This window comes from Budorcas taxicolor, chromosome 25 (assembly GCF_023091745.1).
Source record: "Budorcas taxicolor isolate Tak-1 chromosome 25, Takin1.1, whole genome shotgun sequence".
NCBI classification, from domain to species: Eukaryota; Metazoa; Chordata; class Mammalia; order Artiodactyla; family Bovidae; genus Budorcas; species Budorcas taxicolor.
Genome location: NC_068934.1, coordinates 8,082,649 through 8,226,827, shown reverse-complemented (window position 1 = coordinate 8,226,827; position 144,179 = coordinate 8,082,649). Strand labels below are relative to the sequence as shown.

The 144,179-nt window shown below is 42.3% G+C and overlaps 1 protein-coding gene across 1 annotated transcript; it reads right to left on the bottom strand.

The window, feature by feature from the left end:
* Window positions 1-72,186: 72,186 nt before the first annotated feature.
* On the bottom strand, window positions 72,187-135,817 carry RAB38 (RAB38, member RAS oncogene family). Its single transcript, XM_052662385.1, has 3 exons — window positions 135,595-135,817; window positions 110,193-110,473; window positions 72,187-72,385 (listed from the first exon to the last, which is right to left on the bottom strand). The coding sequence occupies exons 1-3, from the start codon at window positions 135,794-135,796 to the stop codon at window positions 72,233-72,235; spliced, it is 636 nt and encodes a 211-aa protein (XP_052518345.1). The 5' UTR covers window positions 135,797-135,817; the 3' UTR covers window positions 72,187-72,232.
* Window positions 135,818-144,179: the final 8,362 nt, after the last annotated feature.

Below are 144,179 nucleotides of genomic sequence, written 5' to 3'. Positions count from 1 at the left end.
CACTGGCAGGTGGGTTCTTTACCACTGGTTCCGGGAGGATTGTTCCTCACTTCCTCGGCTTCCTGCTGGGCATTATCACATTCCTAGTGGCTGGAGTGAGGGTGGAAAGGGGTGGTCTGGAGCTTCTGATGCTCAGCAATGAGTGAGGTGCCAGTGACCAAGGTAACAGGCAGGACCCAGGGTTTCTGTGGGGAAGAAGACAGACAGATACGGCAACCTCTAGCAAGCTGTAAAGAGTCAGCATCCAGGGACTGCTGAAAGTAAAAATGGCGATCGAAGCAAACTAGCAATTAGTAATTCGTGTTTGCTCAATTGCTCAGTTACGTCCAACTCTTTGTGACCCTGTGGACTGTAGCCTGCCTGTCTCCTCTGTCCATGGGGTTCTCCATGCAAGAATACTGGAGTGGGTTGCCATGTCCTATTCCAGGGGATCTTCCCAACCCAGGGATCGAATACACATCTCTTTTATTTCCTGCATTGACAGGCGGGTGTTTTTGTTTTTGTTTTGTTTTGTTTTTACCACTGAGCCACCTGGGAAGCCCCAACCAATAATAGGTCAACCTTATAATATAAGTGCAAAGTTGCACCCAGTTGCCTACATTTCTTTACACATTTTGTTAGTTATAAATTCTCCTTGTCATGTTAACTTTTGGTAAGAATTTTAATTGCTTTTTGGTTTTTCTTTCTTTTTTTTTTTAAGAAACATATGGCTGGCTAAATCGTGAGTGAGTCCTCAGTTATCTGCCCAGGTATACAGAGCAGGAAAGAGGAAGTTTCAGCCACTTGCTGAATGCTGAGTAAACTAAGGGTGCAACCCTACAGGGGCAGACTCATTTCCCCAGACACTCAGGGGATCGTCATGTATGTTAGTCCTTCCGGTGATGTGCTGTAGAGTCAGGTTGATTGCTTTCAATCTCATTGCTACCAAGTACTCACTGTGACCTTGGGGAGGTCAATTAACGCTGCCACCCACCCCACCCCCCAGACTCTCTTGATCAATGTAATATGGTTTTCTGTGAGGATAAAATGAGATAATCATGCTGGTAAAGCACTTAGCATGTAACAAGTGATCAATAAGTATTAACAATTATTCTGATCATTGCCCTGCAGGGGTTCAGGATATGAAAATGTGTTCATCTTGCCATTGTGGTGGTCTGGGTGTTTATTAGATCTATTAAGGGGGGAGAGTCTCAAGAAGGAGGGGAGAGCAGGTTATGAAAACATCCATCAAATCAAAGCTAATATTGCTTCTTCCAGTAAAGACGGCATCCAGTCCTTCTAAAAGGTCCCTTGTGGGCCATTGCTTGTCCCCAAGCTGTTGTTTTGCTGAAAAGAATGTCTTGAGTCTTAAAAAAGAAAAATCTTTCTGGTTGGAAAGTCTGGGGCCTTGGTCTTAGGCAGTCTGAAGATCTGTTCCCTCCATCACCCACCTCTGTTGCAGGTAAGGTGTTGGGTTGACCAAAAAGTTCGTTCAGGATTTTTCATAGCCTCTTTACGGGAAAAACCCCAAGCGAACTTTTTGGCTAACCCAGTAGTCGCCCCACTGCCGGCTACTTGTGGGTTCTGAGCTTGTGGGTCAGAGGGAGAAAGCAAGCTACCTCTCAGCTATCACCCTTCCACCCCAACGGTAGCCCCGTCTTCACCTAATATTTTGACAACTTGGAGTCCTCGCGTAGGAAAAAGAAGCTTTGATGTGTATCCTTGAACTGCCCGCCAAGATCAGCTTCTTCTGTCTATTCAGTGGCTGATAGTCTTCTGGTACCAAGGAAGGCTGACTCACACACTTTTCCTGCCCCAATGGGCAGCAGACTATGGTGGAGAGTATACCACATGGAAGAGCTCAAAGACCAGTGCTCCGGGCTGTGCACTCCTGGGAGAACTGCTTTAACTTTCTGAAACCCAGCTTTCTCATCTGCAGTCAGAATGAGAAAACCTGCTTCAGTGGGGCAGTGAGGACTTTGGTGATAATGGGGATGAGAGTACCTGCCTCAAGAACCTACTCAGCTGCCTGTGAAATCCAATGTGAAGAGCAGGGATTGTTGATACAAAGCTATTTTTGCCTATAGCGAAAGGAGACATCTCATTAACTCCCTTCTGGATGAGGGATACAGTTTTTCCCTCCCGGCTAAAGATGCATCCTCCTTCCTAACAGGGCTTCGTGAGCCCATGGTCATTTTCATCTTCACCTCCCAGAGATGCCACAAGGGGGAGGACTTGCCCTTCTGGATATGCCTCTGCGCCATCGCCACTCAGACACCATTTCCTGGTGTGAAATGTTTTCTTCCCTAAGCACGGATGCAGGAAAAGATAAAGAGAGACCTAAACCAGGCAAGAAAAACACGGTGGTCTCGCCTGGTACAGCCACTGACTAGCTTGGCTAAGTCACGTAACACTCGTCTAGATCTCATTTTTCCTTATTTATAAAATTCATGGAACACTTGCAAAGCCTAGGCAATGACGACTCACAAGTGAAAAGATTTTGAGTCCTTGCCTTCAAGAATCCACAGTAGCAATGGTTAAACAGTCCTGCAAACCTACAGTTACCAAGTGATAAATGCTACTAGGGAATAAGCTTAAAGGAAGAAACCCCTAGGGTTTGTTAAGCATCAGAAAAAATGGCTTCACAGACAAGGCAAGGCTTAACTTTAAATTTGAAGGAGAAGTAGCATTTTGGTAGGTGAGAAAAGATGGGTACTGTAGGCAGAGAGGATAAAATGCAGAAGCACGGACATGACAGAGAGAAGGCCAGTTAGCTCAGGACGCACTTAGGATGGAGTCCGGATTCTTGCCTTTTGGTCCGTGAATATTTGTTTATATATGATATTGTGTATATGTGCTTCTTTTCATTTTCTGTGAAGGAAATCCATTCATTGATCTCATCATATTCCTGAATTGGTTGGTAATAAGGAGACTGTATAATATATATGTGGCCTTCCATGATGGCAGTGGCAAAGAATCTGCCTGCCAACGCAGGAAACACAGAAGACCCAGGGTGGATCCTGGCGTTGGAAAGATCCTCTGGAGGAAGACATGGCAACCCACTCCAGTATTCTTGCCTGGAAAATTCTATGGACAAGGATCCTGGCGGGCTACAGTCCATGGGTCACGAAGAGCTGGACATGACTGAGAGACTGAGCACACATAGACACGTGTATATGAAAAGATATACGTAATTATATAAAAACAAAGGAGTTATATAATCTCTCCGTTTGTATAACCAACTCTGTCATTCTGTGGTATTTATTACAGTAAATAAATGGTGCATATAAAACTGTACCTATGTACCCGTGTCTCAAGGGTGTCTATATCTAATTACTTAGTTATAGTACAACAATTTTCAATCTATTAAAATTATGAGAATCCCACGGACAGAGGAGCATGGTGTGCTGCAGTCCATGGTGTCGCAAAGAGTCAGACATGACCTAGCAACTAAACAACAGCATATCTGAGTCTTATATTGAGTCCTTTCCAGCCTTCCTTGAAATCTGCATTTGTTCCAGGACCCCTGCTTTCAATAGTCTTGGCAATTTCAACTCTATCTCTGTGTGTTACCCAGACCTTTCCTTCTTTCATTTTTTTCTGTATTAAAACAAAATTGGCCAAAGAGTTTTAAATATATGGCTAAACAGTGGAGGCGAAGGGAACAACAATCCCACGCGATTTCCTCTTTTGGCAAATCTTCATACCTTCTATCACCTCCTTTCTGTCAGCCAGCAGCCCTGCTCCTTATTTCAGGGAGAAAAACAGAAGCACAAAGAGGCCTTTTCCATCTGCCTCCATGTCCACGCTGCCACCTGCCTCTGCCACACATTTACCTGCCGACCTTCCTGTTAGTATCCAAGGTCAGCCTCTTCACTTAGCACCAAATCCCCTCCTCATAAAAAGATATTTCTTTAGCATTGTTTGTCCATTCTTTTTCTTGTTTCATCACTTTTTTTCTCCCTCTACTGGATTTCTTCCACTACCGTTCAAACAGTGAAATATCTCTGGTCTTAAAAGAAAATCCTCCCTTTAAGCTCACATCCATCTTTGATGGTCACCCCATTTCTGTTTTCCTTTAGAGCAAAATTCCTGAAAAGAGTTGTCTGTCTATATAAACTGTCTCCAATGCCTCACCTCTCTGCTGCTCCTCTGAAGCTACTCCAGACAGATCTCCGTCCCTCGCAGAAATCAGACACAGTCCCAGATTCCCAGCCTTCATGTAGTTTCACTCAACAGCAACACTGTCACACTCAGTCATTCCCGTTTATTGAAGCACTTTCTTCATTTTAAGTGGACAGTACAGTGTCTCATTTTCCTTCCCACCTGACTGGCCGTTCTTTTTCTATTTCCTTTGCTGGATTTTTTTTTTTTTTTTACCTTCTCCATCTCTAGATGATGGAGTGCTCTACAAATCATGCCTTCTTCCTCTTCTGCCTTCTGTAACCACATTATACTCACTCCCTGGATGGTGTCCATAAATCATTTGGAACATTTTCTATTCAGTAATGTTGCCAAATTTATATGAGTGGATTAGACTTTGGCGTTGAATTTCAGAATCATGTGTCCAACTGCTTCCTGACACCTTTGCTTGAATGACTAACAGTTATTTTTAGTTCCTCACCTATAGCACACCCACAAACCTGCTCCATGTCCAGCTTTTTCCATCTCTGTAAATAGTACCACTATTCCCCAAGTTGCACGATCAAAAACCTTAGCATCATCTACAACTTCTCTCTTTTTTTTTTTAATGGAGATATACCTCTCAGCTTCCCATTTGAAATACAGCCGGAATCCAACCTCCTTTCTCCATCCCTACTAACACTACCCTGCTATATGTCAGGAGATCTCTCACCTGGTCCCCAGGTATAAACTTCTAAGGATGCTGTTTTCATTCTTTCTTCCCTAATCCACAGCAGCCAGTGTAAAGCATTTAAAATGTAAATTATGTCCTCCAGGCTCCTCTGCCCACGGAATTCTTCAGGCAGGAGTACTGGAATGGTTGCCATTCCCTTCCCCAGGGGATCTTCCTGACCCAGGGATCGAACCCAGGTCTCCCGCTTTGCAGGCAGATTGCTTACTGTCTGTGCCACCAGGAAAGCCCCATTCCCTGCTCATAACACTCAAAAGGCTTCCCATTTAAACTCTTTAAAATATCTGCAAAGAAAAAGCTAGCCCCTACACCCTCCTCTGAACTCAATTTCTACCATATCCTCAGCTCCCACTCCTTTTCCCTGGATGCTTCCAAATGTGCTGCTGCCTCAGGTTCTTTATGTTACAGCTTTCTCCGTTAAAATGGTTTCACTATAAAGTTTGAACTCTCTCCTTCACTTCATTGAGTCTCTACCTAACGTAACTCTGAGCATCTTCTGTGATCTCTTCTGTCATCTTCTGTGATCTCTTAAAATAGTACCCCGATTTTCTCTTTGTTCTTCCTAGATTTATCCATACCTGATATTAACATAAATGTATTTCTCTGTGTGTGATCTGTCCCCTCCACACACAGAGCTATTTAGAACGGAGACTTTTCTCTGACTTACCACTGTATACATGCTCTCAGAACAGTGTCCAGTATCTGATTATCATTTATATGTGGCCCCATTACCTCACGGCAAATGGAAGGGGAAAAGATGGAAGTAGTGTTGGATTTCCTCTTCTTGGGCTCCAAAATCACTGTGGACAGTGACTGCAGTCATGAAATCAGAAGATGATTGCTTCTTGGCAGGAAAGCTATGACAAACCTAGACAGTGTATTGAAAAGCAGAGACATTACTCTGCCAACAAAGTCTGTGTAGTCAAGGGTATGGTGTTCCCAGTGGTCACGTACGGTTATGAGAGCTGGACCGTAAAGAAGGCAGAACCCCAAAGAACTGATGCCTTTGAACTGTGGTGCTGGAGAAGACTCCTGAAGGTCCCTTGGACAGCAAGGAGATCAAACCAGTCAATCTTAAAGGAGATCAACCCTGAATATTCATTGGAAGGACTAATGCTGAAGCTGAAACTGCAGTATTTTGGTCATCTGATGCAAACAAATGACTCATTGGAAAAGTCCCTGGTGCTGGGAAAGATCAAGGACAGAAGGAGAAGAGGGCGTCAGAGGATGAGATGGCTGGACGGCATCACCAATACAATGAACATGATATTGGGCAAACTCCAGGAGATGGTAAGGGACAGGGAGGCCTGGTGTGCTGCAGTCCATGGGGTCACAAAGAGTTGGACACGACTGGGCAACTGAACAACAACAGTGCAATAAATATGAGAGGGCAGAGGTAAACAAGTCTTTGGTCTTTGTGACAACCTTCACACAAGTCTCATCCAAAAAGGGACTCGAACAAAAGCTACTGACAAGGACCAGCTGATTTGTCTTTGGCCATTTGTACCTAGAGTATATGAAGTTTTCATAGGGTAAGTAAAATTTACACAGATGAAATCATCTGTTAGGCAGAAAATTAACCTTTAAACTTGGAGAAAACAATAATTTTCAATAAAAGTAGACACCTTGATATGAGTCTCTAATAATACTATTAATAATGATTGATTTCTACTAATATGATTAATATTGATTTCTACTGAGTATTTATCATATGCTATGTGCTATTCTCCCTGGAGAAGGGCATGGCAACCCACTCCAGTATGCTTGTGTACAGAATCCTGTGGTCAGAGGAGCCTGGCAGGCTACAATCCATGGGGTTGCTCAGAGTCAGTTGCGCTGAGCAACTAACACAAAGAGACAGACGTGTGCTAGTCTAAGTGATTTATATGTACTAACTTAGGTAATCCTTACATTACCATGAGCAAGGTTCTTTTAATATGTTCTCCATTTGACAGGTGAAGATTAGAAGAGCAATAGATATCACAGAACAAGTAAGTGGCAAAAACAGGTTTTTGAACTAGGGAGTCTCTCAATTACTCTGTGACTCTTTTTCTTCTAAATAAGGCACACACAACCAATAATCTCAGGATAAGGCTCCTTATTCTAAGCTGTTTTAGCAGTCATTATGAATCTGTCATCATCTGCTTGTATCTTTTAAATTAATAAAAAATTTTCTATTTACAGAGAGTTTAAGTATTTATATATGCATGTTCATTCATGTAAGATTCATATATATATATAGAGAGAGATTTTGCTTTGTGAGAGACCTTGTAAAGAGAATGAAAAGAAAAGCTACAGACTTGAAAAAAATATTTGCAAACTACACATATATTAAGAAAGGACTTATATCTAGAATATATGTAAAAAATTCTCAAAACTCAACAGTGGAAAAAAAAAATCATCTAAGTAGAAAATGGGCAAAAGATAGGAACAGAGACATTCCATCAAAGAAGATATGCAGATAGCAAATTGGCACATGAAAATAAGTACATCATCAGCCATTCAGTTCAGTTCAGTCGCTCAGTCGTGTCCGACTCTTTGCCACCCCATGAATCGCAGCACGCCAGGCCTCCCTGTCCACCACCAGCTCCCGGAGTTCACTCAGACTCATGTCCATTGAGTCAGTGATGCCATCCAGCCATCTCATCCTCTGTCATCCCCTTCTCCTCCTGCCCCCAATCCCTCCCAGCATCAGAGTCTTTTCCAATGAGTCACCTCTTCTCATGAGGTGGCCAAAGTACTGGAGCTTCAGCTTTAGAATCATTCCTTCCAAAGAAATCCCAGGACTGATCTCCTTCAGAATGGACTGGGTGGATCTCCTTGCAGTCCAAGGGACTCTCAAGAGTCTTCTCCAACACCACAGTTCAAAAGCATCAATTCTTCGGCGCTCAGCCTTCTTCACAGTCCAACTCTCACATCATACATGACCACAGGAAAAACCATAGCCTTGACTAGACGGACCTTAGATCAGCCATTGGTGAAACGCAAATTGAAACAATTATAAGATACCACTACATGTCTATGTTAATGGCTAAATTTTTTCAAAGCACCAAATACTTAAAAGGATGAAGGAAAAATGGGTCACACAAACATTACTTTTAGAAATGTAAAAATGATACGGCCACTCTTGAAAACAAGTTAGTTGTTGCTTATAAAATTAAATGTGCAACTAACATAAGCTAGCGGTTGTGCCCTTGGGCATTTATCCCAGAAAAGGAAAACATGTTCACATGAAAACCTATATGTAAATAACAGAAATTTTTGTAAAATTTCCAGCCAAAACTGGAAACAACCCAATAATCTTTAATGACAAATATCTAAACAAGCAGTGGCACATTGTGACGATGGACTATAACTCAGCAAGAAAAAAAATAGATTATTGTTGAACCTCAAGGGGAATATGCTGAGCGGAACAGGCCAATTGAGGAAGGTTGCATGCTGTTGGAAAACCGTATGGAGGTTCCTCAAAAAGCTAAAAAATATAGTTGCCATGTGATCTAGCAATTCCACTCCTGGGCGTGTATCAGACAAAACACTAATTCAAAATGATACATGCACCCTTATGTTCGTAGCAACACTGTTTACAGTAGGCAAGACATGGAAACAACCGAAATGTCCATCAGCAGATGAGTGGACAAAGAAGATGTGGTGCGTGTATACAGAGGAATGCTGCTGCTGCTGCTGCTAAGTCGCTTCAGTCGTGTCCGACTCTGTGTGACCCCATAGACGGCAGCCCAGCAGGCTCCCCCGTCCCTGGGATTCTCCAGGCAAGAACACTGGAGTGGGTTGCCATTTCCTTCTCCAGTGCATGAAAGTGAAAAGTGCAAGTGAAGTCACTCAGTCGTGTCCGACTCTTCGCGACCCCATGGACTGCAGCCCACCAGGCTCCTCCATCCATGGGATTTTCCAGACGAGAGTACTGGAGTGGGGTGCCATCACCTTCTCTGACAGAGGAATGCTGCCCAGTCATACGAAACAACGAAGCAACGCCATTTTCAGCACCATGAATGAAACTAGAGGTTATCACCCTAAGAGAAGTAAGTCAGAAAGACAAAGACAAACACCATACAGTGTCACGCTTATGCGTAGAATCTAAAATACTATACAGATTAGCTTATTTATGAAACAGAAACAAACTCACAGACATGGAGAACAGACGTGTAGCTGCCAAAGGAAGGGGTGATGGGAAAGGGATAAATGGGGAGTTTGGGGTTAGCGGATGCAAACTATTACACGCAGAAAGGGTAACAGCAAACTCCTATTGTACAGCACATGGAACTATATTTAATATCTTGTTATGAACCACAATGGAAGATTATATAAGTGTGTGTGTATAACTAGATCATTTCACTGTCTAATAGACATTAACACAACATTGTAAATCAACTATACTTCAATTTTAAAAAATTAGAGTATACATTCAAAATAATGCAATCCAGTTACTTGCATTAATTTTTTTCCAAGTGCATATGTTATCAGTTGATATACAGATAAGCTCATTTGTTTCTCTTTTGTGTTGGATTTTGAAAATATATCAGTAGAGACACATGTACAATTATTTGCCTTAAAACTGTCAACAGAATCTTTTGTATTAATAGATTTCCTAAATACTGGGTCATTCTTTGATTCCCCAGAGTAATTATCATTTGTCTATGGTGACATTTTCTTAATATGTTATTGGAGGGGTCCAGTCTTCTGCCTTTTTGTATTGTGTTTCTTGTCTTCTTATTAAAGAAAATTGTAAGAATATTCACAAAGATACTTAAAAAATCACTGATACATAAAATATATGGTGAAATGACATACAAATTGAATTATAACCATAAGATGAATATTGTATGTGTTTGTATACAGAATATAAAATATTTTCTGTCAGTTATGACTTGCTCTTTCATTTTAATAACGGTGCTTTTTGAAGAGCCTTGTCTGAAATGCCATCTCTGCTCTTTTCCATTATGTAACCCAAGAAATTTCCCTCCATGTAAAGTCAATGTAAGCTGGCTTTCTGCCAAGCAGAGAGAATCCTCAGGAATGCCTAGTGAGCTCTAGGCAATCTATCAACAGCTTTCTTTGTGTCAAGGTGTTAAATCAACAAAAATATTTATTGCCATTTGGGAACTCAACTCAGCGTATTGAAGTAGCTGGTTCCAGATCATACAGCAATTGCAATATCGACTTTTTATTCTTCTCTGAGAAGCATATGGTATCGTTCCCCCATAATGTTCATTTCCTGTAAATTTGATATCTTTGCTAAGCCATTTCAATTTTCTCTATTTAGATGTACGTCTCAACTTCCAGCAAGATTGTGAATTCATTAATAGCACAATATATTTCACAATACTTATAAATACTGGAAAAAAATTCTGAGCACCCTAAACTCATTCTTGGTCTAGTGTTCTATCCAAAAAAAAAAACAAAAAAAAGAAAATCACCAATTTTTACTCAGTTTTCCGTGTCAGCAACTTCAGAATCATTTCCTTCCCCTTTTTACATTTTACTCAATTGAACATCATGCATTCTACTTAGTTAAACATCAAGCCCTGCCAACTGTTTACCTCTAAAATCTGTTTTTCTCTATCCCCGTGATTGTGTATTTAGTCCAGACACATCATTTTTTTGCTCACATGATTAATCATTTTCACTCTGTTTTCTAGATGTCACTGGGTGATACATTAAAGTCACATCCAAGACATCCTCTATGTTGCAACCAGCAGTACTTTCCACAAATCTGTTTCATTCTTTTATTTATTTACTATATGCAGGCACTCTGCTATGCTTTCTGATAGTTAAGATGAAAAAGGAAGAGCCTCAGGTTTTACTTTTACAAGTAGGGTAGACAAATTTTAAAAAGTAATAAATGATTAAAAAATAAAAACATGAATCAATTTATTCGGAAGCATATAAATATGAGTGAATTTTTGAGCTGAACCTTATAGGAAGAGAAGAATTTTATTTTTTCTGTACTGCTTTGCTTTTTTAGTTGGAACCAACTATATGCTCCAGGGCACCTGTGCCCCATGTGCCCTTCATGGGTCCTCCTCCTGTGCCAGGACCGACTACTGTTGCTATGTGGGATCCCCCATCTCTGCCCGGCTGGCTTTGAGGTTCTAGGGCAGAGGCTGTGGCCCCCCGGTGAGCACAGCTGTGTGGAGATAACAGCTGGTAGCTTGATGGGTGGGATCCAAGAGCTGGAGCCAGCCTGATAGCGGGCAGGTAAGCCCCTGGCCCTAGTAAGCGAGAAGGAACAGTCCAAAATGGTGCTTGCTAGCGCCAGTGACCTCATGAAAAACAAGTCCCCCAGTTCGGCTGTCTCCAGCATCTGCATCCCCAGGCAGAATCCCAATCTCCTTCTGCCTCTCCAGGAGGTTTTCCAAGTTCAGCAGGTGGGTCTGACCCAGGCTCCTTTCAAATTACTGCCTCTGCAGTGGGACCCAGAGAGTGTGAGAGCTGGTGTGTGCCCTTTAAGAGCAGAGTCTCTGTTTCCTACTGTCCTCCAGGTCTCCCATACGCAAGCCCTGAGAGCCTTCAAAGCGGAATGCCCTGGGGGCTCATCTTCCTGGTGCAGGACCCCCAGGCTGGGCAACCTGATGTGGGACCCAGACCCCTCCGTCCTTGAGAGACTCTCTGCAGCTGTGATTATTCTGTTTTGGTTTACCTACCTATGGAGGTATGTCTCAACTCCATCACATCTCCAGCCATCCTGTTTGTATTGCTGTGGTTCTTTCTTTATATCTTTCATTGCGGACAATCTCTCCTGCTCATCTTCAGGCTGTTCGCATAGACAGTTGCTGTGTATACAGCTGTAATTCTGGTGCCTCCATGGGAGGAAGTTACCTCAGAGTCTTTCCCCTCCACCATTTTGGCCACGCCCTTCCGGCTTCCCTGATGGCTCATCAGATAGAGTCCACCTGCAACGCAGGAGATATAGGTTGGATCCCTGGGTCAGGAAGATGCCCTGGAGGAGGAAATTAGCTTAGAAGCAGGATTGGCCACTCAGGGCTGAAAACCTCCCCAGAGGGTTCTTAGACAATTAATGAGTATTGAGAGTGCCCTCAAAGAGATACTCTAAAATCCTTGTTGTTTTGGTTTGTTAGAGCGTTGTAACAAAGCATCACAGACTAGATGGCTTGAACAACTCATTTTCTTGGCGTTCTGAAGCCTGATAAGTGCAAGATTGGAATGTCAGCAGAGCTGCTGTCCGCGGAGGCCTCTCTCTGCGACTTGTGCGTGGCCATCTTCTCCCTGAGTCTTCACACGGTCTTCCTTCTGTGTGTGTCTGTGCTCCACTTTCCTCTTCCTATAAGGACACCAGGCATATTGGATTATGAACCATGCATAGGACCTCACTTTGACTTGATCACCTGTCTAAAGGCATGAGCTCCAAACATAGTAATATTCTGAGGTGCTTGGGATTGGGGCTTCGACGTGTAAACTTTGTGGGAACACAATTCAGTCTATAGCATTTGCCAAGTTGAGCAGATGGAGACTTGAGTGAATTGGAATGCTAGAAAGATGTAACTTAGCATTTTTAAAGGTATTTTATTATTAAATCAATATCCATCACCAATTTCATCATATCCAATGCTATGCCAACTTGCTTCAGAACTCTTTGTTAAAAAGATGGAGAAGAGGTGATTGGGGGTCCCCGTGAGTCCTTCTTCACTTCTGTCCCTCCACAGAAATAATCAATATTTATCCCCAAAACATGTCTGTGGATTTTTTTATTCCTTACATTGTAAACTCGCTTTTATTCTAAGCTGGTGAAAATACAGCTTAGAATACTTCACCAGCTTAGGATACAAGCAAGTTTAATATTCTTATGTAAATATCACCTTCAGACTAAAGTCCATACTCCCTAGCACGGTGTAGTCCTTAAAGACTGTCCTTACCGACCCTTGAGTTCACCCACTGCCCCTCCCTTATATGCCAGTGAGCTGAACAAGTCATTTGCACTCATATTTTCTCCCCTTGAATGTGTTCTTGACTTTGCCTAGATTGACCTTACCTCCTGCCATCTGGTTTCCTGTCCCTCTTATACTCTTGTATTATTGAATAATGCCTCTGCCACAATCAATACACATTACATTGGATTAAAATTGTAAGTTGTCTTACATGATTTACCCAGAGGATTCGGAATGCCTTGGATACAAGGGGTGAAGCTTTCATAATTTAATGTTTAGAGCTTAGCATGTGGAATATTGTCAGCCCAACTAATATTTGTTAACTGAATGATGAATGAATTGATTAGTGGCTGATGATTTTGATTGTAAAATCGCTTGGAGGGGCTTCCCAGGTGGTGCTAGTGGTGAAGAACCTGCCTTCCAATGCAAGAGGGATGCCGGTTTGATCCCTGGATCAGAAGATCCCCTGGAGAGCATGGCACCCCACCCCAGTATTCTTGCCTGGAGTATTGCATGGACAGAGGAGCCTGGTGGGCTACAGTCCACGGGGCCGCACAGAGTCAGACACGACTGAGTGACTTAGCACACACACATACATTTTGCTTCGTGACCCATGCCTGTTCCATGAAACTGAGAAAATGTTTCATTTTTAAATAAGTCTTAAAATAATATGTTTCTGATTCCCCATTCCAACAACAGAGGCGGGACCTTGATAAAGAGAAAAGACTAACATACTTTCCAAAAATGTTTTTCTTCTGCTGAGATTTTCATGATACCACTGCCCTCTGTGGCTGTGGCATGTGTGGGTGACAGGGTCCAGGAACCCTGAGTACAGCCTTCACTGGACACCTGACAGCTCAGTAATGAGCCCTCTCCCCAACCCAATTCTTCTGGGAGCTGTTACAAGCAAGCAGGTGGCAGGGACTTTCATTCCCAACTTATTAAGATGGAGAACCCTATCTTGGAAACAAAATCCACCTCGTAACTCAGGGAAGGGAGTCGGGGTTTAGGGAGACATATAATAGAGACTCCAAACAAATTGAAAAGCTAGTCCAGGTTCTAAAATTTTAAAGCCCTTTTCATCACAGCCATATTCGAGATCTATCTCTACTCAAGGAGAGAAAAAAAAAAAAATTTCTATTCAATCCTAGGTCATCAGCTTCCCAGGAGAAGGCAAAAGTCAGCTCTTCCCAGGTAACAAAGTCTCCAAGCTATAGCTCTCTCTGCATGGCAGACAGCTCCTCACCTGCTTCCTGCTTAACTTTCTGCATGCAGCCTTGCTCACCACCAGAGGTAATTGCTTCCTTAGGGTGTTTGAGAAGCCCAGCAGCCTCCTCAGGAGATTCCTGAGGGCTCCCCTCCTGCTCTCATTACCCCTTTCTGACACCAGCAGCTTCCAGGCTTCCTGGGAGCACCTCACCTGGGTCAGCCAGAGAAAGGCACCATGGGCGACCCTCCCTCCTGAATGACGGAACCAGAGGTTAATTCCCAGGCACAGTGCCCGGGCTGGCCAGGGAGTGTGCCCCGGAGACAGGCCGACCCCTGTGTGCTTCCTACCCTGATTAGTGGGAGCAGACAGAAGCCATCTAGGCTGGCAGACCTCAGGGCACCCTGGCTGCCTGTGGCATCATCGCTGGACAGCAACTCAGAGGACAGAGCCAAGACCTCACAGGCAGCTTTGCCTGGAAGGAAGCACGAGCTCAGGGAAATAAGACCCCCAGGTGGTCTTCTTTAGGGGCCCTCAGGATGCCTAACCCAGGACTCATTATATGACGGGTCATTATCACCTACCTTGACTCAGAGACTGAACAGAAATGATCCTACAAAAGTCAATAGAATAAAATTCCACTTAATAATGCCATAGCTTTATATATAATAAGGTTGGGATAGCAGCAAGCACCAGAGAAGGCAATGGTAACCCACTCCAGTACTCTTGCCTGGAGAATCCCATGGACGGCGGAGCCTGGTGGGTTGCCGTATATGGGGCCGCACAGAGTCGGACACGGCTGAAGCAACTTAGCAGGAGCAGCAGCAGCAGCAGCACCAAGTACTTGAAACACAAGTAGTATGTATTTTAAAATAAAAGCTCTCCCATCACACACACACATGCACACACAGTGAGCGAAAAGAGAATTTTTCTTTATTTGGAAAAGAAGTGTTGTTCTCAACAAACAACTGTGTTGTTGTTGTTTCACTCCTTTAGCTGTATCCAACTTTTTACAACCCGATGGACTACAGCACCCCAGGATTCCCTGTCCTTCACTATCTCTTTGAGTTTGCTCAAACTCATGTCCATTGAGTCAGTGATACCATCCAACCATCTCATCCTCTGGGGTCCCCTTCTCCTCCTGCCCTCAATCTTTCCCAGAGTTAGGGTTCTTCCAGTGAGTCAGTTCTTTGCCTCAGGTGGCCAAAGTACTGGAGCTTCAGCTGTAGCATCAGTCCTTCCAATGAATATTCAGGACTGATTTCCTTTAGGATGGACTGGTTGGATCTCCATGTAGTCCAAGGGACTCTCAAGAATCTTCTCCAACACCACAGTTCAAAAGCATCAATTCTTCCGTGCTCAGCCTTCTTTATGGTCCAACTGTCACATCCATACATGACTCCTGGGAAAAAAACATAGCTTTGGCTAGATGGATATCTGTTGACCAGCTGATGTCTCTGCTTTTTAATAAGCTGTCTAGGTTTGTCATAGTTTTTCTTCCAAGGAGCAAAAGTCTTTCATTTCATGGCTGCAGTCACTATCTGCAGTGATTTTGTAGCCCAGAAAAATAAAGTCTGTCACTGTTTCCATTTTTTTCCCTGTTTGCCATGAGGTGATGGGACCAGATACCATGATCTTAGAAGCCTGTGAAAAAGTGACAAATTTGAGAAATGCTGACTAACTCTAAAGAGATCAGAAATATTGTCTAGAAGGACCATTTCTCTGAGACATTTCTACACTATTGTTGAAGATTGTTTCAATTCTTTCATGCAATCCTGCCTGTTTCCTCAAATAGATGATGTTCCTAGCCAGATCAGTGTTTATCTCATTTACTTTTGTATAGTTTTATGGCGTCTAGGAAAGTGACAGGCATAAAGGAGGTGCTAAGCCAGTGTTTCCGAAAAGGAAGGAGAGATGGGGAGAAGACAGCCTGGCAGGATGGAGGCAGGAAAGGAGACAAGGGGGAAAATAGATGAGAGATGTTTCAGGATTTTCCAAGAGAATAGAAAAATCCACTCTCTGGGCCAAAATATAGGTTAAAACCATTATTTTTTCATTGCAAGGGATGCAAGATGTCCAGAGGCCGTGAAGTTAAAAAGCATTCAGCAATTTTTGAACATAGCTCTTACGCTCCAATCAAATTCAATGATCAAACAACATTTGGATATACCCTGCAATGCTTTTTAACTTTCACCTACAGCTGCCCATATTCGATAAATAAAACTCCTGGGCCCAGGAGCAAATAAGCAGAAATCCTAAACAAAGGACTTCAAACAGGGCGCTTGAATATTTTTTAAACTTTTTTCAAGGTAGGTGTGCAAATAGCAAAAGACAGCTCTGAACTTGATCCACCTGCTTCAAACCAACCATCTACCTTTAAGTGTTCTTTTTTCTTATAAATAGGACAGATTGCAGTGTGCTCAATGCTAGCAAATACTAGCATGAAAGAGATTTATCCCCTGATAAATCATGAAAGAGATTTATCCCCTGATAATTCCCCCAAAACAGAAAGGAAAGAGAAAACCAAGGTAGGGACTCAAAAGTTCAAAATTCTAATATTTTTCTCTTTCATGAATTTTGAGGAAAACATGGGGAATCTTTATATATCTAAATCTATAGCTTCCTCATCTGTTTCCTCCACCCCATCTTTCTGCTTCTCTCTCCCTCTCTCTGGAACATGAATGCCTACATGCCTGCTCATGTGCATACACTCATGTACACATGAACATGTGTGCACTTTCCTCTGGAGGATGAAAGAAAGGAAAGGAACATATTGAATCATTCCTGGAAAGTCTGAATGTTAATTTTATTTTTAATCATTCCAAGATTTACTAGGAAGAATAATGTGACAGAATTTAAAAAAAAAAAAAACTTTTCCTATTTGTTTTCCTAGAATTTACTTCCTTTGTCCTTGTCTTGCCTCTGGCCTCGATCGTTACAGCGCTTTAAGAAGAGTCATCTCTGGTTCTGGTTCTAGTCAAGGTGAAGTAGGCACCCTCTGCCTTGTCTCTGTCACTAAGTTCAGCTATGAAATGTGGACAAAATGCCTAGAGTGGATGCTTTAGGACTTTGGAAAACCAGTGATAGCAGATAGGCTAAGGAAGAAGACTGGAATTCAAAGTGCCACCAAACTGTGGTATCTACCATTTTTTTTCTCCACCACTTCATGCCAGAGGGAGGCACAGGTGTGGAAACACACACAAAAAAGCAAGGCTGGAATTCCGGTGAGATGAGTGATGCAGAGTTATAAAGTACAGCGCTGGATCTGGTCTTCATTTAAAATTGTAATATTTTGTTCACTGTGAGTTTTTCATTAATTTTGATTTTTAAGTGATACGTTAAATCTTTGTTTCTCTTCATTATTGACTTTTGTGCCCCCTTAAATTTTGCACTTGCAGCAAGTGCCTCACTTGTTTCACCCTCGTCCTGGCCCTATAGGAAGGTGGGGCAACTAAAACCCCAGCTTTTTGGCTGGAGGACCAGATAAGTGAGCCCCAAGGAAATTGGAAACTGCCAAGGAGATGAAAAGAGAGGAGCTCAGGAAGGTGACTCCCTGAAAATTGTATATGAGGACTTTCCTGGTGGTACAGTGGCTAAGACTCCATGCAATGTGAAGGGCTTGAGTTCAGTCCCTGGTCGGGGTACTAGATCCTGCTGCTGCTGCTGAGTCACTTCAGTTGTGTCCAACTCTTTGTGACCTCATGGACTTTAGCCCTGGTCTGTCCATGGAAATTCTCCAGGCAAGAGTACTGGAGTGGGTTGCCATGCCCTCCTCAAGGGGATCTTCCAGACCCAGGGGTCAAACCTGCATCTCTTATGTCTCCTGCACTGGCAGGCAGTTTCTTTACCACTAGCACCACCTGGGAAGCTCTGGTCAGGGAACTAGATCCTACATGCCCCAACTAAGACCTGGTGCAGCCAAACAAATATCAATCAATCAATCAATATTTTTTTTTAAAAATGTATGTGAGCTCCTGGGCTAAACCCCAAGCTGTCCAGGCATAACTCTGATGCTAATCAGCAAACCTTTAGTACTGAACCATGATGCATCACTCCCAAGGACACAGACTGGCCCCTAGATGTAGGACAGGACAGACACGAGCAAATGCTTTGAAAACTCAGCTGACATTGGAACCACAGATGGACAGTCCCACAGAAGGCAGGGTTGACTTGCAGTCTGAACTTACCTGAAGCAAAATATCAACATGCTTCATAGTATTTCAATAGGATAGAATCCTATTTTAAAATTAGGCAGCATATGAAGCATGAGGAAAATCTGAATTACACTGGAAAAGACAAGCAATGGATACCAAGGCCAAAATGATAGGGATGTTGGAATTATCCAACTCTCAATAGCTCTCAAGTAGCAATTATAAAATGACCCAACAAACAATTGTAAATACTCTTTATGTATTTATTTAGATGAAAATGTAGAAAGTCTCAACAAAGAATTAAAAGGTATAAAGAGGAAACAAGTAGACATCTTACAGCTAAAAGATACAATAGCAGAAATAAAGAATTCACCATACCTTAAATTTACACAATGTTATGTGTTGATTGTATTTTAATAAAGCTTGGAAAAAATAATTCAGTAGTTGGGTGCAACGGTGAAATGGAACTGAACTGAAACAAATTGAGAAAAGAACCAGAAAACTTGAAGATAGAGAGATAGAAATAACCCAGTTTGAGCAACAAATATTGAACAACAAAAAAAGAAAGAGTTACAGTTTTAGAGAACTGTAGGACAGTGTAAAAAAAGGTCAAATATTTGTGTCATCAGAGTCCCAGAATGGAGTAGGAAATGGCAGCCCACTCCAATATTCTTGGGGGGAAATCCCATGGACAGAGGAGCCTGGTGTGCTACAGTCCATAGGGTCACAAAGAGTCAGACACAACTGAGCATGCATGCACACACACACACACACACACACACACACACACACACACACTACATTACACACACAGAGTCCCAGAAAGTGATGAGAAAAATTTGGTGCTGAAAAAATAGTTGCTGAAATAATATTAGCTAAATCTTCCAATTTTCTATTGAACAGTTCTGTAAATTTTAATGCTTCTATTGAATCATATAATGACTACTGCAAACCAGATTTCAATCCTAGGTCTTTTTTACTCAAAAACGTACTCAGATCCTGTTTATGTGCTTTACTAGGTCTGCACTTGAACTTTCCAAACAGACACTCTCCTTTTTAAAATGTCAAGGGAAGGTATTATTTGGCTCTCGTAATTTCCTCCATTCTCAAAAGTTCCTGACACCAATCTATCATTGCTGCATTAACAACTGTGTTCCAGGCAGTTTCCCTCAAATCCAGTTTCTTTAGTAGATGAAAATATCCAGTGGCCTAAAAGAAATTGAGGCCACCCCTCTGAAAATCAGCATGGCGTGCTTTCAGTATGTGGGGTCTCTTTACTTGCTGGGCCTTTAGCTGAGGGTGAAGGGGAAGGTTAATGTGAAAATTATATACCTCCTACCTTTACCTCTGAGAAAGCCATCACACAAACATGAAAGTCACCAGACAGCGGTGTCCAGGGGGAAAATTGGAGCTTCACTCACAATAGTAAAGTTAAAGCCAAATGAAATCAGGAGATTGGGGCCATGAGACCAAGCCTGAGAATTTAAATGAGTTTTATCAAAAGCTTTAATTACACAGAGGTTTGCCAAGGACAAATAGCCAATTTAGTTTTTAATCAGGTACACTGTTAGAATGCTTAAGCATTTTCATTCTACAGCAAAGCCACTGGTCAAGGAAAAAAATCTGAATGACTGAGATGAAAAAAGCATTCTTGTTAATGCCATTGTTGCTCATAGAGCAAGTGTCCTATACCAGGTAGCATAGTACAAAGTATCATTTTAAAATCAGAACTTGTCATAAATCTCACATCTCCAGTTGTACATGAGCAGGTCGTCATGCTAGGGTGGCCAAAAAGTTCATTCGGTAAGAAGGTCCAGAAAAACCTGAATGAACTTTCTAGCCAACTCAGTCCCTCTGACCTGACCTCACTTTCATAAACTGTGGAGAATGAAGATATGATGCGGCCTCTCATGACTGTTGGAAGAATTAATGCACATGAAAGGCTTTGCACAAACCAGGCCTCACCTCTGAGGGCTTGGGTATTCAGGAGGAGGCACTTTGCTTGCATGTGGAATGACAATTAACATTCGTTTGAAAGGCCTTCCGACTTCATCCTTTTCTGTAAGGCTTGAAGAATCAGGCTAGAATAAAACCAGGTCTCTTTGAGTTGACTATACTGCTGGGTAGTGTTCTGCAGCTTTCTGGCTTTGAAACAACTCAGTGAAGCAAGTAGGTCATCTGGAATATCAGTATGAATTTTGGAAAAAAGCAAAAGGGTAATAAAGATCATCTAAGAATGCCTCAAACACAGTTTGAAGGCAAAAAACCCAATTGATAGTTCAACTCAAATAGGGTTCACTGAGCACCTACTGGATATGATTCGTTCTCTGCCCTCTAGTTGCCCAAAGCATAGCTGGGCAGACAGAAATCTCACTGGACTTCCTCGTGCGATAAGGCTGGTAATGGAAAGATATGTAAGGAACAGAAGGAGGAATGTAAAAGAGGCCACTAAAGTTGCTCAGGAGGACAGGTATGTTTCACAGAGAACATGGTGCCTGAACAATAAGATAGGGTTATTTTTTATTGATGTATAGTTAATTTACACTGTTGTGTTATTTTAAATCCGACTTGAACATCTGAAAGTTTATGGTTCACGGACTATTGAAACCTGGCTTGGAGAATTTTGAGCATTACTTGTTAGCGTGTGAGATGAGGGCAATTGTGCAGTAGTTTGAACATTCTTTGACATTGCCTTTCTTTGGGATTGGAATGAAAACTGACGTTTTCCAGGCCTATGGCCCCTGCTGAGTTTTCCAAATTTGCTGGCATATTGAGTGTAGCACCTTCACAGCATCATCTCTTAGGATTTGAAATAGCTCAACTGGAATTCCATCACCTCCACTAGCTTTGTCCATAGTGATGCTTCCTAAGGCCCACTTCACATTCCAGGATGTCTGGCTCTAGGTGAGTGATCACATCATCATGGTTATCTGGGCCGTGAATATCTTTTTGTATAGTTCTTCTGTGTATTACTGCCACCTCTTCTTAATATCTTCTGCTTCTGTTAGGTCCATACCATATCTGTCCTTTACTGGGCTCATCTTTGCATGAAGCGTTCCCTTGGTAATCTCTAATTTTCTTGAAGAGATCTCTAGTGTTTCCGATTCTATTGTTTTCCTCTATTTCTTTGCATTGATTGCTGAGGAAGGCTTTCTTATTTCTCCTTGCTATTCTTTGGAACTCTGCATTCAAATGGGTATATCTTTACTTTTCTCCTTTGCGTTTAGCTTCTCTTCTTTTCTCAGCTATTTGTAAGGCCTCATCAGACAACCATTTTGCCTTTATGCATTTCTTTTTCTTGGGGATGGTCTGGATCACTGCCTCCTGTACAATGTCATGAACCTCAGTCCGTAGTTCTTCAGGCACTCTGTGTATCAGATCTAATTCCTTGAATCTGCTTGTCACTTCCACTGCATAATTATAAGGGATTTGATTTAGGTCATACCTGAATGGTCTAGTGGTTTTCCCTACTTTCTTCAGTTTAAGTCTGAATTTTGCAATAAGGAGTTCATGATCCGAGCTACAGTGAGCTCTCAGTCTTGTTTTTGCTGACTGTATAGAGCTTCTCCATCTTTGGCTGCAAAGAATATAATCAATCTGATTTCGGTGTTGACCATCTGGTGATGTCCATGTGTAGAGTCTTCTCTTGTGTTGTTGGAAGAGGGTGTTTGCTATGACCACCGCATTTTCTTGGCAAAACTCTGTTAGCCTTTGCCCTGCTTCATTTTGTACTCCAAGGTCAAATTTGCTTGTTACTCCAGGTATCTCTTGACTTCCTACTTTTGCATTCCATATCCCTATAATGAAAAGGACATCTTTTGGGGGTGTTAGTTCTAGAAGGTCTTGTAGGTCTTCTTAGACCCGTTCAACTTCAGCTTCTTCAGCATTACTGTTTGGGTCATAGACTTGGATAACTGTGATATTGAATGGTTTGCCTTGGAAATGAACAGAGACCATTCTGGTGTTTTTGAAATTGCATCCAAGTACTGCATCTTGGACTCTTTTGTTGCCTATGAGGGCTACTCCATTTCTTCTAAGAGATTCATGCCCACAGTAGCAGATGTAATGGTCATCTGAGTTAAATTCACCCATTCCAGTCCATTTTAGTTCACTGATTCCTAAAATTTCAGCGTTCGCTCTTGCCGTCTCCTGTTTGACCACTTCTAATTTGCCTTGATTCATGCACCTACCATTCCAGGTTCCTATGCAATATTGTTCTTTACAGCATCGGACTTTACTTCCATCACCAGTCCCATCCATATCTGGGTGTTGTTTTTTGCTTTGGCTCCATCTCTTCATTCTTTCTGGAGTTATTTCAAGAGACTGACCCAGACTTGCCCATGAGTGCCCAAGAGTCTCCGGTGGAGGTATGGGTCGGCGGTGGCTTGCTGCAGGTTCCGGGATGCTGAGTGCAGCAGTGCCTGTATGGGACCTTTTGAAGGAGGAGATCATTATCTTCATTACCTCTACCATAGTTTGGCCTCAGGTCAAACAAAAGGGAGGGAACATGGCCCAGTCCCCTGAGTAATATAACAGCAGTGTTTAATCCAGAAAATTGGATTAAAGATATACTGAGCATGGCCTGGCCCATCAGAACAAGACCCAGTTTCCCCCTCAGTCAATCTCTTCCATCAGGAAGCTTCCATAAGCCTCTTATCTTTATCCTTCAGAGGGTGGACAGAATGAAAGCCACAATCACAGAAAATTAACCAATCTGATCACATGGACCACAGCCTTGTCTAACAATGAAACTATGAGCCATGCCATGTAGGGACACCTAAGACAGATGGGTCGTGGTGGAGAGTCCACCCTCTGCTATGACTTGTCCCATAAACAAGAGGTGGAAATAACAGGAGGTCAGGGAATTCCTTGGAGCATCCTCTCGAACAGAAAATCTTGCTCAGCAAATCTCTTCCTCAGTCAGAGGTTTTTACCTGCAGTGCAAGGTTCTATAAATTTCCAGGTAAATGACCATACATTTTGGCAGCCAAGACAAAGGAGGAAACATGGATGTTTATATGATTCGGTGTGTAAGAAAGGAAGGCAAACCAAAAGCATGAGAAAACACACACTTATCAGTGGTATTAAAACCAGAGAATCACTTCTCTGGGGCCTCACACAGAGGACACTGTTTAATTTAAATAACATTGCCCACAAGAACCCCCTGGTTGTAAATACAGCACTCAACAGAAAGACCATAACCATGAAATCTCAGCACGTTCCCACTGGTGATTTGCAAACTAGAAATAGATTTTCCAGTACCTAGAGGAGCAAATGGACAGTATAACCCTCAGACAGTCCTGCATAAGCATCCTTTTCTCAGAGCCAGTTTGATAAGCACGGAGAATCTGTGATTTTGAGAACCAGCCCCCTGTAGTATAGCAGCAGTATTACATAGTGGCTAAAAATCTAGGTTCTAGACTCATACTTACCCAACTGCTCACTGTCAATTCTATGACCTTGGGAAAGTCACTTACCCTCCCTGGGCCTCAGTTTTCTTGCCGGTAAGAATGGGGATAATGATAGGATCTATATCATAGAGTTGTTATGAACAAAAAATAAAATGTGTGGAAAGCACTTAACTCAATATGGGAGACATGGTAGGCATTTAATAAATGTTAGTTATTAACACATGCTATGAAGGGAAAACATCAACTCTCCTAACACATCACTTCCTTTAGATGAGTTTGGCTATATTTCATTCTGGCTTCTCATTTCTATTCATTTCTTTTTAAAATTAGTTTTCATTGGAGTATAGTTGCTTTACAGTGTTGCATTAGTTTCTCCTGTGCAGCAAAATGAATCGGTCAGCCATGCATATACACACACCCCTTCCTTTTGGACTTCCTCGCGAGTCAGGCCACACAGTGCATTGAGCCGAGTCCCCTGTGCTGTGCAATACCTTCTCATTGGTTGATTTCTTTCCAGTGCCTCTGCTAATGTGAGGGAAGGAATCCACTTGATTAGGCAGTTATTCCTTTTATGTGAAAACATAAGCCTCACTTCTGGAAAGAAGCATCATCTTTCAGGAATGTTCCTAAACTAACCACGAGTCATGCAGCTCACAGGCCTCCACACAAGCCATACCCCTCTGGTGGGAGGAATCTCCCTTGGTTTCTGCCCAGAGTGTTCCTCTAGGGATTCAGAGTCAAACTTTACTAGCCTCAGGAATGTTCTGTTTCAGGGTTTCCAAGAGGCAGTTCAGTAAGGTTTATTAAGCACCTACTATGTGCCAGGTACTGTGCTTGCTCCTGAGCCTTTTATAGTGAACAGATTGCATGCATCCTTGCTCACAGGGCCCCCAGACAGGCTCCTCAGCTCCTACTCCCCACGTGCTTCAACATTTTGTAAAACATAGTTTATTTTAAAAGAGCTTTTTGATCTTCCCTTAAACATAGAACTCCTCTGTCCTACTTGAATCCCCAAATGGATGATGAGCATTCGGTCCAGTGGTCCGTCCATCTGCCTGTGTAGGTCTCATTCCACTCCAGACCTCTGAGCAGGGCTCCTCTGCGGTTCCACCTACAGAACCACCCCATGGCTGATCCAAGTACCACAGGTGTCAATGCATCCCTGAAGTCGCATCATTTTGTCAGCAAGTCTGGACACACAGACTGGACATGTGGTTGATGTCTCTCCAAGAACCTGGCCTGCTCACTGCCAGCCAGCACCGAAGCTTGAGCTTGAAGACTAGCCAGAGAACTGCAGTGGCGCACACGTGCTGCCTTCTCCCACCCCAAGGCTGCACCCTGACTCTGGATGCTCACAGTCTCCTTGGAGGCTCTAGCCGCACTATAATAATCTTGGTAAAAGAAAGCCTTTGTGATTCTATGCAATCAATTAGGTCAACATTGAATTGTGTGGATACTCACTGAGCTCAGCAAATGAATGGAATCAACAACTTTTGGCTCCTTGGCATGCTCCAGCTTCTCTTAAAGTGGCCTATCTTTGACAGGCAAAGGCAAAATTTATCCAGAGTGGCCACAAAAGGGAGAAGGCACAGTATCCATTTTCCTACTCTTTATGCAAACATGCTTTTGATCAGGTCCACCCTACTTTCTGTGTCCAAAGAATAGATAGATCCTGAGTCTTATTAAGAACCACAGATCTCTGGGTATTACATTTGTGGTTGTTGTTCAGTCATTCAATCCTGTCCGACTTTCTGTGACCCCACGTGTTACAGCATGCCAGGCTCCCCTGTCCTTCTTTATCTCCCAGAGTCTGCTCAAATTCATGTCTATTGAGTCAGTGATCTGCTATCTAACGTCTCATCCTCTGTCATCCCCTTTTCCTTGTGCCTTGAATCTTTCCCAGCATCAGGGTTTTTTCAATCAGTCAGCTCTTCCTATAAGGTGGCCAACGTATTGGAGCGTCAGCATCAGTCTTTCCAATGACTATTCAGGAGTGATTTCCTTTATGATTGACTGGTTTGATCTCCTTGCAGTCCAAGAACTCTCAAGAATATTCTCCAGCAATACAATTCAAAAGCATCAATTCTTCAGTGCTCAGCCCTCTTTCTGGTCCAGCTCTCACACCCATGTGTGACTACTGGAAAAATCACACCTTTGACTATATGGACCTTTGTTGGCAAAATGATGTCTCTGGTTTTTAATATGATATCTACTTTAGTTCCTCTTCATTTTCTACCATAAAAGTGATATCTGAGGTTGTTGATGTTTCTCTTGACAATCTTGATTCCAGCATGTGATTCATCCAGCCCAGCATTTCACATAATGTGCTCGGCATAGAAGTTAAATGAGCCAGGTGACAATATACAGTCTTGATGTACTCCTTTCCCAATTTTCAACCAGTTAATTTTTCCTTCTCCAGTTCTAACTGCTGCTTCTTAACCTGCATACAAGAGCTGATAAGGTGTTCTGGTATTTCCATATCGTTAAGAATTTTCCACAGTTTGTTGTGATCCACACCATCAAAGGCTTTAGCACAGTCAATGAAGCAGAAGTAGATGTTTCTCTGGAATTCTCTTGCTTTCTCTATGATCCAACAAATGTTGGCAATTGATCTCTTGTTGCTCTGCCTTTTCTAAACCTGTTTGGAAATGTGTACGGCTGAAGCCTAGCTTGAAGGATTTTGAGCATAATCTTGCCAGTGTGTGAAATGAGCATGGTTGTACAGTAGTTTGAACATTCTTTGGCATTGCCCTTCTTTGGGATTAGGATGAAAACTCATACCTTCCAGTCTTGTGGCTACTGTTGAGTTTTCTAAATTTGCTGAAATATAGAGTGTAGCACTTTAACAGCATCATCTTTTAGGATTTTGAAAAGCTCTGCTGGAATTCCATCACCTCCACTAGCTTTGTTCATAGTAATGCTTCCTAAAGCTCACTAACTTCACACTCCAGAATGTCCGGCTCGCAGCGAGTGACCACACCATCGTGGTTACCCAGGTCATTAAGACCTTTTTTGTATAGTTCTTCTATGTATGGTATGACACAGAAGACTAGTATAATATAGTGTCACTTGTATGTGGAATCTAAAAAAAAAAAGAGCATAAATGGAACTCACCTACAAAATGGAAATAGAGTTAACAGATGCAGAAAACAAACATGGTTACCAAGGGGTAAGAGGGGGACGGGAGGGATAAATTGGGAGACTGGAACTGATACATATGCACAGTATGGGGCTTCACTGGTGGCTCAGAGAGTAAAGAACCTGCCTGCATTGCTGGAGACTCAGGTTCAATCCCTGTATTGGGAAGATCCCCTGGAGAAGGGAATGGCAACCTGTTCTAATATTCTTGCCTGGAGAATTCCATGGACAGAGAAGCCTGGCAGGCTATATAGTTCATGGGGTCTCAAAATCTTGGACATGACTGAGTGACTAACACTTAACACTACTATATATAAAATAGAAAACTAATAAGGACATACTGTATAACACAAGGAACTGTACTTAGTATGCTGTAATGAAAGAGTACTTACAGAAAAGAATTTTTTTAATGGATATATGTATATGTACCACTGATTCATTTTGCTATACACTTGACATGAATGTAACATTGTAAATCAACTATAATCTAATTAAAATTTTTAAAAAATATCTCTGGGTCTTGTTAAGATTATTCAGATTTCTACTTCTATCTACCTTATGGACAGAGGTTAGTGACATTGTAGAGGAAGCAGTGATCAAGACCATCCCCAAGAAAAAGAATCTCAAAAAGGGATATGGTTGCCTGACGAGGCCTTAAAAATAGCTGAGAAAAGAAGAGAAGCTAAACACAAAGGAGAAAAAGAAAGATATACCCATTTGAATGCTGAGTTCCAAAGAATAGCAAGAAGAGATAAGAAAGCCTTCCTCAGTGATCAATGCAAAGAAATAGAGGAAAACAATAGAATGGGAAAGACTAGAGATCTCTTCAAGAAAATTAGAGAAACCAAGGGAACATTTCATGAAAAGATGGGCTCGATAAAGGACAGAAATGGTATGGACCTAACAGAAGCAGAAGATATTAAGGAGAGGTGGTAACAATACACAGAAGAGCTATACAAAAAAGAGCTTCATGACCCAGATAATCATGAAGGTGTGATCACTCACCTAGAGCCAGACATCCTGGAATGTGAAGTCAAGTGGGCCTTAGAAAGCATCACTACGAACAAAGCTAGTGGAGGTGATGGAATTCCAGTTGAGCTGTTTCAAATCCTGAAAGACGATGCTGTGAAAGTGCTGCACTCAATCTGCCAGCAAATCTGGAAGACTCAGCAGTGGCCACAGGACTGGAAAAGGTCAGTTTTCATTCCAATCCCAAAGAAAGGCAATGCCAAAGAATGTTCAAACTACTGCACAATTACACTCATCTCACACACTAGCAAAGTAATGCTCAAAATTATCCAAGCTAGGCTTCAACAGTACATGAACAGTGAACTTCCAGATGTTCAAGCTGGATTTAGAAAATTCAGAGGAACCAGAGATCAAATTGCCAACATCCACTAGATCATCGAAAAAACAAGAGAGTTACCAAAAAATATCTACTTATGCTTTATTGACTATGCCAAAGCCTTTTTGACTGTGTGAATCACAAAAAACTGTGGAAAATTCTTCAAGAGTTGGGAATACCATTCCACCTGACCTGCCTCCTGAGAAATCTGTATGCAGGTCAAGAAGCAACAGAACCAGACATGGAACAACACACTGGTTCCAAATCAGGAAAGGAGTACGTCAAGGCTATATATGATCAACCTGCTTATTTAACTTATATGCAGAGTACACTATACGAAATGCTGGCTTGGATGAAGGACAAGCTGGAATCAAGATTGCTGGGAGAAATATCAATAACCTCAGATATGCAGATGACACCACCCTTATGGCAGAAAGTGAAGAAGAACTAAAGAGCCTCATGATGAAAGTGAAAGAGGAGAGTGAAAAACTTAAAACTTAAAGCTTAAAACTCAACATTCAGACAATCAAGATCATGGCATCCAGTCCCATCACTTCATGGCAAGTACATGGAGAAACAAGGCAAACAGTGATAGACTTTACGTTGGGGGCTCCAAAATCACTGCAGATGATGACAACAGCCATGAAATTAAAGGATGCTTGCTCTTTGGAAGAAAAGCTATGACCAACCTAGACAGCATATTAAAAAGCAGAGACATTACTTTGCCAACAAAGGTCCGTCTAGGCAAGGCTATTGTTTTTCCAGTAGTCATGTATGGATGTGAGACCTGGACTACAAAGAAGGCTGAGTGTCAAAGATGCTTTTGAACTGTGGTGTTGGAGAAGACTCTTGAGAGTCCTAACCTGTCCACCCTAAATGAAATCAGTCCTGAATATTCATTGGAAGGACTGATGCTGAAGCTGAAACTCCAATACTTTGGCCACCTGATGTGAACAACCAACTCATTGCAAATGATCCTGATGCTGGGAAAGATTAAAGGTGGGAAGAGAAAGGGATGACAGAGGACGAGATGGTTGGATGGTATCATTGACACGATGGACATGGTTTTGAGTAGGCTCTGGGAGTTGGTGATGGACAAGGAAACCTGGCATGCTGCAGTCCATGGGATCACAAGGAGTCAGACGCAACTGAGCAACTGAACTGAATGGAACTACCTTTCTGCATCTAGATTCTTGTAACACTATATCAGACAGGACAAGGGAGTACAAAGAAGTCAAGCATCTTGTTCAAAACCACAAAGCAGGAGAACAACTGAGTTGGGACTGGAACTTAGCTCTGACTCCAAAGCCATATATTCTGTTATATCAGGGTTTCTCAACCTCGACACTATCAACACTTGGCAGCCAGATAATCCTTTGCTGTCTGTGTGTCCTACATCCTATATTTTAGAATGTTTAGCAGCAACCTGGACCTATACCAACCAGCTGCCTGTACAAATCTCCATTTGTGGCAGCCAAAATTTTCTCTAGACATGGCCAAATGTCCCTGCATTAAAATGCTGCTTATGATAGAGAGAAATTATTTATCCAACCTAAGTGGTCCTTCCTCCTGAAAAATCATTGAAAGAAGAAATTACATAAGGCACTATAATAGGGACTGTACCACTGCAAAGATACATGAAGCATTTACCTTTTAGGAGCTTAAGAAAAAGGCTCTAGAATCAGGGAAAGGAAGTTGGGATTGCTTGTGGGGATAGGAAGTCATTTTATCAAGGGAGGGAGCTGTTAAAGAATTGTTGTTTATTCATTGATCTGTCCAACATTATCAATACCCTATAATGATGTGACGGTAACATGGATTGTAATAATCACAGTTACAACAACACACTTGCTAATTCTGCAAATGAGGAAACTGAAACTGAGGGAAATGAAGTGGCCTGCTTCAGATCAGGCAGCTGTGCAGAGGAAAGGCCAGCACAGACATTCATTTCTGTCTGGTTCAGACCAGCATTTATGGGATCACCAAGGGTGGACAGTCACAGATGCTGCAAAAGACCCAAGCGCAAGCAGTTGGCAGAAGCTTCAGAAGGGAAGTGAAAATAGCAAATTCAGCACGAGTTGTAGTGCTGAGTAAAATAAGAATATTAATCATACATATTTGGATAAAGCATCCCAGATGTCTAGCGACATTAGCCTGTTTGTGTATTATAAATGCAGACATTGCTTTATTTAATAATCATTTAAGAATCAAATTGCAATATGTGTTTGTCTTAAAAAGAGGACTGCTTTTAGCTGGTAACATATTTAACTAAGGCAAATTAGAAACATTGGGGCGATGGAAAGACTTTTTCTTTACATAAACTTAATTGAAAAAAGAAACTCAAATGATATCACATTTTTTATCCTAGCTTGTTCACAGACTGAAGCCACGCTGGTGATGTTTCTGCCCTTTGTGCCTCTGAGACACTTCTGCAGGCTCCAGAGAACTGCTCTGAATGGTTCAGCACAGGCGTGAGGCCTGCCTTCCTCTCCTGTGATGGCTGGCAGTGTAAGGAAGACCCGCCAAGCCTCTCCACCAGCGCCCAGCTGGCAGGGCCTGGAGCTGTCACGGTGACAGGAAGCGAGCAGGCCTCCTCTGCTTTCACTTCCTGTGACTGCAAGGCTTCATCTCAGTGACTGCAGGTTTACTCCATGTGGTCCACTCTGAAATGGTCTTCTTCATGGGGGGGAATTTTATAGTACAGGGGGAAATTGTTTTTAATCTTTCAAGAGATGTCATAAAAAGTGCTTAATGTACTGGAAAAAAATGACATGAAATTGCTTTTAATGTAACAAAGTTGGGAAATATTTATAATGTGTATGACAGAAAAGGGCCTATGGTTTTTAATATACAAAGAGCTTTCATAAATCAAGAAGACGAAGATGAGTAACTCAATAGAAACACAAAAAAAGTATACAGGAAGACATTTCACGTGAAGAAATGCACTGGCCAATAAATATAAGAAAACCATGTTCACCATCACATATTTTAAAAATTAAAAGGAGATGTGTTTTCTACTTATTATCTTTATATATATGATATATATATGATCCATATATTTCAAAACATATATATAATGTATACACATATATATGACAAAACAGAATCAATCTTGCTATTCTAGAATTTTTTTTTCATTTCAAATTCTCACCACCTTAGAATTGTCAGAGAAATTTATATTCATATATCAACATTTTAAAGAGGAGAAAAGTTCAATAAATAATGTATAGTAACAAATATTTAATGAAACAGATTTGGCAATCAAATACTATATTTGCAGTGCTTCAATCAAATCTGTTTTGTAATTACTTCTGTAAATCTCATCTCTCCAGAAGCATCTCTGAGCTCCTTATGGAAGGTGGTAGCACACGTTTTCCCTAAAAAGTAGCTCTTTAACATAACTGCTGTTAATTAACTTGAGTAAGACAAAAATGCAACATAGAAGAAGAACTGGACTAAGAATTCAGAGACTGTTTTCTAGTGCCAGATTCTACACTAAAAAGGCTGGTGATCTTCAGCAAGTCCCTGAAATCCTCTGGCTTGCATTTGCCTCACCTGTTAAATGAGTGTTAGACAAATTAAAGTTAAAATTTTACAACCCCATGCATAATTGATTTCCCCTAAGTCTACTTGGCCACCTGATGCGAAGAGCTGACTCACTAGAAAAGACCCTGATGCTGGGAAAGATTGAAGGCAGGAGGAGAAGGGGATGACAGAGGATGAGATGGTTGGATGGACATGAGTTTGAGCAAGCTCTGGAAGATAGTGAAGGAAAGGGAAGCCTGGTGTGCTGCAGTCCATGGGGTCGCAAAGAGTCGGACACGACCGAGCTGAACTGAGATTTAACTAAAGTCTAACATCTAGGATTTGACCAGCTTCTGTGACTTCATTGTCCTTCTGCTACTGTAGACTTCAGTTCAGCTCAGTCGTGTCCAACTCTTTGTGATCTCATGGACAGCAGCATGCCAGGCTTCTCTGTCTAGGAGCTTGCTCAAACTCGTGTCCATCGAGTTGGGGATGCCATCCAACCATCTCATCCTCTGTCAACCCCTTCTCCACCCACCTTCGATCTTTCCCAGCATCAGGGTCTTCTCAAATGAGTCAGTTCTTCACATCAGGTGGCCAAATTATTGGAGTTTCAGCTTCAGCATCAGCCCTTCCAATGAATATTCAGGACTGATTCCCTTTAGTATTGATTGGTTGGATCTCCTTGCAGTCCAAGGGACTCTCAAGAGTCTTCTCCAGCACCACAGTTCAAAAGCATCAATTCTTCAGCACTCAGCCTTCTTTATGGTCCAGCTCTCACATCCATACATGACTACTGGAAAAACCATAGCTTTGACTAGATGGACTTTTGTCAGCAAAGTAATGTCTCCTATTTAACTCCCAATTTCCTCAGCAGTTTTATGGTGAGAATAATAGTACGTAACTCATGGGGTTGCCATGTGACTTAAAGACTATCACCTACAATATGCTCAGTAAATGTCAGCTAGTTGCAGCAGTAATCATGATAGTGCTATTAAATAGCTTTTAATGTAAGTGACAACCTTGACCTTTCTCATGTTTTAATATTTCCCTTCTTCCCTTATTATGGGATCATAAGAGGAAAGGTGATTTCAGTGCAAAAGCAAGAAGGAGGAATTACTACTTCCGTGTACGTTTTTCCTGAGAAATGTGGAAAAGTGCCCATATTGACTCTCCAGCAGGATCTTTGTATCAGATAAGTTTCTTATGAAGTGGACTCAAATATTTTTTTTTTTGCTTTCAGATATTTGAGTTCAGCAAGAAAATAAGCATGCATTTATGAAACACCTACTGTATATTTCAGCTTCCCAGGTGGTGCAGTGGTAAAGAGTCACAGGAGACGTGGATTCAATTTGATCCCTAGTTAGAGGAGATCCCCTGGATTAAGAAATGGCAACCTGCTCCAGCATTCTTGCTTGGAAAATGCCATGAACAGAGGCGCCTGGTGGAGTACAGTTCATGGCATCACAAAGAGTGGGACACAACTGAGTGACTGAGCACACACACACACACACACACACACACACACACACACACACACACTGTATATTTAGCACTGTTCTAGACCCTAACACATGATGGCTAAGAAAAGAAAGATGTGGTTTCTGACCTATGTTGTAAACATTGAAGAGATAGAGAACAAAGAGTTTCCAGGAGGACTCACTGAAATAAATCCATTTGGTGATAATCCAATGTGTTCAAAAAACCATGCATTTTAAGCATTTAGAGCAGATGACTGTGGGATTTTGACAGGTGTTGCCTGAAAAAGTAAAATTTGTATTCAAGTAACTTGAAGGAACTGTGGTTAAACCTTAAACAGATTATTTTATTGCAGTGCTTATCAGAGCTTTTATTTACTGACGTGCAATGTTAGTTTTCACAGGAAAACTGTGCACCGCCTTCCAATCTTACTTAACTACAGAACCATATTTACACAAATCCTCTTTAGTAGAACAAAGTTGACTTGTGCACATGTTCTGGGAATTGCAACTTTAGAAAGATCATATAAAATTGAAAAAAAATTTAAGTTATACTAAATGATTTTCTAAGAATATTTTTGAAAAATTCTGAAAATTTTTATACTGTAATATAGATACACTTGCTGCAAAGAATATTTCAGTCTAGTATTTTTATCTCATTAGTCTTGAATGTCCCATACTTTATGCCCCTAGAGAACCTGAACAGATTTACTTTCTTAGTCTTCTTAGTATGCAAACAAGTTGACCTTGACCTGGGTCAGTGCACCACAGAAACAAGTATAGACAGTAGATCAGCAAATTTTTCCAATTTTAGTGGGGAAGGAATAGAATATTTGATAATGGGAGGAAATGCGTAGCTAAAAAGGCCTGAATGTGGGAGGTGGGTGGATAAATTAGGAGTTTGAGACTAGCAGACACAAACTTCTATATATATAAGAGATGAACAGCACAGCCCTACTGTCTTAACACAGGGAACTATATTTAATATCATTTAATAATAATAATGGAAAAGAATATGAAAATAACATATATATGTATAACTGAATCACTTTGCTGTATACCAGAAACTAATGTAACATTGTAAACCAACTATACTTCAAATGAATAAATAGGACTGCGTCTTGACTCTCCACTCAACATTGTGTGGGTGTGTGATGTGCATCCTTGGGAAAATCAACACAGCCAGTTAACACATTTTGTTAATCCATGGGTGGGTATATTAATAGTGAATGGGTGGGGTAAGGAGGGGTGGGAAGGAGGATCAAGAGGAAGGGGATATATGTGTACACATAGCTGATTCCCTTTGTTGTACAACATTGTAAAGCAACTATATACCAATTTTTAAAAAATAGTGAGGCCTCATAGGGTCGCCGTGAGGATTGAATGGATGTATTAGTGCTCTCCATTAATACTTGGTTTCAGAGAGTGAACCGCAAAGGTTATATAGCACAATAAGATGTTTCTCAGTTTATGTTTATCATGATACAAAGAGAAAAACATCCCTTTGACTTCATCATGTGTCTTCATGAAAACTTATATTTCAGTTTTAGTTTTCTGTATCTTTTTCTGGGCATTTTAATGAGAAGTTTGGAGAAGTATCAAGTAAGGTGATTGTAAATTTAGAAACCGCTGCCTCATTTACAGAAGAAATAACCCTGAAGTAACCTCAGCCCTGCACAGTCATGGCAGACTGCTTTGTTCTATAATCACCGAAGCAGTCAGGGACTTCTGCTGACATTTCTGATTTGGAGATTTAAACAAACAGTTTCTAACCGATGGTGAGATAATAGGTTCACCTGTTTGCTAAAGCTCCATCTTAGAGACACTCCCAACTCCTCGCTGGCTCTCTGCACACGGACGTGGCAACATCTTTCATATCAGAGTACTTACTGAGTTACCATTTGAATATGTTGCCTGAGATTATTGCAGCCAAAATATTGCTCTCAAAATAGTTGGAAATGCATGCTGATGAGGGAGGGAACTGATTCCACTGGATGAATCCTGGGTCTCACCCTCCTACCTAAACATTTTGAAACAGGTATGTTTTCTTTCTACAGTTGTGTGTAACGCATATCCCCAGTAAGAAGTCAGGATATTTGTATGTAATATAAAATCATGTAATAAAAAAAAAAAAAATAAGCATGTTGCTCTGTCTTAGTCAATGTGACATGGTTACTAAGGATAAAATAATACAGTTTGAATTGCAAAACATGGCAGGATGTGCCAGTCTCCCTGCAGGAAGTGGGGCCTGGTGGTTAAGTGTATAGGCTGTGCACTTAAACACACCTGGATTTGACCTCTGTACAGTCATCAGTTCAGAACTGGAAGAAATTACCTGAACATTCAGGTTCTCAGTTTTCTCATCTGGAAAGTAGTCATAAAAATTTCTATTCTGTGGGATATTTTTAAGAAGCTTAATTTTTCCTCTCAATTGTTCATTACAGTATAAAATATCTTCTATGATAGAGCCATATTTAATGTGTACAATTTATGAGTTTTTCAAATGTGTACACACTTTCATCAAGATATAGCACAGTTTTTGGAGAATCAGACATGGAGAAGGTAATGGCAACCCACTCCAGTACTCTTGCCTGGAAAATCTCATGGATGGAGGAGGCTGGTAGGCTGCCGTCTGTGGGGTCACACAGGGTCGGACACGACTGAAGCGACTTAGCAGTAGCAGCAGACACAGAGAACAGATCTATGAGGGGTGGGGAAGGAAGGAGAGGGTGAGATGTATGGAGAGAGTAACGTGGAAACTACGTTACCATATGTTGTTATGCCCAAGTCCTGAAATCTCCCAATGACCACCAGGGAGCCGATATCCGATGCAAAAGCAAGAGAGTTTTTATTACCAAGCTCGAGCTGGGGCTCCCACTGATATCGATGCAGCGGCTATTAGGAGGAGCCCCGAGCTCTGGGTTACATTGCTTATATAGGGTATTCTCACATGAAAAATTTGAAAAACGGGAGTTTCCAGGTTGGGAGACATCTAATTGGTTACCTTCTGTGGAAGGGTTAGGTGTTGGGTTCTGATTGGTTTTCATTTCCGGGGCTGGCCACGGGTTCTGATTGGTCCCTATTGTCTAGGTAGACCACAAGTTCCTGTGCGTTAAGTCAGGAGATTTTGGTCTGGGGTCCGATTGGCTCGTGGGTGGTGGGGTGAGGTCAGGGGATTTCCAGAGGCTCTTGGATTTCCAAAGGCTCTTTTCCCGGAACCTTACAAAATGGAGTTTTTCTGTTAACAAAATGGAGTAGCTTAGATTCTTCAATGTAAAATTTATAGCCAATGAGAGTTTGCTGCCTGACTCAGGGAACTTAAACAGGCGCTCTGTATCAACCTAGAGGGGTGGGGTGGGGAGGGGGACAGGAGGGAGGTTCAGGAGGGAGGGAATATGTATATCTATGGCTGATTCATGTTGATATTTGGCAGAAAACAACAAAATTCTATAAAGCAATTATTCTTCAATAAAAAAAATTTAATAAAGTAAATTAAAATTTAAAAATACATACAGCACATTTTTATTACCTCAGAAAGTTCTTTTGGGTTCCTTTTAAGTTAATTCCTGTCTATCTCACACAGAAAGCAATGACTGTACTGATTTTTTTATTATAAATTAATTTTTCCTTTAGGATTGAAGAAGGATTGACAAAATGTGAAATAATATATATAAAGTGCGTAAACTATTTTGGGGTATCTGATAAGCATTCAAAAAGTTGAGCCAATTATTATTATTAATATTTCTATACAAAGTGATGGTTAGGATGACATGCATAGAAAATGCTAGAAGAGAAAGTTCCAAATTGATAGGGGATGAAGTGTATCTAAAAATCAAGAAAAGAGAAGGAGAAAATTTGGAATGAATATCTAAAAACAGGGTATCCTGTACCATTCGTTAAATGTCTTCTAGATACCATGCCAAGAGTTTGTCGTTTTAATTTTCACAATAGACAGCACTTCTTTCCGCCCCCTTCGTGGAGAAACAAACTCAAGGAAGTTAGGTAGCGCCCTAGCATCGCAATGCACTGCTAAGTGGAGTGCGTTCCCCTTAGCTAAGACGGAATCGCATCACATTCCTCTGCCAAGAGGCTGGAATTCAAGCCTCCGGCTAACTCTAGAGCTCCTAGAACACCTTGGTTGCCATATTAAAGACAGGTAAAGCTAAAGGAAAATAGCATTGAGACTTAAAATGGCAACAGAGTAGCCTTCATACTTTTCGCACATTATCTTACCTAATCCCCACAGAGTTCATTTCTGCCCTCTTCCCCACTTTACTTTTGAGGAATCAGAGTTCAAATTTTAATCTAGCTTCAAATGACAGTATCTCTCCACTGTTTTATCAAAAGAAAGAAGATTTTCTTTCACATTAGGTCCCAAATCTCCCAAAACACTCAACAAAAGGGCCAAATTAAATCTCAGTATTTTAGATGGAAGGTTAAAGAATGTGATACAACCCTAAAGTTGGAAAACACTGTGATGTCAGATCAAGATAGACAAACCCTTACTCACTGTATACACATTTTACGCCCTGGGTGAGTGTGCATAAAGTACCTAGGTGCTGCTGAGTCGTACTCACTTTGGACAACATATCATCTACACTTTGGGTGTTTCGTACTATTTTTTAAAATTCTGTTAACTTTTACATGTGGAGGCATTTTCTGATCTTGTGAACTAGAAATAAAGCAATCACTATCTGAAGAACTGTTAGAACCTTCAGAAACCTCATATAAAAACAGTAAATTTGAAAGCTAGCATGTAAACTAGGATTGAAACAGAAAATTAGGGATTTCCAGATCCTCTGAACTGTCATTGTATTTAAGCTTATGCTTTTTCCTTTTCATTTTTTAAAACGACTGTTTATTACTGTGCTGGATCTTTGTCGCTGCCAGAGCATTCCTCTAGCTGCAGATACGACTACTGCCTAGTGGGGGCGCACAGGCTTCTAACCGCGGTGGCGTCTCTCGTCGCAGAGGACGGGCTCTAGGGCGCGTGGGCTTCAGTGTCTGCACGAGCCGGTTCTAGAGCACAGGCTCGGTCGCTGTGGGGCCAGGCACACCGTCTGCGGCAGGTGGGAATCTACCAGGGCCAGAGACTGATCCTGTGTGTCCTGCTACCTCCGGCAGATGGATTCACTGAGCCACCAAGGAAGCCCTCTTCCTTTTTCATTTAACTAATATTTGAACAAAACCAAATACAGTGACACTTTTTATATTAAAAGTCAAGAATTTTGCTAAAGCTATTATAGAAATACATTGACCTAAATCAGTACTTTATATTATTATAAAGTGAAAGTTGCTCAGTGGTGTCTGACTCTTTGCGACGCCATGGGCTATACAGTCCATGGAGTTCTCCAGGCCAGAATACTGGAATGGGTAGCTGTTCCCTTCTCCAGAGGATCTTCCCAACCCAGGGATCAAACCCAGGTCTCCCACATTACAGGCAGATTCTTTATCTCTGAGCCACAAGGGAAGCCCAAGAATATTGGAGTGGTTAGCCTATCCCTTCTCCAGCAGATTTTCCTGATCCAGGACTTATACTAGTATAAGTTTCCCCTAAAATGGCAAGTCAACCTTTTCAATCAGGCTGTGCTAAACAAAGTATTGCTGTCTGTATCAAGGAATTATAAAATCAATAAATTGAGGACACCGCTTGAAGCCAAAGCATCTTTAACTCTGGCACCGATTCATTCTATTTTTGATGAAATAGTCTCTTAAGTAGGGCACTAGGAGGCAACATGGACCCGATCAATTTAAAAAAAGCTTTTCCAGAAATTGAAAGTATGACTGTCCTCCTGATGACAGGTAATACTTTATTAAGTAATATCACCTAAGAAAAAGAGAGAGAGGGAGAAAATTTTAAAAACAAAAATAAAAACACTGAAGACTGTAATCAAGAATGACATACTTCTGGTTACCGGACTTCAGGATATCAAGAGGAGTAAAATGGGCTTGCCCGGTGGCCCTAGCAGTAGAGAGCTCGCCTGCCAATGCAGGAGACATAAGAGACGCAGGTTTGATCCCTGGGTCAGGAAGAGCCCCTGGAGGAGGGCATGGCAACCCACTCCAGTGTTCTTGCCTGGAAAATCCCAGGGACAGAGGGGCCTGGCGGGCTACAGTCCATGGAATCACAAAGAGTCAGACATGGCTGAAGCAACTTAGCAAGCACACGCTAAGCACATTGGACAAAAATTCCACTTTCACTCTGAATGGAGAAAGCTGAAAAAGAATGTTCCTCTCACCACCACCACCCCCACTCCACACACACACACACACACACACACACACACACACACAAACCAACCGGGGGGGATAAAAAGCAATATACAAAATTACAGCTTCTCTTGAGCCCATCAGATAGCTGTGGTTTCAAGACAGTAAGACCTGGATTGAATTTCAAAGAGTGATAAGCTCCTTCAAGGAGAGACAGGACATGTGAACTGTGTCAGTATTTCTAGAACACGGGAGGAAGAAGCGGATGCTGTAAAACTGGTAAGAAAATGTCAACTGAATTTTAAATGATTTTTTTTAAAGGCCAAATATGGACTAGCATGAAAAGTTTCAAACAACTGGGAGCCCAAAAGATTCAGGAGGTGTTCCCAAGGACACATTTAGAATTCTCACGGGCCTTGACTAGATACTCGAAAGAAAAAAGGAGCTTAGAGCAAGAGAGTGGAAACAGTTGGTGACAGACAGGGAGGCCTGGCGTGCTGCAGTCCATGGGGTTGCAAAGAGTCAGACACGACTGAGCGACTGAACTGAGTGGAAACAGCCCTGCTTGGTGGTGTAGGCATGCAAGGCACGATTGATCCGGGCCACTGGAGGATAAGCACAAGACCTTTCCTGTCCTCCAGGACACACTCCTGATAGAAGGCAAAAACCTGTTATCATTGGGAGTGGGTAGAACGAACTTTTCATCCAGACACACGCACATATACATACAGCCCACCTGGACTCGGGCAGAGAGATATTATTCCCTGGAGAGGGATGGAAGCAAAATCCACCTGTCCCTAGCAGAGGGATGGGAAATCCTCTCCTGCACAGAATCTGCCAAGACTTGCTGCTCCTGGGACAGTGGGAGAGGAAAAAACCGTCTAACCTTGGGAAAGGGCAGGGAATTCTCTATGGCTGAGGATCCTGCACGGATAGAGAGCAGATCTTGGCTATCCCTGCAGGAGCTGCAGAAAACCTTCTGCACCTAAGATAAGCCGCAAATGAACGAGTCCTAGGAAATGTACTGTATCATTAGGAAAGAAATTGTGAATGACACAACAGGCAGTTCATATTGTCAGACTCGTTCCCGTGGAAGGTAGTTTGGCTTAGTGGTTGAGAAAAAATTCAGTCTTGAATCTGTTTTCTCTTTCAATAGCTATATGAACTCTCAGTGTCTCAATTTGTAAAATGGGAATAATTGACCCACATCAAGGGCTATTGCTGAGGACATTAAGAGATTATGTATGGAAAATTCTTAGAATGCTTCCAGGTGTGTATAAATGTCAACAAAAATGGTAACTATTCCTGCAAATACAGATGAAAACAAAATGTTGATTTGTAAAAACAACTGAAAAGTCATTATGGTAATCGTCCAAATCCTGAATCTCTGGATTCAGTTTTCTGCAAGTTTATTCTGAGAGCTTGAAATATAGGCATTTTACCTGTTGAATTTTACTTCAGTTGTTTAGACTTGCATTTTAAAAAATGATTTATTTATTTTATTTTTGGTTGTGCTGGGCGTTCACTGGCACGTGTGGGCTTAGCAGAGGCTACTGTCACTGCGGAGCACCAGCTCTAGGGTGCGTGGGCTTCAGTGCTTGGGGCTCAAAGGCTCCAGAGCGCAAATTCAGTAGTGATGGCACACAGGCTTGGGTTGCCCTGCACTGTGGAATCTTCCTGGACCAGGATCGAACCCATGTCCCTGCATTGGCATATGGATTCTTTACCACTGGACCACCAGGCAAGTCCTGGAGTTGCATTTTGAGGTGCAGTCATCTAGCTAAGAGTGGGGCAGTACTCTCAACAAAAGAAACTAGAAAGAAAAACAATAAAGTATAGAAAATAGCTGTTAGAAAGTAGCAGAAAACTTCTGATGTGACTAGAACTGCAGGGACTGAATTTCTGGAAGGAAAAGGCCCAATCACCTGGACTCACCCTCTGTCGCTTTCTTCACCCTGGGGGACACTGTTGGTTCTGGGCACAGACAGGAAGCTCACAATTCAGGCTTCCATTCTGTGGAGGGCGCAGAAAAACTGGCAAAGTATTTTGAGGAGACTTGAGGGCCTTCAAACCAATTTCCGGCTTTCCCCTTGAGACTTGTGCTGAATCCCCAGCTACACGGGGCTGGAGCCAAGGCCCTCATGGAAAGATTCTGAAGAGCTGAGCAGGGGATTTCTCTAGTCTCAAACACAGAGATGACATTTCTGTACTCACAAGAAGGGGGAGTAAGGAATATATCAGCTCCCAGTTGAAAACCCGAGGGGAGTAGGGAGGACCGGGGATAAATTGTTCAACCTTATAGCAGCTGCAAAAACCCAGCCTTTCCTCAGAACGAGCCATGATTGGGTTAAGGCCCCCACCCTAACTGCCTAGAAAGAAAAGGGTGAAAGATAACATCATCTGAAGTCTCTGTATTTTTAATAAGCAATCAAAATTGTTTAAAAATTAATAAGACCAACAAAGGACAGTCTGCATAACTAAAAACAATGGAATAATTAAGTCAGCAGAAGCTGCTGGAGTGCAGTAATGAGAATTCACAATGATAAACATGACTAAGCAAGAGAAAATGCATGACAGAGAGATTAAAAATTTAGCTAAAAACTGATCTTATGGAAGATATTCAAATGAAAATTCTGTAATTGAAAAGTACAATATTAAAGTACAATACAATTTTGATATTGTACAAAAGTACAATATCAATTGAAAATGAAATCAAACTGATTGGATTAAACTGAAAATTTTAACATAGACCTAAGAAGACCCCTTCCATCTCATTTGTATGCAGTGAGATCCTGACGCTGGGTGTAGAGTGAATGATGATGCATTGACCTTTTCCCCTGTCACTGTCCTTCCTCCCAGCCTCTGCCACTCAGCTTCTGTTATTAATTCAAAAATAAATATGACAGTCTGTGCCGTATACAGAGGCCCAAGCTGGGTGACCGCAGGTGGAAAGAGCAGCTGAGAGTTCAAGAGGAAAGATTGCTAAGGCCTGGTCTGCACCCTCAGAGGAGACCACTGTATAATGAAGAACATTAGAAATTCAGGAGAGTGGCTTCTAGTCTGAGCTTCTTATTCACTAGCTGTGAGGCCTTAGGAAAGACTGTTTTCTCTAGACTTCAGTTTTGTTCCATGTAAAACAGGAGAGTGACCCAAATATCATGTCTAAGATTCCTTCCTGTTCTGAGATTTAAAGCACACTGAGCCAATCGGACAACATTCAGAAATCTCCAGATTAAGCACAGGAGAATCTATTCATGGTTTTCCTAAAGATGGTATCAAATCAGGTTTCTTGAGGTATAACTTATATAAAACACATTTCACCCATTTTAAGTGCAATGTTTCTTACTTCTTGACAAATATACATATAGTTATATAACTGCTACTGCAATCAAGATAGAGAACATCTCCAACAACCCCAGAAGTCCCCATGTCTCTTTGTAGGCAATGTCAGCCTCTGGTAACCACCGATCTGATTCATGTCAGTGTGGTTTCACATTTTCTTAAATATCATATAAATGGAATCATTACAGTGTTGTACTCTTCTGTGCCTGGATCCCTTCCTTCAACATAATGATTTTCAAATGTATTCATGTTGATGCATTTATCAACAGTCCACTCATTTTGTACATTGCTGAGTAGTGTTTCATTCTAAAGATTGAGGGCAGGAGGAGAAGGGGACGACAGAGGGTGAGATGGTTGGATGGCATCATCGACTCGATGGACATGGGTTTGGGTGGACTCCGGGAGTTGGTGATGGACAGGGAGGCCTGGCGTGCTGCGGTTCATGGGGTGGCAAAGAGTCGGACGCGACTGAGTGACTGACCTGAACTGAACTGAACTGTGCTTTGTTGATTGGTTTGTCAGTAGACAGATGACCGGGTTCCCAATCCTCAGTGGAGTCATCGTGCATGAAGTGACTATGGCCAGTAGTGCACGATTTTTCTACCTAGACATGTTGTTTTGAATTGGGGTAAATACCCTGATGTAAGATATCTGGTTCACATAACAGCTGTAATTTTTGCTTTATGAAAACTCTACTAACCTGCTTTCCAAAGTAGCTGTGCCATTTTGCATCTCAACCAACACCAAATGAGAGTTACTGTTGCTCCATAGCCTCTCCAACACGTTCATGTGATTTTAATTAGCATTTTCTTAATAGCTACTGATGATCACTATCTTTTCATGTCCTTAAATGCCAGGTGTAACCTTTGGTGAGATGAATGACCTTTTAAATCCTTTAGTTCAGTTTTCTAATTTTTAATTGAAATTTGTCCTGAGATCTTTATAGATTTACATAGAGTTGCAAGAAATAATGTAGAGTGATCCCTTGTAAAATTTTCTGTTTCAGATAAGAGTAGCAGCTTGCAAAGCTAAAGCACATATTACAATCAGCATATTGACATTGATATATCTACCCATCTTTTTCAGATTTCCCATGTTTTAGTGTGTATGTGTGTGCATTTGTGTGAAATTCTATACAGTTACATCACTGGTGTAGGTTTGTGTATCTGTCACTCATGTTAAGGTACTCAACAGCTCCAACACCGCAAGGATCACTCCTGATGCCCTTTCCTAATCACACCTACCTCTCCCATCTCCTCCTCTCCCATGCCTATACTTGGCAACCCCTAATCTGTCCTCCATTTCTAAAATAACTTTCTAAAAGTTATATGATTGGAATCACATAGTGTGTAAGCTTTTGTGATTGACTTTTTCACCTAGCATGTTCCCTGAAGATTCATGCAAGCTGTTGGGTGTTTCAATAGTCTGTTCTTTTTTATTGCTGAATAGTATTCCATAGAAAGGCTTACCCACAGATTGGTTAAATGCTCACCTAAATGACATCTGGCTTGAGTCTAGATTTTGACTAGTGCAGATACAGGTGCTGTGAACATTCAAGTAAATAGGAGCACAGGTAGAGGAATTCCACTCCACTCTCCCATCAAGAGACACCAGGTGACCTTGCCTGATGAAACCCCTTCCACCTCCCCAGGCAGCATCAGCAGGGTTTCTATCACTATGTACAGCACTACGTCTTATGGAATGGTTGCTTTTAATTATATATTGTAGCAAAGACTCTTTTTTAAAATCACAAACTCGCCTTGCTTCCTCTTCATTCTTGCCTCACAGCCTGGGCAAAAATTACCTTGAAACAGAACATGGTCTAAAAGTAAAAGCTAAAACTCTAAGTGAACATCGAAAAGCATCTTTATGAACTTGGGTTATGCAAACATTACTTAGGCTACAAAACACATGAAACATAAAAGACAAAATTAGAAATTGGTCTTCAAATAAAATGAAAACTTTTGCTCTTCCCCAAACACTGACAATAAGCTGAAAAGGCAAGCTCTGTATTAGGTGAAAATATTTGCAATTCATAAAAGTAATAAAGGACTTATGTTCAGAGTATTTCAAGCATTTTTATGACTCCAAAGTCAGAATACAATGAAATATCAGGCCAAGTTAGGGCTGGCAAGAGGAAGAAGTAAAATGAAACAGTTACAGCAAGAACCCAATCCAGGCGGTCTCTTTCACTCTTGGCCCAACACTGTACTTTCCTGCTTAGAGAAAACATCTCCATGTTGAAAGGAACAGGAAACCATTGGAACTTGAGCTTGTTCCGTTAATCCCATTGATGTATCCAAGTGGTATATGGGCACCTTGGGGTCCATTTTCTCCCATATTCAGGTATCTCCTGGACTGGTTCTCTCTGTGACCCCCTAACCCAGAGAGAGGAGGGAAATATGGAGAATTACTTACAAAATGCTCCCTTTCCTAATCCATTAACTCCTTTTTTCTCTTCTTCCAACATTTCCCTGCAACAGCATCCCCTTAAGCCACAAGAGGGAGGTGGCCTCTGACAGGACGGAGTCTGGTTATGCAATGAGTACTAGCCCTAGGGGTCGTCCTCAGTAGGGGCTTAGGCTCTCAGGCCAAATCCAGGTGCTGGCATAGTCTTTTCAACAACTGATGCTTGAATGACTGGAATCCACATGCAAGAGAATGAAGCTGGATGGCATCCTCATATCACGCTCAAAAACTAACTAAAAATATATGATGGATCCAGACATAAGAGCTAGAAGTATAAACACTGTGGAAAAAATATAGGGATCCGTCATCAGGACCCTGCATTAGGCAAAGCCTTCTTAGCTATGAGATCAATCACACAGGAGAGAAAAGAAACCATGAACAAGTCAGATGCCATCAGAATAAAAACCTTTTAGACTTCAAAGGATGCCATCAAGAAAGTAAACAGATAACCCATAGGAGAAAATGTTTATAAATCTGATATGAGATTTTATATAGAATTATATAAAGAACTCTTTTACAATTAAATAATAAAAGGACAGTGGCTCAGATGGTAAAGAATCTGCCTGCAAAGTGGGAGATCTGTGTTTGATCCCCGGGTGGGGAAGATCTCCTGGAGAAGGAAATGGCAACCCACTCCAGTATTCTTGCCTGGAGAATTCCATGGACAGAAGAGCCTGGTGGGCTAAAGTCCAAGGGCTCCAAAAGAATCAGACACGACTGAGTGACTAACACTTTCAATGAAAAGACAAGGGGCCAATTTAACATAGGCAGACCATCTGAATAGATATTTATTTAAGGAAGATATGCGATTGGCTAACAAAAATATGAAAAGATGCTTTTTATCGTTAGAAATCAGTTAAATCCAAACCAAAACCACAATGAGTTACCACTTCACATCCACTAGGGGAGCTATAATCAAAAACAGTGAGACAATAATAATTGTTGATAAGGATGTTGAGAAATTGGAAGTCTCATATATTCCTGGTGGGAATGTAAAGTGATACAACCATGTTGGAAGAGAATTTGGCGGTACCTCAAAAAGTTAAACATAAAGTTACTATATGAGCCAGAAATTCTACTCCTAGGGTATATATCCAAGAGAACTGGAAACTTATGTCCACAGAAAAACTTGTACATGAAGTGAAGAAACCAGTCATGAAAGACCACATATTCTATGATTCAGTTTATTAAAAAATGTCTAGAAGAGCCAAATCCAAGAGATAGAAGGATTTTCCCAGTGGCTCGGTAGTAAATTATTCCCTGAATCCCTCAGATGGAAAGATTCCCTGGAGAAAGGAAATGGCAACCCACTCCAGTGTTCTTGCCCGGGAAATCCCATGGAGCAGGAGCCTGGTAGGCTACAATCACTAAGGTTGCAAAACAGTCGGATATAACCTGAGCAACTCAACAACAATGGAGATAGAAAGTAGATTAGTGATTGCTAGGAATCCCAGGGACGGGGGAGCTTGGTGGGCTGCCGTCTATGGGGTCGCACAGAGTCGGACACGACTGAAGCGACTTAGCAGCAGCAGCAGCAGCAGGGAATGGGGAGGGGGTTATCAATTGAGAGTAACTGCTCATGGTAATGGGGTTTCTCTCAAGGGTAATGATAATGTTCTAAAGCTGATTGTAGTCTTTGTCAAAAGACTGTATGCAAGACAGCAAAAGAGACACAGATGTATAGAACGGACTTTTGGACTCTGAGGGAGAGGGAGAGGGTGGGATGATTTGGGAGAATGGCATTGAAACATGTATACTATCGTGTAAGAAACGAAGTGCCAGTCTATGTTCGAAGCAGGATACAGGATGCTTGGGGTTGGTGCATGGGGATGATCCAGAGAAATGATATGGGGTGGGAGGTGGGAGGGAGATTCAGGATTGGGAGCTTGTATACACCTGTGGTGGATTCATGTCAATGTATGGCAAAACCAATACAGTATTGTAAAGTAAAATAAAGTGAAAAAAAAAAAAAAGATTTTGTGGATATCCTGAAAAACATTTAAAGATACGGTTTAAAAAATATCAGCTGCAACCTTATACACTCACAGCCATTCTTCTTGCTGATTGAGACCCTTGCCAATTCTTACTTGGGTTATTATAACAACATCCTAATTTGTTTTCCACCTCCAGGGCTGATTTCAAACCATCTTCCATACAACTGCCAGAAGTTTTATAAAACCTAGCCCTGGCGGTCACTCCTTTGTTTAAAACCAATGGTGACTCCAACTGTCTACAACATGAGGCATCCTTACCATGGCTTCAGCTTGTGTTTCAGACCCAACTCAACAGCTTCTGCTGCTGCTGCTGCTGCTAAGTCGCTTCAGTCGTGTCTGACTCTGTGTGACCCCATAGACGGCAGCCCACCAGGCTCCGTTGCTGGGATTCTCCAGGCAAGAACACTGGAGTGGGTTGCCATTTCCTTCTCCAGTTCATGAAAGTGAAAGTGAAGTCGCTCAGTCGTGTCCGACTCTTCGCGACCCCATGGACTGCAGCCCAGCAGGCTCCTCCATCCATGGGATTTTCCAGGCAAGAGCACTGGAGCGGGGTGCCATTGCCTTCTCCAACAATAGCTTCTACTAATATACTATTTACACAGTAAGTGAGTGCCCTGCCAGTTAACTCTCCCCTCACAATTCACTTCATTTTGGTACACTTTCTGTCTCTGCCAGATGCCCTAACCTCTTTATCTGTCTTGAAAGACGTATTTGTCCTTCAAAGGACTCGCAGCTACCTTGTCTGAGAAGGTTCCTCCAACTCCCTCCACTCTTTCGCTATTGACTCCATGGCTGGTTGATCACATGGAACACAGTTTTAATGATCTGTTTTCCGTCCCTTCCACTGGTCAGAAGCCCGGGTAAGCGGACTCTTTCTCTCACATGTGTTTGCATCTCCATCCCTGGCACAGTGAAGACTGAGTGCGTGAGTGAATGAGTGAAGCCAGCTTGAGTGTTTATCCAACACTCCCCCATTCCTGGAGAGACACAAACTTCCAAAACTACTCTTCCTTTTTATTTTAAGATTTTATCCTGTGACTCGCCATGACTTTCTAATTCCACCTGTGTGATAATACTTTTCGTGGTTTAAATAGACACACAGATAGCTTTTTTAATAGTATGGACTTCATCTTCTTTAGGGTCTTCCCGGGGGACTCAGAGATGCAGGTTCAGTCTCTGGGTCAGGAAGATCCCCTGGAGAAGGAAATGTCAACCTGCCCCAGTATTCTTAGCTGGAAAATGCTATGGACAGAGGAGCCTGGCAGGCGACCGTCCGTGGGGTTGCAAACAGCCGGACAGGACTGACCGTGTACACAGGCAGGCATACCTTTAATACATGCTCCTTACTGTGCCTCAACTCCTCACGTCTTCCCTTTCCCCCTTACCCGCTGAAACTCCATCGCTAATTACTGTCTGAACTCTCACATGCGCTCCGGTCTCCATTGTCCCTCTTTTCCTAAGTCGCACTTTCGCATTAAATTACAGTGCAGGTTGGCTCTAAATTTCTTCCTACTCTCACTGAACCTGTGTGGCGAGTGCGCCTGGGAAACAATACTGGATGACCTCATTTTAAATTCACAACCATCAACTCCAAATGAGTTCTTTGTGCTGGCAGGCTATTATGTTTTTTTACTCAAGTCATCCTCCTCCCTTCTTTGACTATTTCACACCTTTTCATCTCTACTCACACCTTCCTTCACTGCCTCCCTGACCGAAGCCAGCATCACCACTCCCTTGGATTATCATCACAGTGATCTCTTACCTCCTCTCTCTGCTGTTGTCTCTGATTCTATAACCTCTTCTCCATTCAGACCTCAGAGAGGTCTTCTTAAGATCTAAGTAGATCATGCCACTCTTCTTCTCAATAGCGTCTAATTACGCCCTATCTTATTCCAGTTAAAAGTCAAGGGAAAAAACACTGTATCATCTTCTCCCTTCCCAGTTCTTTCTTATCTCCTATGCTGTTCTTCTCCTTTGGCTCAATATCCTCAAGTCACACTGGCCTTTTTGAGATTTTTTTTTTTTTTTTTGGACACTCCAAATACGTGCAAATCTCAGTGCTTCTGCATTTCCTATTCTTTCCATCTGGAATTTTCTTCTCTCAGACATTTTCATGGCTTAGTTTTGCTTTGAAACCCTGCTTAAGTCTCTGCTCAACGGTTGCTGCATCATAGAAGACTTCTTTGACTATTTTATGCAAACAGGACCCCAACAAAACATTCTCTCTCCCTCTTACATGTCCTTATTTTTCTCTGTGAAATTCATTAACACTGAACATCTTGTATATTTACTGGCACATTGTTCACTGTTAACCATTAGGGTGCAACCTCTAGAGAACAAAAGAAAAAACATGATCCATAGCAACTCAAAACTGCTGGCAACTTGTTGACTAAATAAATTGCGCTTGAAGAAAGGATTCTATTACAGTAACAATAATGAAGTAAAGAAAGAAAGTGAGGATAAAATGAAGGAAGGAAGCAAGATTTTCTTTTAAAACCTGTTTTTGTTTTTTTTTAAAGAGGTTCTGTACAGAGGAGAAATTATCTTATTTAGGGTAACATTCCAAAAATAACTTGATGCCACATTTTAAAATTTTTAAATTGAAAGAAAACATGTATACATAGAAAATAGTCTAGAAATATATGTATCTTAAAATATCACCAGAGTGTATCTTTCAGTAGTATGAATGTGGTGAAAATGGTTTTTTATTTTGCTTGCTGGGGAGGGGGTCTATTCTTTCGTCTGTTATTTTGTCTTTCTAAAAGAAAAAGCAGAATGTATACCTGTGAAAATTTTTAAACAGAAAAAATTCTTAAGACTAAAATACAAGAAAGAAAAAGGAAAGCTGGATCCCCATTTTTTAGAAATTCATTGTCTACACAGAAACCTCAAACACAGGACAATCTAAGTCAAGACGGACTTGGTTTAACACATAAAGGAGACTTTTCTTTCCATCCCTTTTCCCATGGCCATGAAGTGGCTGTCATTCTGGAGGGGTCAGAGTGTTTCCAGTCCAGCTCCAGACGCACAGCTTGGGCAGACTCAGACAGTCAGCGCACCTTCAGCACCTCTCTGGATGTGAGCTGGGAACGGGAGAAACACACCACTCCCTCTGTGCCCCAGAGAGCTCATCAGCTTGGGGGAATGACGCCAAGTCTGAATTTGGAAAGAAAAGCAGTCTTTTACTGTGAGTAACGCATGTGCCTTGTTCTGCAGGAACACGGGGAAACGAGTGGCCAGCGGTGGGGACGGAGCCTCGGCAGGCACAGCCAGGATGCGCTAGGGCTGCTGCGACCTCACAGTGCTGGGGGCCGCACGGTGGCCTCAGCTCTGTCTCTCGTAAAGGTGTGGCGGGGAGGTGATGAACGCCCCAGGACCAAATTTATTAAATCCTACACACAGCTTCGGAGTTCCTTCATGCTTTCATCTCCCCGTTGGCTCTACATTCTCATAGCCAACCTCCATGTCCAAACCCGAAAAAATGCCTACACTAAGTGAAGCCTGGATAATTAGAAAAGGACCAACGAGGTTTCTGAAGGTGGAGGGTAAGTTCTGATTATGTTTCTGAATAGCTGATATCTTAATTATGTTCAAATATCAGAGCCTCAGTTTTCTTATCAGTAAAATAAGTGGTTGTCATACAATTCAGCAATTCCACTTCCTAGAATATAGCCTAAGGAAATGAAACACTAACTGCAAAAGATATCTGCACTTTCACTTCATAGCAACATTATTCATAACAGCAAAGACATGGAAACAATCTAAGTGTCTGCTGATGGATCAATGAATAAACAGGTTGTGGTATACATATATAGCATATATTATTACTATGTAATAATAATTATTACTGATGGAAGGAAGTCAGTCAAAAGTACAAACTTCCAGATATAAGATAAACAAGTACTAGAGATATAATGTATAATATAGATGACTATACTCAATACGATAATGTGATATGAAGGAAAGTTCTTAAGAGGGTAGATCCTAACTTTCCTCATCACAGGGAAAATTTTTTTCTTTTTTATTGTATCTATATAAGATGCTGGATGTCAATTAAACTCTTGTGGTCATCATATATATATATATTTAATGTAAATATATAAATTCAGCTCAGTTCAGTTGCTCAGTCGTGTCCGACTCTTTGTGACCCCATGAATCGCAGCACGCCAGGCCTCCCTGTCCATCACCAACTCCCGGAGTTCACTCAGACTCACGTCCATCGAGTCCGTGATGCCATCCAGCCATCTCATCCTCTGTCGTCCCCTTCTCCTCCTGCCCCCAATCCCTCCCAGCATCAGAGTCTTTTCCAATGAGTCAGCTCTTCGCAAGAGGTGGCCAAAGTACTGGAGCTTCAGCTTTAGCATCAGTCCTTCCAAAGAAATCCCAGGGCTGACCTCCTTCAGAATGGACTGGTTGGCTCTCCTTGCAGTCCAAGGGACTCTCAAGAGTCTTCTCCAACACCACAGTTCAAAAGCATCAATTCTTCAGCGCTCAACTTTCCTTATGGTCCAACTCTCACATCCATACCTGACCACTGGAAAAACCATAGCCTTGACTAGACAGACCTTAGTCGGCAAAGTAACATCTCTGCTTTTGAATATGCTATCGAAGTTGGTCATAACTTTTCTTCAAGGAGTAAACGTCTTTTAATTTCATGGCTGCAGTCACCATCTGCAGTGATTTTGGAGCACCCACCCCCCCCCCCCCCCACCGCAAGGTCTAACACTGTTTCCACTGTTTTCCCATCTATTTTCCATGAAGTGATGGGACTGGATGTCATGATCTTCGTTTTCTGAATGTTGAGCTTTAAGCCAACTTTTTCACTCTCCACTTTCACTTTCGTCAAGAGGCTTTTTAGTTCCCCTTGACTTTCTGCCATAAGGGTGGTGTCAACATGGGATAGCTCCTCTAGGCCCTCCTGTGCCCGCGCAGCCACCGCTCCATGGACGTCAGGTTGCTCCTCCCAGTCGCCGCCCCTGGCCTCAGAAATATATATATAAATATATATAAAATAATGTATATATAATATATATAATAAATGGAATATTTTTCAACTATTCAAAAGGCAAGGGAATCCTACCATTTGAAACAACACAAATGAATCTTGAATCCTACCATTTGCAACAACATGAATGGGCCTTTGAGGCAATATTAAATATATCAAACAGGGAAAGACAAATACCATACAATCTCATTTATAGATGAAATCTAAAAAACAAAAACAAACAAACAAAAAAACCTCACCAAATTCATAGAAAAAGAGATCAAATTTATGGCTACCAGAGAGAGGGAGGTGGGGGGAGGAAAAATAGGAGGAAAGTAGCCAAAAATACAAACTTCCAGACATAAGATAAACAAGTGCTAGAGATATAATGTACAGTGTAGATGACTATAGTTAATACTGTAATGGGATATAAAGGAAAGTTGTTAAGAGAGTAGATCCTAACTTTCCTCATCACACGGAAACTTTTTTTCTCTTTTATTGTATCTATATAAGATGCTGGATGTTAATTAAACCTTTGTGGTCATCATTCCACAGCATATTAAATCAAACCGTTATGCTGTACCCCTTAAACTTATACAATGATATACGTCAATTATTTCTCAATAAGACTGTCAAAAAAACACAAGCCAAAATATTTAAATGTTAAAGCATTATTAAGCGTTCTAAATGATAATAGGTAAGACTGTCAACTTTAAGATGTTAAGATGTCGATATTTTGAATACTATTATGCTGAAATTGATTCTGGTGCTATTTATGTAAATAAATGAATAATGAGTTATTTACGTAAAAAAGAAATATTTGCTTGTGAACACTGAATATAGTGAAGATCCAAAAACACTGAACACAGTGTCACTGTAGCAATACTCCACTGCTTGGGACTCTCTTTTGTGAAGTCAGGCCCTCTACACAGCCATCAACTTGCCTTTCTATTTGATGTGTCAAGGAGAATGGCTAAGCACCTTTGGCATTTGCCCAGAGCCCCCCTGAGCCAGTACAGACCAGTAATGTTAGAGAGGCAGGTAATACACATCACTCTGTAATGTATGTTTTATATGTATGTGTTTTTAATATGTAGGTATCACATATACTCATATTTGCAGTGCCTGCCTGACTTCTTATTGGAAATCTGGTACAAACCGGACAGAAGCACAATGAGAGATACTTCAACAGCTAGAGAGGGCAAAGTGGACTAGAGAGGCTGTTGTGAAGCAGATAGGGCAGTGTACCAGAAAGACACCCTGCTGAGTCAGAACTGGATTTGAACCCATTTTGACTTTTGTGTGACCTCACGCAATGTATTAGCCTCTCTCAGCCTTGTTTCCTGTATTTGTCAAACATAAATTTAAAGCTGCATTGCAAATTTGTGATGACAGTTAAGTAAACTAAGGTGAGTGGCATGGCCTGTACCCAACAGACACTCGGTGGCAGGAAATATCACTAGAGGAATGGTGGAGATGTCGTTTTTAGCCATTATTCTCTATCTTACCTTGTTGCATGACCTCACATATGACACTGACCTCCCTGAGCTTCAATTTCATTTGTAAAATGAATGGCTTGGGGAAAACCCTAAAGACATCGCCACTCTATGGTTTAAAGCAACTTAGCTTTGGGGGACGATATAGAAAGAAAATTATACTTTGTGCTTTTGCTAATGTCTTACAAAAGCGCCTCTGGGACGCACAGAAGAGTCAAACCCAGGGCCAGTGCTATTAATGTGCATTTCAGCTGACCTCGGTGGGCTGCTCCTATTAGAAGTCTGATTTAACAGTCAATGACTAAGGATATCCTCACCATGTCCTAGAGAGAACAGACCCCTACATTGTGTAAAAACAGTCCATCTTCAACTTGTGTCTTCTTAACAGGCATGAAACCAAAAAAAAAAGTAATAAAATAGATTTTTTGTAGAGAGGCTAGTTCTATCCTGAATCTTTTCATTGTTTTTGCTTTTAACTGAGCATAGAATGGAACAATAGAAATGAAAATGCTTCCCTACTTGTTTGTTTCAGATAAAGCTCTTTAATCATTTTTATTTGTTTTAATGATTATTAAAAGCCAAATAGAATTATAGCTGATCTAAAAAATCAAATGCAATCTCAATAGAATAAGAAATTTGTCTATGTAATTTTCTCTTATGCAAACTGATTATGTGTAATATATTAAATTTCTATAAAATGAAAAATAGACTGGGATTAAAACAAAATCTGGTTTGTTATTAAATATTCAATGACTTTTATGCTCTAGAGTTCAAGGAAACCCTTTCCCTTGTTATATTATTTTGCTTTTCAGTTTTCACAGAATTCATTCCCTCTTGAGTCTCTCAAGTTGTTGTGTGTGTGTGTGACATTTCAGAAATCACATGAAGAGAGGGAGAAAGAGAACTTCAAATTGACACAGGAAATTCTGTTTAAATCATATTAACATTCCATTGCCTTCAGTTAGAATTGCCTAAGGAGAGGAAACGAAGCCAAAGTGTAAGCATAGCTAAATTAAAACTCAGTACAGGGACATGTGGGCATGTACACACACACACACACACACACACACACACACACACACACACCCCTCACAAACTCGGAGCTCCCAGCTAGGAGGTTAACGAATGGGAGCATGTGTAAAGGTATGCCAGATGAGCCTCCTCCAGCACTTGCAAGCTTGGCATCCTCATAGAACAGGAGTGTTGGGCTCTAATCTCTCTAAATCGAAATACATGGTTGCCACAGAAGAGACCCTTGAACATAGTATCCAGTTATGACTTTTGCCTTGTGACAACTTGAATTTTAATTTGTATCAGAATAATAATAGCTAACCTGTCCTTAGTTTAAGATTTCAGACACTCTGCTTCAAGTGTGTGTATGCTTAGTGCTTAGTAATGTCCAACTCTTGGCGACCCTATGGACTGTAGCCCTCCAGGCTCCTTTGTCCATGAGGATATTCCAAGCAAGAATACTAGAATGGGGTTGCCATGCCCTCCTCCAGGGGATCTTCTCAACCCAGAGATGGAACCCAGGTCTCCCACATTGCGGGAAGATTCTTTACCATCTGAGTCACCAGGGAATACCTGTTTCAAGTAAATCCTCTCATTCAATCCAGTTAGAAACTCCGTGATTAGGAATTTTACTCTTGCTGTTTTATTAGAAAGTATTTAATCCTGGCAACTTCTGATGACGTCCCTTAACAATAAATCACACACGTCCCCTCCTCTCCACACAGACACAAATAAAAGAACTCATCCCACCCTCTATCTCAAATCCCCAAAAATGAGGATAGAATAATCTCTTAGATGTTGCAAACTCTGAATTAAGGTCAAAGTAAAGAAGAGACATTACTTTGGCGACTAAGGTCCATCTAGTCAAGGCTATGGTTTTTCCAGTGGTCAGGTATGGATGTGAGATTTGGACTGTGAAGAAGGCTGAGCACCGAAGAATTGATGCTTTTGAATTGTGGTGTTGGAGAAGACTCTTGAGAGTCCCTTGGACTGCAAGGACATCCAACCAGTCCATTCTGAAGGAGATCAGCCCTGGGATTTCTTTGGAAGGAATGATGCTAAAGCTGAAACTCCAGTACTTTGGCCACCTCATGCGAAGAGCTGACTCATTGGAAAAGACTCTGACGCTGGGAGGGATTGGGGGCAGGAGGAGAAGGGGACGACAGAGGATGAGATGGCTGGATGGCATCACGGACTCGATGGACGTGAGTCTGAGTGAACTCCGGGAGTTGGTGATGGACAGGGAGGCCTGGCGTGCTGCGATTCATGGGGTCACAAAGAGTCGGACACGACTGAGTGACTGAACTGAACTGAACTGAAACTGAGAAGCATTTACGGAATGACTGTTTTCTAGGAGGCTAGTGACACGACTGAAGCGACTTAGCAGCAGCAGCAGCAGCAGCGTTCTTCTGGGGCTTCTGCGGTGGCTCAGTAAAGAATCTGCCTGCCAATTCAGGAGACTCAGGTTCAGTCCCTGGGTCTGGAATATCCCCTGGAGAAGGAAATGGCCACTCCTGTATTCTTGCCTGGGAAATCCCATGGACAGAGGAGACTGGCGGGCTACATTTCAAGGGGTCGCAAAAAGGTTGGACACAACTTAGCAACTAAATACAACACAACAAGCATTCTTCTGAGGGAACAAAGAAACGAAAGGGGATGGTGAGATGATGCATAACCTGGGGCAGGGGTGAACAAGAGATAGCATAAGAAAATACTTTAAAATGGCGTGTTAAAATTATAATGCATACCCCACTAACCCTTGATGTTTCATAATTTATGTTCCACTAATCTATCAAAGAACCTGGTTCCCTTTTTAATTAAAATAGAAGACTGAATATACTGAGGGGAAAATTGTCGTGCCTGTATATATCTTGTTTTTAGAATTCTAGTTGGTGCTAAGTTAATGTATGAACAACCTCAGTAGTTTCACTTCAGTTCAGTTCAGTCGTTCAGTTGTGTCCAACTCTTTGAGACCCCATGGATTGCAGGACGCCAGGCCTCCCGGTCTATCACCAGCTCCCGGAGTCCACCCAACTCATGTTCATTGAGTTGGTGATGCCATCCAGCCGTCTCATGCTCCCTTCTCTTTTGTTTTCAATCTTTCCCAGCATCAGGGTCGTTTCCAATGAGTCAGCTCTTCGCATGAGGTGGCCAAAGTACTGGAGTTTCAGCTTTAGCATCATTCCTTCCAATGAACACTCAGGACTGATCTCCTTTAGGATGAACTGATTGGACCCCTTTGCAGTCCAAGGGACTCTCAAGAGTCTTCTCCAACACCACAGTTCAAAAGCATTAATTCTTCTGCACTCAGCTTTCTTCACAGTCCAACTCTCACATCCATACATGACTACTGGAAAAATCATAGCTTTGACTAGATGGACCTTTGTTGGCAAAGTAATGTTTCTGCTTTTTAATATGCTGTCTAGGTTGGTCATAACCTTATTTCCAAGGAGTAAGCATCCTAATTTCATGGCTGCAATCACCATCTGCAGTGATTTTGGAGCCCCTCAAAAATTAAGTCAGCCACTGTTTCCACGGTCTCCCCATCTATTTGCCATGAAGTTGGGACAGGATGCCATGATCTTAGTTTCCTGAATGTTGAGTTTTAAGCCAACTTTTTCACTCTCCTCTATCACCTTCATCAAAAGGCTCTTTAGTTCTTCTTTACTTTCTGCCAGTAGTTTGGGGAAGTATATTTTATTGCCATGGATTTAGAACAAACTAAAATAATTCAGCAGTCCAAATTGTAATGGTGCTTTTGGTACCATAGATGTACCGTGATACTGACTATAAAACACAATGACAACTTATTAATTTTAGTAATATTATGGGCAAGCAGGTTTTGCAAGAGCCTGCAGATTTCACCGATTTAAGTAGACAAAATACTTCGTAGTAAACCCTGTTTTCTCTTAAATTTATTTTTATTTACTGCCATAATAGTTTGACTGATAGAGAACAAACTGATGTTTCTCAAGGGTATTGCAGGAGAGGGGGAGAGAAAAGGCTTACATTTGAATTTAATCTGATCTCCAATAGAAAGTGACATTGCTGTAATCTGACATCATGTTTTCAGTGTCAGCAAAGCCTTCTCTTCTATTTATATATTTACTACCCTTCCCCCAAACACATTGGAAGACCTTCTGCAGGGGATCTGCTGTGCTTGTGAATATAAATAGGAGCTATAATCATATCTTACTGTGTTCTTTGGATATTTCAAAATATCACTGATGAGAGTAGAAATTGGTACACACTTTCCAAAAGCAATTATAAGATTGCTTTAAAATTTTGCTTAACTTTTGATTCAGCAAGTTCACTACTAGGAATTTATTCTAAAGAATTGATCATGGGTATGCATGGAAATTTATCTTTGTAGCACTATTTAAAGGCATCAGTCAGTTCAGTCACTCAGCCCTGTCCAACTCTGTGACCCCATGGACTGCAGCATGCCAGGCTTCCCTGTCCATCACCAACTCCTGGAGAATGCTCAGACTCACATCCATCGAGTTGGTGATGCCATCCAACCATCTCATCCTCTGTCGTCCCCTTCTACTCCTTCTTTCAATCTTTCCCATCATCAGAGTCTTTTCCAATGAGTTGGTTCTTTGCATCAGGTGGCCAAAGTACTGGAGCTTCAGCTTCAACATCAGTTCTTTCAATGAATAATCAAGGTTGATTTCTTTTAGAATTGACTGTGGGATCTCCTTGCAGTCCAAGGGACTCTTAAGAGTCTTCTCCAACATCACAGTTCAAAAGCATCAATTCTTTGGCACTCAGCTTTCTTCACCGTCCAATTCTCACATCCATACATGACTACTTGAAAAGCCATAGCTTTGAATAGACAGACCTTTGTTGGCAAAGTAATGTCTCTGCTTTTTAATATGCTATCTAGGTTGGTCATAGCTTTTCTTTCAAGGAGCAAGCGTCTTTTAATTTCATGGCTGCAATCACCATCTGCAGTGATTTGGGGCCCAAGAAAATAAAGTCTGTCACTGTTTCCATTGTTTCTCCATCTATTTGCCATGAAGGGATGGGACCAGATGCCATGATCTTAGTTCTTTGAAAGTTGAGTTTTAAGCCAGCTTTTTCACTCTCCTCTTTCACTTTCATCAAGAGACTCTTTAGTTCCTCTTCACTTTCTGTCATAAGGGTGCTGTCATCTGCATATCTGAGGTTGTTAAATATTTCTCCCGGCAATCCTGATTCCAGCTTATGCAAAGGCATAGCTGCTGACAGTAACTTAGATGTCCAGTATTAATGGTTTAGTTTAAAAAAACACATTTCATATATATATACATATATTCAGTTCACTTCAGTTCAGTTGCTCAGTCGTGTCCGACTCTGTGACCCCATGGACTGCAGCCCGCCAGGCCTCCCTGTCCATCACCAACTCGCAGAGTTTACTCAAACTCATGTCCATTGAGTTGGTGATGGACACAGACATTCAGACAATAGCAGATGGCAACTAGCCATTTCTGCCACAGAGATGTTAAGTAGATTCTTCAAGAGCAGTGACTATTGAGTCATAGGGCTGGAATATGAATGTAGGTAACATCATTTCGGGGAGAAGGGGAAGAAGGAGAATGGGATAACAGAGGATGAGTTGGTTGGATGGCATCACCCACTCAGTGGACATGAGTTTGAGCAAACTCTGGGAGTGAAGACAATCTGATATTTACTGAAAATCTAAGTAGGCACTGAATACTAAATGGCAGGATCTAAGTTGCATTGATCATGTTGTTTAGTGCTTTATATAATATTTCTTTAAGCCCCATGGCATTCTTATTAGATAAATATCATTATCTTATATGATACATAAGTTCATTAAGACTCTGAGAGGCATAGCAACTTATATGAGGTTACTGCTAATAAGACAGAGCAAGCATTTGCTATCTTATGCAGCAGAGACAAGCCAATGTTCACTCTCCATTGTTTTTTTTCTCTGGTTCATTCCCAGCTGCTCTTACAAATAGATGGCATCTTCTAAGTTACGGTCAGTCCACTGTGAAAGTGAAAGTGAAGTCGCCCAGTCGTGTCCGACTCTTTGCGACCCGTGGACTGTAGCCCACCGTGCTCCTCCATCCATGGGATTCTCCAGACAAGAATACTGGAGTGGGTTGCCATTTCCTTCTCCAGGGAATATTCCTGACCCAGGGATCAAACCCAGCTCTCCCACATTGCAGGCAGACGCTTTAACCTCTGCACCACCAGGGAAGCTGTAGGCAAATGTGATATAATGATGTACAGGATTGGCTTGAAAGCATGGTCCTCAGTTGCCTATGTTTTTTTTCTTCCCATTTGCAGAAGCAAAAGACTTCCAGGAGATGGAGCTCCGCAAGGGAAGAACTGTGGTTGAATTTCTGCTTAGAAGAGTAACCTTGTAGAGTCTCTTGATCATGATTTCAATGTCATGATCATTATTATTGTGAACCTGACTTAGAGTTCTTTGTTCTCACAATTATCATGACTGACACTAATTAATACACTGTGCCCATTCTCAACGTATTGCCTTGGTCCTCCAAATACACCCTCTTTCCCAGGCTTTTCGATTCTAGATCTGGATGCTGTAAACATCTCCCCTTTTTGCAGACAGCACAGTATATGACTTTGTCAGTGGAGGGTGCTAGAGGAATGCTGGAGGAAGAATGGGATTCTGTGCCTGGAATCAGTGCTTTTCTTCTTGCTTGTATGGTGCACTGCCAGAGGGCACCTTCCTTACCAGCAGAGAGAGTGGTTGTTTTTTTTTTCCAGAAAGCATTGGCAGTGATGGAGAGCACGTAGTGGATGCCCTCCGGTGAGTTTCAGTGGTTCCCCAGCAGGCAACTTCCCAGAGACCGGATTCTTGTTCACCAGCTCTGGCATGAGGTACCTCAGCGAACATCACCATCCTATAGGCCTCAGCAATACCTTCTCCATCAAGGTCTGAATCACAGCTGGAGTCGAGAGGTAGGGAGTGGGGAAGCTGCCAAGTGTTTTCCTTCTTTGGATGCTCTTCCTAAAAGTGGAAGCTTTACCCTGCACCTTCGACTCCAGTATTTTGGGGGGTTCTTTCTAATTTCTTTTTAATTAATCTCTTTCACTAATAATTCCTTATATTAGATATTCTCTGTTCAGTTACTGTATAAGTAAAAGTATTAGTCGCTCAGTTGTGTCTGACTTTTCGACCTCGTGGATTAGAGCCTCTGTCCATGGAATTCTCATCTCTTTGCTGAACCTTAACTGATAAATTCACAAAATAAATATTCAATTTAAAAATTGGTGCCATCTAAACTATGGTGGTATGAAAATATGGTCACATCAGCCAGTCTTAAGCTTGACTGTTGGCTCTATCACTTGCTAACTGTGTGACTTGGGAATAGGTTTTAAATATCTCTAACCTCTAAAGTTGGGTTGACTCTCATTTGTAAAATCGGGTTAATAATGACCTTGTGGCATTGTTAGGAAGATAAGGTAGCGTACATACAGTAGCGGGCACAGTTAGTTACTAAATAAGTAGCATTTTAAATAATAATTTACTATGGTAGCTTTTTTATTTATTTATTTTTGGGGGGCTCCGAAACCACTGCAGATGGTGACTGCAGCCATGAAATTAAAAGATGCTTGCTCCTTGGAAGAAAAGCTATGACCAACCTGGACAGCATATTAAAAAACAAGAGACATTACTTTACCAACAAAGGTCTGTCTAGTCAAAGCTACGGTTTTTCCAGTACTCATGTATGGATGTGAGAGTTGGACTCTAAAGAAAGCTGAGTGCCGAAGAATTGATGCTTTTGAACTGTGATGTTGGAGAAGACTCTTGAAAGTCCCTTGGACTGCAAGGAGATCCAACCAGTCCATCCTAAAGGAAATCAGTCTTGAATATTCACTGGAAGGACTGATGCTGAAGCTGAAACTCCAATACTTTGACCACCTGATGTGAACAATCGACTCATTTGAAAAGACCCTGAAGCTGGAAAAGATTGAAGGCGGGAGAAGGGGACGACAGAGGATGAGATAGTTGGATGGCATCACCAACATGAGTTTGAGTAGGCTCTGGGAGTTGGTGATGGACAGGGAAGCCTGGTGTGCTGCAGTCCATGGGGTCGCAAAGAGTCAGACACGACTGAGCGACTGATCTGAACTGATGGTAGCTTTTCAGTTCCTGTGATTTAGCATTAATTTATTTGTCATAGTCACATGATTGTGTTCCTCCATAAACTCCCCATGGTTCTTTGTGTGCTATGTCCAAACAAAGCATTTCTGATTGTAACTTAATCTTTGTCCTCTCATTTTTTTCCTTAAAGGGGATACCTGAATATCACTTTTATTAAAGTTAACCAGAATTTGAGTCATTTATCAAATTCCTTCTCATGCTTCTTTGGGGAGGGTCCATGATCCCACACTGTTTTGCACTTTCAAAAAATTTTTATTTTCCATGTTTTTTGGACTCCTCTCAATGTTCTCTTTCTCTCTCTCTCTGTAAAATAGAGATTCCCAGAACTTGCATTATGGAATTTCAGTAATAACTGTCTTCTGATTCCTGATTTGCAAATACCATCTGATTAAAGCATTTTTAAATTTAATTTTTTGTTGAAGTGTACATAGTTGATTTACAATGATTCAGGTGTACAACAAAGTGATTCAGTTATGTATATACATGTATAATAAATATATAATATATATACATTCTTTTTGAGATTCTTTTCCATTTTAGATTATTTCAACATATTGAATATAGTTCACTGTGTTATACAGCAGGTCCTTGTTAGTGTCCTTGTTAGTAGCATCTATCTGTTAATACAAATTCCAATTCAAATTAGAATTTTTTAAAAAGTGTTCTTATATTAATTTCAAAATATTAATTTAAATATTACAAGTGGTATATTATGCCTATTAGAACTCATCTACAGTAATTTCACAATGTCATCTATTCCCCCAAAACAGTTGTATGCTTTATTTCTAATCTATAGGCCCCTTGTCACTATTTACCTATTTACTTTGGGGATACTGACTGTTTAGTTACTATTAACATAAAACATTGTTCTTCCATCAGTCATGACTCTACCTATTTCCCTACTAGTAGAATATTTGAAGTAAAGCCTCCAATGCTTATAAAAATCTCCTTTTTACGTGAGAGCTATTATTTTAAGTAAACTTTAGACACCTGAAGGAATCCTCATCTGCTTTTCGTGGGAATGTAAATTGGTGCAGCTAGTATGGAAAACAGTATGAAGATTCCTCAAAAAATTAAGAATAGAACTACTATGTGATTCTGGGTATTTATCCAGAGAATGTGAAAACAGTAATTTAAAAAGTTATCTTCTCCCCTATGCTTATTAGTACATTATCTACTGCAAGTAAGATATAGGAACTACCTAAGTGCTCATCAGTGGGTGAATGAATAAAGATGTGGTATGTGTGTGGGCATATATATATATATAGTATAAAATATAATACGAATCATCCATAAAAAAGAAGAAATCTTGCCGTTTGCAACAGCATGGATAGACCTTGAGGTTATTACATTAAGTAAAATAAATCAGGTGGAGAAATAAGATCACAGTATGAGTTCACTCAGTTGTGAAATTTAAAATAATTAAAATAAAGGAACACAGCAAACACACAGATACAGAGAACAGAATAGCGATTATCAGAGGAGAAGGGGGATAGCTGGGTGGCATGGGTAAGGGGATCAACTGTATGATGACAAATGGAATCCAAACTTTTGGTAATGAGCATGCTATCGTGTAGAAGTAAAACTATAATATTCTATTCATAAAACTTATATAATGTCATAAACCAATAAAATTAGTTTAAATGAAAAACCATGGGCCGGTACACAGATATGTGACTACAAAGCCACTTTTAACTGTGTGGTTGTATTTTCAGTAGAGTCTGAGTTTCAAGTGGCAAAAGAGCAATTCAAAATGCCTCAAACAGATGAACAAAGAAACCAAAGAGGATTTTACTGCTTCGTGCGAATTGGCAAGTTAAAGTTTAAATCAGGGGTCATACACAGCTGGGCCAAGTCCTATCACTTCTCGCAGCCCTCCTCTCTCTCAGGCTGGCCTCCTCGTCTCTCTGTGTAAGGGAATGAAAGAAAGTGTGAGTTGCTCAGTCGTGTCTGACTCTTGCCTCCCCATGGACTGTAGCCCGCCGAGCTCCTCTGTCCATGGGATTCTCCAGGCAAGAGTGCTAGAACAATGGAGTGGGTAGCCATGCCGTTCTCCAGGGCACCTTCCAGATCCAGGGACTGAACCCAGGTCTCCTGCACTGCAGGTGGATTCTCTACCATCCGAGCCACTATGGCTCATCTGTCATTGGTCGCATGTTACATGGGGTGAGAAAATGATCGCAATTTCCTGTGGCCCACTTTCCTAAAGCACTGATGGAAAGTGGCAGGAGGCGCAGGAGAGGATTCTGCAGGTTGGTTGGATCACAGGCTCCTCTCTAGATCTGTTACTTTAGCCAGGAGGGATGAGGGCCTTTGATTTGGAGGACATAAAGGAAGGCGTGTTGACTAGAAATCCTGCCAGAATCATGTAATATATGTGGATATTATTTTTTATCATTCTCTTTTCTTATCCATAAAATGTGAAATCACTCTCCCCCCAGTAGGGTGGTAGTGATGATGAAATGACATTCCGTTTGAAAGTTACAGTACAGAACTGAGCAATAAATGATGACTATTAATAATTATTATAATAGTGAAATAAAAACGAGGACTCTTTATGTAGCGGAAACAGAAATCATCTTCATGTCTTGAACTGTAATGGTATCTTTTGCCTGTCTCATTACTCTCCCCAAGGAAAGAGCAAATTCAAAGACCAGGGACCCATGACTTTTATTCCTCATGTTTCCATGACAACAACTATCACAGAGAAAGGAAAGAAACCAACATATATTAAGCACTCTGCATTTTAGTAGAGACCTTAACATGTGATCTACTTAAATGCACAGCAACTTGCTCAAGCAGTCATATGATAACTGTTTGTTCAATGAATGCAAACTGATTGATGTTACACATCTGGCATAAGGTAGCTTCTTAAAAGTTCAGCTGAAGATGAAACAGAGCAATCACATTGTATTGTATTAGAAGGAATAGCAACTCTTTGATATTTCACATTAAAACAAAACTTTAATCAGGTTTCTCTAAGCTCTTTTGAAACAAAATTTTGTCCTAATAGAAAGCATAATCTAGGCCAACTGGAGCTTTGAATTTCAGAATTTTATGTCTACCATGACAGTTTCAGTGAGGATATCGCACTTGCATGCCGTGTGCCCATTCGTGTCTGACTCTTTGCTCCTCCTCTGTCCGTGGAATTTTCCAGGCAATAATACTAGAGTGGGTTGCCATTTCCTCCTCCAGGGGATCTTCTTGGCCCAGGGATCCAACCAGTGTTTCCCATGTCTCCTGAATTGCAGGTGAATTCTTTACCCACTGAGCCACTGGGGAAGTAGGTATATACTAAAGCCTGTGCCTGAATATTAACATTCTGAGAGGCTATCAGTTAGTTCAGTCGCTCAGTCGTGTCCGACTCTTTGCAATCCCAGGGACTGCAGCATGCCAGGCTTCCCTGTGCATCACCAATGCCCGGAGTTTACTCAAACTCATGTCTGTTGAGTCAGTGATGCCATCCAACCATCTCATCCTCTGTCATCCCCTTCTCCTCCTGCCTTCAGTCTTTCCCAACATCAGGATCTTTTCAAATGAGTCAGTTCTTTGCATCAGGCGGCCAAAGTGTTGGAGCTTCAGCTTCAGCATCAGTCTTTCCAATGAATATTCAGGACTGATTTCCTTTAGGATGGACTGGCTGGATCTCCTTGCAGTCCAAGGGACTCTCAAGAGTCTTCTCCAACACCACAGTTCAAAAATATCAGTTCTTCAGCTCTCAGCTTTCTTTATAGTCCAACTCTTACATCCATACATGACTACTGGAAAAGCCATAGCCTTGACTAGACAGATCTTTGTTGGCAAAATAATGACTCTGTTTTTTAATATGCTGTCTAGGTTGGTCATAACTTTTCTTCCAAGTAGTAAGCATCTTTTAGTTTGAGAAACTATCAGATTGAACAAAATAAGTGGGTTTGTTGAGATGGAAAATTCACTCATCAGTGCAGCGAAATACTGTTCATTTGCTCCTCAGAGGCATTTGCCCTCATCTTTGAGAGTTACTTTGACTAGTTCATCAGCACTTCTGACCTGTTTATTGGGATTTCTCGTGAGTACTGGGCAGTTGTGTGGTGCTTGGGGATCCCAGAAAGCCAAGAATATTTTTCAGACAGAAAAAAACTGAGATGCATCTAAATTTAAACCCATGTATAATGCTAGTTCCAACATCCCAGTGTGAGTCATGAATGGAGAAGTGATGAAAAAATAGGTCGATCACAATAGTGGTATAAAGGATTCCTAGGATTTCTTCCTGTGGAAAAACGCCAGGACTATGCTCCATAATGTCACTAATGTATTGCTGCGGGGGAAACAATAATCTCACACTGCTTTCTCCTATGGCCCTACTCTTTTTCTTGTCACAGTTGTATTCCTATGTGTTTGCATACTACACATTTCACCCATTTAAAGCATGATGGAATTAAGCTGCTGGGTTGGAGTCCTTGCTTTGCCGGTTGGTTTCTGTGTGAGCTTTGGCAAATTGCTCAATATCTGTGTACTTCAATAGAAAATGAGGAGATGAATACTTTTGTGTAGCGTTGCCATGGGAATTGAATGGCATAATAAAGTTGCACATCAGTGATTGTCCTATAGTATGTGTTCTATAAATAAAAGTTGATACAGCACTATAAAGCGGTATATGAGTGTTGATGACAGAATCAATCAAGAGCTGTGCAAATTGCAAGAAAATTGGCATCATTTACAGAGACAGACAGGCATCCCAGGTGGCGCTAGCAGTAAAGAACCCACCTACCAATGCAGGAGGCGTGAGACCCAGGTTCAAGCCTTGGGTAGGGAATGGCAGGAGGGCATGGCAGCCCACTCCAGTATTCATGCCTGGAGAATCCCTTGGACAGAGGAGCCTGGTGGGCTATGGTCCATTGGGTCACAGAGCGTTGGACACGACTGATTCGACTTACCATGCACTCACAGAGATAGGCGAGACTAAAAGTCTGTGCCATAGTGCTCGTCTTTAAGGAATGGGTAGGATTTCCACACAAAGAAAGGAAAAGAATATTGCAGACAGCAGGAAGAGCTAGCTGAACACAGCAGTCTAAAGTGGCTAGATCCCAGTGTCCCAGGAAGAATGTATGTAGGCCCTTATATTCTGTTTCCTTAAATACGTTTGTAGCTGCAGCCTCTGCATTTAGAAACAAATCATGTTTTCAGAAGAGATGTCTTGGTTTGGACATCTGACTTCTCTCTTGACTCATGGTGAATTATTTACATGTCTGTGTCTCCTAGCTGATCAGAACACTTTAAGATCTGAGACCATGACTTAGTTATTCACATGTCCACAACAGTGCCCAGCCAAGTGTGGGGATACAGTCATTGTTCAATGAATATTTGTCAAGGGAGAGAAGGAATCCATGAATATTCATTTTGCAGACAGTATACATAACAATTTTCTGTGATGGATGAGGATTATTACACTTAGTTCTGATCTCACTATGCATATCTTAGACATCACGTTTCAGTGCATGTTTAGATACAAAAGCAGTGGGCTAGCGATTGCATGGAATAAGGGCTATTGTCTCGATGCTCAGACATTTTAAGAGCCACTGCAACTATAACTCAATCAGACATGAAAAATCTCTGAACTGAGAGGTGATCTTTGGGAGCATTGATAGAGAAGCAGTGAGACTGGGGAGGAAAGGGAAAAAAAAAAGGGTGTGATAATGCACAGGTTGCCGCTGAAGGGAAACTTGACTCAGCTGTGCTGAGGGTCTCTGAGTGAATACAGCGAGGCTCAGGTGTATCCTCCCTGAGGGGTGAGGAAGCTGAAGTATTTATCTACCAGTTTACGTTAGTCTCTGATGAGGCTGCTCCTTAAAGGCATTAACTCTGTAGCACTCCCATCTGTCCAGCGTGCGAGACAAATATGCTTCACGCACCTAAAGACCATTTTAAGGTAGAATCGCGGGGATGTCGGGGGACCGCAATGGATTGTTCACCTCCCCTGCTTCTCTTGTTATTCAGTCGCTCAGTCATGTATGACTCTCTGCAACCCCATGGACTGCAGCATACAGGCTTCCCTGTCCTTCATTATCTCCCAGAGTTTGCTCAAACTCAAGTCCTTTGAACCCATGAGGCCATTCAACCATCTCATCCTCTGTCGCCCCCTTCACCTCCTGCCATCAGTCTTTCCTCTGCTATGGTCGACCATAGCCCACTGCGTGCATTACCCAGGTTCACTCATGTTGCAGGTCAAGTTCATTCTGTCTTTTCACTGATTTTTTTTTTTTTTTAGATCGCTTATTATAGTTCCAAGAGACCAAAAAAGAGAGAACTTAAAACCAGAAGCCTGCAGTCTCTTGCTGTAGTTAATCCTGAAGCCATAAGCGATATTCATCGTTTCCCTCCTTTATTGCTTCCATTCTGTAGAGCAAGCTGCTTCTTTGTCTGGTTCGTTGTGTGGTGCAGTGAGTCAGTTTTCGAGCCCTTAGAGGACGAGCCCCTGGTTGCCTGTCCTCATCAAGATGTTGTAGCTGCAATTGCCGTCTCGTTTCTCACCAGGGACGCATCAAGACGCAGGCCAACGAGTCCCATGATTTCCAGACATACTCCTTCCTGCTCCATTATTTAGCAACAACTCCATGGCCTCGTCACAATCAGGATGAATTACCCTTGTCCATACAATAACTGCCTTCTCTGACTGCTGGCCACTGGGCATAAGAGCCAAGAGCGATCAGGCTGCAGCCGAAGTCGAAGATTTCCTGTGTCCCCTGGTGGAACTATCAAGAGTTCTAACCCAGCAAAACCTGAAGTTATACAAAGGGAAAGACCACATTCTTTTACTTTTTTTCCCCAATTTATTTTATTGGAGCATAGTTGATTTCCAATGTTGTGTTAATTTCTGCCGTACAGCACAGTGATTCAGTTATAAATATATACATTCTTTTTTATACTCTTTTCCATTATGGCTAATCACAGGACATTGAATATAGTTTCCTGGGCTACACAGTAGGACAGGAAGCCCACTTTCTTAAGTGGATTATTGAAAGTGATAGCCGAAGGCTTTGTTCCCCCTTTTGATGATAGCTACCTAGGACTCAGCACTACATATACAGTATCACTTAAGAGTACAACCACATTTTGAACCATGCAGTCTCAAGACTGGATTACGGGGAACGGGCACCACTGACCTCCTCACTGAAGTTGGCATCCCTCTTTTGGGGATATGCCTTATTGGTTTGGGGGGACTTCTCTGGTGGCTCAGTGGTAAAGAACCCACCTGCAATGCAGGAGATGTGAGTTTGATCCCTGGGTAGGGGAGATCCCCTGAAGAAGGAAGAAGCAACCCACTCCAGTCTTCTTGCTAGGAAATCCTATGGACAGAGGAGCCTGGTGGACTACAGTCCATGAGGTCACAAAAGATTTGGGCATGACTTTCCCTGGTGGCATAGAGGTTAAAGCATCTGTCTGGAATGCGGGAGACCCGGGTTCGATCCCTGGGTCAGGAAGATCCCCTGGAGGAAATGGCACCCCACTCCAGTACTCTTGCTTGGAGAATCCCATGGAGGGAGGAGCCTGGTAGGCTACAGTCGATGGGGTTGCAAAGAGTCAGACACGACTGAGCGACTTCACTTTCACTTTAGTGACTAAACAACCTTATTCTTCTAGAAAAGCGAGTGTCATGTGGGCTCTCCCGGGGAACATAATCAGTTGGTAGTTTTTTTGACATTACAAAATAAATACATTATAACATGCCCACCTCTCCGAGACCTTGGAACTCTTCTCCAGTGCTTTGCCAAGGTGGTTCTGGCATAACCACATCATTTATTTTAGGCCAACATCATTTCCAAGCTTTTAAGGGCTATTCCAGTAGCATGTTGGGATCAGCTCCAGGTGTACTTGCCAGAATGTTAAAAATTAACTCACATAAGAATGCTCTCAAACAAATAGATTGTTACCTGATCTTACGTTCTGTTCTCTCTGATCCAGTGTCTCCAGACCAGTTCCTCAGAATATCCTCCTGATTCCTAGAAGCAATCATTAGCCAGGTTCAATAGTTCATTTGATTAATAATCCATCTCATCTTGAAACATGGATCACACTTTTCCACTCAAGTCATACTGAGATTTGATCCTAGTTATTTGTCTAAAAGCAATGAAGGGCGGTGGGAGCAGAGCTTGAGAAGGGAAGTTCAGTTCAGTTCAGTTCAGTTGCTCAGTCGTGTCTGACTCTTTGCGACCCCATGAATCGCAGCACGCCAAGCAAACATCACCTTATAAAACATCCTGCTGAGGTGGGGTTTTAACGTGGTAACTGGCTGTTCTCCACGGGAGAGGGTAAGGGCCTCTTTTTCTGGAGCAGAGTTTCAGGAGACTCTCTGGGTTCAAGCCTCTTAAGAGCATCTTCCCAAATGTTTCCTCGCATGTTTCAGCGTCCAACTCTTTCCCTATAAAAACCCTGATTTTAGTGGAGAAGCCTTGCTAGCTCTGTGAACTTGGCCTCCTTTATATTTTTCTTTTCCTAAAATCAAATCTTAGGCCTGATTTTCAGCATGGTCTATCCTGGAGCTGAAGGAAGTGAGGGTCACTTTGATTGCTGGTTGGAAGTCTTTAAATTTTTACACCAAATCTCGAGTCGAGTGTTGACTGACACAAGCCTGTAATTTTTTTTTTCCCCTTGTAGAGTTTCATGGAAGTTAATGAACTCTGCAATTGCATGTCTTTCCAACACAAGAGCAATATAAGATTTACTTTTGACTATATTCTATCTCAGTCCCCCTGATGAGACTGTTAGTAATTATGATGCTATAACTGGCCAGGGACTGGTTCCCCCATATTATCCACCAGTAAGGGGGTCCTTGCTACCACCTAGGTAGTGAGTCATCTGGTTCAAAAGCTGGTGTCAAGCCTCAGCTTCCTAAACCACTTCTGTCCCAACTAACTTGGGCAGGTTTTGGTTTCTACCATAAGACCCTGAAACAAGGATTTGAGTGAAAGTAGCTTATCTAGAAAGTGACCCAGGAAGCACTTGTGGAAGAGTGAGGCAGTGAGGAAAGAAGGAAATGAAGCTAATAAGGATGAAAGCCAATAAGGATGAAATAAATACCATAAAGGATGAGGCAGGTGGAAAGGTCTCCCCTATGGGAGCCAAGGGCTATTAATCCCACTGTGAGTGTCTAAGAGACTGCAGAGTGCATGCTCAGAACTGGTCTTTCTGAAAGAAAAAGAACCTAAGGTATTTATCCCCCAATCCTTGCTGTCATTGGTTGAGGGATGCTCTGGAGATATTAACTCACTGGCCTGCCTGCCTCATGGATCAAGAGTTCCAGGGGCCAGAGAATGCCCTTAGGGAAAGGATCACAAGCACAAATAATAGGAAGCAGTGGGGTTGGTATTTATGGAGACAATGAATGCCAAGATAATATGGGTAGGACACCCACAAAAAATCTGTTACCAAGTTCCTATGAGTATATTATCAACATCAATGAAAACTAATGCCCTTCAACAGTAGTAGCTACCTGCAGCGTACCTGCACCACAACCATCATGTAAGGCAAGATATCAACATGCGTGTTTCAATTGTTTCTCTGTATGTTGATTGGTTTGGCAGCTTTCCTGACCAGAATATATGAAAATATATTCCCCTGCTTAACCAAACACTACTTGCACTCTTGGCCTACATGCCAATATGAACTGTAGATACCGATGAGATGCATTACTCATCTCAGTTGTAACAGTTCCCTTCCTTTAAATGCGCCCCTCACATCCCTTTTTTGAAATTAAATTTTAGAAATGGGTCGAGAGAACAATGGACACACAGTCAAAAGAAAAAAAAGAGTTCAGAATACTGAGAAACTTGAAGCACTTGCAGAAATAAGGAAACAGCATCTTTTCATGTTTTATTTTTCACTTGTGAAAATATATATAATATATATTACACATACAGAAGAGTCCCACAGCTCGGGTTAGAGAAAGCTAACAGAAAGGCACGTACCAGGGGAGGTCTTTTCATAAAGTTTTCAGAGAAACCAACATTCAGGGCACGGCAGTTGACAATAAAAGCAACGAAAGCACAGGAAGCCTGTGTCCAAGACTCTGAAGAGCTAAATCAGAGACAACTCCAGGTCTGCAGGGAATGGAGGTCATCTCTGGAGAAAGGACAGCTTCTACTTAATAGGCCTGTCAGAGCAGCAGAGGATGTGCTGAGGTCTGGACAAAGACACCAGGGGCAGAGTGAAAGCCAGCGCTTAACTTGACAGCTAGTCTCTTCTTGTCCCCTTTCTCTTTCAGACCTGAGGCCCTGGCTGACCCAAAGAGGCAAATAATAGGGCCAACTCTGTGCAGAATTCCAGTCAGCTACAAGGCAGAATTTTGTAACAGACTAAATATTTTAAAAGCTTGTAAACACTGTGCTGATGCTGTTGGGGGGGGGGGGGGGGGGCGGGGAACATAAAAAGGAACATTTGCTATTTCTCTTGGAGGAAAGAAAGTTACAGGCATAGATCTTTGGCTTGCCCCAGGTCTATCCCCATCCTGACATTTATCCAAGATGGTAGGATTTGAGACACAATTCATGAGATGATGGATTCTTCCCACCATACTCCAGCACCGCAGCCTACTAGGATTTGGAACAGCTGGAGCAGCTGAAAACCCTGGGCGATGTGAGATGTGGCTTGACGATGTCAGGCTGAATGGACTCCATCAGGTCACACTCATTGGCAAGTATGTGTTTCACCAGGCATCTGGAGGCCTCATCGATGTTGATATTTTCCTAAGGGGAGAAAACAGCTTTCAGTATTCAGTATTCTAGAATAACACTAGAGCAGAGATTTATATGAAACAAAGGGCAGTATTTAAGTATCGCTTTCTAAACCCTGTCCCATGCATCCTCTTTCTATCCCCCTCGCTCTGTTTATTCCTTCTAAGAACTTTACATTTCAGTCTTTCACAAAAGTAAATATATAGATTTGTTTTGTAAATATTCATTAACACGTTTTTGGTCATTCAAGCTCAACCCTGAGTTTACTTACTATGAAAGCTTATGGTAACTTTTCAAGTTCCACAAACAACAAACCTCTCCCATTTAACAGAGTCTTAATGAAAATTCTGAGGGTTTCTAAATCTAAAACAAGGTGAAGTTCTGGTTGTTTTCTTGTTTGTTTGTGATGTTGTTGTTGGTCTTACTGGTTTTTATGCCAGAATTCATTCACACCCCCAAATCCGTGGCTTAAAGCAACAAAGTCATAACTGTCACTCATCCCGCATGCATCAGAGGATACCTGGCTTTTCTGCCATCAACCTAGGCCAAGAGAAGTTCCATCTCTGTGCTTGCCATGCTTGCAGAAGCAGGGAGAAAAGAACATGGTGAATTGAGCACTGGCTCTTATTGCTTCTGGAGAAAAGTAAAAGGGAGACATAGCGTTTATCCTCCCATTTCATTGTCCCATGAAAGTCATGTGTTCACGCCCAACTTCAGAGCGGCCAGAGCAGTGCAGTCCTGCCATTGGACTGGAAGCTGGAGAGCCAGAACTCATGTCCCTGGGCTTCCCTTTCCTCATCTGTGTGACAGTCTTGATGATAATGCACGTGCTGCCTGCTCAGTCTCAAATATAAAATGTGGGATATCATATCTGTTCACAGGTAAGACAGCTTAAATTTAGAGAGATTAAGAGACTCCTCCCAGTGCCAAGATCATACAGCAGAAGGGTATGAGGGCCAGAATTCACAACCAGATGTTGCTGACATCAAAGCCTGGCTCTCACCAAGTATTATTCCTTTTTCAACTTTTCAAAATCAAGAGCAATAACAAAAGTTCTTACTACCATGTTAGGACCAGTGGGTGCAAAATAAATCTTAGACCCTTTCTCTTTCATAAAGCAAGTTTAAAGCATTAAAAAGGGCCCTCCTGGATAAGTAATATAAGTTAGACTTGACAGTAGTATTTTTAAACCTCCATTCCTCTATTAACTTGCCAGTAAAATAGGGTTCTTTCATTTTAAAGCATAAATTGGCAAAATCTACTGATGAAGAGAGGGAAGTGTGGACAAATGAATGAAAATCCATCATCCTCATGAGAAAAACAACTAAAACTTAAGCCAAATTAGTGGCAGCCTAGCAGGGTCATTTTAGTAAAAGACAAGATGATGCCAGTGACATTGTGACTTTTAACACAGTAGCTGGTGGTGTCAGGACTAGGATGTGAGATTATGGAGGATGGGGCTCTCGACAAAGGAAGCCATCAGCGCCAAGGAGTGGCTGTGCCTGCTTTTAGATTGTACATGGGAACAGGGCAGCAATTCATGATGACTCACAGTCATTCAATATAAATCCTTTAGATTCCTTCTAAGTACGAGGCATACAAAGACAACACTAAAGTCTGTCCTTGAGAGAACTTAAACTAGCAAGGTAAACAGCAGAGGTATGATAAGGTTGAAAGGGTGTCTGGAACCTGACTACTATGAGCCTTGAATGAGAACTTGGCCAGATAGAGCCACTGAGATTTCTTTGCAAGTGAAGTGTCAAAAAACACAATTCAGTACAAATCCATTACTAGACAAAACGATATGGACACTTGGGTGGTTGTGGTTTAGTCACCAAGGCATGTCCAACTCTTGCAGCCCTATTAACTGTAGCCCATCAGGCTTCTATATCCATGGAATTCTCCAGACAAGAATACTGCAGTGGGTTATCATTTCCTTCTCCAGGGGATCTTCCTGACCGAGGGATCAAACCCATGTCTCCCGCGTTGGCAGGTGGATTTCTTACCGGTAAGCCATCAGGGAAGCCCTGGACCCTTAGTACTCTTTTTAATTACTTAATTTATCAGTGAGTACTTGGGAAATGCTTATTATGTGTACCACGGTTGCCAGGGCGCATCTATTTCAGATTGGAACCTATCGGAGGAAGCAAGGAAAAGGAGCAAGCAATATACTGACCACATGCGTTCTACAAAACCACACAGGATATAGAACACAGCACAAGCCTGAAGCCAAACATCGCAGCTCCCTTTCTGGTGGTGTGACCTTGGGAAAACTGTTTCAACCACTCCCCACCTTAGTTTCCTCATCTGTAAAGGGAATCTACAGATGATTGTAAGTTAATACATGTTAATACTTACAACATGCAAGACACTTAGAACAGTGAAGAGGACATAGCATACATTTAATAAACGTTATCTACATCTCAGTTCAGTCACTCAGTCGTGTCCAGCTCATTGTGACCCCATGGACTGCAGCACACCAGGCTTCCCTGTCCATCACCAACTCCCAGAGCGTACTCAAACTCATGTCCATCAAGTCGGTGATGGACTTTAGTTTGGAATCAGTCCTTCCAATGAATATTCAGGACTGATCTCCTTTAGAATGGACTGGTTTGATCTCCGTGCAGTCCAAAGAACTCTCAAGAGTCTTCTCCAACACCACAGTTCAAAGCATCAGTTCTTCAGTGCTCAGCTTTCTTTATAGTCCAACTCTCACATCCATACATGACTACTGGAAAAACCATAGCTTTGACTAGATGGACCTCTGTTGGTGAAGTAATGTCTCTGCTTTTCAATATGCTGTCTAGGCTGGTCATAACTTTTCTTCCAAGGAGCAAGTGTCTTTTTATTTTATGGCTGCAGTCACCATCTGCAGTGATTGTGGAGCCAAAATAAATAAATAAATAAAGTCTGTCACTGTTTCCCCATCTATTTGCCATGAAGTGATGGGACCAGCTGCCATGATCTTAGTTTTCTGAATGTTGAGTTTCAAGCCAACTCTTTCACTCTGCTCTTTCACTTTCATCACGAGGCTCTTTAGTTCTTCTTCACTTTCTGCCATAAGGGTGGTGTCATCTGCATATCTGAGGTGATTGATATTTCTCCCGGCAATCTTGATTCCAGCTTGTGCTTCATCCAGCCCAGCGTTTCTCATGATGTACTCTGCATATAAGTTAAATAAGCAGGGTGACAATATACAGCCTTCACGTACTCCTTTTCCAATTTGGAACCAATCTGTTGTTCTATGTCTAGTTCTAACTGTTGCTTCTTGACCTGCATACAGATTTCTCAGGAGGCAGGTCAGGTGGTCTGGTATTCCCATCTCTTTCAGAATTTTCCACAGTTTGTTGTGATCTAAACAGTGAAAGGCTTTGGCATAATTGATAAAGCAGAAGTAGATGTTTTTCTGGAATTCTCTTGCTTTTTCGATGATCCAGCGAATGTTGGCAGTTTGATCTCTTGTTCCTCTGCCTTTTCTAAAATAAGCTTGAACATCTAGAAGTTCACGGTTCATGTACTGTTGAAGCCTAGCTTGGAGAATTTTGAGCATTACTTTGCAAACATGTGAGATGAGTACAATTGTGCAGTAGTTTGAACATTCTTGGGCATTGCCTTTCTTTGGGATTGGAATCAAAACCAAACTTTTCCAGTCCTGTGGCCACTGCTGAGTTTTCCAAATTTGCTGGCATATTGAGTGCAGCACTTTCACAGCTCATCTTTCAGGATTTGAAATAACTCAACTGGAATTCCATCACCTCCACTGGCTTTATTTGTAGTGATGCTTCCTAAGGCCCACTTGACTTCTCATTCCAGGATGTCTGGCTCTAGGTAGATTATCACACCATCGTAGTTATCTGGGTCATGAAGATCTTTTTTGTATAGTTCTGTGTATTTTTGCCACCTCCTCGAAATAACTTCTGCTTCTGTTAGGTCCATACCATTTCTGTTCTTTATTGTGCTCATCTTTGCATGAAATGTTCCCTTGGTTTCTCTAATTTTCTTGAAGAGATCTCTAGTCTTTCCCATTCTATTGTTTTCTTCTATTTCTTTGCACTGATCACTGAGGAAGGCCTCCTTATCTCTCCTTGCTATTCTTTGGAACTCTGCATTCAGATGGGTGAAAGTGAAAATGAAGTCGCTCAGTCCTATCGGACTCTTTGTGACCCCGTGAACTACACAGTCCATGGAATTCTCCAGGCCAGAATACTGAAGTGGGTAGCCTTTCCCTTCTCCAGGGGATCTTCCCAACCAAGGGATCGGACCCAGGTCTCCTGCACTGCAGGTGAATTCACATGGGTATATCTTTCCTTTTCTCCTTTGCGTTTAGCTTCTCTTCTTTTCTCAGCTGTTTATCTACATATTCTCCTCATTTAGTCATCAGGAGAACATGATAATGTGTGTATTCTATTCCTTTACTTTGCAGCTGAGGAAACTGAGATTGAGAAGGGGGAGGTGGCTGGCCCAGAGCCAGATGTGAGTCTAAGGAGAACAGTAAACACTAATGTTTGCCATGATCTCTATAATATGCTAACTGCAAAAAGGCAAGCTGTATAGTGTTTAGGGCACAGCCGTATCTCAAGTCCCCCCAAGTATTTTCCCCAAATAAATAAAGGAGCGCAGTATAAACAAGGGCATGCATTTCCAGCCTTAAAAGGGTAAGAAGTTGGAGTCAGGGCCTCAGGCAAGGCTGCTCTGTACTGCTGGTCCTTCTGTCTTTCTGTTCACTCTTAAAGTCACAGCCAAAGTCTAGACTAGCAGAAGGGAGAGCAATACAGAGCTAACTTCCCTCTCCCTTTTCTGTGAAACATGAGCATGAACAATCAAACCCTGCCTGATAAAACTATAGGTTTGGACCTTTGGGGCAATTAGATTGTGATATAACTGACTGTGCTTCTTGGCAGCCTAGTAGACACAGCCAGGCCCACATTTTCTAGGTGATTGTCGAGAATCAGCTGTTGGTTTAAGTGCAAAATACTACGTGGGAATTTTTATTGACATTTCTTCCAGAGAGTTTTAACAACACTTTCAGGAGGATCTTTCACAGTAAAGGTAATTTATCCATCCTATGACTTCCAAGACACATACACTTAGACTGAATCTGGCTGTGACTTCTTTACATATTTGCAGTATGACAAGGTGGACTACTTTAGGTAGATGTGTGCTCATCTTCACATTTCTGCTAAGCATCTTTTCATTTATATCAATAAGCTTAAGCTTAAGTAGGCTTAAGATGCCTGAGAAGTAGGCTTAAAATGCCCAACAAAGCATTTTAGTTAAAAAAAAAAAAAATGGTGGTAACTACCATAGTATTATTGTGTCCACTCTGTGCTGGGCATATAGCAGGTGCTTTACTTATAGACACATTGTTCACATCCAATCCTTACAAAAATCCATTAAAGAACTAACAGCCATATTTGAAAGGTAAGGAAACTTTCACCTTTACCAAGGTTAAGTAACTTAACTAGAACAGAGTAAGAGCTTGGCCAATCTGTCATTCTAACCAAATAGGCCTAACTCCATTTTCTATCCTGCTTCCATATATGACATGACCTTATCTCCAAGATTAGAACAGATATTAAAGTAGTTTTATTTCTAAATCAGCAGTACGCAATCCCGGCTGCATACTCATTCAGCGAGTTCAAGAAAATTTGTTGCTAGGGCCCTCCTTCCAGACGTTGGTCTGGGATGAGGCCCAGCATGAGTATTTTTTTTTGTTTTTAAGATTTTCCACTTCTTTGAAATGTGCCTTCAGATTTCACACACACTCATATCATTAAGAGACACATATCATATCATTAAGAATGTCTTTAAAGATGCTCCTTTCATTTCAATCGTGAACTCTCTGGAAATAGCATTTAGTGCAGCGATTTTAAGCTGCAGTGATTTTGATCTTCCCAGAGAGAAAGGCATATAAATCTAACCATCTGAGGTCTTGGGTACGTGTCAGTTTTTTTAATTAGCTCTTTAGAACATCTGTCTGGTGGCAAATTATTTAATCTCTGACCCCCCGGTGCCAGAGAGCAAAAACATCCTAGCAGAAAACCTTCACTTCTGCCTCGTTAGAAGCTGGCAGAGAATTCATCCTCCTCTAATCTTTCCAAATACATCACCCTCCAACACACCAAGTGTACCAGGCGCTCTGAGGTTAGGGTACTAAATCCCTCAGCTCCGTGAAATTTTAATTAGAGCAGATGGCCCACCAGATAATAATGCCAGTGCAAGAAGTCTTACGCAGAACAAGTGCTTTGAAAATACTTTCTCTAAGAAGATCCAGCGCTTGTTTATGGAGTGCATAAGTGCCAACCCATTGACTGTAGGTCCAGTCTAATGTGGGGCAAGCGCAATTGACACCCGTATTTTTGTCTGTACAGCGCGTTTTCTTCCCTCACCTCCCAGATCACTCCTCCCTTCCTTTGGGCAACTACTTCCTCCCACTGGCAGTCATGAGCTTCTGAGACTCCTCTAAACTGAGCCCTACATCTCAGACCTTGTTCTCAGAAGCTGGAATTTCATGTAATCTTCACGACAAAGCCGAGATGGGAAGTATTGACGTTTTTTGATAGAACAGGAAAGTGAAGTTCAGAGCAGCTAAAGTGACAGTCAAGGTCTCAGAGACAGCAAGGGGCAAAATCTGGCTTCCAATCCAATCCTCAAAGGTTCTATATCTTCTCTTCTTCTCCTCATTGATGTCTTATAGTTCCCAGCCGACAGTTTGTAAGGGCCCAAGCGAGGGTCTACCTCAGTCCAGAGCCCATAGTTTTGCATTTTGCCACATGTTCTCAATGAAAGGAAGACAGATCTGAAAGTTAGCAGACTTTGGTCTAACTGATGGGCACTGGGAAGGATGGGTGGAATCATATTGTCACTGATTTCAACACAGGATAGAGTCCTATTGTCAGCATGGACATATGAAGGAAGAGAATATTCACAGATAAGATCAGCTCCAAAGACCGTGTCCCTCTGACAATAACTCCCCTATCCCCACCGTCACCCAAGTTCAGCCCCTGTCCCTCATGCACTAGATGTAAAAGTCCATCTCACATCCTCTTTCTCCCCACTTTCCTACTGTCCCAGGGCCTCCTACCTTACAGCCCTTTCTCCTTATCTCCCTCTCATCCTTCTCCCAGCACCTAGAGCCCCACTCCAGCCATGGAGCATCTCCAAGTTTATAGCAAACCACCCCAGATTAAAGAGAGAGGGAAATTAAGACATCGCTAATTCAGGTGATGCACTAATTCAGCCTGACTTTGATGCATTAGGAAGTTAAGGCAACAGAGGAGGGAAGTGTCGTGCCCGGCATCACACAGGCTACCTCTTAGTTCCCCAAGCAGCGCCACTGGTGAAAAATCCACCTGCCAATGCAAGAGACATAAGAGACACGGGTTTGTTCCCTGGATTGGGAAGATTTCCTGGAAATGGCACCCCACTCCAGTATTCTTACCTGGAAAATTCCATGGGCAGAGGAGCCTGGTGGGCCGGCTATAGACCACGGGGTTGCATAGAGTCAGACAGGACTGAGCATCCAAGCTGTTAGCTTGCACAGTAGTAAAGAATTTGCCTGCCAAGCAGGAAACACGAGTTCAATCCCTAGGGCAGGAAGATGCCCTGGAGAAGGAAATGGCAACCCACTCTGGTATTCTTGCCTGGAGAATCCCATGGACAGAGGACTCTGGCGGGTTGCAGTCCATGGGCTCACAAAGAGTCAGACATTTCCACCATGATTAAAGGCTTCCATTCTGACATCTCTATATGCCAAGAAGAGGCCTGAGACTAGAACATTGCTGTCCCAGGAAGTAATGGAAAGAGAATGAGGCTTGGAGTCAAACTTGGAAACTTGGTTGCCATTTACTGCGGGGCCAAGGGAAAGTCCAAAGCCTGAGCCTCCTTCGCTTAGTCTGTAAAATGAGGCTAATGACAACTACAGTTGATAAGGTACCTGTTAGATTAAATGATACACACAGATGAAGCACCTAGACATCACATATATGCCCTCAGATGAATACATGCTCCGTTTTTGAATCTGCCTCTCTTCACCTTCTCCCTTTAGGTCATTCTTCAGTGATCACTTTTCATAAGAAGTTGCCTCTAACTCCCCCAGGCTGAGACAAGTGCCCCTCTATGTGGGCACCTATCACTAGTCAATACGGTGGCTTGTTTGTCCGTATTTTCGCAGCACAGGAGGCTCCTGGGGGCTCACTGCTGTAGCCCAGTGTCTAGCACAGCGCCTGCAAGTAGCAGGCGCTTGGAAGATGCTGGGTAAGTGAATGAACGAATGAATGCATGACCTAATCAAGAAGGCCCTTAGGACAGCAACAAGTTCAGGTTCTAACCTGAAGATAATTTCAGATGTGAGCTATTTCTGCAGGGGGTAAAAAGGAAAACATATGCACAACAGAATTTACTTCACAAGTCAAACTGCCTGTTCTTATCTTGTGTTCCAGCTACGATTTGACACAATTCTTTTTAGGTAAAATGAAGGAAGACTGACTGAGCCAGTTTATAAAAATTGAGCTGAACTGCTAAAGGCTTTGCAGTCGAGTGGACCTATGTCAGAGTACTGACTTTTCTCTTTTAAAAATAACTCTTCATATCTTGTTGCTTCAAAAACTATTTCAGGTGACCTATGCTATTTAATAAGTAGGTGAACTTAGAAAAATACTTAATTTTTCTGGACCTTACCTACAATTTAGAGAGAATAACACCCACTTGACAGAATTAGCATGATTAGAAATATCTTATTTGGGGCAAAAAGTAGAAGGTGGGTAACATTATGTATTTTAATGACTCTATATTATGCAAAATTATTTTAATATCATCATCTCCTCTTAAGAACTTTTATGAAACTGAATGGAAGATCAGTTCTGGCTGAAGAATTTATTTAGTTTATCTTTTCTTTACATATGCTCCTTTTATCCAACCCTTAACTCACTTTTTAGTAGAGAGTTTGAAATCTTTACTTTTCTAGAAAGTATTGTTGGAATGAAAAGTTGAGAGCTGAGAAAACTGAAATGTTGTAAAGTTGAGAATGATGCTGTGTTTGCAGGCCAAACTGAGGACGTAAACCCAGTAGCCTCTTGATAGCTCTGAGCGACTGTTCTGAAGACGGAAAGGAGAAGCATGGATACATAGGAGGTTTTGCAACTATAATCAGGTAGTCAGAACGTCAAAAAATTACAAGTTATGACCAACCTAGACAGCATATTCAAAAGCAGAGACATTACTTTGCCAACAAAGGTCCGTCTAGTCAAGGCTATGGTTTTTCCAGTAGTCATGTATGGGTGTGAGAGTTGGACTGTGAAGAAGGCTGAGTGCCGAAGAATTGACACTTTTGAACTGTGATGTTGGAGAAGACTCTTGAGAGTCCCTTGGACTGCAAGGACATCCAACCAGTCCATTCTGAAGGAGATCAGCCCTGGGATTTCTTTGGAGGGAATGATGCTGAAGCTGAAACTCCAGTACTTTGGCCACCTCATGCGAAGAGTTGACTCATCGGAAAAGACCCTGATGCTGGGAGGGATTGGGGGCAGGAGGAGAAGGGGACGACAGAGGATGAGATGGCTGGATGGCATCACTGACTCGATGGACGTGAATCTGAGTGAACTCCGGGAGCTGATGATGGACAGGGAGTCCTGGCGTACTGCGATTCATGGGGTCGCAAAGAGTTGGACACGACTGAGCAACTGAACTGAACTGAAGGAAAACCAGATATCACAAGTAAAGGAACTCAGTGTTTTTCTATGTATGGGAAAATGCAAGGGTCTGGGCTCAATGAAATTATTCCTTTGATATGCACATCAGCTGTCTGGGGCCAGTATCCTGGGCTTTTTCATCCTGAGTCTCCTCAAAGGTGGCTGCAGTAGCTGACTGCTAAATGGAGGGCATCCTGTTTCTACTCTGAGATCCCTCAGGGCCCACTGTGCAGGTGGCTGCAATGTGATGGTTTGATGGCTGCAACATCCTTTGTTTAAAATAATGTTCTTTTATAGAAAACATATAGAAAGAAGTGAAAACATATAGAAAAAAGTGAAAACATACAGAAACAAGTGTGTGCATGCTAAGTCGCTTCAGTCCTGTCCGACTCTTTGTGACCCTACGGACTGTAGCCATCCAGGCTCCTTACTCCATGAGATTCTCAAGGGAAGAATACTGGAGTGGGTTGCCATGCTCTCCTCCAGGGGGGCACAGAGGAGCTTTTAAATATCCTCTGTTTAGAATAATACTCTCTTGGGTGAAAACATATAGAGGAAAGGACTATGAGTAAAAGTGAATGTGTGGATAAAACTAAACAAATCCATCTTTCCATCCCCTTTTTATATTAGGAAGGTCATGATGCTAGCTAGCTACCAGCACTGTGGCCCCAACCCTAGAATCTATGTCTACTCTTTGCCACTAACCCCTGATGTCCAACTCCTAAATTCCTCAGTCAGATATCAAGTCATTCTTAGCCTGGGCAACCTCGCTGAGGCAGTACTTTGCATGTGCTATATAATTTTTTCTCTTCCTGATGTGGAATAACATTATCCTTTTCTTCCTTCTACACACTTGTAATAGGAAAAAAAAAAAAGGAGGTAATACATCAATTTGAAGTTCCTATCATGTAATATTGAAAGATCATGTAACTAAACGAAATAATTCATTTTTCAGCAAATAATCATTGAGCACTCTCCAGGGACCAGGCACTATTCATCAAAGTCTACAGTCTGTGCTTTCTTACACGACAGAGTCAGCCAGGCTGCGACTATCTCATTAGCCCAGGCCTCTTCCGCCCCTGCTTTGAGATGAGGATGGTGATACGCTCCTTTCTCACAATCAGATTCTGACATTTCAGCCTGAGCCAGCCCTGTGTAATCGCCTCTCTTCTCTGATCACAGGCCTTCGTTTTTTTCCCACGGCAAGCGTCCTGCATGTTCCTGCCAGACTGTCTTCTGACCACTCTCATTAAAGTGTACTGATGGTCATGCCTCAATCCCATTCCCAGCTCAAACACTCTGAGTTGGCTCCCATTGCCTGCTCAGAATCAGTGCAGACCCTGATACTTGACCCTTGACCCTTGAGGGCCAGCCAGCTCAGCCACGACTTGACTCTGCTGTCTCCTCTCCTCTGGTTCTCCTCACTTGGCTAAGTTCCAGTTGAGCTAAGCCATAGGCCATTCCCTCCATGTGTTTTGCTTGGGTTATTCTTATTCCATCTGTATCTGCCAAACACGATTCATTTGGAAGAATATAGCTGCTGGTGTCTACTTGATTCACAAGGATTCCATTGCGTCCTGCTTTGAATTTTTGGATGAAATTCAAGTACGTTACCCAGTTTTAGAATCTTTTAGTTATTTTCAATGTGTATTACTTGTGCATGTGTTTATTGAAGAGGAACAGTGTGGTAGAAAGACTTAGGACTATACTGGCTCCATCAGTGCTAGCTGGGTAACCTCAGAGAATCCAACATTGCATAGGAAGTTTTATATGAGAACGTTTGAAGGGACAAACATACTTCTTTGTCAGAGTAAGATATCTTAAAGCAGGTTTGCAGTTTTGTAAGGTGGTACAGGGGGAAATAAGCATCTGTGGTCAAATAATTTTAGACATGTTAAGTTAAAAATAATTCATAATGTTTCTTTATCACAGGATTCCTCAAGGCAGATTCAGGTTGGGAGGGGAGGCTTAGAAAGAAGCAAGCTGTTCCCCTTCCCCCCTCCTATCTCCAAGCAGAGAATGAGTGTGCAGGAGTCTGTGAACTTATCTGATCACAGAACACTGATCTCAGGCTCTGTCTCACAGGGCTGGTGTTCCTCTTTGCACACTTTGGCAACTTTTGATTGAGAGCAGTGGTAGAATAAATGGGAGTGGCTGTGGTGGCATCTGTAGGGCTGGGTGGGTAGAGACACTTATTACCCGATTTTGTGTTATACTGGTGGCTTTTTTAACCCTTTCCTAGGGAGTGTTACCTCCATTTTTGTCTTTTTCTATTTTTCTGAGCCTCACCTGAAAAGAAGTACACGCTTTTGTTTGTTATTTGTTGTTATTTGACTGGGCCAGTTCTTAGCTGCAACACTCCAGCATCTTTCATTGTGGCACGCAAACCCTTACTTGCCGCATGTGGGATCCAGTTCCCTGACCAGGAATCGAACCCAGGCTCCTTGCATCGGAGTGTGGCGTCTTAGCCAATAGACCATTATGGAAATTCTGATGTGTTTTCTTTGGTTTGTTTGTTTTTACTTTTTGTTTTAACATGACTTTAACAGAGGAGGGTGAGATCACACTCGTAACAAAATTGTAAGCCACAGGCCTGGTTTGGAATGACGAGATCCTGAGATTATTCCCTCTGGTGAGTCTTCTCCGACCAGCGCCTCACCCTGCCCTGAGCAAGGCAGGGCTGGGTAGTTCTCTTAGGTGCATCCATAGCAGTTCCCTGTTGAAATTCTAGTCATACACAATTGCAATGACTCTTAGAAATTTACCTTCTCACCAGATAGTAAAATTCTTCAGAGAGAAAGTGGCCCTTTATGCACTTGGGAGTGTTACCAGCACCTTACATAGGGCCTATTGGCATGTATGTGCTCAACAAGTATCTTATGAATGGACTGGCCAGGGGAAGGGAAAGAAAAATGGACTGATACCAATTAAAAATCACAAAAAATACTGTGAGCTGCTCTATGTTGAAATCTATTACAGTGAAGTTCCCCTTAAACTCTGGATAGCTTTAGAAAAGAGAATCAAGGGCCCCTGGTCCTAGCCTTGATGCTACTACAAATTAGCTCAGACATTATAAAAGGATCAAGCCTCCTCTCTGACGTCAGTTTCATCAGGCACAGGAGGAGAGTATTTATACTCTGCCTTTTTCCAAACAGGACTGAAGATGACTCTTGAGACCATCTCCAGTGTTTGACTAGTGTAGTTAAATTCGTAAGAGTCCTAAGAATAATGCTTCCTTAATGGGAAACATTTCTCAAATTGAAAGTTTAAGTATGAGACGTTCATTTAACCAATCATTACTAGCACGAGTGTGTTCCATCTACATGATTAGCCAGAAGTTTTTGGTTTGCAAAAATCAGAAACTCATTGAATTGCCTAGGTCCTCTGGAGGCTAGCTCCCAGGGGAAACAGAATTGGTGAAAGAGTCAGTCCTCACCAAGACCCTTATAAAATGCCCTTAGGCTCTCAAACACCAGCAGGTCAGCTTGTTTTTCTCTGTCCAGCTGTTTTTTCCATATAAAGAGGGAGATAGACAAGAGTTCCCTGGAGGTCCTGTGATTAAGAAGCCCTCCTCAATGCAGATGCAGGGGAATGGGTGTGATCCCTAGTCAGGAACCACACACAGCCCACAAGCCTTAGGGCAATTAACCTCCCCTCAACCCTTCTCAGCGAGAGGAGCCTGCATACCTTAACTAAGACCCAGCATAGCCACAAAAAAAAAAAAAAAAGAAGAGGGAGACAGATGCCAGCAGCCTCTGGGCTTATATCCTTGTAGCTTTGTCACTAAAGAGAAAAAGCCTCCTTCCCTCAAACTCAGCTGGAGGAATCTTGGGGGAGAACACTGATGAGTTTGGCTTCGGTCTCGCATTCACACTTGAGACTAAAGCGACTCTGTCCAGGAGAGAAGTGGTATTAGGAGTGAGCCCGATTTAGGTCATGTGAACACTTTGGACTAAGGACTGTGATTTCAGAGATGGAATACATAGGAGATGGAGACTTACCTATGGACAACCTGTAGGGAGAGCTGAAAGGGAACGCCTGGGGTAAAAGCACAAAACTGCCCACGAAAGAATCACTGCAAATATCAGGAAACCTTCAGCGGTATTTATTAACACTATATTGTTTTATGGACATTTGCAATCATCTATAGCAGTGCAGATATATGCATGAACTTTTTAAACAGATACAAGCAATGTATAATTTGTAAAAGAAATAGAAAACTATTTTTCCACAAGGTTGTATGCTGTCAGATACATATCTAGTGGCATCTGATAATTAATTTCAACATATGCAGAATAAGTGGGAAATTGAGGCTCCCATATTGGACAGAAAAAAAAGAGAAAAATGAAGTTGAAACATAAATGACCTGACAAGAAATACCTCTTCAGAAAAGCATAAGTAGTTACTGAATACTTTCTTTCTGGAACAAAATAAAAGAGAGAGAACAAAAGAGGCTACTTGGAGCTTAAAACAACCCCAGTTCTGATTTTCTGTTTCTTTTTTTGATAGAAATCTACTGAATTAAATAGGTTCCAAAGGACAATAACTTTTCCAGATAAAAGATGCTTCTGTTTCAAAAGTAAACTTTAAAAATACTGACTTTATTCCTGAGAACCACTTAAGATGTATTACATGCTTTCTTGCATCGTAAAATATTGTTCAGAAGACCATTTAATTTGTTTTTCTTTTTTGCTAATCCTGTGTACCTTTTACTTCTTTTTTCCTTCCTCCTCCTGCTGGTATTATATATATGTAACTATAAGTCTGTATCTAACAAGCCAATTCTATGGGTTGACACTTTATGGATAAATACTGCTTAAAAGGGATAGGATGAAATTCTTTTTAATGTATACAAATTTCTGATTAGAAAGGAAACAGACCAAATCTTAACACTGAAATCTATTGGTAGTTTGATTACAAATCATTTTTATCTTCTGTTTCATAATTCTAGCTGTTTTCTAAGTTCTTCATACAGAGTATATTTTTTGAACACTGACATTCAAAAGTGTAGCACAAAGAAAATACGAGTGATTAATTTTGAACCATGAATAGTGTAGGAAGTCCTAATATCTCTATTTCCCCCCTGAATCCCATACAGCAGGAAGGAAAGGGTACATCTATAAATACTTCATGAACTTTAAAACAGAAATAGATGAGAATGAATGGAAAGTTATGTAGGTTTTCCTCACAGATGGAAAACTATCCATAAGAAAAAATAAGATCAGGACGTTCAGAAACAGGGATTCTAAGTATACTGTCACAAGTAACCCAGGGAAGAAGAAAGAGGAAAGAGGTCTTTAAAACAGACCAGTTTGGTTACAGGAATATCTCAGGCAAGATCAGGTTTAAAAATAACACATACAAAAGATAGAAGCAGGGAAGTGAACTCAGGAACAGATTCATGGGTGCTCTGAACTCATCCAGATTGGGTCAGGAAGCTCAGACCGAGTCTAAAAACATGCCTGGAGAAAGTGCTAAAGCCAGAAAAACACAGTATTAGAGTTTATTCAGAGCAAAGTAGTAGCACAAAGGGGCAGGCTAATGCTTGAAGAATATGGTATGGGACAAATAGATGACACAGAGAAGGCTAACACAAAAAAACTAACTCTGTTTTTTTCTGTAATAAAGACTTCAGATTGAATGCTCAGAAGACTGCTTTCTGCGTTATGTTTAGTACAATACCCACCATAATGTCCTATGGACTAGGTGGCTGTAGGTTGGAGGCGAAGTGAACTTGGTAAATTTAATTGTCTCAAATGGTGCTTGAGGACTATCAATTATTTGATTACACTAAACAAGAATAGTTTTTCATGTAGATGACACAAAGCTCAAACCTCTGATCTTATAAAGAATTAACCTCACTTTTTTTAATTAGAAGTTTTGAGGAAGTCATAAAAGGCATACTTAGCAATTTTTTTTTTAGATACAAAGGTAAAAAGCAGACTGACATGATAAAATTGGGATTTTAGAGTGTTTTCATAGAAATATGAAAACATCTATCCATTGTTGGCAAGTATAAATTAGCTCATCATTTTGGAAAGTAGGTATGAAATTATGTAATAAGATCCATAAAAAGTCCATTCTTTTTGATTCAGTAATTCTACTAAATTCTACTTCACTGACAAAGGTCCATATAGTCAAAGTTACGGTTTTTCCAGTGGTCATGTACAGATGTGAGAGTTGTACTGTAAAGAAAGCTGAGCACCAAAGAATTGATGCTTTCGAACTGTGGTGTTGGAGAAGACTCTTGAGAGTCCCTTGGACTGCAAGACCAAACCAGTCAATCCTAAAGGAAACCAACCCTGAATATTCATTGGAAGGACTGATGCTGAAGCTGGAGCTCCAATGCTTTGGCCACCTAATCCAAAGAGCTGACTCACTGGGAAACATCCTGATGCTGGGAAAGATTGAGGGCAATAGAAGAAGGGGGTGACAGAGGATGAGATGGTTGGATGACATCACTGATTCAATGGACATGAGTTTGAGCAAACTCCACAAGATGGTGATTGACAGGGAAGCCTGGCGTGCTGCAGACCATGGGGTCATGAAAAGTTGTACACGACTGAGCAACTGAACAACAAGACTAAAAATAAAGTCTAATAAAATAATCTTAAATATATAAAATATTTTACATAAAAAGTACTCATCATGACATTATTTACAGTAATGAAATCTACCCAAATGTAGGGTTTTTCTAGTAGTCGTGTACAGATGTAAGAAAGCTGAGCACTGAAGAACTGATGAGAATTAATTATGAGATATTATGGTGTATCCTTGGAGAAGGAAATGGCAACCCACTCCAGTACACTTGCCTGGAGAATACCATGGAGGGAGGAGCCTGGTAGGCTACAGTCCATGGGGTCGTGAAGAGTTGGACACGACTGAGTAACACTTTCACTATGGTGTATCCTTATGATGGAACATTATACAGTTATTAAACTATATTTGCAAAGAGTTTATCACAAAAATGTTCATAATTTAAGTTGCATATAATACGATGTAGTTAAGAAATATGACAATGTTAACAGTGATTAATCCTGTGTGGGAGCTTTTTTGTGATTTTTTTTCATTATTAACTTCCATTTGTCCTAAACTAGACAAGATTTGTTTTCTCCATTTGGCATTTCCATTCATGCCCTGGCTATTGTATTTACGCAGTATGCAACATCTCCTCTTCCTTTCTAATAGAATCCTAATTACAAGTAGATAGCGAAAACTTAATTTTCCTGGTTTCCTTGTGCTAAGGGTAGTTGTGGGTAATGAAATATAAGCAGAAGTCAACTGGGTGGGGCCAGTTAAACTTGTTTTTTGACAGTCAAAAAGGATGGAGAGGGCACTCAGTTGTTACATGTCGTTTGCCCTTAAACTTTCCAGAAAACTTGTTTCTCCTGGAAACCACTATGGCACACAGAAATCTCAGAGCTGTCCATGAGAGTTCTACCTCCTGGGACACGTGACCACTGAGTGTAGACTGGACCTGTAAACATGGTGGAATAGTCACCCGTTTGGTTACGTTGCCTTATATAAGCCTCTGTCATAGCCAACTGGAAAGAGATTCTTCTTCTGCCGTGTTGTGAGAAAGCTGTGGCTGGGGACCCAAGTCAGCCTCTAGAACCTAAGAGCAACCACGGCCAAGTGTCAGCTGTCATTAGAGTCTCTTTCAAAGGTAGATGGACATGATCCTAAGGGAAACTGACATCTGACTTTGATAAGCAAAGTAGTAGATTAAAAATGAAGCTGGAATCATAAATTGAAGCCTCAGAATAAGATTTAATAGACATTAATATAAAATACTACCAGGTGTGTGTGTTAATCATTCCGACTCTTTGTGAGCCCATGGACTGTAGCTGGCCAGACTCCTCTGTCCATTGGATTCTCCAGGACTGGGTTGCCATTTCCTTCTCCAGGGGACCTCCCTGACCCAGGATTGAACCTAGCTCTCCTGCATTGAAGGCAGATTCTTTACCATCTGACCTATAGGGAAATCCTATAGCTAAAATGGAGAAGGAAATGGCAACCCACTCCAGTGTTCCTGCCTGGAGAATCCCAGGGATGGGGGAGCCTGCTGGGCTGCTATCTCTGGGGTTGCACAGAGTCGGACACGACTGAAGCGACTTAGCGCCATAGCTAAAATACCACACTGTGGTTCAAATTATCAATAGCTTAAAGCATAAGACCTTATTTGATGGTCTATTATTTGCAAAAAAAAAAAAAAGGTGGGGACGTTTAGATGACCATGAGTGCAGCATGTGTCGACAGTTTGATCCGGCTGTTAAAAGAAATTCAGTTCAGCTCAGTTCAGTTGCTCAGTCGTGTCCGACTCTGCGACCCCTGAATCACAGCACGCCAGGCCTCCCTGTCCATCACCATCTCCCGGAGTTCACTCAGACTCACGTCCATCGAGTCCGTGATGCCATCCAGCCATCTCATCCTCGGTCGTCCCCTTCTCCTCCTGTCCCCAATCCCTCCCAGCATCAGAGTCTTTTCCAATGAGTCAACTCTTCATATGAGGTGGCCAAAGAACTGGAGCTTCAGCTTTAGCATCATTCCTTCCAAAGAAATCCCAGGGTTGATCTCCTTCAGAATGGACTGGTTGGATCTCCTATGCTGTCTACGTTGGTCATAACTTTTCTTCCAAGGAGTAAGCGTCTTTTAATTTCATGGCTGCAATCACCATCTGCAGTGATTTTGGAGCCCCCCCCAGAAATGTCTGACACTGTTTCCACTGTTTCCCCATCTATTTGCCATCAAGTGATGGGACCAGATGCCATGATCTTCGTTTTCTGAATGTTGAGCTTTAAGCTGACTTTTTCACTCTCCTCTTTCACTTTCCTCAAGAGGCTTTTGAGTTCCTCTTCACTTTCTGCCATAAGGGTGGTGTCATCTGCATATCTGAGGTTATTGATATTTCTCCCGGCAAACTTGATTCCAGCTTGTGTTTCTTCCAGCCCAGCGTTTCTCATGATGTACTCTGCATATAAGTTAAATAAGCAGGGTGACAATATACAGCCTTGACACACTCCTTTTCCTATCTGGAACCAGTCTGTTGTTCCAGGTCCAGTTCTAACTGTTGCTTCCTGACCCGCATACAGATGTCTCAAGAGGCAGGTCAGGTGGTCTGGTATTCCCATCTCTCTCAGAATCTTCCACAGTTTATTGTGATCCACACAGTCAAAGGCTTTGGCATAGTCAATAAAGCAGAAATAGATGTTTTTCTGGAACTCTCTTGCTTTTTCCATGATCCAGCAGATGTTGGCAATTTGATCTCTGGTTCCTCTGCCTTTTCTAAAACCAGCTTGAACATCAGGGAGTTCACGGTTCACATATTGTTGAAGCCTGGCTTGGAGAATTTTAAGCATTACTTTACTAGCATGTGAGATGAGTGCAATTATTTGGTAGTTTGAGCTTTCTTTGGCATTGCCTTTCTTTGGGATTGGAATGAAAACTGACCTTTTCCAGTCCTGTGTCCACTGCTGAGTTTTCCAAATTTGCTGGCATATTGAGTGCAGCACTTTCACAGCATCATCTTTCAGGATTTGAAATAGCTCCACTGGAATTCCATCACCTCCACTAGCTTTGTTCATAGTGATGCTTTCTAAGGCCCACTTGACTTCACATTCCAGGATGTCTGGCTCTAGATGAGTGATCACACCATCGTGATTATCCAGGTCATGAAGATCTTTTTTGTACAGTTCTTCTGTGTATTCTTGCCACCTCTTCTTAATATCTTCTGCTTCTGTTAGGTCCAGACCATTTCTGTCCTTTATCGAGCCCATCTTTGCATGAAATGTTCCCTTGGTATCTCTAATTTTCTTGAAGAGATCTCTAGTCTTTCCCATTCTGTTCTTTTCCTCTATTTCTTTGCATTGATCGCTGAAGAAGGCTTTCTTATCTCTTCTTGCTATTATTTGGAACTCTGCATTCACATGCTTATATCTTTCCTTTTCTCCTTTGCTTTTCACTTCTCTTCTTTTCACAGCTATTTGTAAGGCCTCCCCAGACAGCCATTTTGCTTTTTTCCATTTCTTTTCCATGGGGATGGTCTTCATCCCTGCCTTAGCACAGGACAATACTATCTAAAATAGAAATGTGACTTAGGCAAGGTAAGTTAAATTTTCATTATGTTATGCTTCTACATCTGGTATGTTGACAACGGATCTGGTCACTACATTAATAAAAGGAAAAAGGCATATGGACAGATTAGAGAATAACCAGGTAGGGAAACCAGAATGGTAAAGGTTCTTAAAGCCATTTCACATCGTCTATAGGCAGGATTTTAACAAAGAGAAGTCTTACAAAAGAGTGAAAAAATATTTTTGTGCCGAGGATTTGTAGCCAGCCAAATACATAAGTTGGAGAAGGCAATGGCAACCCACTCCAGTACTCTTGCCTGGAAAATCCCATGGACGGAGGAGCCTGGTAGGCTGCAGTCCATGAGGTTGCTAAGGGTTGGACACAACTGAGCAACTTCACTTTCACTTTTCACTTTCATGCATTGGAGAAGGAAATGGCAACCCACTCCAGTGTTCTTGCCTGGAGAATCCCAGGGACGGGGGAGCCTGGTGGGCTGCTGTCTATGGGGTCGCAGAGGGTCAGACACGACTGAAGTGACTTAGCAGCAGCAAATACATAAGTAGATGCTGGGAGCATTCTAAATTTTAAAGGACTATACAAATGTTAAATATCATTATTTTGAATATTCTTGGCAAATAACAAAAGCAGACTTTCGATTTATGTGATGAACGTAATTTACAACGTTTCTAAATACTTTGGCCCTTTCAAGATCTAAAACAAATTTGCATAATTACTCTTAAAGTTAGATTTAAATATCTCCAGCCAGCCAAAACCTTAGCAGAAGGCATGCTTCAATCATATCCTAGACACCTCTGACCTGTGTTAGAACTACTGGCAACTTAAAAGAAAGTGCACGGAGGCTAGCATAGAGGGAGACCATCACTTAGTCATCTTACTTGTCTGCTTTGATTTTCAGACCCACTACCTAGCAGAGACACAGTGAATAAATCTAATTGTTGGTGATTTAGAAAGAGAAAGAGAGAGCACCAGTGCTGTGCAATCTGGTTCTGCTTTTTGTCTTTCTCTTGTCCAACATCTTCCCACTGTCTTACTGGGAGGAGTAGCGCAGGAAACCCCGGCTACCTAAATGTAACCGTATTGTGCACTGAGAAGAGTCCACTGTTTTCCAATCTTAGCTCTTCTGTGAAATACACAGTTCCTCTACCCCTTCCTCTCTCGGTGGCCTCATTTTCTTGTCAAAATGTTGGGCGTACCCAGAGATCAGTCCTTGGTCCCCTTATCGCGGCCTAGATGTTTCTCTTGAACTCCAGAATCATACACAACGACCTACTTGACAGGTCCTCTTAGATGTCTCCTAGATTTTAACATACGCAAAACTGAGTCCTTATAGCTTTCCCTACAGCCCATCCACATCTCAGGACCCCCAGCTCAGACAGTGGCAACTCGACTTCTCCAGTTGCTCAGAACAAAATCTGTGGAGCCATCCCCAAACATCCTCTTTCTCTCATAACCTTCATCCAAATCATCAATTAATCCTGTCTGCTGTATGTTCAAAAATACATGTCGGCACTTCCTTGGCGATCCAGTGGTTAAGACTTCAAAGTTCCACTGCAGGGGGCAAGGGTTTGATCCCTGGTTAGGGAACTAAGTTCCTGAATGTGTGGCCAAAAAGTTAAAAGATAAAAAATTTTAAAGCATATAGAGTTCGATTATTTTTCAGAATTTTTCTTCCCTAGATACACAATAGAGTCTTAGCTGATGTCCTGCTTCCAACCTTTCCTACTATAATGCAAGCTCAACATAACCACCAGAACATCTGTCTAAATCAAATCATAGCACTGATCAAAGCAGATGTCTTCTCATCTCACTGAGAGCAAAACTCAAAGTTGTCATAATGCTTTAAAGACTGGACACATCACCTCTTACTTCATCTCTGTCATCCTAGCAAAGCCCAGCTACCAGTTCCAGAGGCACCTCTGCCCATGCTAAACCCACTTCCATGATCATTCCCCTCCTGGGAATCTAAACGACTCAATGCTGGCCCTCTTCCAAACCTTTAATTAAAAAAAAAAAAAAAACCTGAGTGAAACCTTCCCTAGTCACCTGTCTAAAACTGCTTTCCTCTCTGAATCCCCAAGCATACGTGTGACTCAAGCTCTAGGCTCCTTTCCTGTACAAACGAACCCCCTAGCACTTTGTTCTACAGGACAAACTTATTTATCTTTTAATTACCTGCAGCCACACTACAATGCAGGCTCTCAGAAGACAAGCACTTGATCTGTTTCGCCCAGGCATAATCCTAGTCTAACACAGTGTCTGTCACGTGGAGGAGAAGTACTCAGATTCTCTAAAGAATGAAGAAAGGAAACCATAAAATAAGGAGTTAGATGACAAGAAGATTTTGAAGTACTCTCCAAATCTAATTTTTCCTGGGTTTCCATGCAATGGTAGAAGACACAATGAGGTGATAATGGGGGTCTGAGTATGGGTTTCTACTACCGTGGTAATACAAGGCCTCTTGAGACTTTGATAATTTAAATTTACTGCCCATGTCTGTCCTTCTTTACAAAAATCTGCAACATGGAACTACATTTATAACCACATGAAACAGACAATGATACTTCTCTTTCCCAGAAACTCTTCCTTTTCAAAGGGACTCATCCTGGGAGACCTGCCACAATGAGCCCGTTGAGGCAGCATGTAAAAACAGGATTTACATACAATGTTTCAGAAACACACTGTACAAGCACTGCTAGGCACCCACTGCAGCCACCCCTCTCTTTCATTTTGGGAGCCCCAAAATGAAAGCTAAATGACTTGCCTCACGATTCACAAAGATCATGCTTACATTAGAGAATTCAAAGTGACCTAAGAATTAGAAAGGGTCTCAACAGAATTTCCTTCCCTTGAAGCAACCTGTGACAGGCAAATTTATTCCCAAAAGATGGCTCCACTTCATTTAGTTCAAGGACGTGGATTTACTGCTCTCGATCTTTCTGTCCGTGGCTTTGCTACATTATTCCAGGAACAATCTCATCCCTTCAGATCACCCGTGGACACCCCCGGCTAACCTCATCCTTGAGCAGCACTCCCGCATGTTGGCTCAGTGAGCAGGCTGACTGGGGAGCAGCTCCCGTTGCTTCCCGCTTCTGTCTATTCTGACTATTGATCCCCCGCCTCCATCCCCTGTCCCAGCAGGTTCTCCCAAGGAATCAATACCTGACTAGTCGGCAAAGCAGAGATGACACAAGGCCGTGGGAGGGCAACGCGGCCGCTCACAAACCTAAGGGTCCTCCAAGGACAGCACACAAGACACATTGAAGGAGGGAAAGGACCACAAAACGGGGAGAGACCAAAGCAACACTGAAAAAAGGCAGGGAGACACACGGAGGAGGAAAGCAAACACGTCTCCGCCACAAAGCCCTCATGAAACAAGGAAGCAACCCTTCCAGAAGTGTCTGACAATGGTGTGGAGAGAGGAGACAGAGCCTTTGCCCGTGCTTTTAGGAGTAAAAAGGAGGGAAAGAAAGCACCACGTAGACCCAGAATCAGTCAGCCCGAGCTTAAATCCTAGCTCTGCTACTCTTCGGGGTGAGTGTCTCAAATCCTGCTGGACTTTAGTTTCCACACTTCTCTATTGTTCTTTAACTTTTTTCTTCTACCGGAGTGAAGCTGATCAACAATGTTGCCATAGTTCCAAGTGCATAGCAAAAGTGATTCAGGTATACATGCGTACATGCATCCATTCTTTCTTAAATTCTTTACCCATTTAGGTTGTTACATAATATCGAGAGTTCTCTGAGCTATACAGTAAGATCTTGTTGGTTATCCATTTTTTATTATAAAAGCTTATTTTTAATCCGGAAGAGTAAAAATAGGAAATTTTAAATTCTTCCCAAAGCTTGCCATTTTTAAAAGTTTAATGTGCAGTATAACTTTCCAGATTTTCTAAGTATATATAGATTTCTATTTTTACATAGAAGAATTCACAGGGAACATACTAATTTTTAACCTGCTTTTTTTTTCACTTGACAATATATTGAGGATATAGCAGTGTGCACATATCAACCCCAAACTCCCTAGCTACCCCTTCCCTGCCCTTCTCCCCTGGCCATCATAAGTTCATTCTCTAAATCTAAGAATCTGTTTTGTAAATAAGTTCATTGGTATCATTTCTTTTTAGATTCTGCATATAGGGGATGTCATACTATTATTTTTAATAGTAAGTCTCCATGGTCTTATTGACAATTTTCTGATGGCTGATAAAGCTAGGTAATTGCAGTAGTGATACATTCTTACTTAGATATTTTAGGGTAAAGATAATATTTGTCTTTCTCTGTCTTGACTTACTCCACTTAGCATGATGATGGCTAGGTCTATCTATGTTGCTGCAAATGGGATTTCATTATTTTTATGACTAATATTCCATTGTGTATATAAACACCACATCTTCTTTATCCATTCATCTGTCAATGGACACTTTAGGTTGCTTCCACGTCTTGGCTATTGTAAATAGTGCAATGTTGTAAATCAAGTATATTTCAACAGCAAAATTTTTTTAAAAGATGAGAAACTCTCCTTGCTTTTTAAAACACCCAGGGATTTCTAAAGGTGGCTTCCTTATGCCCCTCTGCACAGACATGTTAAAAAGAAGCTCCTCCCAGCAGTCTCCTTGGATCTTCCTTTGGGGACTCTCTTATCCTTGCTAACTCAGAACAAATATCAAGTAAGCTGCCTCATTCGCAGGTAGAGGTAACACCTTTTCCTCCAAGTGCTCTCACAGCCCTGTAGAGTCCGCTAGTATTTATGGAACTCCCTACTATACTGTAATTATTCATTTGTATGATTTTTCTTCCAGGAGACTGAGAACGTCTTAATGGGAAGAAATTGTACCCTTCATCACCAGGGCCTCAGTGCCCAGAAGAGTGCCTGGATATACAACAGGTCTTCAAGGAATATATCAGAAATGAATGAAGCAGTGAGTGAGCAAGTGTAAAACAGCTTTTGCATATCAAAATCACCAAAGGACTGTTTTCCAAAAACATACATCCTTTGCCCCTCCGGATATTTCTGAGATTAGGGCCAAGGCACCTGCAGTGTATTTCAACAAGCTCCTCGGGTATTCCTGATGTACGACTCTATTCAGGGATCACATCACTGGAGAGAGTTCTAGACTAGATCTGTTGTCTAGGCTTCGTTTCTTCAATGAAAATTGCTGAAAAACCTCTCTGCAACTCTGTTTTAGTTAAAAAAATAAAAGACAAATACCATAGTGTGTGTGGCTCAAATGACAATAGCTGAAACCAGTGAGAGGTACACGAGAACTTCAATGAGGAGGAAACTTCTCGATGCTGGTTCTGGGTATGAAGAAGGAATATGCTGGCTAATGACATCCACAGGCTGATGGTAGATTCTTGGGCAGTGTTAGTGGAATCACCAAGCTAAACACTCTGCAGTTGCTAGCTTGGGCCCAAGGCACTAGGGGAGACGGTCTCCCTCGGCTCCAGTTTTCGTCTCTACCCCCACTTCACGCTGTGGGATGCTGCAACCTCCCTGCTGTGCAGTGTCTAGGGAGCTTTCGGGATGAAAGGAGTCACATCATGTGGTATGCTCCTGGGAAATACAGCAGCGAATTAATTTTTCTGCTTCTTCTTCACAGTTCTCTAAGGACAGAAATACCCCCACAACAGGCAGAAGAAAGAATAATACAGAAAAAAGAATCTTCTGAATAAGTGCTTGAAAAGCATTGCAGCAAAAAAATTCTGTTTCAGCCAATAAACAGACCAAATAATCACTGACCAAGTGATCAATGTTCACTTGGAAGGGTAAACAGGAGGATTTCAAAGTGCAATGCAGGAGACATGTCCATAGAGAAAGAAGTTTAACATAATGTGGTAAGAGATAGGACAGACTACCTGAGAGTCAGTGGCAGATGATGCTTGAGCTGAGTCCTGAAGGGAGAGTGGAGGACAGGTGAATTAACTGTAGGAAGCGTGTTCCAGGAAGCAGGAATTCCAAAATGTGAACAGAGGACTTGATGCAGTTTAATATCACTAGGGGATAAACAGGTAGGAAGTGTCCAGGGATAGACTCAGAGAGGCAGAGAAGAGCATCACTATGGGTTTTTGGTGTTGTTTTTTTTTTTTGCTCAGGAATTTGGGCTTTCTGAAGGATAAGTAACCTGGTTACTTATGGGAGTATGGATCTTATTCTATGGGAGTATGGATCAAATGTCTGGGTGGATGTGAGGTCTCCCACGAAGATGACCTAATTTGCAGAAGAGCTAATAAATTCCGTTTCCAGCATGTTGGATTTGAAGAGTCATAGAGGTGAGATCTAAGCAGAGTCCAGAGGGACCTGGAAGTCTGAGGTCTGGAAGGAAGCCATGCTGGAGGTAGAGATGAAGGAAGAATGCTGATTCCAGAAGCTAAGTCTGGTATTTAATCATTCTTTGAGTCTGGGAATGGCAGCCATGGTTTACTACTGAAACTCAGAGACCAAATAAGACATATCTGTCACAGTCTGCACCCAGGCAACATTTTCATTCCCAAAGGCACTGGATTCTACTTGCTTTTCCCATCCTCCTTCACCTACACTTTTCCATACCCCTCACCTTTGCTGCAGATTAAGTTCCAGACAGGATAGAACCTCAGGAATATCCTTCCTCCTGGAAATCCTGAAAGATAGGCCTTTTTCCTTTAAAAGATTTTTATAGAAATCATTATGATGGACAGACAGGATATGATTTTTAAAAGTGAAAACATGGAAATCTTACAAAGATTTCAGATTTTCCCTGCTTCGAATTATGGCGCCCTGTCTTGGCACCAGGAAACCCATCAAGTTGTTCTGAACTCTTCTATTGTCCTTTAGAACAGAGCTGATACGTCCTTCCTTCAGTCTCCACTCTTCCTAATTAAGCGCATCATCTGCCAGCTTCCAAGTCCTGCTTCCACACTGTGAAGGAGGGCAACACACTCCCAGGGGCAACATCTCTCAGTGCACGCAGAGATCCTCAAAGGGGATGGGTGGACAGTAACGAACCATCGACAGAGGGGTTGTGCAAAAATCCGAGGAGAGGGTTTTGTTTGACAAGGCTCCCTGTTCCCTTTCTGGGTCTGATATTCTACCCCAACATAAAATTCTTGCCCCAGCTGAATAGAACTTTTTCTCCAGGAGTCCCCTAATCCTAACACATTTTTCTAAAGATATAATTGGAAAGGAATTAAGCAATTGAAGGTGCCATGGGCTGCTTCTAGAACAAGCATCTGTGACTCAGTGGGCAGGATTGCCTGGGAAGCCTCTGAAACTGGGAGCAATTTTTGTACATATGTGTATTTTTTTAAGAGAGAGACCAGCCATTTATTGCATACTAATCTTCCAGGCATTTTGTACTTACTATCATTGATTCTTATGACAGCTCCATTTTTCATATGAGAAATAGAGGCTCAGCATGATTAAGTGTTTGGCCCAAAACCACATAACTTTGGGTCCAAGGCGAGAGCCTGACCCCCATCTACATGGCCTCCATGCCCACACTCACCATACTCTGCCTTAGTGCCTCTCTCTGCTTCTCAGAGTCTTTTCCCAGGTTCAAAAATCCAGTGATCCTACAGCCTGGATCCAACAGAGGAAAAGGTGGATTTTCTGGGCTCAGAGAGACATGGTCTCTCAGAGACTCGTAGCCTGCCTCAGCCCTGTAGGCAACACCCATCATCCGGAAGGAGGGCTGAGCCACCCGGGGTGAGCTGGCCCAGCAGAGGGCCACCGCCCAGCGGCAGACGCGTAGGCGGCAGAGATGGAGTCCCTTAAGGAAACATCTGTAGAGGCTGTAAGGTGTGGGTAGGAAGAGAAAAATGATGTGGAAAGTCTGGAACTACCTAAGGCAAAGACCAGAGAAGGATATCTGAAGCAGAAGGAGCTGCATGAAAAAGCATGGAGATGAATACTGGGAATACTAAAATTCAGATATTAAAGTAGTAGGTGGGTGGCAAACAGAGAAAGCAAAACTCCGCCATGAGTCAGACTATGTCCTTTAGCATCAGCCCCTCAGGCAGAGAATCCTTAAAAGGCTACAGAAGCCTCAACAGTTTCTTTTTTTTTAATTTTATTATATCTTTATTTATAAATTTATCTTTGTCATTGTAAAAGCAACATAATCACACTAAAAGATGAAAACCAGAAACATGAAAACAAGATCACCCACAATCCCACAATCTAACAACTGTTACCATTGGGCAAGAATTCTAACTTTTTTCATATAATTGCATACCTGGTAAACAGACAAAACTCAAAAGTCCACCCTACTTGATTTTCCTTAAGAGAAAACTGCCAATCAACAGGGACTTGTATTCAATTAGCACCTTTTCCTTAGAGGATTTAGAAAATTCTAATATAAAGCATGATCGAAAGGGTTTCTCAGGCTCAGGACTATTGAAATTTGGGGCCAAATCATTCTTCTGGGAAGTGTGTTTGAGGGTGTGTACTGTGCACTGTAGGATGTCTGTAAGACACGATGGGAAGCCCAAATGAACTTTTTGGCCAATGCTCTATTTATTGATCAGTCCCAGTCTCTAGCCAACCAAGTATCAGTCGCTCCATAAACAGTTATTATATAATAAGGCTAGATTGGAAAAGGCTATGAGATAGTGCAGGGTGGTGGCTGGGTGTACAATTAGCATATCTGGCTTGAAATCCCAACTTTACAACCTACCAACTGTGAGATCTTCAGCAAGTCATTTATGTTCTTCAGTTTAAACTTTAATCCCTTCATCCATAAAACAAGAAGACTGAAAGGACTTACAAGAATCTTTTAAGGATGAGCTACTGCATGTAAAGCCACAAGCACAAAAGAGAAGCAGTTGCTATAAGACATAGTGAGTAGAGGGTCAGATCAGACGATGAAGAGTTCAGGCTTTGAAAGCCACAAGGCTGCTGTTGCAACTACTCAGCTCTGCAGCTGTAGTAGGAAAGCAGCCACAGATAACATGTGCGCCAATGAGCATGGCTGCGCTCTGCTAACCCTTCATTTACTATAGAGGGGCAGCCACATTTGGCCCGCAGGTCATAGCCGCTGACCTCTGCGTTCAGATGTCTAAATTTGAATCAAGGAGAACACTCTACAGAAGGTTCTTGAACTGGACTATGAAAACATCAGAGTGATTCCTTGGATAGGCTGAATTTTTCACATCATGCGGTATAGCCTACCTCAAGCCAGGTCTGGAGTCTATGACAACTGTCTAGGCATGAGACAGGAAGGGCCTGCACTGTGGGCGATACGAACGCGATCCCTGCAGGAGAGGGTGGCAAACGCTGCTCCTCGCCTCCCGCACACCCAGCTGCGGTAATAACCTCCGAGGGTCTGTCTGTATTTTCCTACAATGGCTTTAGTCATAGTTGGAGCCCATCAGTTCAGTTCAGTTCAGTCGCTCAGTCGTGTCTGACTCTGCGACCCCATGAATTGCAGCACGCCAGGCCTCCCTGTCCATCACCAACTCCCGGAGTTCACTCAAACTCACGTCCATCGAGTCGGTGATGCCATCCAGACATCTCATCCTCTGTCATCCCCTTCTCCTCCTGCCCCCAATCCCTCCCAGCCTCAGGGTCTTTTCCAATGAATCAACTCTTTGCATCAGGCGGCCAAAGTATTAGAGTTTCAGCTTCAGCATCAGTCCTTCCAGTGAACACCAGGACTAATCTCCTTTGCAGTCCAAGGGACTCTCAAGAGTCTTCTACAACACCAGAGTTCAAAAGCGTCAATTCTTCGGTGCTCAGCTTTCTTCACAGTCCAACTGTCACATCCATATATGACCACTGGAAAAACCATAGCCTTGACTAGATGGACCTTTGTTGGCAAAGTAATGTCTCTGCTTTTGAATATGCTATCTAGGTTGGTCATAACTTTCCTTTCAAGGAGTAAGCATCTTTTAATTTCATGGCTGCAATCACCATCTGCAGTGATTTTGGAGCCCAGAAAAATAAAGTCAGCCACTGTTTCCACTGTTTCCCCATCTATTCGCCATGAAGTGATGGGACCAGATGCCATGATCTTAGTTTTCTGAATGTTGAGCTTTAAGCCAACTTTTTCACTTTCAAGAGGCTTTTTAGTTTCTCTTCACTTTCTGCCTTAAGGGTGGTGTCATCTGCATATCTGAGGATATTGATATTTCTCGGGGCAATCTTGATTCCAGCTTGTGCTTCTTCCCATATTACCTAGCAAATAATTAGCATAGACCTAGAAAACCTCTGGAGAATTAATTAAAGTTAAAAATTAAAATATTATTCTTAATTTATACTGACTCCTAAACAGATGAGTTGCTTGAATTTGAGACTCATACTTAAGCTACTCTCAGTTTCAAGCAATGACTCCATTTTTCATGCAGGACATTAAGAATCTGTCAGAAATGATTCAAATAGTTGTACTACAGACTAGTGGTCACTGTATGAATTGATCATGACTCTTAACCATTGCCACCATTTCCTGTAAATGATACCTTCTCACTTTGCTCTGGTTTTGGATTTTCAGATTGGGCCTGCCCTTTTATGTTCCTAAGTACAACCAGCTTTAAGCAGATTGGTTAAAAATGCCAGGTTAAACAAGCTGTACCCCAACCGAGTCAGGGGAGCCACAGCCACAGCTCCAAATAAAGTCTTTGGAGACAGATGCCTAAAATGTGGCATATCCACTTCCCATAGGGAATTCTGACATTTTAAGAACAGGAATCTAAAAGCACGCTCTGAGCCCAGGAAAGGTTTAATACACATTGTTCACAGCACAGACTTAAATAGTCATTCGATATAAATTGTGTTGAATCAATGAATGCACCAGTGACTATTAAGAATTTTTTCATGGATTGACATTTAAAATTTGGGAGTAAGCCAGAGATGGCTTACTACTGAATTGAAAAATAAAAGGATTTTTTAAGAATAATGTCCTAAACTCAATTCATTAAAAAATGAATTAGAATAACCATCTACCCACACCCAAGCTCAACAATGCATTTCCGGTTTGTATAAATGCATTGTATTTCTAATTACATATTTTCTAAAAGCCTATAAAAATAAATGATGTGTGATCCTACCCTTCAAGCAGTTTCTAGAAAACGAGCCACTTAACTGCCGCTTATTTCAGCTTTCAGAGCAATTTAAAAATAATAATGATAATGAATAAAAGCTTACTAAACAATTAAATACAGGGATTTCCCTGGCAGTCCAGTGGTTATGAGTTGGCCTTCCAATGCAGGAGGTGAGGCTTTGATCCCTGGTCAGGGAGCTAAGATTCCACATGACTCAAGGTCAAAAAACCAAAAGGTAAAACAGAAGCAATATTGTAACAAATTCAAAAAAGTTTTTAAAAAATATGACGAAATACAGAAAACACTCCCTTTACAAGAGAATTCTAGGCCAGCATTTCCTTACTGTTGTTGCTCAGCCTTGTCTGACTCTGCGACCGCATGGATCACAGCACGCTAGGCTCTGCCATCCCCCACTATCTCCTGGAGTTTGCTCAGATCCATGTCCATTGAGTCGGTGATGAACCACCTCATTCTCTGCTGCCCTCTTCTCCTTTTGCCTTCAGTCTTTCCCTTTCACAGCATTTCCTTAAAGTGTTCAGTTAGTTTGTCAGTGTTCTATGTGGCCAAAAATAATTTACAAATTATCTGATGCCTGAGAGAGTGTCCTTTTGGAGGAGATAATACAAAAAAATACCACTACACGTGTGGCACACTATCGTTTTAGAAATCCACACTAACTAGAGACATATCTTGATTTTGAGATCTTAATATAGGAAGGAACAAAAAGTGTCTGTTAGCATCAAAGAAGTAAGGTAATAACTGTATAGCTTTAGGGAAATTGCCTAGGTCTCACCTCAACGTTTTTTTTTTTATTGTAATAACATTAATACTTACTCTAACATTAATACTTACTCTATAGGCTCATGCCAGGATTGAATGAGTTCATACACATAAAAATTTCTACACAAAGTTAACATTCAGCAAACAGGAAGAACCTAGACATTGTTATTACTAGAGATTCAGCATGTGCCTAAGATATCAAGGGCCTGAAAATTCCAACAGCAAAGGGGACAGTGAAGTTGGTTTTCTCAAATCCATTTGATCACGTATATTAATTTGAATTTTCAGTCATAAGACTCAGAAGCCAATGCTAGCTAAACATGAAATTATTTATTCAAGGCATGTTAGATTGCTTGCAGAATTACTTAGTAGGCTACAGAAACAGTAGTCTAGAAAAACCAGATTTAGCCTGAGCTTCCAGAAACTCAGATCCCATACAGAACAAGTGTGATGAGAACACTGCTACCAGCCACCACGGAACACTAGGTCCTGTAATCTGCAAAGCTCTGAGGAACTCAACTTGAATGCAGTTGTTCCTGGGACCGGATCTTGATTCTGCATCCAGCATAGGACTCAGCAAACCACACTCTCTCCCAAGAATGGAAGTCTGTTCTGCCACCACCTTCCCCAGAGGGGGCAAAAAAACGGGTTCTGCATTGTACCTTCATCCTCTAGTGGCTCACTTATGAATCAGTCTGTAGGTGGAATCTAGGTCATATGTCTGTTTTCTAGCTGCAAAGAAAGCAAAAGAAGAAAGTTTTATGGGCTCTCCCTGGGGAAGTGAGCCTTCCCTGGCGAGAAGCTCCCTAAAGATAACAAATGCGTTTTCAACAGTTACTGGAAACCCAAAACGCATGAAAAATAGGTGTTTCGCTGCACCATGAAACCCCTATTTGTTTTTCAGTTGCTAAGTTGTGTCCGACTTTTTGTGACCCCATGAACTGCAGAATGCCATGCTTCCCTGTCCTTCACCATTACCCAGAGTTTGTTCAAACTCATGTCCATTGGGTTTGTGATGCCATTCAAACAGCTCATCCTCTGTTGCCCCCTTCTCCTCCTACCTTCAATCTTTCCCAGTATCAGGGTCTTTTCCAATAAGTAGGCTCTTTGCATCAGGTGGCCAAAGTATTGGAGTTTCAGCTTTAGCATCAGTCCTTCCAAAGAACACCCAGGGCTGATCTCCTTTAGAATGGACTGGTTGGATCTCCCTTCAGTCCAAGGGACTCTCAAGAGTCTTCTCCTCCCCCTAAAAGCTACTAATGTCTTATAGAGAATACTGCTGGGTATATTCCTTCCCTTAGCAGGCCACACATCAACATCTTGCTTTTTAGTTGTAGGGAAGAGACTAAAATTCAATAGAGTTTAATGTCAGAAAGTTTCTTCTAGGGTACCCATTGATCTTAGAATATTCTGAGATCGAGGGTGGGCCTAAAGGTCACCATAAATAGGATAGAAACAGACAAGGAAATCTGCCAGAAGCAGAGCATGCCGTGGAGGCTGCATGAACAGAAGACACTGCAGTTCTTTCTGAGACTGTTCTTGTGGCCACTCGGGTAGATCCCACCCGCCCCATTATTTCCCATCTACATGGCATTTTCCTGGTGTCCTGCTTCTGAACACAACCTCACAGGAACCACCAGAGCATAAAAGTAAGATGGAGCAGCCTGGGAAGGACTGAGATGTAGAAACAGACCCTTCTTCTGAGTGCCGCTTTTGTGAGCATCAGAGTCAGCTACAGATGATGACACCCACACGGGCAGGTGGGCTGTGGGAACAAGCGATTGAGACAAGGTGGGATGTGTGTGCGGTGAGATCAGACATAAAACATCCAGGGACCCCTGGGTCGCTTAATCTCATAGAAACTCTGAAAGGTAATTGGATCCAGCCATAGCGTGAATCCAAAGGAAGTCGCTTCAGAGATTCAGGCAGAAAGCATCAAGAAGGCGCCAGGTAAATGGAGCAGAAGGTCAGGGGGCTCCGTCAGCCATTGATATGGGCCCAAAAGATAGGATTCTCAGTCTTGGGAATGCTCTAGCAAGAGCAGGCCAGGGCCCTCATTCTAAATAGACAAATCTACCAAATCCTTGGAGAAGGAAATGGCAATCCACTCCAGTACTATTGCCTGGAAAATCCCATGGACAGAGGAGCCTGGTAGGCTACAGCCCATGGGGTCGCAGAGTCAGACACGACTGAGTGACTTCACGTTCACGTTCACCAAAGCATATTATAAATACCAGGCTTGGACACAAAAATGCATAAGAGCCATTATTAGAGATAAGGTATGATGTGGACAGTGCGATGCATCAGAGCTCCTGACCTACAGGTTGACCAATTAAATTAAATTACAGACCAGAAACGGAGGTGTTAAAAATAATTGTGCTAGGATCAGGAATGTTCCAGAAAATGGGACATATGCTCATCCCAGTTATATGTTACCTGGCTGTAGTGAATCCCCAGGCAGAATTCAACTAAACATGGCTAAGAAAAGAAGATAATGCAAAGGGTGAAAACTAAAGAACACCTGACTTAGGAGACTGCTTTTCTTTTCTTTCCTTTGCTTTTGGTATTTGAAGAGATGATGTGAAAAACCAAAGATGCTAGCAAACATTTACTTTTAATTTTTTTTTTTCCCTCTCTTAATTCACAGCCAGAGGGTACTATGCTTATTCCAGCAATAGCACAAGGCCTGAAAATTCTTGCAGAAAATTTCTTGAGAAGATTAAAGAGCAAGAGGTCAAATTTACTTTGGCAGTGGGGTCAGCAGCAGAAAGGAGGCTTGTCTAAAGAACAAGCTCCTCTAACATTCCGCTAGTTTCAGCTTCGGGCATGGCCAAACTGCTGATGATACCCACAGGATTTGTGCAAGAGGCGGCCGGGAGAACAAAGCCAGAGGCTGTGGACGTTAGCTCATTAGAAGTTTTGGAAACACTAAAAAAAAGAAAATCAGATGTTTATCACCAGACTGATAATGATGTGACCCAAGAGGACTCAAGTTGTTAGGAGAGACACTTTTCTAAGACAAAGATCTTTATGGGAAATGTTCCCCGGTCCCAAAGGTAATCAAAGAATGAATTGGTGGCTGCCTCCAAATGCTGCCATCTTAGATTCAGGCAGACAGTCTGAGCTGGGCCTCTGTTTTGTAAATGCTGAAATACTATCCTCAGAAAGGAAGCAGAGCTTTATCAGAGATCTTAAAAATAAAAAGACTTTGGGAACAATTTGACTAATCAAGGATGCAGTATTGTTCCTGCTGCAGGATTGTTCCTGCACACCTCAGTGTCAACTTTGAAAACCAGCCCGGCTCTGGGAAACCATTTTCATTATTTGGACATCCGGAAGGACAATTTCAACAGCAGTATGCTTGGAGGGAAGAGAGGTGTAGGTTCTGCCTTCTACAGTGAGGCCTTGTACCCTCTTGGTCATATTAGCCGTTCAATGCCCTTTAGCCTTGGGAAACTCCCTCCGCCCTCTCTCTGTACAAAGCTTCTCTTCAAAGTTTACACTTTCGGGGATTTGGAGGATTAGAAATCCAGCATTGAAGTGCATGTGGGTCAGCCAGGCCTTAAGTTAATTAACATCATGCCCTTAAGTAGAGTTTGACACTGCAATCATTGTACAAGGAATGTCAGCATGAAGTGAAAGAAAGTCCTTGTCCCACAAGACATTTCAGCCCTCCCCACAGATTCACAGGCCTCTTCCTTCCTTTTCTCTTATTTTTCTGTTGGTACTTATTGGCTGTCCGATATATATTGGATATATCCATATATTTTTACTTAGGTTTTGTTGTTATTGTTATACATGAAGTCAGGATCCTGTTTCATAAATTTCTCTGTTCCCAGTGCCTGGTATATAACAGGCATTCCATAACATTTGCTGAATGAGAGAATGATGGATCTAAATATATCCTTATATGAGTCATTCGATATAGATTGCCCTCCAGGTGTATGGTAATTAATTGAGAAAAGGAGTTCTCCAAAATTCTGGTCTTTTACCCCTGTGCCTAGAGGCTTCTGGGCTGGAGACTCTTGGGAAAGAAAGGAATTTGAAGGAATATTCAAGGATCTGTGGAATGAAGTTGAGTATGGGGCTAAGGAATGGGTAAATGGATGCATTCACCCACATTTTGGATTTTTTTTTAAAGCCAGACTAACACCCAATAACCAGACTATTAAAAATGTCCTATTTCTGGGACTTCCCTGGCGGTCCAGCAGTTAAGACTCTGTCTCCAGTGCATGTGGCACAGGTTCGATCCCTGGTCAGGGAACCGAGATTCCACCGCCACTTGGTGTGGGGGATGGGGGGGGGGGAGGGGGGGGATAGTGTTTCTTCAATGTCCATCACTTAATCACATTCGCGAGTACTACTTGGCTGATGTATCTTTACAACAGTAAATTCTTGAAACAAACAAACAGACAAGGTTCAGTGGGAGCCAGGAAATAGAAAACAGGTACTGTGTCCCAAATCTAAGGGAAAAATCCTCAAAAATAATAAGGAAAACAAAGGGTTTTAAAAGGAAAAAGGGGGGAGCACGTACAAGCATGCTGAGGCCTCAAGAAAGAAAACAAGGCACCAAGAAGTAAAACTTTCTAAACATAAGGCCAGCTTAGAGGTAGCACTGGGAGAAGGCGGGCACTGAGACCCGCCCCCAAAGCCTGAACTAAGAGGCCAGGTAAGAGGCACCGCCGCCTCGTCCTCCCGCTCCGGCACCTCCCGCCCCGAGCAGTTCAGTCTTCCTGCTCAAGTTTTCACTGTAGCGATAGTTTCGCATCAGGTTTTTCTCTGTAATCTCTACAGCCATTACTTTAGCTCAAGGCTTTGTCGTTTTCTCATAAGAATGCAGTAACTACCATGTCGATCTGTCTTTCCAGAGTCCCCAAGGACAAATCTGACCACTCTACCCTCTGGTACAAGACCCTTCAGAAGCTCCTCCTCAGCCTGGTTCCTAGTGGCTCAGACGGTAAAGCGTCTGCCTGCCATGCGGGAGACCTAGGTTCAACCCCTGGGTCAGGAAGATCCCAGGAGGAAAAAGCGGCAACCCACTCCAGTATTCTTGCCTGGAAAACCCCATGGACGGAGGAACCTCGTGGGTTACAGCCCATGGGGTCGCAGAGTTGGACACAATTGAGTGACTTCACTTTCTTTCTTTAAGCCTATTTAAATGATGTCCATTCAAGCTGTAGTTCCAAACCATGCGCTCAAAGGTTCACAGCAAGGCCTAGGTGTTAATTTCCCTCAGTGCAGAGACAATGCCTATCTTACTCAAAGATGAATCCCAAACAATTAGCACAGTGCCTGTGCTCAAGTATACAATATGTGTATTCCACAAATAAGTAAGTAGAAAAATTGTGATTTACAACTACGCAGAATGCAATCTTAGTAATATAAAACATACATATATATATGCACATAGAGAATATCAGAAAAACATATCAAACCATTTACTTTTAATTTATGATTTTTAAAATTTTTTTCAAAATCTATGATGAAGCTATTTTTCTCTCTGATTCTGACACAGAGAGAAAGGGAGCAGAGTAAAAGTTATGCCCCTGATACATTAGATAACAGCGTGGGGCACAGAGGGGAGTGTCAGCCTCTCACCAGCTCACACTGGATTCTGCGTCTTCCAGCCCTGACTCTGCCCGCACTTCCTGCTACTAGCTGCCACCAGGAGGGTGAGCAGTGCCAAGCCACACTATGTTCCTTACAGGCATATTTGCCATCCACTCACTCTTTGCCCACTATTCCAACATTCCCAGTGTGCTTGTTCTGTGCTTTGGCCATCTTTTCATTTCTAGGGCAAAACACAGTTCCTGATACACAGTGAAACATTAAGTGTTGATGGAGTCAACTAATACTTGAGTAACGCACTGACACTGAAGGTGAAGCCTGTTTCTTTCATTGACTAAAATCATCCTTACCTACCAGGGCTATTGTGAGGCCTAAATGAGAAAACACACAAAAATCCCACTGACATATCATAAGCACTCCATACATGAACATAGTTATTGAATACTGTCAGTGTGATTACATACAGGTTGCTTTGCTGCCTTAGCCACAAACACCTTAAATTGTGGGTCACAGTTGCACCCATCCCCTTGAAATGAGAAAGAGCTTAAAGCAGTCTGAGAACTACAAATCGCTAAACAAACATATACTATCATTATGGTAATAATGATGATGATTATATGCCATTTTCTTTGTGAATCCTGCCTACAATAAGTTTATCCTTTAAGGTCACATTACCTTTGCCGATGTTTCAAACCATCCCACGAAACCATGCTCCTTGCAGAACTGGTCCATCTTGAGGCCGTTGTTCAGGAGCACATCCTTCCCCTGGTCACATTTGTTGGCCAACAAAACCACTGAAACTGGTTTGCCGTTAGGGAGACTTAACTTTGAGTCCAAGTCATTCTTCCACTTTGTCACTGCTTCAAATGTAGCCGGCCTGGTGACATCGAAGACAATAAATGCACCCATAGCTTCTCGGTAATAGACCCGTGTCATGTTTCCAAATCTTTCTTGACCTATCACCAAAAAGAAACAGAAATCAAAAATTCATTTCTGTTGTAAACTAAATCATATATTGGACCCTAACAAGGCTTCCAGAATGAGCAGATCACTCCGTAAAGTGTTCCATTGCTTATCTATAAAAAAAGTGCACTAAATACACAACCAGGATACTCTTGTTTAGGGTGTTTTTTTTTTAAATCCCAAGGGGATTCATTCATGCAATAAGTAATTATTAAAATATCCTTGGACCATGTAACACTCCAGGACTGTGCTAATACAGTATACCCCTAGCACATATGCCTACCTTGGTTTAATTAAAATGAAACAAAATTTAAAATTCAGTTCCTCAATCACATTTCAAGTGTTCAATAACCATATGTGGTTGTGGCTACAGTATTAGACACCCCAATAGAGAACATTTTCATTATCATAGGATGCTCTATTGGACAGTACTGTCCTAAATATTTGGAATACAATGATTAAAACATGAAAATACCTCCCATCATGGAGTTTACATTTTAGTGGGACAATTAGTACTAATTAGATTAGCATGTTACAAAGGCATCTGCAGTCAACTCCTATTAAGGATAATAGGACATTTGCTAACCATCAGAAATATGATTTCCATATATAATCATGAAGGTACAACTAATATTCCCATTTTAAAGTGAGACCAAGAGAGGCTAAGTAACTTCTTCAAATTATATAGATGCAAGCTTAAGAAATTATAATCCAAAGTTGAGCTTTTTGAATCCAAAGCTCATAGTCATTTACCAACAATGAATACCCTCAGTTACTAAACCATAGTCTTGTACTATCTCTCCCCTGGGTTCATGTACCAGGAGTGTCCCATTCAACTCAACTGAACAGAACACATGTTTATCCATCGATGCCAGTTTCTGAGCTACATGCTAGGAATACGACAGTGAACCAGATGACCTATACCCTTAACTAGTCTGCAATCTATCAGATAAGGAAAGCCTTCCGACATATAAATACATTGTTGTTGTGAAAGTGGCTCAGTCATGTCCGACTCTTTGCGATCCCATGGATTATACAGTCCATGGAATTCTCCAGGCCAGAATACTGGAGTGTGTAGCCTTTCCCTTCTCCAGGGGATCTTCCCAATGAACCCAGGTCTCCCACATTGCAGGTAGATTCTTTACCAGCTGAGCCACAAGGGAAGCCCATAAATACATACATAAATAAATGGATTGGTCTTATTTAGACCAATCAGCTAGAATCAGTTTTGTTCTGATTCTTCATTTTCTAAATGAATATTAGCAAGTTTCTTAAACACAGTAAGTTTAGCCTTCCTCATCTGCCAAACAGAAGTAATAATATGTACCTCACAGGGCTGTTACATGGATGAAAAGAACTGATGTATGTAAAGCACCCAGCAGTCCCTTGCAACTAGCTGGTACTTGAGCTTTCCCTCCCTTTCTCCAGCATGTTAAAAATTATAAAAGACAATATGACAAAGGTAGTGAAATCAGAGTTCTAGACCAGAGTTTATGAAAGAACATTACAGGAACTTGAGCTGATCAACAAATATGGAAAAAACCCTATTGCTTGTAACTCTGTCCACAAGTAATTGCTGAAGATGGGAGATACTGAAGACTGGGTTCATGTTTTCTGAACCTCAAACTCCAGAAGTGTATGACCAGGCAGAGTTATTTTATTGTGACTTGGGAACTTCTTCGTGTTCAGAGTTTTATAAAGTTTCAGAAATTAAAACAAAGTCAAGTGTGTATTGAATAAGCCAACTTCTCTTTTTAAAAAAAGGGCTGAAACTGGCATGTATCTGTAGGTCAATATACCTCTAAGGACACTTAACATTTGTGTTCAAGGTTTGTTGACGGTGAGTTTTAATTCAAGTTACCAAATTCTTTCGTAGGTCATGTTCACACTGCCATTAGTACTACAGATTGTAAGAGGGACTGATCCATAAGCACTTAATGAAAACACATGAAGGTCAAGGCTTCCTCACCTAGTGTGTGAGCCTGTGTCCTCAAGCACGTATGCCTGGAAAGAAGAGCACTTTGTCAGAGCCACATGACCGTCCTAAAATATCCCTTACTTGGGTTATACCAGCATTTAAAAAAAATTCCCCACAGTCATCTAGTCAATGAAAGAGAGTGGTATAACACTACTCATATGACCCAAAGGCCACGGATGAACTTTCATTTTTCCGAAATGAGTTCTAAATTTCTTTTATTTCCGTTTTTTGTTGTTTTAGATCCTTATGCATACAGAGATTTCCTTTGATACTGATCAGGGTGGCCATGACATTTCAGGAAGACGGGGGAAAAAGGCCCTCTGTGATCATTCAGAACTCTGAAGGCCTCTGGGCTTTTTCTGGATGTCTTATGATCCCTTTCAGAGAAATAATCAGATGAAGGGCAAAGTCATGGGTTATTCAATAATCTGCTTGTCCGGGGTTTTCATAGTACAATAAGGCAGCCTTTAAGAACAAAGATTTTACATTTCAAATATATGGCAAAGGGTCTATACAGGAAAAAAAAAAAAAAAGACATACTACACAGACCACGTAGACTTACACCTCTGTAGGGATTGTGTGTGTGTGTGTGTGAGTTTGTGAGGGTATGTGTGTCAGATCAGAAACCAGAAGAAGAAGGTTTGTTTCTAGAAAGAAAAGACCTTTGTATATGGAGGTCACTGGGCCAGGAGACTTGGCAAGTTTGTATTTTTGGCATTCCAGCAAGAGGTCACATTCAGACCAAGGGCTTTCCAGCACTCATTCTATCGCGCCTTTGTCAGCTGACAGCCCTCTCTGCTGTTTCTTAAGAAAAGAATGAGAACCATGTGATGCTTAGTGAGTGCCTACATGTGAGCCCAGTAGAGACCTGATGAATCCATCACAGGTGATTTACTTTTTAAACAAAGACTATAATTCAAAAAAAAAAAAAAAAATGCCACTGGGGTCAAATCACACATTTGACCCACATTTATTGAATAGACAGTATGGTCCAGGTTCTGTGCTTTGTGCTGCAGATACAGAATTTTTGTCCTCAAGGAACTTCTAAACCAAAAAGTGTCACACTAGAGGCCCAGATTGAAAATGAGTTGGTTCTCCACGTAGGTCCCCACACACTCCACAGCCATGTAGACGTGGCTCATGATTCAGTTTTCAGTCTAAAGGGGTGTTAAATGATAAAGCAATCAGCCGAATCACAAAGGTTAGTACAATGGCTGTGGCAATAGTTTGGATAACCTCCCACAGAAATCACTAAGTCGAAGGGTCAGAAGATGGCAGGTGGGAGTGGGGCAGGGGTGGCGGGGAGGCTTCATTTTAATCCCTTGTTACCTGTGCAGCCTTATACAACTATATTTCTCTCCCTGAGACTCAGTTTTCTCATCTGTAAAATGAATTTGTTCTGGCCAATCTCAAAGTCCGCTTGCTGTTTTCATGCCTGGAGAATCCCAGGGACGGGGGAGCCTGGTGGGCTGCCGTCTATGGGGTCACACAGAGTCAGACACAACTGAAGTGACTTAGCAGCAGCAGCAGCAGCTCTATGTTGGGCTTCCAAGGCGGTGCTAGTGGTAAAGAACCCGCCTGCCAATGCAGGAGACGTAAGAGATGCGGGTTCGATCCCTGGGTCAGGAAGATCCCCTGGAGGAAGGCATGGCAACTCATTCCAGTATTCTTGCCTGGAGAATCCCATGGACAGAGGAGCCTGGCGGCTACAGTTCCTGGGATCACACAGAGTCAGATATGACTGAAGAGGCTTAGCACACATGCACAAAGCCCCATGATAACACCTTGAAATCAAGACCTGGTTCTCTCTTCCAACGGACCACAATGGCCCGTTTGCTGTCATGGATTCAGCTAAAAACATACACCAGCAACACTGCTATAGTGTATATTTAATAATATTTTTCACTTGGTAATTATTTAATAGTATTATCTAAATGCTCTCAACATAACCAAGCAGTGAATCTTCTGCTGCTGCTGCTAAGTTGCTTCAGTTGTGTCCGACTCTGTGCGATCCCGGAGATGGCAGCCCACCAGGCTCCCCTATGCCTGTGAATCTTCTAGACAGGTATAAAAACAAGAGGATTTTCTAATAACCAACTAGCTGTGTGACCTCAAATGGGTCACTTCATCATTCAGAGTCTCAGTTACCTCATTGGTTAAAACAAGGAACTGAATTACACACCTGCGTTAAGTTCATTACCGCCTCTGGCCAACCCCCTTTGATCAGCCTCCCCCATATGAAGACATCCAGCTATCTGCCTCCCCCTCTTCCTGTGTTCCCTGTGCTGGTTCCCAGAAACACCACCCACACGCCCACCAGAGTGGTCCCTAAAGTCATCTTCCAGCTCCTTCCTCATCGCCACATACAAAGGGTCTCCCACATCGCACCAACACTTCTAGTTCAAATGGGGCTCTTGACTTTGCCCCTCTGCTCCATCAGCCGTCTCTCTGCTCCAGTTCAAGCCCTCATCTGGACCTCTGAAAGCTCCTGAGGTTCTTGGCATCTCAGTTTTTATCACTCCCATTTCCCCTTAAGATAAATATAAATATAACTAACACAGGTCTTCAGACAGTTGCTGTTCTGGCAGCACAAGAAATCACCTGATGGGTGTATATAAAGGAAATGAAATCACTACCTTGAACAGGCACACTCATGTCCATTGACAGAGCAATGGACAAAGAAAATGTGGTTGGTCTTCCCTCAGTATATGCAGAACATTGGTTCCAGGACCCACTAAACATATGAAAATCCGCAGGTGCTCAAGTCCCTTATAAAATGCACTCTGTCCTTTATAATCTGTGCATGTGGAATTTGCAGATACAGAGGACCAACTATATACATGTACAACAGAATATTAGTCATAAAAAAGAAGGAAATCCTAACTTTTGCAATAACAGTAGTAATATGTTAGAGAAATAAGTCAGACAGAGGAAGAAAAATACCATTTGATCTCACTTATATGAAGAAACTAAAAACTCTATAACAGCCGAAAATTCATAAAAACAAAGAGCGAAACGGTGGTTGTCAGGGGCTAGGGGATGGGAGAACTGGGGAGATGTTGGTTAAAGGTCGGAATTTCCAGTTACAAGATGAATAAATTCTGGAGATCTCAGGTACAACACAGTGACTATAGTCAATACTGTATCACATAATGGAAAGTTGCTAAAAGAGCAAGTCTCAAATATTCTCAGCAAGCACAAGAAGGTCATTAGGCGAGGTATGTGTTTTGTCGTTTCAGTCATGTCCGACTCTTTGCGACCTATGGACTGTAGCCCGAGCGGCTTCTCCATCCATGGGATTCTCTAGGCAAGGATCCTGGAGTGGGTTGCCGTGCTCTCCTCCAGGGGATATTCCCAAACCAGGAATTGAACTCCAGCATCTCCTGCATTGCAGGCAGATTCTTTACCCACTGAGCCCCCTGGGAGGCCCAGGTGATGGAGATGTTATTCACCTCACTGTGGTAATGATTTCACAGTATACACATATATGAAATCATCATGTCGTACACCACTGAGTAAACTTATATCTCAACAGAGGCTTCCCTGGTGGCTCAGACAGTAAAGAAAATGCCTGCAGTGCAAGGGACGTGATTCAATCCCTAGGTAGGGAAGATCCCCTGGAGAAGGCAATAACCACTCACTCCAGTATTCTTGCCTGGAAAATTCCATGGACAGAGGAGCCTGGCGGGTTATAGTCCACAGGCTCACAAAGAGTCAGACACGACTGAGCAGCTAACACATATCTCAGTTGGGCTGGGGGGACAAAAGAAATCACCCAAAGTATTTACAGAACACCCGTCCCCAGGGCATCCTCCTCAGAGATTCTTATTGTACTGCTTTTGTGTGAGGCCTAGGAAACTGTTTTTTTAAGCCTTCCCTAGCTGAAGTCTTAAAACTTCTATTTCTATTAGAATCACTTTCAAAACACAAATATTACCATTATTCTTTGCCATTGTAGCCCTTCAGTGACTCTTCCATGCTTTAACAAAAAACACTCGAATGAAGACTACACACTTGGAGACTGTCTCCAACCAGCCTTCCAAGCTCTTCTCCCGTCCCGTCCTTCTGAGTGCCCCACAACCAAGCCACACCGGATGACCTGTCCTTCCCACCTTCCCAGAACACATCCTTCACGACTCTCTGGCTTTCCTGGCCTTTTTTTTTTTTTTTTTTGCAGCTCTGTTCCCAAAGTCTGAATTCCTTCCACATCTCTCCTCTCACCTTCAGTTACATCCCATGCATCCTATTTCTGTGCCCTGAAACCTCACAGAACCCGCCAGCCGGAACTCTGGCTCGCTTTTTCACAACCCCACAGCATTTTCTTTATCCTGTTCCATCCACACTTACCATGCTCTGTCTTCATGCTTCTGTCTCCAACTTGGCATTGCAAAAGCCTGGAGAGCAGGCTGGTCACATTTTACACTGTATATCTGAAGTTTATTCCTCTACTGTTTGGATATAGTTAAGCGTTCCAAGTATTGTGGTAGAAATAAACTGAAATTAAAATTCGTCCTTCCTCTAAAATACAGCATTATCTTGTTTTCATGAGCCAGCGCCACCTACTAATACACTTACTCTATATTCTACTCTTGTTTTCAGTAAATAATCAATAGATGTTCATTGATGGAGAAAATTAACATTATTACAACAGGGTTACATGCGTATCTTTGCAATGAATTTCAGACTGGAATGTTGTGCTTTCACAGTAATTCTCATCTTAAGAAATAATCCCTTGGAATCAATTTATTCCAAATATAAATTTTGGGGGTCATGGCAAAATCAGTAGGATTAAAAGTATACCACACCAAGGTATGCTCTTTATTTCTAGAGAGAAATGGCATGAAAAGCAGGTAGATAAAACCAAAAGTAAATATGAACTTTGAGCAAGGATCTGGAGAAAAAAAAAAAAAAACTAGCCAGTTGCTGCGAAGATTAAATGGCCACTGAATTTCCTGTGGTATAAGCAGGTTTTGAAGGCTCAGGGAACTCCCCCGACAAGGATCAGTCAGGCTATTGCTGGAGAGCACGGTTCTCATCATTTTTCAAGAGCCCATCTGACCCTCTGGCAGCGGTTCTGGAACTTTTTCATCATTTCTCCTCACTTCTTTGCTCCACCAAATCAGTGACAGAACAGTGTCAATCAATCACCATTTTTCCAAGTCACTTAGGCTTCTATTCTAGAATTAACCTTGGGTAATTATCCCCTACAAAATTGCCAGCCTCTTTCCCTGCCCAGAGCCAAGTTTCTGCAGCCCCATGACAAACGCTGTGCACCTAGTAGGTGGTCAGTAAGATCTCCTTGCTGAGTGAATAAATAACCTCCCTCCCAGCGATTACTTTCAGGCTTACCAAGTCTTTGAGAATCATCCTCTGTCATGTCACTGGCAATTATCACTTTCTTTCCCCTCCCACTGAAATCACTTTACTTAAGTTATGTCCTACCACTTTACTTCTTTCATTCATCTAACAAAAAATTCTCAACGCCAATGAACTTCCAGGCACTAGAAACATGTAATAAAAAAAATCAGCAACTAAGGGGGGAAAAAAAAAACAAACCATTAAAATTGTTGCCTTCCTGGCAGGTGGGTTCTTTACCACTGAGCCACCAGGGAAGTCCTCATGAAGTTTACATTCTAGTAAAAAGGGATCCACAGTGAACAAACAGTAAGATACATATAATATTACATTATCTGGTGAGAAGTGCTATGGAGAAAAGCAGGGACTTCCCGGTGGTTCAGTGGTTAAGAACCCACCTTGCAATGCAGAGGACATATGTGGGTTTCATCCCTGGTCAGGGAACTAAGATGCCACAGGTCACCTAAGCCCAAGCGCCACAACTACTGAGCCTGCACTCTGCAACTAAGACCCAATGCAGCCAAATATATATTATTAAATAAATAAAGCAGCAGAGGAGAAATGAGTATGCTAGTGAAAGTTGCTCTGTCGTGTCTGACTCTTTGCAACCCTGTGGACTATAGAGTTCACGGAATTCTCCAGGCCAGAATACTGGAGTGGGTAGCCTTTCCCTTTTCCAGGGGATCTTCCCAACCCAGGGAGCTAACCCAGGTCTCCTGCATTGCAGGTGGATTCTTTACCAGCTGAGCGACAAGAGGCCAGGGTAAAGAAAAGCAAGATGGATAAGGAAGGCTCAGTGAGAAGGTACCATTTGAGTAAAGACCAAAAAGAAATAAAGGAGCAAGCCATTAGGATGTTTAGGAGAAAAGGGCTTCAGACAGGAGGAGTGGCAAGTACAAAGATGCTGAAGCTCAGAAGCGTCTGCCACGCATGCGGAGAACACGGGGAGACTGCTGGCTGGAGAGAGCTGAGCAAGGAGAAGAAGAATGTGCAATGATCCTGGATCACAGGACCCAGACTGTTGACAGTTTCAGCCCATTATCCTGAGGCTACCTGCTATTCTGGATGAAAGAGGAAAGTACTGAAAGACTGCACAGATGAGAAACAAGCACCGATAGAAGTAAATGGGTCCCTATGGATGCTTCATTGAGGGATGACACGCAGGAGTCAAGGTTGGAAGTGGGGAAACAACAGTCCAGGCAAGAGAAAATGATGCTGACCAAAGGGTGGTGAGGATGGTCTAGGCTGGCTGCTTTCCAGATATATTTGGAGACAGAGAAGATAGGTGAAATATAACTTATGAGATGATCCAGACATGACTACCAAGCTTTTGACCTGAATTACTGAAAGTGTGGAGCTGCCATTAGCTGAAATGGAGCAGGTTTCGGGAGGCACAGATTTCATGGAAGTTGATTGGGACTTTGAGATGTCCGTTATGCAGACGTGGTGAATAGGCAGCTGGATATGTGAGTCTGAAGTTCCAGGGCTGAGGTGGTCAGGACTGGAGATTTACTTGTATTTTAATTTCTGTACACCTCCGCCAGATTTACCATCCTAAGCCCTGTTGTCACTTTATAATTTGCTTAATTAAATCTACTGCTGCCCAAAGCAAGTGCCCAAATGGGAGATTGGGCTGCTCACATGTTACGTGACCCACACAAGATTTAAAGCAACTTGAACAATTTCCCAACAGTTGCAAATTGGAAGATAAATACAAATATTGCAATGTCTTGAAAATTCAGAATATGCAGAAATCTGGGGTCAATATTTTATGAATTACTCTGTCAAGTTCATTTGAGCTGATCAGTACCAAGCCCTCAGTGTTTTTCATCTGTTTATTTTTTATCATTATTGAGACTTAAATTTTTGAAAACTGTTTTAGGTTCATAGCAAAACTGAGTGAAAGGTATAGAGATTTCCCATACACTCTCTGCCCCGATACATGTATAGCTTCCCTTGTGAGCAATATCACCCACCAGAGTGATGCACTAACAGTTATAATTGGTGAAGCTAAACTGACATATTATAATCCCCTCAAACCCCATGGTGCACCTTAGGGTGAATTTTTAGTGTTGTATATTCTATGGCACTGGACAAACGTTTAAGGACATGTATTCACCATTACAGTATCATCCAGGGTTCTTTCACTGCCCTGAATATCCTCTTGCTCCATTATTTCACCCCTCTCCCCACCCCAACTCTGGCAGCCACTGTTCTTTTCACCGTCTCCACAGCGTTGCCTTTCTCAGAATGTGATGGAGTTGGAATCACATACTGTACGGCCTCTTCAAGTTGGGTTCTTTCACCTTAGTAATATACGTTCCAGTTCCCTCCATGTCCTCTCATGGCTTCATAGCTCACTTCTTTTTAGTGCTGAATCATATTCCATTATCTGGATGTATCAGTTTAACCATCCCCCCGTATGTGTATTCAGTCGCATCTGACTCTTCTGTGACTCTGTGGACTGCAGCCCACCAGGCTCCTCTGTCCCTGGGATTTATCAGGCAAGAATACTGCAGTGACTTGCCATTTCCTTCTCCAGGGGATCTTCCTGACTCAGGGATCAAACCCGAGTCTCCTGCATTGGCAGGCAGCTTCTTTACAGCTCAGCCCCCGGGGGAGCCGCAACCATTCACCTACTGAAGGACATCTCTGTGGCTCCCAACTTTCTGCAGTTAGGAATACAGCTGCTATAAACATCTGTGTGTGGCTTTTGTGTGGACATAATTTTTCAACTCCTTTGGGTAAATACCAAGGGGCACAAATGCTGGATTATATGGTTCGTATATACTTAGTTTTGTAAGTAACTGCCAAACTGTCTTCCATAGCCAAGCACTCAAACTTACAGTCAAAAAAAAAAAAAAAAAAAAGTGGCTAAGATACTATTCCTTTCTCATTGTTAGATAACACTGCCTTAAATGTAAATGTATGTATCTATATCCATTTTATTCAAATAATTATAACAAACTATTTGGAATTCAATGACATTTATATAATTTTATTTTAAAGTAAATCATTGCTATGGATCCACATTTTTTTTATTTTAAGTCTGTTATACATGCTTACGTAGGATCCCATGGTTGGTTCTTTGCCTCAAAATACTCTTCAACACATTCAGCCTCATTTTTATACAACTATCCAGCTGTACATGAAATTTTGCAGAGAAACAAAATGGGAGCCAGGATTCAGGGGAAGTTTCACGCCCAATTCCTAGGGAAACAGGGAGCAGAAGCGTGAGTGGTCCAGAAGTGAGAACAGATTTTTTTCAGAGAAGACCTTGGGAAAGATGAACAAGTGATTGCCAGGTAGAGAAAATAGTTCATTTATTTTCCCCCTTGGGCTCCTGTGGTATTTTTAAGGTTGCACAGCTTGATCTACAAGTCAAAGGCTAATCCTCAGACTGTGGATTGCTGGGTGCAATCCAGCAATCTACACCTTGCTGGGCTCACTAAATTCTGCCTCTTGCTTTCATTCACCATTCCACGGCCTTCCCATCCTCACTGGAACATACACCATCTCTGACTCTCTGCCGAACTAAATCCTACCTATTCTTCAAGGTGGTACCAAATCCTACCTCCTTGGAGCTTTTTCTGACTACCTGGCCCCAGGCTCAGTTCGTTCCTGCCGGATATCAGACAGCGCTGACAATGCACCGCTGGCCGGGCCCTGCCCCATACCGCTTTCTACGTGCCTCAAACTCTGCAGACCGTGTGCCCAGTTACACTGTGGTCTCCTCAAGCCCGCTGTGGAATTCCTCTAATACTGATCCCTATTGATGCTTTAGAATTGTGGTGCTGAAGAAGACTCCTGAGAGTCCCTTGGCCAGCAAGGAGATCAAACCAGTCAATCTTAAAGGACATCAACCCTGAATATTCATTGGAAGGACTGAGGCTGAAGTTGAAACTCCAATACTTTAGCCACCTGATGGGAAGAGCCAACTCACTGGAAAAGACCCTGAGGCTGGGAAAGATTGAGGGCAGGAGGAGAAGCGGATGACAGAGGATGTGGTGGTTGGATGACATCACTGGCTCAATGGACATGAGTTTGAGCAAGCTCTGGGAGATAGTGAAGGACATGCAAGCCTGGCGTGCTGCAGTCCATGGGGTTGCAAAGAGCTGGACATAGTGATTTAACGACAACAGTCTCTCTCTCGCCCATGTACTTTGAGAAGCTCTTAGTCTGTGCTCACAATGGACTTGTGAAACAGAATGGAGCTGGTAACATAAGTACTCTTTGCACAATAAAGTAGAAATGAATAATGATTTCTTATTGAGAGAGGGAGCCCCATCAGGGAGAGGAGTGGACTGAATAAAGCAACATCTCTAATCCAACTCATTGACTTTCCATGACTACTAAACTCCTGCTCACTCTTAAAATCCACTCTGGAAAAAAATCTGTCCCCAGTTCAGAACCGCCTCGCCACAGTTTCTTTAAAGATACTTTTATAAATAACTCACAGGGTCCAGGGATCCTGGACTCTAAGGGTTTCACTTTTAAATAATTCACAGATTCCTTCATAGGTACAATTCCCAAAATGTGTGCCAAGGTGCTCTGGGGTGCCTCAGTGAAGTCACAGGATTGCAACTGGATAATTTTAAATTTCAAGGCAAGCAGTGGTGCTCAAGATCAATCAGACACCTTAGGAGCTACCAGCTAGAGGCAGTTCACAATTTTAACATTAGATCGTGCGACGTTCCCTTTGATGTGCTCATATCTTTTTGAAGCTGGCATTTTTGCAGTTTGTGTGATAAAAAGCAAGATCATGTGAAAATCAATAAGAAACAGGAAATGAGGGTGATGATGACCACTTGGACTCAGTTTTGAGATGCTATTCTATGGCCCAAAGCAATACATGTCCCTGTAGTAAACAGTCATAGAAATGAAATAAAAATCATTTTCACTTATGTTCCCCATTTTCCCAAAGGACTATTAAATTATTAGGCTATAATACTTATGAAATTGTTTGGTGCTAATTACTTAACAAACTATAGTCAATATCTTAAAATAAGCTTTAATGGAAAATAATTTCAAAAATAATGTATGTGTATATGTATAACTGAGTCACTTTGCTGTGCACCTGAAACATTGTAAGTCAACTATACTTCAATAAAATACATATTACAAAAAATAATAAAAAATTAAAAATTGATGAATATATATTTAAAAATTTTAATTAAAAAATAACAGAGCTTTTAATTACTTCTGTTGGCCTAAAGACACCGTGAAAAAATTATTTGTACTTTGATACTAAAGGTTCTGTGAACTGAGGAGTTTGAGAAACTCTATTGTAGCTTTTCGAGTCTAGTCTAGAGGATTCTTTTATTAAGTTTAAAATGCACAGACACACACACACCCCGTCTTCAACCACCATCAAGACTTTAATTTTTATTCCAATACCATCAAGCATCTTAGCTACTCTTATCTTTAATTTTCAAAGTAGAGTCTATATCCCTTATGTACTGTGGTTTTCCTGTCTAAATATAGTATATTTAGATATTTCTTATTAAGTCAAACCAACCACATGATCTAAGCAATGATGTATGCAAAGAATTCAGCTCATTCAATTCTTAGCTCTATCCAAAGCATAAGGGTTAAAAATAATAATAAATATTCCTTTAAAATAAATACTATGCATTTTCAAAATGCAACTTAATCCTTGATATGTGAAAACTGTCGCACTGTCATATTACCCCACAGGCAATAGTAGATGGAGCAGATAGAAAATAGCTACTACTTTGTAACCAGGCAAATCTCAGTTCATATCCCAGGGCTACCTCTTACCTTCTATGCACCTTTTGAAGAGTTTTGTGCGTTTATCTGTTTTTTAGCCCTTGTAAGCGTAGACCTCTATGATGAGGTTAGTAACAGAAACTATAAGATCAGTTCCTTGTGAGCAGTAAATAAAATGATGCATAAAAAATGTACAGTACCATGCCTGACACCCAATAAATGGTGGTATTAATAACACGTTATATTACAGGGGGAAACAGGCCTGTCAAAAAGTAATTTAAATCATTTGCTGTCAAACTTCACCCTACAAATTAGGTTGAAATGTGTTTGAATCCCTCACACAATAGATAATTTCTTGATCTCCAATAGGCTGAGGTGGTATACAAGAAGCTAAATTGTCCATTGTCCTTCCCGAGAGAGCACATTTACACAAGGCTGATGAGGAAGAAAGATTAAATAATGAATCAGGACAACACAGACTAGAAAACAATGGTTCAGAGCAAAAAGTAATAATTCCAATTTCTCCCAGACATTTGAAATGATTGACTCTCCTCTTCCTGAACTCGCTTGCCTTTGCATCCAAAATCTCTTTTGCTTCACTCTCCTCCACGGTACTCTCTCTTTCTCCACATCTTGGCTAACTCCACAGTCATTTCATTAAGTCATGAGACAAATAATTGCAGCAAGCTCTGCTAAAAACTGGAAAGGATATCTGGAGAGGTACAATAGAAGTCTAAGAAGTTGCTAAAAGGAGACAGGTCAGGAGGGAGTGGAGCTGTGTTGATTCAAGGGAGGAAGGAGTTACCACTGGAGGAGAGAATTAGGGAAGTCTTTGCATAGGCGGTCCCTTTCAGGCGGGTCTTAAACATCAGAGAGGGTTTGGGTATGTGGAGATAAAGGGAGGGCACGTGAATTAGTAAGAAGCACAGGAGCAGAGGTGCAGAGGAGAGAAATACGAAGTGTGAATAAGGAAGAGGAAGTCCAAGGGGCCACATATTGAGCCTGTAATGGAGCACTGGGGAAATTAAATCAGGCATGTCTTTTGAATCCAAACTGTGGGTGCCTTTGGTTCACCTCAATGCCATACCAACATTCTCTCTTCTTTATTGCTTTATTGTGAACTCTCAAAGCTGAGCACCTACTAAATTCATTTATTCGTGTGTCCCAGGACTAAAACAATGCCAAAACACCTGGTGTTTAAAAAGAATTTTTTAATTCCTCACATCTCATCCCTAATAAACCAGAGAAGCCAGCATTCTTGTTCCAGTTCTACCTCTGACTAGCTCTCTGAGCCTGAGAAATCAATAGGAACCCCCTTTTGGAGCACAGCTTCCTCAACTTTAAAATGCAGGATTTGTTTTGATGACCTACAGGTTTCAACTCTGTGAAAATCACCTTTACTACTTCATCTAATCTATTCAAAAATCATAAAAGGAAAATACAGCTTTGTCATTTGACCTCCAAATGAATGACATTTCACTTTGAATTAGGAAGATTTTGTTAAATGAAGAAGCACATTCTTAAGAATGCTCTTTAAGGTCACTCCCTAGTTTTTATGGTGAAAAATAAAATGGAATTCCACCTTAAGAAAAATGATTGCTGTATTTATCAATTCTAAAAGGCATGCATTTTTCTGTTAGTGCTGAGAAAATTACAAAGTCTTTGAAGCATGATAACCTTTTGTTTGTAAACAAAAAGTTTCTTTTGTTTATTGAAGAAATTTTTAGAGCAATGATGAAATAGTTGACTGAAGCTTTTTATTGAATAAAACTCACTAAACACGGACTAGAACCAAGTTCTAGGGTTATAATTGGGAAGAAAAAGCATCTCAATGCAGTGGTAGAGGACTTCTAATCTGAGGGAAGCATGGGATATTATGGGAGCAGATAAATAGTATCTTCCTCGGTCACCTGGACTCAAAAGAGACTTCCTGAAGGAAGTGAAATGGGTGATGACAAAAGGCCTATAGGAGCTATTTAAGAAAAGAAAGGGGAAAGTGCAGTTAGCCAGGGACAACTGTACAAGCCACAGTATAAAGCGAAGGGTAGTTGACCTGAAGCCACAGTTAAGATATCCAGAATGGTCAAGAATCACAGGTACAGGAGATGGGACTAGGATGGGTAACAATGACCAGATCAAGAAAGGCCTTGAACTTCATGCTAAAATGCTTAGCCTCTCATTCTGAAAGTGATGAGGATCCACTGAAGGCTGCCACACTGGAGAACATCTAACTGGAGACAGACACTGCGTTACAAAGCTTCACCTCTGCGGATTGCAAGCTGATGGGCGGGAAAGTTTGAGGAAGGGATGAGCTCTAGCGCAATGCTGCAGCAGTTCAGATGAGCTGTGAGGAAGACATGGCTACTGAAAGGAGGGATAAGAGAGCTATTTTCTAAGATAGAAAAGATAGGACAGGATTAATACCTGAGAATAGAAAACTAAAGGCAGTGGGGAATGGTGAAGTTTAAACCCTGACATATTTTCAGAGAGTAATTTAAGACCATATAACTTCTCAAGCAAGCTCTCAAACAACTGGAAAAAGTTAGTGGAACTCAATAATTTGGAATCCCAGGCTAGAGTCTCAGACTTGACCTTGTCAAGTTGACAGAGACTATTCTAATACACCCACCTAGAAGCTGAGGCTCTTCCCTTCACAGAATAAACCTATTTCCACCCAAGGAGCAGCAGGGCCACCATATCCATCCAGGAAGATCCATTCCAGAAGCAAAGAGAATATAATGTTAAAAAGATTCTCAATGGGTTGAAAGCTTTGCAGGGTTTTCCAAAGTTAATTTTCAGAAGAGGGAGCAATCAAGTCTAAACATTCCACAAGACAGCTCTCCTCAAAATGTTTCAGTTGAGCAATGACTGTAGTATCAACCCCACTGGCCATTTAACACCAAACCCACTTTTACTGAGCAACTACAGCGTACCAGGCACCACGTTCTACTTACCCTTGGCCCAGTCTCCTCACTTATAAATCCGGAAATAAAATGACCTATTTGCCAGAATCATGGTGCTGTTTAAACTGCAAAGATTTAGTCTGATAAATTGATAAATGTACACAATGACCCCTCTTAACCGCTGGCAGAGCAAATGCACCCTTTTGTAATTTGTCAGCTGCTGCCTCTCTCCACCTCCTCCTACCCACAGTCCTCTCCTCCACACCATGGCGATGGCAGGGGCCATGATTTGACTTTCTTTAGCACCTGACATTTCTCCTTCAGAGGTTTATCAAAACCGTTAGTAATCATCTCCAGGATTATATTTAAATAACTTTATGTCCCCTGTGGAATATCAGATTCCATACCAATGCCTACTTCATCCCCTCCTAAAAACCCTGTGCTTATCAAATGAATGAACAAATTTTCCCAGGCAGGATCTTACACTTCTCAAATTCTCATATTGTAAAATGACTTTTTAAGTTAAACACATTTTTAAAAAAATCTTAAGTATCATTTTGACCCTCAATGAGAGGGTCAAAACACAGGGTTTTAACTGTGTTCTGACCAGTCCACAATGAGACAGATCCCAGATTTCCTTTGGACCAGGTCAGGTCTCAAGGACTCCGCTTACTTCTGACCATCTAGGACCCCATGAACTTCTCCCTCAACAGCTCTAAAATTTAGAATCTGTCCTCTTTCTAGCCATCATTTCTCCAATCATCTCATCCCAAGGACTTTCATTCCTTTTGCCATGATGTTTACAATCTGTTGGCAATGAAGAACCACCAAAGTGATATTCTGGGACGATAAACGTGACCTTAGTCCACATAAGAACCGGAGGAGGAGGAGACTAGAACTAGCCAGGGAGTTATGATAGCGGGACAGGGGATAACAGTGCTGTGCCTGGTTTAGGGCAGGCGCTGGAGAGGCACAATCACCATCTGACCTGGAGATGGAGAGCACGTGAAGCTCAAAAGAGGAGGAGAAAAGATGGCAGAGGTTTCGGGTCTTAGTAACTGGGTAAAAAGCAGTATAGCTCACTACACTATGAAGATCAATGTGTGGAGAGCTACACCTGGTTAAGATTTACAAAGACATCATTTACTACTTTCATTAAGAGTGGTCACGTCTATATTCTTTATTGTTGTGTCGTATTTTTGTTTTCTCTGGTACATTCCACATTTGCTACATTGAGCATATTTTACTTGATTGTAGAGGAAACAAGCAATCTTGCTTTTTCATGCAACTTGGCTATGACATATTGATCTTGCAATATATCTGAGATATCATAAAGGCAATGTCCAGTAGGAAGATGAAATTGTAGGTCTGAACCTCATGAGAAGGCAAGGTTATAAGCACAGTTTGGGAGTCACCAGTACAGAGTTTAAAGCCACAGGAATGCATGAGCTCCTCAGGAGAAGGAGACAGAATTAAAAAGGGCCAGAGGATGAACTTTTGTCTCAAGGTGTGTGGCCTTTAAGTCCCTCCCAGGGAGTCACTGGTGCTAGGAAAGAGCTTAGGAAATCACCCTAGCCAGAGGCTTTGTTTAGTCTGATCAGGCTTAATCTCAGAGAATGGAAGGATGTGGTGTGGACAGGACTCCTTCTGTATCACCAGAGAATTTTGGAGTCACGTTCACCAACACAATTTGCTCACCATTACAGCGTATTTGCTCTCACGCTATCATGCCCACTAAGCCATGAACTTGTTAAGGTCTTGCTCAAGTCTTCATTCTTGTTTCCCCAACCAGTACAGTGCCTAACAGATAGGTGTGTGTGTCTGTGTGTGTCTGTGTGTGTCTGTGTGTGTTAGTCGCTCAGTCGTGTCTGACTCTGTGTGACCCCATGGCCTGCAGCCCGCCAGGCTCTTCTGTCCATGGAATTCTCCAGGCAAGAATGCTGGAGCGGGTTGCCATGCCCTTCTCCAGGGGATCTTCCTGACCCCAGGGATGGAACCCGGGTCTCCAGCAATTGCAGGCAGATTCTTCACTGTCTGAGCCACCAGGGAAGCAGCAGGCATTTAGTAGACGCGTTTGCTGAAGAAATCAAACACACACACAGGAGCTGCTCCCCACATTCCCTCCTCTCAAGCATTTTAGCGCCCTTGGTCAGGCTCCTCTGTGCCCACCTGTCAGAACCAGTCCTCTAAAGCCTAGATTATCCCACAGGCCTAATGCCCATGTGTCTGTGATGCCCAGAGAGTCTAACGACCTCCTTGTAAGAAGCCCTGAGGTGCGTCCCCCACCCAGCCCTTACCTTGTGTCGAAAGTTCACTGTTCCCTTCAGCATACATATTATTTACTTGTAAGCACCTGGCACGTTAACCCACGTGGTATTCAGAAACTCTATAATTAGCCAGGCTAGAAACTAGACAATAACTGCCCACTTGAATGTGGCCCAGACTTGCCATGCATTTTTATTTTTTTGCCTGGCACGGTGGTTGCCAAATTTAGTACTCTCTACATTTTCAGATCCATTGCATTAATATTTCAGATGCTTCTAAAACGTCCCAGAGAATTTGTCTTTTAGAAATAGATATAAAAGGGCTTCCCTGGTGGCTCAGTGGTAAAGAATCCACTTGCCAATGTAGGAGACATGGGTTCAATCCCTGATCCGGGAAGATCCCACGTGCCGCGGGACGACTAGGCCCAGGGGCCACAGCCATCGAGCCTGTGCTCCAGGGCCCAGAAGCCACAAGCACTGAAGCCCTGCGCCCTGCAGCCTGGCTGCACAACGAGAGAGGCCCACGGTGGTCCATGCCCTGCACGCAGAGCATAGCCTCTGCTCACCATAACTAGCGAAAGGCCGCACAGCAGCAAAGACCCAGCAAGCCGATAAATAATTTTAAACAAAGAAATAGATATTGAAGAGAAAGTGAAGTCACCCAGTCATTCTTGACTCTTTGCAACTCTGTGGACTGTGGCCTACCAGGCTCCTCCGTCCATGGGATTTTCCAGGCAAGAATACTAGAGTAGGTTGCCATTTCCTTCTCCAGCAGATCGTCCTGACCCAGGGACTGAACCCAGGTCTCCCGCATTGTAGGTAGACGCTTTACCGTCTGAGCCACCAGGGAAGTCTCAGTTGAAGTCTCTACTGAAGAGAGGTCAAGTCCAAAACCTCAGCTGAATTTTACGATGTGGAAGCACTTCACAGACACTAAAACAATGGAGCACTGTTTCCCAGATGGCTCTTGGGGCCACTGGTGCTCTGGGCTCCTGCCTCTAGACGCGGGTAACTCTAGACCCGGGCTGCCTCCCGCTGCCCCCTGCCTGTTGGAGAGTTCATGTCCTCCAGGGCTTCGTCACACAGCTTAGGTGGGGAAAGTCAGTACAGATGTGCCCTGCGGGGAAATATTTTTCCTACGTGTTGGATTTTAACTATTTAGGGGAATGTACTACTTAGGAGAGTCTTGCCGTGAAACTTTCATGTGGGAGAGAAGGATTCTCTACATCACCTGCCAACTGTATTTTCTACTGTATTTGTTAAATCTGGGATTGAGTTTTGATGACCCCCAGATCTGGTCATTTTTCTCAAATATATGCATCAAAGATGGAGTTAAACAGACCTCCTCTTCTTGGTCTCCTCTGCCACATGAGAGCTCTTGTGATCTTGGGTCTCTGATTCTTGATCTAATATAAAATAGGTCTGATACCACCTGCTCTGTCTATACCCTCAGCAACTCCGAGAAGATCAAGCAGGAAAATGTATGTGAAAGAAGTTTGTGATAACAGTTAAAAAAAGAAGAGTAATAGCTAACATTCAGAATGAGTCAGGCACAGCTTTATGTGAATTAACCCATCTCATTCTTTTAATTCTAAGATGCAGGGTCTGCCATTGTCCCCAGGTTTTAGACAGGAAACAAAGGCACAGAAATTAAGTAACTTGCACAAGTCACAAAGCTAGTAAGTAAAGTTGGAATAGGCTGTTACATACTAACTGGGCATGTTAATACTGGAGTGGGTTGCCATGCCCTCCTCCAAGAAAACTTCCCAACCCAGGGATCAAACCCAGGGATTGAACCCAGGTCTCTCGCATTGCAGGTGGATTCCTTACCATCTGAGCGACCAAGAAAGCCCATGAGTACTGGAGTGGGTAGCCTATCCCTGCTCTGGGGGATCCTCCTGACTCAAGAATTGAACCAGGGTCTCCTGCATTGCAGGCGGATTCTTTACCAGCTGAGCTACCAGAGAAGCAACTGGGCACAGTGAGACCGTATTAGAGCTAAAGCGACGGCAAGAGAGAACACCGTGCAGGAGACACCACAGGAAAACAGTCGTCATTTTAAAGATGGGGCCTTAGATCCAGCAAGGCTTGATGATTTGCCCCATGTCAAGCATTACCGCTTTCGAATAGCCATAGTCTATGTTTATTAGACTACATCTGAAGTATTCTATTTTTGAACTGTGGAAGGTAGAGCAAAACTATTAGGAACCTAGGTGCTAGATCCAATGACCAAGTTTTAAGTTCCAGCACTACCACTTAACCAGCTATTTTACCGGGAAATTAAAAATTACGTATGCACAGACAATTGCAAGAATAAATGTCTAAAGATGTTAGCTATTATTACTATCACTGTCCCAATTCCAGCACCTGGTTCCCAAAGCACAGCAAGATTTGTAGACAAAATTGGGTTGTTCTCTTTGAAAGTGCTAATGCAGTCATCAAAGTAATCAATAGAATACTTCAGATGTATTCTAATATATTAATTATGGATTATGAATTATGGATATTCTAAAGCTGTAACACTTGACGTTGGGCAAATCGTGAAACTTTGCTGGATCTCAGCTGCCCATCTTTCAAATGGCAATCGTTTTCTTTCCCTGCGATGTCACATGTTCATACGATGGTACCTCTTGCATTCTCCGTCTGCTCTAACGTGGTCCCTCTGTGCCGTTAGTACTGAGCAGCTTATTCCAACTTTGCTTACTAGCTTTGCGACTTGTGTGAGTTACTTAATGGAATAGTCAAAGCATCAGGATTCGGAGAGGAGTAGTAAAAGAGTGTCTCAAGTATGAACTTTTTCTTTTTTTTGATTATTCTATAAAATGAAAAAACCCTATAACTAAGAATCAAATTTTCAGAAATAAGATTTTCTTTCCTTTTATTTTTTGAAACTAGTGTTTTTGTAACTGGGTGGAAACTCTTGAGTGGTTTTTTTTTTTTTTTTTGTATTTATTTATGTATTTGTGACTGTGCTCTGTCTTGGTTTCGGCTCAGGCTTCTCACTGGCTTTAGTGAGCGGGGACTCCTCTCTAGTTGCGGTGTGAGGGCTTCTCACTGTGGTGCCTTCTCTTGTTGCAGAGCCTGGGCTCCAGGGCGTGTGGGCTTCAGTATCTGGAGCACGAGGGCTCCAAAGCACAGGCTCAATAGTCGAGCACTCAGGCTTGAGCCCCACAGTATGTGGGATCTTCTCAGATCAGGGATCGAATCCATGTCTCGGGAGGATTGCAGGCTGATTCTTTACCATTGAGCCATCAGGGAAGCCCAGAAATATATTTCTGTTCCTTTTCTTTCCACTCTCTGCACTGTGGTACCATCCAAAAACATATTAGCAATAAGGGAAAGAAGGCAAAGATAATCTATCTACTAAATAAGCAGTGCCCTTAAAGAGGAATTGTGTATAACCCCAGTGGGTCAGCTGTACACCAGGCCCTCACAGGGCTATGGTTATAAAGAGCATGGCTTGATTCCAAATCAAACAGACCTGAGTCAAATTCAGCTCTTCCACTTACTAGTTGGGTGGCCTTTGGCAAAATTACTTAATTTCTCTGACTCTATCAAGAGTTTCCAAATCCAAAGCTAACTCAGATGCTCTTCTATGGTGGAATCACTGGGATTCAGAGTCTTCTATGGGGTTTGTGGGATTCATCTCAGTGATTTCAAGGTCTACGTCACAAGTTCCTAAAAGGTACTTTCTGCAGTCTTTTTCAGAAGCAAACTGGCCAGTCTAAGTGACCACAAGACAAAGATCACGGGAATTAGTTGAACAAATAGGACCCAACTTGGCCCTGAACCAAATGGATATTAAAACTCTAACTGAGCAAAAGATTCCCTTGATAGCAGATGGATGTGATATCCTCTCAGGACAGGGCAAGTTTCCTCTACTTCATCAATACCCCTAGCAAGCTCAAAATGAGTGTCACTACCCATGCCTATAAGACACACGCCAGAAGTGAGCAGCGAGGAGACAGGAAGCATTCCCCAAGGTTGGACCGACAGGCAGATCTAAAGACGCTCTAAGATACAGTTAGCTGAGGGGGTCTGACTGGGCCGCTGAGGCTGGGTTCCATATGCACTTACTCTTCACAGAATTAGCTATGGAGCTTGAAATATGTCCACTGTACACTCCAATCATCCTTCCCCACAATGGCCCAGCTCCCCCCCCAACCAGCTTTGCCTGCTGCCCAACTTCTAAGCTGGCTTCCTGGGAAGCTCAGTTGGTTAAAGAGTCTGCCTGCAGTGTAGGGGGCCCCAGTTTGATTCTTGGGTCAGGAAGATCCCATGCAGAAGGAAATGGCTGCCTACTCCAGTATTCTTGCCTGGGAAATCCCCTGGACAGATAAGCCTGATGGGCTACAGTCCATGGCGTTGCAAAGAGTCAGACACGACTGAGTGACCACACCACCACCACCACCAAGAACTTCAAACCCAGCCCACAGGGCTCTTTGGGCTGGAGGCTGAAATGACAGGTTAGCATTGAACATCAAAGCTCTGGGGAAAATGAACTTCCCTACAGAGATGGTGCACACCACCATATCTATAGAGCTGACTTTTCCGAGGCTCCTTGGATTTCTTATATACACAGACTTCTGTGACTATAGCCTCCACGGCAACTTCAGAACTGAAGGAGGTATTTCTAAGCTTGGGAATGAAATTGCTCAAGACAGCATGTTGTAATATGGATAAAGCTGGAAAATGGTGCTGGGTGTTTTAGAACAGGTTATATTCGTTCATCAGGAATTATCGTTTAATAAGATCTAATTAGCACACTTATATCATGTCCTTCTTGCCTAGCATTTACACATATTCAAAAAAACAAATAGCAAACAAAGCTAGTATAGCGACAATTCCTGCAGTTCTCCTAGGGAGTAAGTACTAATGAGTTCAGTTAGCATTTGTCAGTTTTCCTCTCGTTTTCTTCTTTGTTCGGAGAAAGCATTCTATTTACAGATAAGGAACGGAGACTAGGAAGTTAGGAAACTTACTTAAAATTGCCCAAGAAATATGGGGTGAAACAGGGATTCTGATGGAAGCATTTCGAGTGGGATTTAGGCTCTTCATCTCTAAACCCTAGTATACTTAGGACGCTGAGACTCACAGACATTATGTAACATGTCTGAGGTCACATCCTCATTTGATTTTCACATAAAAAACTAAATTACAGCTACACCCGTGTTCAAAGAGTAAGCTAATTCTACACCTGGATCCTACAGATGTTGATGCAACATCAGAGGTGTTAGACACTAAAAACAGCAGCAGCAAAGTGCCCAGACTCACAGAGGATTTTCTAGATATAGAGCCCAATCAGATAGTGGCCAACGACATCTTCCGGTCTCTGTTAATCCTTGTGCTACTAGAGCAGTTAACGATGACACTAAAGGCATGAATCTGTTCACATGCCGAGTTTTATCATAAGACCCGGCAGCTCCCGATTAAAGAGGCACTGGACTCCCCAGAATGAGAAATGCCCTTTGGAAAACTTCCCACGTATGTTCTCACTTCAAGCCATGACGAAGTTTCCAGTCAAATGCACCTGCTAAAATGAACCTATTTTCTGAAAGACAAGTGGCCGGTTTGGGTCCAACACGTGTAAAGGTTCCTAGTGCCACAGACTGTGAAACAGACCCAGGTGAAGTGGATTGATTGTTTGAAGGCGTTCACAAGGAATCCCAGGGGACCTGAAAATTTCTTAGCAAGAAGGCTCCCCAAGTTGTCCTTGTCTGACTGACTTCCAACTTAACGGGGAAGCGGCTGAGCTGAAGGGGTTTGCGGGGAGCAGGATGGTGAGCTCAGGGATCGGCAGGGAGGGGCTGGACACGCCCACAGTCTGGGTCCAGGGACTCTTTGCACCTCCACCTTAGACTGGAGCCCCAACTCCTGGTACAACCCTGGGAATCAAATTCTGATTTCAAACATTGTAAGAGGCTCCTCATTTTCCAGACCTCTCAGTGAAAACTTTAGGAACAAATCAAGAAATCTGTGGCGAATGTCATAGAACGGGGTTGCCCCGGTGGCTCACACGGTAAGAAATCCGCCTGCAACGCAAGAGACCTGGCTTCCATCACTGTGTTGGGAAGATCCCCTGGAGAAGGGAATGATTACCCGCCCCTGTATTCTTGCCTAGAGAATTCCATGTACAGAAGAGCCCGGGGGGCTAGAGTCCATGGGGTCGCAAAGAATAGACCCTTAGACAAAAGTGACCCTAACAGGAATATATATACTCGATCTCCTTTTCATAGGCGAGAGAGACAGAAGGACAAACAGAAACAGTGAGAGATTTACCCCCAAAGCAGACACAGAAAGGTCCTTGGCTTTCTCAAAGCAGAGAACCTCCAGCTTTCTTGACTGAATGGTAGAAAAGGGGGTGTCGAAAGCTGGAATAAAGGGAGCAGTTAGGAACAGGAACTGGGCAACGCCTCTAGTCCGGAACTCTCCGGGTTCCCGCTGTGACCAGGTCTAGGGGCTTCCCCTCGGGGGTCCCGGCACCCGGCTGGAAAGGGCGGGCGGGACGCTCCGGGCGGCGTCACCCGAAGGACTGCCGGTGCCTGGAAAGTGAGCTGGGATCAAGAACCGAGTGCAATGCCGGAGGGTCTCCCTCTGGGTCCCGGGGAGGCCCGCGCTGAGCCCAGAGATCCCAGGGGAGGCTGTGGGAGGGACAGAAAGCAGCCGCCGCAAAGCGCCAGGGGACGCACGTGAAGTTGCCGCGCGCTAGGGAGAAACTTTTTTTGTTTCCTTTGAAACCAAGTTTGCAGTCCACCCCGGAAAGTCTCTCGCGGCGCAGCGCCCGGGAGGCAGACCCCGGTCTCCGCGGGGCCTCGAGCCGCTGCCCTGGCACGGGAAACGGTCTGCGAGGTGCCCCCGCCCCAGTTCCCGGCCCCGGGGCTCACCCGCGATGTCCCAGAGCTGCAGGCGCACCACGGTCTCCGGGTCCCAGTGGAGCACCTTGAGCGCGAAGTCCACGCCGATGGTGGCCCGGTAGTGCGAGGAGAAGTTCTGGTGCACGTAGCGCTTGATGATGCTGGTCTTGCCCACGCCCAGGTCGCCGATCACCAGTAGCTTGTACAGGTGCTCCTTGTGCGGGACCTGCATGGTGGCGGCCCGCCCGCCGCGCGGTGCCAGCTGCGGACCCGGGAAGCGCCGCCGGGGGCCGGGCCGGAGAGACTCGTGGAGCGCGAGTGCGGGCGCGAGGCGGCGGCGGGGCGGGACGGGGGCGAGGGCGGAACTCCTCCCCGGCCGCTGCAGAAACGCCCAGACCCGAGCCCCGCGGGCTGACACCCCTGCTCAGCCCGCCCGCGCGGCTCGGCGGGGGGAGACCCGAGCGATTCCTGGGCCCCAGGGACTGGGGAGGCTCACGCGCAGATGCCCTTTTGCAGAGGCTATTCGTTACAGCCCCTGACAGTTTCCGAAGTGCTTTTCTTGTCTGTAATCTTGGTCACAAAGCTGGAGGTGTGGGTTTCAGTTTTCAGGTTTGGCAAGTGAGAGTGTCTAAAAAGTTAAGTGAACTGCGGCGAGACAGACGGTAGATAACCGGTCTGGCTGAACACGGGACTCTTGAGGTCGTGGGCTGCGCCTCCGCCTCGCGGGGTAGACAGAATTTGGAGGCGAGGCAACGCGTAAAACAGTTTCAGGAGGCCCACCAGCTGGGTTTGGGTCCGGCACGCCTGGTTTTCGACGTGAATGACCTCACACTAGTCATCTGAACTGCCCCAGCCTCTTCTTCCGTGATCTGGTAATGGTAATCCTTTGACGCATCAGCTTGATAGTGTGAACGCTGAGCGCCTTCACACCTATTCAACTATTAATGGTCTGAAATGAAGTGAAAGTCGCTTAGTCGTGTCCGACTCTATGCGAGCCCATGGACGGTACAGTCCATGGAATTCTCCAGGCCAGAACACTGGAGTGGGTAGCCTTTCCCTTCTCCAGGGGATCTTCCCAACCAAGGGATCGAACCCAGGTCTCCTGTGTTGCAGGCGGATTCTTGACCAGCTGAGCCACAGGGGAAGCCCAATTAATGGTCTAACCAGGAGGATAGCTGGGCTGTAAGTGCTGAGGGCATCCATGGCTCAGTTTCCTCCTCTCCTCTACTAAAAGGTCTGAGCAGCGTTGAAAGACAATTTAGACAACTGGTCAGATTATGTTACGTGATAATAAGAACAAGCATCGATCCAGCACTTGGTATGTGCCAGGTTTTATACGCATGTCATCTAACCATCCCAGCAGTCCTAAAAATAGATAACAATTATTCTTCCCATTTTGAAGAAATGAGGAAAACAAGACCTAGACATTTTGGGTGTGCACACGCAGCCCTATAGGCTAGCTCACATATCCTGAAATATTCAGGTCAAGTATCAGTGTCTTGTGATACCTTCCAAGAATAATATCGGCTACAGTGATTACTCTCTTTTTTCATACCTCATGGCACTTTAAGCTAACTAAATAATAAGGAACATATTATAGTATCCTAGCCTCTAATATATATTCCTAATCCAGTAAAGAGCCTAGACATTTTAAGTAACGTATGTAGGGGCAAACAGCTTGTGATGAAAAAGCCAAATTCAAACTTAAGTCTTCCAGTACTAATTTGAGAAAACACAAATTGGCAGTATGAGTTCCTATAGACATTTTAAAAAAATGAATGAAAATATATTGTGAACAGATCTATGTGAATAAATTTTAAAATTTAAGCAACATGGGCAAACTCCTTGAAAAACACAATTAACAAAATTGACCCCCCTAAAACATGGAAAAGCTAAATCATTCACTCTATGTGGATTAGAGATTGGGTCTGCATTTAAAAATGAATTTAAAACAATAAAGTTTTCACAAGTTAAAATTTAAAAAAAGAAGTAGAAGCTAATGGTGGTGGAGGCAAGGAGGGGGTGGCTGTCTGAGACATCATGTGAGCCAGCCGTCAACGCTCTGCCTGATCCAACATCACAGGCCCCAGCGTGTTCTCCCAGCCGGGTCTGGCTGAATCATCCTCACCTCATCTCCTTTTCTCACCCGGGCCTGTTGGAACATCAGACATTTAGATTTACTGTGTGTAGCAGGCTGACCAAGATTCAGGACCTGGAGTTTATACAGTTGACGCGAAGAGGGCTCTTTACACCAGAGAAAGCAAAATTGAGGACTGGGTCCTGAGGTTTTGACTTTGCTTCGCTGCCTCTGCAAGGACAGTGGTCGGTCATGGTGAGCGAGCTCCCCGCTGGGCAGGAAGTCCTGCAGCTTATTTCCAGAATCACTCAGTTAGGTCTCATGACAGTTCTTCACAGCAGGAAGAAATGACTCTCAATTTACAATTTTTAAATCTTTTAGACTAAAGTGGCTTGAAGGGCTTCCCTGATAGGTCAGTAGGTAAAGAATCCACCTGCAATGCGGGAGACCTGGGTTCGATTCCTGGGTTGGGAAGATCCCCTGGAGAAGGGAAAGGCTACCCACACCAGTATTCTGGCCTGGAGAACTCCCTGGACCGTATAGTCCATGGGGGTCGCAAAGAGTTGGACACAACTGAGCGACTTTCACTTTTCACTTTCAAAGTGGCTTGACGAGAACCACGGTCTAGCAGTTCCCAGGCTGGAATTCTGAAAGACCCTGTGTAAAATGACAAGGTTGGGTTGCGAGATTTCTGCAGAGCACTGCTGACTCTAAAATAGTTTTCTGGGTCTTCTGGATGTATTCCGGCAAGTGACAGCCCAGCCTTCTAACCACCCCCCACCATGGCACCATTACCCGAGAGGTGGAAAAAGGCTGTGTAAAGGCCTTTTCAAACCAAACCTTATGCCGTGGTTCTCTTCTAGTTTCCTGGCTGTGACTCTGTAAGCTGCTCAGCTGCTGTATATTTCTCCCCCAAGATAAGCACTCTCCAAGCACATTTTTTTGGAGGGCAAATGCTTCTGTGCTCCCTTGCTTTGCTTTGAACTTATTTCCTTTGCTCAGAAGTAGTTTGCAAATAGGGATCCAGGTAAGTGGGGATAGAATATAAACTAGAGTCAGGCTAGAGCTTCTTTAGATTGCAAGGGTCTTAGCAAGCAGGCAGACCATCCTTGTCTCCCATCCTCCCACTACCCCCAGATCACAAGGCTTCCTGAGATCCCATGTGCCTGACTGTCCACAAGGGTGCCCAGCTTTATCCTGGCAAGCCGTTCTCCCTCCAGAAAGGAGGGTGTGCTACCATGCCGTGAGTCGCCTCCTCCCAGCAGCTGCCTGGCACCATGAAACCCGCTTTCTGTAATAAATCTCAGAGCATCTTTGGGGATGTTTTGACAATCTGACTACCCTCAGATTGCTAAACCACTGCACACCCTCTCCTGAAAAACAGTAAAACGGGTGACTGAAGTCTGTCAAAGGTGTAGGAAACCACAAAGGGCGCAGAATTCAAGGATGAATGGTGCCGTACACGGCACAGAGTCAGATTTCTCTAAGACTCTGCTCCCTTGCTGTCCAGTGTGGGAACAAATTATTGCACATATTAAGTGGAAAAACTAATTTAAATGATGGCTTTGCAAACACAGACTTGAAACCCTCACGATTCCCTCCCAGGCCTGCTATATTAGGTGAGCCCCTATGAAGTTACTTTATTTGCTTGGAACAATAAGAGAGCCACAGGAGTTATTCATTAGCTTATGTGGTTTTTAATTGCTGCTCTGAAGAAATATGCAAATGTCTGTAAGGTAGGGTGCCAAATATTCTGTTGTAGGACAGGTAAAGTGATTTTTCTTAGATTAACACAATCTTCAAAGACGTGGACTTTATTCCAAAAGGCCTGTTGGAGGAGACCATAAATTTTTATCATCCAAACTGGGACTCTTGAGAGTGAAAGGGGTCACTATTAATAATTATACCAAACCACAGGAACAAGCCAGGGATGTCCTAAAGAAAGTTCATTCCTGAAGCAGAGGATTAGAGTTCTCAAAAGAGATATACAGCTGAGAGTGGCATTTGAAAAAAATCTCCTAAATCACTATTTTAATAAATAGTTTTGCCCAGTTAACGCTGCAGTTCATTTCTTTATTGTCTTCAAAGAATTTGCTTTTAATCTACTAGGCTGGTCTAAAACCTGTGTTAACTTGCAACGGGAGTTATGTCCAGTATTGATTCAGGGGCGCAGCAGTTGCCTAGAAATATGCCACACTCTTTGGGCTTCGCAGGTGGCACTAGTGGTAAAGAATCCACCTGCAAAGGAGACACAAGAGACGTGGGTTTGATCTCTGGGTGGGGAAGATTCCGTGGAGGAGGAAATGACAGCCCACTCCAGTATTTCTTCCTGGAAAGATACATGGACAGCGGAATCTTGCAGGCTACGGTCCATGGGGTTATAAAGAGTCAGATACAACTATGCGGGCACACACTAGACGTTCAGACTGCAAAGCAAAGGGGCTGACTGCGTATTTTACAAAGTCCTAAGTATGCAGGGAAACATCTAATAAAAGAGGGAAAAAACGTATGCTTCAAAGGTAAAAGGATGCTCATACTCATGCTCATTCAACAACTCGAGCGAAAAGGCAACGAGCCCCTCATTTATAACAAGTGGGGACCCAGGGACTGGGAGGGTCTGACTCAGAGGGTAACTCAAGAAAGTTGCTGACACAGCATCAGGGTCAAATCAAGATATATTTTTGTGTAAAACACTGTGACAGAATTTTTGAGGGTCAGGTTGAGGAGTTGGGTCTCATGTGTCTACAAGAATATTTAGAACATAAGCCCCTGTCATCAAACTGTGAGCATCCTGGTTGGAGTGTCAGTTGGCATGCACACGCGGCCCTCTGCTTCCTTCTCAGAGCCCTTCGCTGGCTTCTCCCCTTCTCTGCTGCCCACCATTCCAGAGGGCAGTTCTCCACCCTCAGGACCTGGACTTTCCTTGCTTGAGGACACTCCCGTGATAAAAGAGCAAAACCGGCTAGAGATTAAACTCAGCCATCAGACTGTCTTCTTCCATTTTACAGCCAAGGTCTACCATTAACCAGGCAGAGTACCTTAGTAAAGTCATCTAACTTCTGTAGGCTTGTCCCCCCATGTATAACATGAGGATAGGGACTTCCCTGGTGATTGGGTGGTTAATAATCTGCCTTCCAAAGCAGGGGACATGGGTTCAATCCCTGGTGAGGGAACTAAGATCCCACACACCCAAGGGGCAATTAAGCCCACGGGCCACAGAGAGAATAGCCCTTGGGCTACAACCGAAGACCTGCACAGTCAAAAATTAAATAAACATTTACTTAAGAAATAAATCAATTAAATACAACGAGGATAATAATTTCTACCTCCTAAAGGAAATAATACAGTAAAATGCTCAGCTCATTGTGTGACCCAGGAGATGTGCTGAAAATGCTGTTCAGCTATCAAGTGTCTGCAAATGATCTCTGTATTGGTGCTAAAAACCCCAACCCCACTCCTGCCTTCTGCACCCTTGTTCCAACTGCCTTGTGGGCATTTCTTCCAGGCTTTCTGGAAGACATCTCAAATGCAACATGTGCAGAGCTGAAGTCATTATCTACCCCAACAGACTTGTTCCTTTTCCTGTATTCCTGGTTTTAGTCACTGGTTCCACCCTCCCCAAAGCCTACCAAGCCTGGAAACAGCCACACTCGACTCCTCCCTCCTTATTGCCACACATCCCAGCAGCCGGAGTCCTCTGATTCTATCTCAGGTCCCTCAGTACATTTCCTCTAGTCCATAAAGGTGCTGTTGGAACATAGAGGTGAAGACCTAGTCAATGTTATTGTGGTCAAAGGATTTTTAAGCATTATGCAAAAGGAAGAAATCATAAGAGGAAAAACATTTTACAAATGCAAAATAGGGAAGATTTTTGCCTGCCCTTTAAGGCAGGCAAAAAGGGAATATACTTTATAATTTATATATAAAGAGCTCTTGTAAATTGTTTTAATATATCCAAATAGATAAAGAACAGGAATACAAATAAACAAATGAAGACAACTGACCACACAAAAAGTCAATAATAATGTAAAAAAATATTTTTCACAGTAATAGGAATAGAAAAACAATAACAAGAAACCATTTTTCACTTTTCCAACTGACATATATGTTTTAATACTAAAAATATCTAATACCAGTGAGGATGCAAAGAACGGACGTTAGCATGATCCCGGTGGGATTATAATTTAAGAAAAAGCTGTTAGAGACAAATTGGGTTATATGTATCAAAAACATTAAAAATGCATGGGCCTCTTTACCTAGAAATTCTATTTGTAGGAATTTATGAACATCTATCATTAGAGAGAGAAGTTTATAAAAATTTAACTCCATGGATGCATATTACAATGTTTTTATCATAGAAAACAACTGGCATTTTCTAAATGTGCATCAGGTGAAATATTACAATGTTATTAATATGTGATGACATATTATACAACCTTTATAAATGATGTTTAAGAAAAATACTGAATTAGCTGGAAAGATATTCACAATACTTTTCACAGTATTTTAAAACTGGAAAAAAATTACAAAATATATACCCAGTTTGTTCAACTATCAAGTGTCTGCTGATAATCTCTATATTTGTACTATATTTGAACTAACCCAGTTTGGCATAAAATACATAATTTCCATTATACATACACACAAACACACATAAAGATATAGAAAATCATATACTGACATGTTATCAGAGATGATTTCTAGATGACAAAATTACTGCTTTGCTTTATTATGTATTTTTCTACTTTTCTATGTTTCTGTTTTTACAGGAATTATTATTGTTTTCAAAAGAAGAAAACAAAATTAAGGAAAAAAAAATGAATGCGCACTGAGTGGATCTTAGAGGAGGATTCCCAGCAGTCATCACAATGGTGATTGGGTGGTTTTTCTAGGTCTCTCCAGGAAGTACAGAGTATCAGCGTTTTAAGTTTCGGTAATTTTGTAGCCAACCTTTTCTCATCTTGATTCCACTTATCTTATCAGTGCTGAGAGGCGTGCCTTTTCCAGAGAACCAAAGCTCCGTTTCCAGGGCAGCGAGGTCCCCATGCTGTCCTGGAGAGATTGCTGCTGCGGCAGCTGGGCTGGCAGGCCAGACACTGACGGGAGCCTCCCCGCAAGGCGTGTAGGCCCGGAAGGAGACTGACGTCTTCCCGCAGGGGAACGGCCTCCCAAACCTTGTTGTCATTCTGCCCCCTTCCTGTTTGTGCCCCACTTTCCCACTCTGGGGCTTCCCTGGTGGCTCAGCTGGTAAAGAATCCACCTGCAGTGTGGGAGACCTGGATTCGATCCCTGGGTTGGGAAGATCCCCTGGGTGTGGCTACCCACTCCAGTATTCTGACCTGGAGAATCCCATGGACTGTGTAGTCCATGGGGTCGCAAAGAGTCAGACACGACTGAGCAACTTCACTTTTCCATTCTGACACCGATTCTCTGACGCTCCCCTCCAGACTCTCTCCCATTCACCCCGTCCTCTTCACTTCAGCCCTTCTTGACGTCTCACCAAGTAGCGGTTTCCTAAGGCTATCTCCCTGACTCCATTTTCCCTGCTTGCACCTGTCACTATTCCCAGATCAACCCTCTTTGTAAAGCACAGGAAGCTCAACTCGGTGCTCTGTGATGACCTGGAAGGGTGGGATGGGTGGGGGTGGGAGAGAGCTCCAAGAGGGAGGGGATATGTGTATACACAGAGCTGATTCACTTTGCTGGAGAGCAGAAAGAACAACACCGTAAGGCAATTATACTCCGGGAAAAAAAAAAAATATATATATATATATATAAGTAAATAAATAAATGACTTCAGTAGGGGATTCTTCCACTCACAATCTCTGAACTTATTTTATGTGTGAGAGGCAAACATTCTATCTTATTTAACCCTTTGTTGAGTTGTGTTTTCTGTCCTATGCAGCCAAAGAAAACTGCAAATGATAAGTCTCCTTGAATAAGACAGGACAAGGTTGTCTCCCTCCCAAGCACGCTTATAAAACAGCAGTCTATATACATGCCGTCTCAGCATGTCCTATCGGCATTCTTTTTGTAGATTTCTTCCCACTCTATATCCTACCAGTTCTATACCCTACCAGCACCTGGCATAGCCCCTGCCATGCTCCAACCATGTGCTCAAGACATTCTGTCATTCGGGCTATGGCAGGACATTAAATGCCCTGATTGGCACAGATAGTAAATGCTTTAATGACGATGGAAAACATGAGCGATATGCAACCATGTCTTACGTTACTGCCAATCACTTCGGCCACTTTGGCCACCTGATGTGAAGAACTGACTCACCAGAAAAGACCCTGATGCTGGGAAAGATTGAAGGTGGGAGGAGAAGGGGACGACAGAGGATGAGATGGTTGGATGGCATCACCGGCTCAATGGACATGAGTTTGAGCAAGCTCTGGGAGTTGGTGATGGACAGGGAGGCCCGGTGTGCTGCAGTCCATGAGGCCACAAAGAGCCGGACATGACTGAGCGACCGAACTGAACTGAACTGAACTGAACTGAATCACTTAGAGTCCTGGGTGCTATACACTGCCTG

Bases quoted from the DNA above. Each gene is read 5' to 3' on its own strand.
- RAB38 (XM_052662385.1), bottom strand. From the start codon at position 135,796: ATGCAGGTCCCGCACAAGGAGCACCTGTACAAGCTACTGGTGATCGGC. The intron at 110,474-135,594 runs GTGAGCCCCGGG...TTTTGGTGATAG, and splicing joins GCAGCTCTGGGACATCGCGG to GTCAAGAAAGATTTGGAAAC. The intron at 72,386-110,192 runs GTAATGTGACCT...TTCTCCCCTTAG, and splicing joins GGTTTGAAACATCGGCAAAG to GAAAATATCAACATCGATGA.